The sequence below is a fragment of the Dipodomys spectabilis genome, unplaced genomic scaffold, assembly GCF_019054845.1.
Source record: "Dipodomys spectabilis isolate Male_0828 unplaced genomic scaffold, ASM1905484v1 ptg000003l, whole genome shotgun sequence".
NCBI lineage: Eukaryota > Metazoa > Chordata > Mammalia > Rodentia > Heteromyidae > Dipodomys > Dipodomys spectabilis.
The window spans coordinates 12,754,312-12,877,798 of record NW_024870680.1 but is presented as its reverse complement, the minus strand read 5'-3'; the positions used below and the strand labels follow the sequence as shown (position 1 = coordinate 12,877,798).

The 123,487-nt window shown below is 37.6% G+C and overlaps 1 protein-coding gene across 12 annotated transcripts; it reads left to right on the top strand.

Annotated features, from left to right (window-relative positions):
• Nucleotides 1–29,519: 29,519 nt before the first annotated feature.
• On the top strand, nt 29,520–111,016 carry Emsy (EMSY transcriptional repressor, BRCA2 interacting). Of its 12 annotated transcripts, none has more exons than XM_042688318.1 (22): nt 29,522–29,615; nt 31,297–31,402; nt 37,266–37,365; nt 39,016–39,090; nt 40,368–40,409; nt 43,633–43,808; nt 45,427–45,576; nt 47,361–47,620; nt 55,038–55,314; nt 62,158–62,412; nt 65,183–65,332; nt 67,377–67,547; nt 74,560–74,696; nt 77,777–77,950; nt 87,576–87,774; nt 93,963–94,127; nt 95,766–95,921; nt 97,170–97,211; nt 99,971–100,122; nt 102,114–102,677; nt 103,650–104,147; nt 108,066–111,016. In XM_042688318.1, exons 2-22 carry the CDS (start codon nt 31,333–31,335, stop codon nt 108,258–108,260), a joined length of 4,008 nt encoding a protein of 1,335 aa, XP_042544252.1. In that variant the 5' UTR covers nt 29,522–29,615; nt 31,297–31,332; the 3' UTR covers nt 108,261–111,016. The 12 variants fall into 12 exon arrangements, with proteins under 12 accessions (XP_042544298.1, XP_042544252.1, XP_042544244.1 ...); XM_042688310.1 differs by having other exon boundaries at nt 45,424–45,576; XM_042688339.1 differs by lacking the exon at nt 40,368–40,409.
• The last annotated feature ends 12,471 nt before the right edge of the window (nt 111,017–123,487 follow it).

Below are 123,487 nucleotides of genomic sequence, written 5' to 3'. Positions count from 1 at the left end.
ATAAATGACTATGCATTGCAGAAAAATACAATTGCCTAGGAAAAAATACAAATGAAGTGCTTTTGAGGTACAGAGGATGGAATGATTCATTTTCCAAATGGTGAGTGGGGAAAGTCTCATCACGGAAGTGGTACTAAGACACTGGTAGAGTTTAGCTCCCTCAGGAAGAAGCATGAGAAGGAGCACTTCCAGCTGAGGGAACAACACAGGTCAATGTATGGCTTCTGAAAAGGAATGGTAATTTAAACCAGAATTACCCATGCAGGGATGCTGCTGTTTCACTGTTCTCTTTGTTGGCTGAGGTCAGCTTGGCTGCTATCCCTCAATCAGAATCTCATACAGACTCTTTCTCCAGCAGGGCCACATGATGTCCCAGCCCGAAGCGCCAACAACATATGACCAGGGATCATAAAAAAAGTTTAGCCAAAAAAATGTTGGGTCATAGCCCTGCCTTCTCAGCCTAGGTAAGAGATCCATACGGGATGCAGCAAGGATACTAACACTAATGTGTACGACCACAGAGGACTGAAGCCTCTTGACCTGGGTCATGCTCTGTATTTTTCTCCTTCCCTCTTGTCCAGAAGGAACCAGCTTATTCTTTATGAGTACTGTCAGAATGGCTTTGGCAGACCCAAAGCTAGCAGCTGGACTCCAGGCATGTTCTGATCTACCCCAGGGACTCATATTTTCTCAGTCTTTCCATCCCTCACTGTGAATCTTTTTTTTTTTATTGTGCAAATAATACAGTGATAAGAACAGAAACTCTACAAGTTAGAGAAAGAGAGCACCCACTCACACATTATCTGTTTGCATTTCTTCTTGCCATTCCTGCTTTTGTCTCTGAGTATTATTGTCTTTGGGTGTTTTTATTATGGATATAACTACACACTCTATTTTTATTGCTTCAGCATTGTACCATACATCTTGTTTTCAACTTTGCAATCACTGGTGTCCACATAAGTTTAGCTGTATTCCCTCAGTATTGAACCAAGTTCCCAGGTAAAAAGGTCTTCCCTAAACTGGGTGTGCTGGCACATGCTTGCAATCCCAGCACTGGGGAGGTTGAGGCAGGAAGATTTGGCCTGAACCGGATGCCAGTCTCAAAAATAAATAAGTACTAAAATAATGTTATGATTTGGACATGAAGGATCCTTTCAAAAGACTCATATATTGAATACTTGGTATCCATCTGTTGGTACTGTTCTGGCAGGTTTTGGAAACTTTTGTAGTAGGGCCTAGCTAGAGAAAGTGCTCAATTGAGGGCAAGTGTTTGGTGGCAGGTATCTTGTTCCTGTACATTTCCTGTCCCTCTGCTTTTTACCTGTCATGAGGAGACTAGCCTTCTCTACATGTTTCCATCACCATGATGTTCAGCCTCAACAAAGGTCCAATGTAACAGAGTCAGCTGACCATGGACAGAAACCCCTGGAAACCATGAGTCAAAGTAAGTGCTTCTTCCCTTTAAAATTGTCCTCTCAGGTATTTTTGGTCTCAGCTATGGAAAGCTAACAAACACAATATAAAAAAGATCACTTTCATTTTCAGGCCTTTGTTTGCAAAATGAAAATGGCATTATTTTCCTCTTCATGGGACTGCAGTGAAAACTGTTGATACCAAAATAGAAATGCTAACTATTAGGAACTCCCTTTGGGTGACTGACCTAGAGTCAGTCCACTTTGGTTTTTCCTTTCTTGTCCAAATTTAACGTATTTCCCAATTCTGGGCCCATTAGGCCTCCTGGGTGAGTTTATCTAAACTGACAGGAATACCAGTCTGCATATTCATATTCATTGAGTGATTACATTAGTATTCTCCTGTGATGGAAATTTTGGTTGTTTTCCAACTTATCATTATTTCTAATATAATGACACAATAAATATATTGCTATATATTGCTCACTCTATCATTTAAAAATCCTACATCCTTAGAAACAATCCTAGGAGTAGAAATACTAGGATAAGTTAGAAACATTTGGATAGTTTCTGAAAGGTCCAAATGGTTTATAGAAGGCTTGTACCTGTTATTTTGTCACCAGTTCAAGGGAGAGGACAACTTGGCTACAAGAGAGGCCCTTGGCTCTGGTTGAAAACTTTTGCTTTTACTTGATTTTTACCTATTTTCTTCTCCCAGCATGCATCCTGAATTCTTATACCATATGGGACATCTGTCTCCCCTCAGAAAGATGCTCCTGTGCATTGTCTCTTTGTATTTTCTATTATTTTCTGCCAACTCTGTAAAAGAGTATCCTTTCATTAAGATATCCTCTTACCTCACAGCTTAACCTTTAGGGAAGTATATCCATTTGTTTCAAAAGCAGCTCAAGAGTACCCCATTCTCTGTGAATCAATTCCTAAGTAGGGTTAGTCATTCTTCCTCCATGTAGTACCCTTGGCATCCAAGTGATCACTAAGAGACAGTTCTCCTCTAGGTCAGGCAACAAAACCCAGTCTTTTCTCCTTTGTCTCTTATATCAGGCAAGCAGCAGGTTATGTCAATTAATCTCCTAAATATTCTTGGAACCACTTATCTCTCTCTTACTACCATCACTATTAGCTATCACCTCTCTAATAATAATAGTATAGTAATAATAACAATAATAATAACAACAATAGTAGCAGAAGCACTAGTGGCAATATATAAAGATGGTCCAAAAGTCAAATTTTTCTTTATAGCTTACAACAGAAAATAGTAGATTCTTTCACATTCCTCCTCCTCCCCAAGCTTTGCTTCTTAGAGAAAACTAATCACTTGCAACTTTCAGATATTTCCTTTATGTGCTTCCATTCTCCTTATAAAATAAATATACTGCTATTTTTTTAAGATCAAACATGATTTACTGACTTTAAATGGAAGATTTCTCTAATGCTACACCCTCCCCATCCTCTAATATAACTAGATTTATAATTATATCAAAATTTTGGTTAAATTATTGTGCCATATTTTTATATTATGGCCAGAATTACCACTAAAAATATTTGCTCACTTCTGTAATCCTAGCTACTCAGGAAGTTAAGATCGAAAATTGCAGTTTGAAGCCAGCCTGGCCAGGAAAGTCTGTGAGACTCTTACCTCCAATTAACCACCAAAAAGCTAGAAGTAGAGCTGTGGCTCAAGTGGTAGAGTTAACCCTGAGCAAAAAAGCTCAGGGACAGCTCCCTGAGGTTCCTGCCCCAGGACTGGAACTAAAACAAAACAAACGAAATAACATAAAACAAAAAATAAAGGACTTTAGCCTATTGCTCTTGTTGATGTCTGAGTCTTCTGGGGGCATCCAAAACATTCATGAATAGGAGATCATGTGAGTTCAGGCAGGAGGGCTATCAGCTGGTGGGTATTAGAACAGTCTCTAGATGGCTTGCATAAAGAGTTCCCCAGGCAGGTAGGCATAGCAAGTTGGCTTTAGTAAGTCTTCTTGGAGAGCCTAAAGCAAAGCCCATGAGGGACTAGAGACTGTTAACCAGTGTAGGCACTGACAAATCTAATCAGACACTGTTATCTTGGGTAGAGTTCTGGATTCCCCACCAATACAGGTAATGCTTGTTGTTTTTTTTTTTTGTTTGTTTGTTTTTTGGCTGGTTGTGGGGTGTGAAATCTGGGCCTGGACACTGTCCCTCAGCTCTTCAGCTCAAGCTGGTGCTCTACCACTTGAGCCACAGCGCCACTTCTGACTTTTTTTGCTTATGTGGTGCTGAGGAATCGAACCCAGGGCCTCATGCATGCAAAGCAAGCACTCTACCACTAAGGCACCTTCCCAGCCCAGGTAATGCTTGTTTAGTTACAAGATCCTGAAAGTTTGAGAGTTGTAAGATGGAGGAGTAGGGGCAGACAGTGATAGCAGCAGAGTTCTCCAAGAGCTTAGGTATCATACTATACTAACAAGTATAGAAATATTTCAACTGTTCATAATTAGTATGGTCTAATGTTATTCAGTGAAATTGTATAGGGCTCTATGATTACATTTCCATTCTTATTAACATTTTAGTTTTTTCCACAGTTAATAATTACCTTGTAGTTTTCTTTTGCTTAGCTCCAGATCTAGTGGCAGGGCTCAAGTAGTAGCTTCCCTGCCATAGCAAGACTGAAGCCTGGAGTTCAAACACCAGTACCTGCCAAAAATCCAAGATGAAATAGGAAACTACATTGCTTAGTTTCTATATACCCAACCCTAAATCTCCCAAACTATTTGACAGATCAGTTAAATAACCAAATCTGTTAGGTAATTTAGCATTTTCTGCTATATAATTTATCATTTCTGTAAGGACAAAAATGACCTGATTGTGCTGACCAGTACAGTATCTCTGATCCATATTGACCAGTGAAATCTTGAAATATGTGGCTTGTGTGACTAAGGAACTAAAATTTAAACTTCTTGTAACAATTTAAATGCTAATAGCCACATGTGGTTAATGGCTATCATTGAAAAAAACAGACCTAAAATGATTGGTTTTCCTGACAGGACATTTGCTGATACAGAGCTAATGATTGTGAAAAACTGACTCCTAACGATGGGAATCTTGAAATTGTAACATGACCTGAGTGGGCTTGAATTCAGTGATGATCTCATTGTGACTGGAAAATGGGATACTGTGTCAGGGAAGAAGCTCAGTATCATGGGAGATAAGGAATAAGAGGAATTCTAACTTGGCTTCACACAATCCTACTGGTGCTCAATATACTGGTACTGGAAGTACACACAAAGGCTCACTAGATCAAATAAGAAGACAGTTTACTACTCAGTATAGAAAATGGCTGGGCCACCTTTTGACACAAATTTCTTGGGGTTGGAGGCATAGCTCAGGTGTTAGAGCCATTGGCTGGTGCCAATGAGTGAAAGCATTAGATACTGAGATTGAGTTCTGGTCTCAAGCCAAAAAAGAACTAGTTTCTTGCCGCCCAAGTCTCAGAGGGCAATATAATTATCTGAATGATATCCTAGGCCAATAGTTTAGAAGCTTTTATAGTAAGTGGTCAATGATTCAGTCCCCTCCCCCTTGGGAATGAATTGTTAGAATACGAATCATATGGTTCTATGCTCTAATTCCATTGTGAATAACTCCAGCAGAGAATGGTTGGTTTTTGCAGTTTGGCACACTTGACAAAGATGTACAGGGATACTGGGAGCCTCTGGTAGATTGTATATCCCAGCAAATAATGCTATATGCCATGTGACACACACACAAAAGTTAAACTGTCACCTGTTAATACCTGTGATGCCTTTGAAGGCATCCTTTGGAAAACTAAATGACTGCTGGAAGGCACTATTAAGATGAGAACTAAGATGACTGAAAGGATTTTAAGATGGATTATCTTCTCACTGTGCTAAGGGTCTCATCAAAATAAAATTCCAATAATGTTGAACTAGACCATTTACAACTATGAAAATGGAACCAGGAAACCTGTTGGGAAGTTATTTCTTAGAGAGGAGGGGGAAAAGAGTATGATAGAAGGGGTGAGGTTGATTGGAATAAAACCTTAACATATTTGGAGATATCACAATGAAACTCCCACCCGATAACTTATATAAGCCAATAAAAATTTTAAAAGGGAGGTAAAATATTAAACTTCAAAGAATTCTAAAATCTGAGTTCTAGGTATGTAGAGAGAATCAGAGTTTCAGTTATAGCTCTAATTTTTTAAAAGACTAGCCAGGTGTCAGTGGCAGACTCAGAGTGTTGGTTATAGCTTTAAATACTTTTTAAAAATATTAAGTAGGTAAATACTTTTTAAAAATATTAAAAATGTTGACTCATATCTATAATCCTACTCGGGAGGCTAATATCTGAGGAATGCAGTTCAAAACCAGCCTGGGCTGGAAAGTCTATGAGACTCTTATCTCCAATTAATCACTAAAAAGCTGGAAGTGAAGTTGTGGCTCAAGTGGTAGAGCACTAGCATTGAGCAAAAATGCTCAGGGACAGTGTCCAGACAGTGAGCTCAAGACCCAGGAACAGTACACACACATACAAAGACACATACACACACATACATACAGATGCACACACATACATGCACATATACACACAAACCTAAAAAGCAAAACTATGATAGTTATAAGACTAATATAATTAAAAACCAGAATCAAACTGATTCTGTGGGCACAGAATTATAAGGTTAGTAGAAATCACAGATGCCTCAGGTTTCTTATATGAAGTTAGGGCACTGAATGGAAAGGAATAGGATACAAAAGTTTGGCTCAACTCAGACAAATATGAGTATCCAGAATGCCTAAATCTTCCTGCACTCCAGAAAAACAATTTAAAAATTATCTTAAGCATCTTTATAATTTTCTAACTAATTTCTTGAGGAAGCACAGGATTTGGGTTACTTAAAATATTAATAGTTGTGTATGGTTGGGGGGAAAGGGTGCCTTAAGCTAACCATACCCCTATATGTTTGAAGATGGAAAGTAAAAAACTCAGAACTCTTTCCAAGTAAATGAATCTAGGTGTCCTACTTCCTCCAAATCACTCTGGCATTATATTCGACCCTGCCTGTTAACTATATTGGAGGCAGACGAAGTCCAGGTGGAAACAAAATTCCCAATTGTAAATCTACTGGCTTTGAATATATTCACAGCTTTTTGCCAAGTCTGATTTTTGCCTCCTTTTGGGGGGCCTACATTTCCCTCTCCTATTCATTCCATGCTTCTACTATTTGTTTATTGAAATGATCCACTTGCTTGGATAGTCTCCCCAGGAAGTAAGACATCATGTAATTCTGTCATGGTTGGGATTCCAGGAGTGACTAGGGAATGAGGGTGAATGATATTGTGGTGCTCTTTGGGGCCCTGCCTAACACTTACGGAAACTTCACTGCAAGCTCTCCCCCTTCACTGGTTGACTTCAGTGTAGTGATGGTACTTCATCACTTTCTACTCATCATAGAATAAATGAATAAATCAGGATGAGGTGACCTCGCTTTAACTTGTGGTTTCATAATCCAATGGGGAAGACAGGGAAGTAAATAAAGTTACAGTCTTGGGAGATCATTTTAATAGAAGCAAGTGCAAGACACTTTAGGATCACTTGCACTGCAGAAGAAAGGTGGAAGTACTTTCCTGAATGGTAAGGGGGTAGGGCTTACAGAGTAGAGGATTGGCAATGATCCTGGTAGAAGAGTATAGGTAAAGGATGGGAAAGAAGGTATAGTTGTTCAGGAACAGTAATTGGAGGTCTGAGTTTAAGGGGATAAAAGATGAAATAGCACTCGAAGAGAGGTACTCTGCCTCAGGTCACACTGCTGGTAAGTAAGTGGTAGAGCTGGGATGGCAACCATGACTTGATATAGCCATAGTCCTGAAATCTGTGAAGGAATAAGGGGCATCTATGCTTTCTTGCCCATCAACTTCCTGGTCTGAGTCGAGAACTCATTAACAGATCTGCTCTCAGTTGTGGTTGTTGATGCTGGATAGGCTATGAAGTTCTTCAGTAGGGGAGGCAGGATTGCCTAAAATGATCTCTAGGAGCTAGGATCAGTGGAACACTTCACAGAGATCACTTCTAGCTCATGCAATCCTAGCTACTCAGGAAGCTGAAATCTGAGGATCATGGTTCAAAGCCAGCCTAGGCAGGAAAGTCTATGAGACTCTTATCTCCAATGAAGCACCAAAAAAGCCAGAAGCTCAAGTGACTTCTGTGGCTCAAGTGCTAGAGCCCTAGCCTTGAGCAAAAAGGGCTCAGGAACAGCACAGGGGCCTGGAGTTTAAGCCCCAGGGCTGGCACAAACAAACAATATATCAGGAGAATTGTTGGACATGCACAACTGTATTGCCAAGATTAGGGCCTGGAAGATTAATATGCAGCTTCACAATTATAGAACACTAAGTATGGAATGTTTCTAATCAGTATTCTTTTGAGTTCTTCAGGGTGAAGTCAACCAAAAGAACTTTTTTGTTGGAGATCTACAGCCAAAGTGATCTAGCAAGTATAAGTTGCCATTGTTTATTGCTAGTTTATACAACTATAAGTCACCATTGTTTATTAAACACCAAAAACTTTAAATGTGTCATCTCCTTTAATTTTATAATAAACCAGATCTTATCACTATTTTACAGTTGAGGAAATGGGGGCCTCTGGATTTGTTACATGAACAAGTTCATATAACTTATAGTAAGAGTTAATAACAATAGCTAATATAGGTTAATTATGTGCTAGACTCCATGTTAAACATTCTTAACAACCATGCTTCCCCTTCTCTGCTACAGAATCCCAATTCTGTTCAAATATCCATCTGTAAAGAAAAAGGATTCTACCTCCAGTATGACTGGCCAAGCTAGTCATGGTGACCCTACTCCCTTTTGTCAGTCATTGGATTAAAGGAAAGCTTGTTATTCAGATCTGGTCAAAGATATGAGAGATAACATTAAGTGAGGAATTTCTGAGAAAGAGAAAGGTTTTCTCATACTTAGAAAGACATGGAAGTGGGGAAAGAGGAGTGGGGAAAAGTGGGGGAGGGAAGGGATAGTAGGAGCAAAACAAAGGAGAGAGGTAACAATGCTCAACAAGAAATGTACTTATTACCTTACTCATGTAACTGTAATCCCTCTGTACAGCATCTTTACAATAAAATAAAAAAACAAAGACATGGAAGAGATGATCTTTTTCTACTAATGCATTTTGTAGGGTCTGTATGTGATGATTGGGAATGTGGCAGCCATCTTAAAGTCAAAGGAATCTAGCCTAAGAAAGCCTACAGAGGGAAGTTGGTAGAGCAAAAAGATAAAAAGAACCTGGTTCTTTATGAATTAACTAATCCTGAAGCTTCTCTATGTCTAGACTTCTTGTGATATAAGAAAATAACTTTTCTTTATTGTTTTAGCCATTTTGAGGCTTTGTTACTTGGAGCCAAAGACATCCTATCCGACACACATATATTTAATTTGTCATCAAAACCAATGAGATAGTGTTATTGGCTCAAATTTTCACGAGAAAATTAAGGCTCAGAGAAGGTCACAAAGAAAAGAAATGGCAAAATATCATTTGAATCTAATTCTGCTTAATTCTAGAGTTCTTATTCACATCAGATTAGCAAAACAATGAAAATTGAACCCCATCTAGCTGGCTTAAGAGACCACACTCTTCCTTCTGTATTTCATTGCCTATGAATTCCTGGGAGTGAACTTCTCAGAATCTTAAATCTATAATGTATAGTACCTAAAATATGAAGTTCCTCTGCTCTGAGAATGAGGAGGGGAGGCCTCAGGATGTAAGGCAGAAACATTGTGAGTGGTACACACAAGCTGGGTTGGTCATGGTACTCTATTAATAGCAGACTGGACTTGCTACAGAAGCTTGAGAACATCCAGTGGGAAGGACATACTAGGCACAGTGAAACTTACCATTCTGCATGAAATTCCTCTCTTGCCCCATGTGTTTAATTCTACCTGGATGGGCTCAATTATTTTTTAACTGTCTTAGTGAGAAGTGATTTGGAACCACCTCCTGGCAGAAATGTCAGGATTCCTATCATCAAATATAGTATTTGGACAAAATGACATTTAATAGTTGTTCCTTTGCTGAAGAGTCTAGTATTACATTTTCCAAATCTATCCAAAAATATGGCAGGGAGGAACTTAATCAATTCAAATAAATATATCTGAGCATTTTGAATTTATCAGGTCCTGGCCAGATCATGGTAATACAGAATATCTGGCTACTGTTTTCTGAGCCCAGTCTAGCAAAATTCACATAGCTATAATTAAAGCAAGTTGAATTTAGTCAGAATTCGAGAAGAAATATGCTTTGTGGCAAGTACCTCAAGGTAGAAGAGGTTATATTAGAGAAAAATGAAGGAAAGTAAATTCCATGCTTGCAGACAATGCCTCCCTCATGTTATTCTGCCTGGAGCATTTGTTATTGATAGTGATAGGAAGATAAGTCCAGATAAAGCATTTGGGGATGATATTGCAAAAAGTACAACATGCCAGGGAAGAGAACTTCATTTTTTAATTTGATAGAAAATAGGAAGCTGCTGAAGGATTCTGATCTGAAACATGACATGTGTTGTATGCTCTATGTTAATTCTGCAGAAATAAGCAGAGTTGATGTGGGAGAAGAAAGGGAGCAGAGAGATCAATCTGAAGGCTTAAGGAAATCTCTTTTTCCTGATCCCCCAGTGAAAGCACTATTTCTAAGACGAGTGAATCCCAAGCATTTAACTTTCTGCCGTTTCACTGGCCTGGGAGGAAACACACTTCACTGAGGGTTCCACCCAGCTGGGGGCTCACACATGTCCTAGTATACACAGAAGTGCTGACAGAACCAGCCGACTAGGATCAGTTACACAGGGAGCAGAGGTAAGTCTGCCAGAGCTGAGCTGCACAGAATCATCACTAAAGACAGGAGGTCCCCAAAGAGCCCACGGCAGTCTCTCTCACCAGCTGTTGGGAGCTTAGGAACAGGAATTCAAGGTTCTAAAAGGGTTGGAGGGTTTAGATACTTATAAGTAAAATACAGTCCTAGGATGTGAGGATGTGGTGGTAGAGATGGGGGAGGGCGTGGTGTTCTAAAGGATCCAGTATCCTTTATTGAGAGAGGGAGCTAATTCTGGGGACCCTGATTACAGGGATCACCTCAGTCTTCTGGCCCTAGATAGGAGTTAGGGTATGGGGGAAAGCTTATCTCCTCTAGTGTTACTGGCTGAAAAGAAACCTGGCCAATAACTGCCTTTGGGAACAGGACAAACCTTTTACTGAATCCTCTCAATTTCTTTTTACTTGATTCATCACCTATTTGAGGCTCTGAGAGTCAATGTTGGACTCTCTTCGACAGGATCAGGCCAGACGTGTCTCCCACACCTTCTTTAAGACTAGCACACCCAGCACATTCCTTCTTGATGGTCTGTGAGTACTGCAAGATTTTATGAAAGTGAGGTGGCCCTGTGAAGTCATCACTCTTAACAAAGCTAACCCTGCAGATAACATAAACAAAAGTAAAGGGAACTGGCTTAAGAGAAAGGTGTAGTTTTGCAAGGGATGGGCTGTTTTCTCCGACATAAAAACATGCTGTTCCCCATTTTCTTAAATGCTATGCTTACCATCTAACCTCCATTTTTTACTTTTCTCAGAGACACTGGTACTGAAGAAACATTTCTCCTCTTAAAAAGAAAGAAAAGTGCAAGTGTGATGACAAGAGGGTGTGGTGAGGCTAGAGATTACAAAACACACACAGCATCTAAAAGGACAAAAACACTTGATCCATGTGGGAATGAATAAGAGCTTAGTGTGGCTTGAACTGATTTTTTTCCTACACAAGATGGAGAACCTGAATATATGTGAAATCTCTCAATTTAAAAAAGTGTTAGCAAAACAAAAAAACTATTTGGGGGAAACAAGTCATATATCTCTGGACAAATCAACCTGATAATTTATAACCATTGTCCTACTGGGTCTGGGTCAATTGTCTTTCCACCACACCAAACACACATGCATTCCCCTGAATTTGGATCTTTCCTGTATTCCATTGCATTGTTGGCCTCTGTCTAGGAATCTCTTATACAGTTTCTCAAAACTAAGATCAGCTGGGTACCAGTGCTCACACCTGTAATCCTAGCTACTCAGGCATGATTTGAAGCCAGCCCATGCAGTAAAGTCTATGAGACTCCAATTAACCACCAGAAAACTGGAAGTAGTGCTTTGGCTCAAGTGGTAGAGTGCTATGCTTGAGTGAAAAAGCTTAGGGACAGTACCCAGGCCCTGAGTTCAAGCCTCACAACTTGCTAAAACAAACCACCAAAATCAAACTGTACTTCCTTCTAATGGTACCCCACTCTCTGCAGGGTTATAGACTGTTCATGCTTTCCACGCTCCCATATACCCTGGATGTACTTCAGCCAGACTCTCACTTCATCCACAGTTTATGTTTTAAACTATTCATGGACTCCTACTTGCCTACACATTTTAATCACTGTGATTCCTGGCTCATGGACTTGGCTTCTTTTTATTACTTGGTATCACCTCTTAGACCTACTACTTGAAATATTCAGGCCTCTGACTTTCCTTTGAGTTTTCATTTTCCTCTTTGACAAATCTTTACTTCGTTGGCATATTTTGTGTTCCCTAGCCCTAAGTTCTCAGGTTAAAGACTATGAAAGTTTCTGTTCTTGGGGAGTTCTCAGATTGGTGAAAAACAGACAAGGAAACTGGAAGTTCCAGCACAGCGTGGGAAATATAAGCACAGGGCCTATCAAGAAAAGATCTCCTTCAGATGCATTAAGGTCCAAAAATGGGAATTCACTTTTAGTCATACAACTAGAGAGGATCAGAATCAGGATTAGGGGCTTAAAAGTCCAGTCTTTTTCAGGTGTAGAAAATTGAGAGAAGGCAGAAATGAATTTATGGCTATGGAGGAAATATATGTGTGGTCAGCTCAGTTAAACTTCAGCTGTATGGCTGTTGTTTAAAGTTGGTTAAAACAATAGATGCTCAAGATTTGGGAAGAAGGGAATCTGCAGTCACTGCTCTCTGGCAGTCATGGGAATTCATAACACCAGCTGATGTGGAGGTGCTAGCAGGTTATAGCTTGTTCTCATGTCCTGCATTCACCCAGCGCTTGCTGACTATGGACTCTGCTGACCAACAGTAGCTTCTAGCCTACCATCAGACATTTGGGTATATATCACAGATTCTGTAGACCTCTCCAGCAGCTCTTCCTATATAGTTCTTTTGTGGTAGATAGTTATGCTTGGCATCTTCTAGAAGCTGATGACTCCATTTATTCCCTGCCTTCTTTTACCTTGTAGCTAGGACATTCCTAGCTATTATAATTGTGAAAGTTGGAATTACTATAATAAATTCCTCATCCATTAACTCATAGTAGTTCTGCTTCCTTAACTGAATGCTGACCGAAACACTGTGCTCTTCCTTATGAAGAAAATAAATGAGTGCACAAAACAATAGATTAAGATGAGAAGTCTATTCATTAGTAAAGGTTTTACCAGTATCTCCACAATTCCAGTGCCCTGCACTTAGAATTTCAAGAAAAAAGTATTTGTTGAATTGAAGACTATTTCTTCATTGGTACAGATATCACTGCAAAAATAATTTCCAGGGAGGATTTTTTTTTTTTTTTGCTGTTTATTTTGCTAAGATCAACGCAGTTATAGAGTCCTTTATGGCTTGAGCTCTGATGTTTTCACCCAGAATATCTGTTCTGTATACCATAAATGCTTCATATTTTGAGGTAGAGATTTTCCTGGTTTCAACTTTTCTTTTTTCCTCTCACTTTCTATCCTTTGGAAAAAAGAGAGGAAAAATTTATTCTTGTATACTTTCTTCAAGGAAAGTATTTCAGTCTCTAATCAGATCAGCAGGAAAAAAATATGTGGGTTATCCTTATGAGACTGTTCCTCTGGGCTAGCTAGGCTGGATGTGGGGAAAACAAAGACATCTGGAAAATGAAGATCTGCTTATTTGGGTTGAATGGACAGCAATCAACTCTGAACCACTTAATTGCAGGGGAATTTCCTTCTTGCTACTTAGACACTTGTTTGAGAGAAGGCACGTTACCCAGAAAGCAGGATTAAATGTTATTTCAATTAGACAACCATTTACAGAATGTCTTTCCTAAACTAGTCCCTATGGGAGTTGTTAAAGATAGTGCCCTTGAGACATTTTTCAGCCTACGGAAAAAGGAAATAAAATGGATTTTATAGAACAAGAAGTGGGTTAAAAAAAGGCATAAGTAAGGCACTGTGGAATGGAGGAGGGAAACTATCTGATAAATGACTGGTGGAATGGGGCAAAGAAATCTAATAGAGATGTTAAAGAATCTGTAGACAGAGGGAGATCACACTTTGGAGGAACTGAGCTAGTTCCATTGAACAATAAACTAACATTAACTAACAATAAACTAATATTCACTCACTGACAATTTATCTTTTACCAGTCTCAGAGCTAGATGCTTCTCATACTTTATCACATTAAATATTTCCCAAAGAAACATCTAGAGAAAATTGAAGCACAAAGAGGTGATATAACTTGTTCAAGAGTTTGAATGTAGAACTGGATTTCAAATCCAGAACTTTTAGACTCTCAGAACATTCTGCACTCCCATCTGCGTTTACAGAAGTTCAAAAGACAGTGAGATGACTATACAAAATGAGGATTTCTGACACATTTCAAAAGACAGACATGGAAGAAGATAAGGGGGTCAAGGTATTCTAGGTAAAGGAAGAATGGGAAGGGATACAGTCAAAGGGTAGAGCATTAAGATGCTCTAATTGGGGAAACTTAAAGGAGGGTGGTGTGATTGTAGGTGTGAAATTGCCACAAAAAAGCCTCAGTCTTTACTCTCAAGATTTCAATATAATTTTAATCTGGCATAATAACTGCTATTACTGCTGATTGCCTTGTATGCTTCATTGCAGGCCATGTGTATGAATGTGTGTGCATGTGAACACACTCACACGGGCATTTTTGGCTGATTTCCTTCCCACAATCATTTCTCAATGGATATACCCACTGGGATTGCCATAAGTGTGCTTTTTTATTTAAATGTCCTCTGTCTTTAGGAACTCTTGGATTCGAACTTCTAGCCTTGAAGTGATAACTTTAAAGCCCACAGCATCTCAACAAGGCCTTTTCAACTCAAGAGAGATGGAACCTGACCTACTCTTCCACTAGCTCACTTAGAAATTAATGATCAATTCTGGTATTGCCAGAAAAAGATCTTAATTGGAACTGACAAGAAAGTGGACACCTTCTACTATTTCTGCAGACTTCACAAGTGCTCAACACTTCTTGAGAGAGAATATGGCTCCAAGCTTTCCATTCAGCTGGCTGGAACAGAGTTTTAAAAATGCATTTCATCTCTGGCAAATCACAGCAGAACGTCATAAACAGCTGGAAACTCTCTGAGGTGAAGACAAGTTGGATATTATGTTTGGATTTATAGTCCCTTCCTTCATGATAGCTGATTTCCATTTCTGACAGGATTATTATTTCCATATTTGTGAAATATCTAGGATCTCACCTTGGATAATTACTAATAATCATCAGCTCCTCACCTGAGGCATCTTAGCACTTGGGTAAACCTTAAAAAATGCTATTTTCCCCAAAATGAACTAGGGGAAAAACTCAATGTGTGATACCATGTCTATTTCTATTTTCATTTGAAAAAATTTTTTTTAAATAATCAAGTCATTAATCAGTGTCAAGTCACGGTCTAGAGCACAATGTTTTTGCCACTTGGGTTCTAACATGGACTGAACAAATGGCAATAACTTGTGCTATTAAGTCTGGGGCTCTCCCATGAGATATAGTGAAAATCACAAACCCAGAAACTGTTAGGGCAGAGATAACATCTCAGCAGCTATATAAGGATATCATTCAACAATGTATATTAGTCTTTTGACACTGAACAGCTATTCTGATGAGCTATTCTGATGAGCACCCCCGGCAGAGGATTACATCCCAGAGTCTAACATCTCAGAGTTGGAGGTATGGTTCAAGTGGTAGAACACACTAACTGGAAGTATAAAGCCTAGTGAGAATGTGAGGTCCTGAGTTCAAGCCCCAGTACTGGCATGCATGTGCGCATGTGCACACACATATACACATTACTTTTTGAGGTTGTCACTGGAGGTCGCATTCTTTATGTACTTTTATAGTTCCATGCCTTTGCTTCTCCTATTACTTTGCATTGAGATCCTTGAAATTTTTTTCCATACTCTTCTATCTGGTAAGAAACTACTAATCTAATAAGGATCAACCTAATTGCTATTTGTGCTAAGCCTTCTGTGATGGAAAGAATCCATCTCCTTCCATAGCATTTTCTTAAGCACCTCTATGAATGTTCTGTTCCACTTTGCCTGTCTATTCTCAATGTATGAGAGTTCCAGTGGCTCTGCATTCCTACTAGAACATAATATTTTCAATATATTTTAGTTCAGTCATTTTATTAGGTTTATAGAGTTATTATATGATGAATTTAATTTTTCTTTTTCTAACAGCTAATCATATTCAGTACATCTTCATGTGCTTAATTGCCATCTTTATATCATTTTTGTGTAGTATCTTTTCATGTCTTTTGCCTGTTTTTAAAATTAAATTATTTTCTTACACGAACAGAAGTTCTTCAACAGGTGTTTACAAGTATTTTTCTCTCAATCTACAGTTTTCCTTCTCATTCTCTTATCATTGCCTTTCTCAGAGTATTGTTATTATATCTTTGTAGAAACTCAATTAGTCTGAGTCTGCCACTTACAAAAATATGTGAATTTATTTTTTTCTATTCTTCCTGCTTGGTACTGCTAAAAATCCTATTGCATGTAAAATAGTATTGAAAGGACCCATCACATCCATCCCAGGAGACCATGCAGAGGCAGGCAGGCAGGCACAGGAGAAAGATGATTACAAGGTTTATTAGAGGAGCCATATTTTCCCCTGAGAGGGAGCATATGGCAGCCTCCAGTATCTAGATAGCAGCAGGATCTGAGGAGTAGTGAGTTAGATGGGAGCTCTGATGGGTCTGGGCAGAGAGAGGGAGGGGCCAGATGTATGGCAGCAACTCTAGGGCTGGGAGGGCTCAGGTCTAGGTGGATATGAGGACCAGAGGTGGGCATAATGCTTACAAATATATGTAACACACACATAAAACAAGCATAAGAAGACTCTGAAAGACAGACAGACCAGCTAAGACCTACAACCTAAGGAACACATTGTGATAGGTTCTTTGGGATTTTCTTTTTGTCTCAGAAAATGAAGTCAGCCAATAGAAATGCAGATTGGCACAGATTTTTATTTTTATTTTTTTAATTAATTAATTTATTTTTTGGGTCCAGTCGTGGGGCCTTAACTCTGGGCCTGGGCACTGTCCCTCAGCTCTTCAGCTCAAGGCTAGCACTCTACCACTTGAGCCACAGCGCCACTTCCGGCTTTTTTCTTTTTGCTTATGTGGTGCTGAGGAATCGAACCCAGGGCCTTGAGCATGCAAGGCAAGCGCTCTACCACTGAGCCACCTTCTCAGCCCCTTATTTTTATTTTTAAGCCTTACAAAGAACCAGCTCTTGCCAGGGACTATGGATAGAGTGGTAGAATATTAGTCTCACAAGTTGAAGGCTTGAGATCCAATTCCAACACTGCCAATAAAAAATTAATGTAAATTATGTACTTTTCCTAATCATGCCATGTTGATGTCAGGTCTTACGTTTTACAACATACCATAATGAAGCAACATGTAAATGACAGAGTAAATGTCAATGTGAGAATGTGTGTGGGTGTGGGATTCCCAGTAACTTTAAAAAGCTTCTGTCAACTTTTCTATAAACCTAGCCATCTCAGAAAAGTTTTCTTGTTTTAAGAAAAACACTTAAAATATCTTTTATTGTCACATCATTGTTAAACATCTCAAATACAGCTATTCTAAAGGGAAAAGGACTATGAAAATAAAGAATAAATTTCAAACTTGTTAAAAAAAAAGCCAGCTTTCTCTAGTCACTAAACTGGGAAGGGAGTAGCCTCGTTAAACAAAACAATTAGACAATAAGCACTTTACTATAGCTGACTACCACAGAAAACAAAACTATAGCCTCCCTGCCATCACCATCAGAAAGGCTTCCACCCTAGCCAGGATAAAATGAGGCCTACCAACATCTCTCAGCTACTGGGTATGTCTGGAAGATAGTAAACTTTGAACTTTCATTCTCAAATATTCCTGATAGTCCTAATATTTCTCTTGCCTGTCTGCAGATGTCACATATGGAACATAAAATTCAACTTGTAGGGCTGGGAAGGTGGCTCAGTGGTAGAGTGCTTACCTCACATGCATGAGGTCCTAGGTTTGATTCCTCGGCCCCACATAAGCAGAAAAAGCCAGAAGTGGAGCTGTAGCTAGCCTTGAACTGAAGAGCTTAAGGACAGTACACAGGCCCAGAGTTCAAACCCTATGACCAGCAAAAAAAAAAAATTCAACTTGTACTTGGTGATAATGAGGTGCTCCTTTTCTGGTAAGAGGATATCAGACAAGAGGTCCAAGACTAGAGGTACTGCCAATTTGTAGTAATGAGTCCACCCTAAACCTCTCATTTCTTTTTTTCTTTTCTTTTCTTTTTTTGGTCATGGCGCTTGAACTCTGGGCCTGGGCGCTGTCCCTGAGCTCTTCAGCTCAAGGTGAGCACTCTACCACTTGAGCCACAGTGCCATTTCTGGTTTTCTGGTGGTTAACTGGAAATAAGTCTTGTGTATTTTCTTGCCCAGGCTGGCTTTGAACCATGATCCTCAGATCTCAGCCACCTAAATAGCTAGGATTACAGGTGCAAGCCACTGGTGCTTGGCTAACCTCTCATTTCTTTATACACTGAAATACACAGTTCTCCAATTCCAACCATTATACTCATGAGTTTGCCATTGCATTTCTTTCTCTGCTTTGAATACCCTTTCTCCTATCTGTTGAACTTCTCATGCTTGCTAGACAAGCACTCTACTATTTGAGCTACACATCTATCTAGTCTAGACCTCCTACTTTGTAAGAACCTGCTTACATATGTCTTTTTGGAGACCTTTTCTCACTAGCTCTTAATTAACTGAACTAATTAAAAAATTGTGAATGCAGTTGAGGGAAGATGAAGGAGGGCAAGATTCAGTGGAAAACAGGTGAAAATGGGCTGCAGCAGAGCCCATGGGCTGCACTGGACATTGATGAAAGTGAATCAAGCAAATTGTGGGCAGAAATGGGAGGGCGGGAATGGGAGAGAATGAAGGAACAGATGATACTAAGCAAAAAGAAGGAAATGTACGTATTACCTGACATACATAAAGGTAACCCTGCTGTATATTCCCTTTAAAACAATAATAATTTTTTTTAATGTAAATGGCTCCTTAACCCTTTTTTCACAACTTCATTAATAACACTGATACCATAGTGTAAGCCAATTATTTGTTTATGTGTCTGTCTCCCTCATATATCAAGAAAGGGCCTTTTTGTCTTTGGTTTTGTATGCTGGTACTAGACCTTGAACTCAGGGCCTTGTGCACTTGCTTGGCTCTTTTACCACTTGAGCCGCACCTCCACTTCTGGTTTTCTTGGCCAGTTAGAGATAAGAGGCTTCAGAATTTGTCTGCCCAGGCTGGCTTTGAACTTTAATCCTGAGATCTCAGTCTCCCTAGTAGCTAGGATTGTAGGGATAAGCCACCAGTGCTAGGCTATAAATTGAAAGGCAACTTATTTATGTAACCTCATACAACTTTACAACACTGTGTACTCCAAATGAACTCCACTATATGTAAATTCTTTACTGTTTAACTGAAATCATTTTAGGAGAGAAAAGATATCTAACCATTCAGAATTATTTTCATGCCTATACATGGTCAAGAAAGTCCCTGCCTTTACTATAATGTTATTATGGCTGTTCTAAGTAGTATGTTTTCTTCTTTCTTTCTTCCTTCCTTTCTTTTTTTGTGGTCATGGGGCTTGAACTCTGGGCCTGGGCCCTGTCCCTCAGCTGTTCAGCTCAAGGCTAGCACTCTACCACTTAAGCCACAGCACCACTTCCAGACTTTTCTGTTTATGTGGTGCTGAGGAAGAGAACCCAGGGCCTCATGCATGCAAGGCAAGCATTCTACCACTGAGTGAGCCACTTTCCCAGCCCCTAATTAGTATGTTTTCAATTACTTTTTTCCTCTTTTAGTCTTTCTTTTGCACAAAGATCATTCGACATTTTTTTTTTGGGGGGGGGGGGGGAGGTCCGGTCGTGGGGCCTGAACTCTGGGCCTGGGCGCTGTCCCTCAGCTCTTCAGCTCAAGGCTAGCACTCTACCACATGAGCCATAGCACCATTTCCGGCTTTTATTTTTTTCTGCTTATGTGGTGCTGAGGAATCGATCCCAGGGCCTCATGCATGCAAGGCAAGTGCTCTACCACTGAGCCACTTTCCCAGCCCTCATTCGACATTTAAATTTTATATTCATCCCTCTAAGAAAGCCAACTGTACCATGCTGATACAAAGGAAAATGCATGTGTTTTGGAGTCAGAATTAATTTTAAATTTTGGTGTAACTGTTAAAATTGGCATTTTTCTGTAATAGAAAATTTGAGAGTCCTTGATCATATTTAAGATGTATGAGTGACCCATGTTTTCACCGTATTTGATGTTGTATAATTTGGGGAGCGGAAGGGAAAAACAAATTGTTTAAATAGGGATACAGGTTGACCCATTGGAAAAATCAGATAGGCAGGGGCAGGGGGGTGGGGAGGGGGATGTAGTTGTAGAGATGGGAGAGAAGGGATGGTAGGGGGAAAAACAAACAAAGGAGGAGGCAACAATGCTTGATAAGAAATGTACTCATTACCTTGCTCATGTGATTGTAACCCCTCTGTACAGTGTTTTCACAATAAAAAACTTATTAAGGGCTGGGAAGGTAGCTCAGTGGTAGAGCGCTTGCCTTGCATGCTCAAGGCCCTGGGTTCGATTCCTCAGCACCACATAAGCAAAAAGAAAAAAAAAGCCGGAAGTGGCGCTGTGGCTCAAGTGGTAGAGCACTAGCCTTAAGCTGAGGGACAGTGCCCAGGCCCAGAGTTCAGGCCCACGACTGGACCCCCCCCCCCCAAACGCCAAAAGAAAAAAACTTATTAAAAAAGATGTCTGAGTGAAGACAAATCTTGCTTTTAGAAAAGTTTTCTAGTGATTTGTTATGTAGGAATTGTTCCCAGACCAGATTTTTGTATCAGAAGTGGGATGCTGTAATAAACAAAACCTAAGATGAGGTCTGGGACTAGTGTTAATGAAAACTTAAATGGTTTCAACAGAAGCTGATTTCTCTAGAGAAGGCTGTCTGTGATAGTTTAAAGAAACTGAGGAAATTTAGCAACACTGTCACCTGTGGTAACATGAAAATTGGAAATGTACCTAATGAACCAACTGATGTTGATGAGTTTTCCAAGCAGCGTTAAAAAGTACTACTTGTCTTCTAGCTATAACAGAAATGAAAGAAAGTAAATAATAGATTATAAAGAATAAAGCACCAGCCAGGTGCTGGTGGTTGATGCTTGTAATACTTGCTAATAAGAAGGCAGAGATCTAAGGATCACAGTTCAAAGCCATCTGGGGCAGGAAAAAGTTTCTAAGACTCTTACCTCCAAGTTAACCACAAAAAAGCACTAGCCTTGTGCATAGAAGCTCAGGGACAGTGCTCAGACCCAGAAGCTAAGCCCTAAAACCAGGGGGGGAAAAAGCACTAGACCTTGCTAATTTTTGAAATAAAAATTTCTCTTTCTAACTGATTATGGCTTCTGGACAAAGATTTGACCTATGGTGGTATCAGGATGATAGGGTCTAAAGACGAAGTTAAAGTCATGATTGTAAAATCTTCTCTAAAGCTTCAGATTTATGATAGGCATTCAAGGAGGCAAAAGTCCTTCTTTGTCTTTTTGCTGGTCCTGGGGTTTGAACCCAAGACCTGGGTGCTGTTCCTGAGCCTCTTTATGCTCAAGGCTAGCACTCTACCACTTCAGCCACAGTGCCACTTCTGGCTTTTTCTGAGTAGTTGAAATAAAGAATCTCAAGGACTTTTCCTGCTCGAGATGGCTTCCAACCACAATCCTTAGATCTCAGCCTCCTGATTAGCTAGGATTACAGCTGTGAGTCAATGGCACCTGGCCAGAAGTCCTTTAAAGGTCTTAATAGTGTACTTTCAAGATCTAATAGAAATGCTGTAATAAACTTATTGTCCTACAAAAGTTATATAGGAATCTATGATAGAGAAGAGTTTATTTGGTTTTGTTGGTGTGGCTTTTGACTAAAGGACAGCATAAACTCCAAACAATACGTTTAAAAAAAAAACCCTGTTGGGGATTTGGCTCAGCAGAAGAGCACCTGCCTGGTGAGCACAAGGCCCTGAGTTCGGTCCTCAGCTCTGGGAAGAAAAAAAAAAAAGCTAAAAAAAATACCCTATGAAATTTTAAAGGAGTTATATCAATATAACCATAAGCTCAAATGAATAGAATCAGAGTTTATAATGGAAAGACCTTTTAGACTCCTAAACTGTGTGTGTGTGTGTGTGTGTGTGTGTGTGTGTGTGTGTGTGTGTGTGTGTGTGTGTGTGTGTGTGTGTGTGTGTGTGTGTGTGTGTGTGTGTGTACTGGGGCTTGAATTCAGAGCCCGAATTCTGTGTGTGTGTGTGTGTGTGTGTGTGTGTGTGTACTGGGGCTTGAATTCAGAACCTGAACTCTGTGTGTGTGTACTGGGGCTTGAATTCAGAGCCCGAATTCTGTGTGTGTGTGTGTGTGTGTGTGTGTACTGGGGCTTGAATTCAGAACCTGAACTCTGTGTGTGTGTGTGTGTGTGTGTGTGTGTGTGTGTCACTCTATTATTTGAGCCCCAGTTCTACTTCCGACTTTTTGGAGGTTAATAAGAAACAAAAGTCACATTCTTTACTGGCTAGCTGGCTTCAAACCATAATCCTAAGACGTCAGTCTGAGTAGCTAGGATTACAGTATGAGACACCAGTTCCCAGCTCATGAATTTTTTTGATCAGGAAGCATACTGAGAAATTACTCAGCCTCAAATATCAACCTTAAAAAAAATGGAAAAGGAAGAATGACTTAAAAAGCAGAACTCAGGAAGCCCTAGAGGTGGGGTTAGGGTCACTCTTATGCCTATGTCATAAGACTAAGACCTACTTAGAGAAATAGCTTCATAATTGTTATATCTCTGTTTTTGGTTACAGACTCTGCTGTCTGTGCTTTATGATTTTCCTTTTGAACAGAAAGGTCAATAGTGGTTATTCTATGCCTATCCTACCACTGTATGCTGGAGGTATGGAGAAAAGATAATTTGTCTCTTATTTAAGTCCTCATATTGAGAGAAACTAAATCTGAGGAACCTCACTCAAAGTTGGACCTGATTTAGATTATAAAAGTCTTGTCATAATGGCAGGAGATTCTGGGGAATCTTGGGTAAAGGAATATGAAGTATGTGGGAGGAACTTGAATTGTGATCTGTGGCAGATGATGTTTTCTAAAAATGGTCACATTAATATTCTTCACGCAATATGACCTTCTAGAATCCTACCATGCTTCTATGAAGAGATGGAATCTATTATCCTTTTCCTGGAATGTGGATAGTCTTGTGAGTGTTCAAAAGTAGGAGAGAGGAAGTGAAGGTGTGGCTCAAATAATAGAGCCCCAGGCTTAAGTGAAAAAGAGAAGTGAGAGCACTAGGCCCTGCGTTCAAGTCCTAGTACCAGCACAATCCCCCTCCCCCAAAACAACAACCATAAAAATAAACAAAAGTAGGAGAGAAATAAGGCTATTCTACTTCTAAAACTTCATTATAAAAATGTAGCTTCCGGGCTGGGAATATGGCTTAGTGGTACACAGTGCTTGATTAGCATGCATGAAGCCCTGGATTCGATTCCTCAGTACCCCATAAACAGAAAAAGCCAGAAGTGGCCTTTAGGCTTTAAGTGGAGGAGTACTAACCTTGAGCTAAAGAAGCTCAGGGACATTGCCCAGGCCCTGAGCTCAAGCCCCAGGACTGGCAAAAAAAAAAAAAAAAAAAAAAAATGTAGCTTCCTTCTTCCTGTCTTTGGTTATTTGCCATGGAATTTGGTCATATGTTATAAGGAAGCCTAGGTCACATGCACATGCCACATACAAATGTTCTAGCTGATAGCATCACCAGATTTTAGGCAACAGCCCAAATTACTGCTAGCCAAATGAATAAATAGGCCCACAAATGATTCCATATCTCACTCAGCCTTTGGACTACCATGGCTACTATCAAGAGTAGTAGAAATGAATTGTCTTTTGTAAGCCCTACCCAAACTAAAGATCTGTAAGCAAAATAATTAAACCACAGCAATATTTTGTTATGCAGCCATGCATAATCAGTATTCCTTACAATTCATGTGTGTTCCTGGAAGACTTTTAGAAATACTTGACCTTGAGTAAATTATTTTTCTCTCTAGAGATCTTTCTCTTAGTTATTAGACAACAATAATTAATATAAAATGGAGCAATAAGTTAGTGTATCATGAAAATGAGATTTTTTAAAAGTCTTCAATAACTAATATTTCAACTCATCACATTCTAGTGTTTTGTAAACTCTCCTTCATAGGACATGTTATATTCATTTATAACCACATATGTGTAGCTTTATATCTATCCATCTATCTATACATTTTATGAGATTGTAGCTATTATAGTGTCATTTTGGATCACATGATCTGAGGTACCCACATTCCACAGATGCTCAGCCATGCAGGAAGGTCTACTTGGAGTCTGAGACCTTCTGTTTTGCTTACTTGCCAAGTATGTGAGCAGCTAGCCATCTTGGAGGCTGACCTTCTAGCCCAGTCAACTTTTGGGTAACTGAAAGTCTTGGGATTTAAGCAAGATTCAACCAGAAACTTCAAAACTATAAAATTCTGTTTTGCCAGGTGCCAGTGGCTCACACTTGTAATCATAGCTACTCAGGAGGCTGAGATCTGAGGATCTTGGTTCAAAGCTAGCCCGAGTAGGAACATCTGTGAGACTCATCTCCAAATAACCATCAGAAAACCAGAAGTGGCACTGTGGCTTAAGTGGTAGAGCACTAGCCTTGAAACCAAGAGCTCAGGGACAGTGCCCAGGCCCAGTGTTCAAGCCCCACAACCGACAAAAATAAGTAAATTTTGTTTTGAGCCATTACAGTTTAGGACAATTTATTATGTACCAATTAATATCTGGGTAATTAATATCTGTAACAACATAAAAAGAAATATAACCTGGGCACTGGTGGCTCATGATAATGATGGCTCATGTAATCCTAGCTACTCAGGAGGCTGAGATCTGAGGATCTCTGTTTGAAGCCAGGGTAGGCAGAAAAGTCCCCAAGGCTTTATCTCTAATTGAGAGAGAGAGAGAGAGACAGAGACAGAGAGAGACAGAGAAAGAGAGAGAGACAGAGACAGAGACAGAGAGACAGGTGTAAGAGGAATTGATTCAAAGTTGAAGACTGTTTTAGAGTGGTGTAGAGAAGGGGGTTGCATGGATATGCAAACATTAAGATGAGTTTGAAATAAATGACTGGGATTTTTAGAGTAAAATAAGGGCTCAGAGTAAAATAGGCTTAGAGAATTAGGAACCTGTGAAGTCTGCAGATTTCACTGCAATTGAAGAGGTTATTGATTTAAGTAGAAGAATAGTTCAGAAGAACAAACACAGAAGAGCAGCAGTTACTAAAGGTTTGTATACTGGTGAGAGGAAGCATAAAGCAGATGGACAATGGGGCATCCAAAGCCAATGATGAGTGACAGAATGGAAACTACATGGAATGCTCAATGGTGAAAGCCTTCATGCAAAGGGAGTTGGTCTGGAAGTGTAGTGACAAGAGAATACTAACTTTTACTCCAGTGGCTAGAGATACAGAAGGAAGAACTCTAGGATAGATTTCAAGGGAAACAGTGAATTTAAGGAAATGCCAGGTTTTAGTCAAGATAATGAGGTAGCATCCAAGCTCTAGGAAAAGGTTTCACAAATAATTAGCATAGGTTTGCAGAGGAGATGGAACTTTATGCTGTTGGAAAAAGGGAGCCTCTGGAAAGTTTAAGGAGATTTGCTTTGACAGCTTCCTTTGACAGAAAGGGCAAGATAGTGACTGTACTGGGCAATGGATCATTCTACTAAAACAATGAAGCCAGCTAGTTAGGAAATAAAAAATTACAGAAGCCAGGCGCCGGTGGCTCACACCTGTAATCAATCCTAGCTACTCAGGAGGCTGAGATCTCAGGATCATGGTTCAAAGCCAGCCCGGGCAGGAAAGTCGGTGAGACTCTTATTTCCAATAAACCAATTTCAGAAGTGGCACTGTGGCTCAAGCAGTAGAGTACTCGCTTTAAGCTAAAGAGCGCAGGGACAGCGCCCAAGCCCATAGTTCAAGCCCTACAACCGACCAAAATAAAAAACAAAAAGCAACAACAAAAAAACCCAGAATTTATTGGAAGTTCTAGAGGCAGTAGCAAAGACTTTCACATCTTTTCTAAAGCAATTCTAGACTATTCCAGTGTTTCTAATGTTGGACATGTAATTGTCACTATCTCCAGTTTAGTTTCTTAATTTTTTTTTTGTCCTTCCAAATCTACTTACCTTAGAATTACATATTTTACTTTTTTTTTTGGTCTTGCTATTACCATTTTTAGTACACATTGATTAATTTGTGTGAAATTTCGTAAAGGTAAGAATCTAAAGGCAGTGTAATACAGGGGAAAGAATAGCTATTAAAAGCCCAGCCCCAGTCCTGCCAGGAAATTCTCATGGAACTGGTTAATTCACTTGACTTCTTTGGCCTCAAGGTTTTTTTTGGTTATTTTTCTTCGTATTTATTTATTTTATTTTATTTTTTGGGGGTTCGGTCGTGGGGCCTGAACTCTGGGCCTGGGCGCTGTCCCTCAGCCTTCACCTCAAGGCTAGCACTCTACCACTTGAGCCACAGCGCCACTTCCGGCTTTTTTCTAATGTGGTGCTGAGGAATCAAACCCAGGGCCTTGAGCATGCAAGGCAAGTGCTCTACCACTGAGCCACCTTCCCAGCCCCATATTTGTTTACTTATCTGTATTTTAGACAAGATCTCACTCTGTAGCTGAGGCCAGTCTGGAGCTCACTATATAATCTCAGCTGGCTTTAAATTAATGACCTTATGCCTCAACCTCCTGAGTGCTGGGATTATAGCTGTGAATCACCATACCTGGCTTTTTTTTGAATGGAGAAATGAATTCCTAAGTCTTATTTATTTTGTCTATCTGTGTAATACCATAGTATCTTAACAAACACCTTCAGGAGATTTAGCTTATCTACTATAGAACTACAATATAAGAATGGTAGATGGTAGTCATCTTGAAGAAATCTGTTTTATGACTGAGCTACTTAGTTTATAGGGGAATAAAATTTAGACATAGATGGTACACTCATACATTTTCCCAGATTATGGCAGTTATAACCATTTATGTGTAGCTGGGTAAGCTTAGTTTTTCTTTTTTAGAAGTATATTACCATATGTTTCCTGGAGTCAAAGTGCCTCAATTTAAAATTATACCTCTGCTACTTTACTAGCCTATTACTATGGACAAGCTATTTAACCTCTCTGTGCTTTTGTTTTACCATACACAAAATGGGGTGGATATAAGATCTCTGCACATAGTAAGCAAACTAATACATATTACAACATTTGGAACAGAGTGATGGATGTTTTCACTATTATTGTTAAGAACAACAGAGAACAAACCTAATTAATATGTCTCCTTCAAGAGCTTGTTGTGTAGTCAGAAATTTTCAAACAAATGTACATGTCAATGTTCTGATCTCTGTAGGAAGGTGTGTAATAAATGACATGGGAGAAGAGATGGGAATGCTGGTTTCATCCTAAAGGAAATAGTAGGGGTAGTATAATCTCCCTGAGGGTAATTTTGAGTCTTATCCTTAAAGGAATGGCAGGAACTTGGGAGTATGAGAGAGCATGGTAAGGTAGTTTCTGGATGCAAAAGAAAGTTAGAAGTTGGGTATACTGACACATCTGTGATCCCAGAACTTGGGGGACTGAGGCTGGAGGATTATGAATCTGAGGCCAGCCAGCCTGGCTCTATAGTGAGACCCTGTCTCCAAAAAGAAAAAGAAAAGCAAAAAAGAAGAAGAAAAAAGAAAAGAAGACAGAGACATGGATAGGAGAAAGAAAGATGGAAGGTAGCCAGTAGCACTATTGCTAGGAATACAGGATCTAGGTCCTATCTCAAACATACTTAATCAAAATGAATTTTAACAGGACCATGTCTCTTCTTGGGTTTGAGAACCACTGGTGTAGAGAATAGACTGGAGTAAAAAATGGTTAAATTTCAACCCTGGTTCTGCCTTTTACTTACATATGGTCTTTGGCAAGCTATTTAATTTCCTACCTATGTCTCTAGTGTCTCATCTGCAATTAGGTAAATAGCTTCTACTTCATAAAAGTGTTGTAAGGATTATTAGTATGAACAAAAATGTTTATACAGTACTTGGTATATAGTAAACAGGGGATTCAGTTAATTATTTATCACACATATGCTACTTCTTATTGTAAGGTTGGGTTTTTATGAGCCTTTGTTTTTCCCATTTCTATTCCATAACTCTCATTTCCACACTCCTTGTACGGGAAAGGTCTTTGGAGGCCAGAAGACCCACGGTTAAACAGGTGAGTGAACTGAGATTCTGTGAACATTTGTGTTTTTCTCATTCATGCGATGGGGAAATTTTAATTACACCTGTTTCAGGGAAAGGCTGCAAGGATCAATTCAAAAAATGTTTAATTCAAAGTATTAAGAAACTGTCCTCAAAACAGGATGCACTGGAAGACCAGAGTGTGTGAAGGGTAGGAAACTTAAATATTACTTATTTCGCTTTGATCTACAGTTCATTCAACAGTAGTCTCACGTGTTTGCATAGTGGTTCACAATTTATACAGACCTTTTTACTTACGTGGTGTAATGTCTACTCGGTAGTATTAACACACACACACTTACCCTCCAACTTTACTTATTTATTGCAGTGCTGGGGACCGCATAGAGCCTGGTACACCTCACGCTGAGCTACATCCTCCCCCGTCCCCCACTTTCCTCCAACTACTTCTCAAGAAGTTAACTTGGAGACAATAGAATGCATAATAGAATTTCCTTTTGATTTGAGCATTTCTAACGCACTGGATATTAACCGAAGCGTAAAATGTAGAGGCGGGACAACGACAAAATTTGATGGAATTTTCAACAATACTTAAGCACCGGCTTCGGCCACCTCTGAAAAATTACTGTGGGATTAAATAAGAACAAAGGCTTAACCTACCATATTGAAGTGCCTCAAATAATTTCCTTCTCCTTCTTGCCTATGACAGACATAGGCACGAGACATCACTACCGTTCCCACTTCACCTGTGGAGGAACCCGAAGTGGAGAACGCTCCGGTCCCCTCTTTCTGCTTGCAACTCAGTAACCCCTAGATCAGGGCTACCGGCAAACTGTGATGTCCACCGTCAGGTCTCGTAGCGTGGACTGCCTCTTCTCGAGTTGTCTTCTGGGTGGCTGAAGACCGCTAGTAACTCCCCCCACGACTCTGAGGAACCGTGTTTTAATCCTCAAGCGCGCAACAATGACCGACCTACGATCCTACCATCCCTAACCTTGTGGAGTGAAGGTTGTAGGAGAGCCTTAACATCTGCCGCCAACGCCATCTTGACCTCTACGTGTGACGCCACGTGTGGCAGGGAGCGCAACCGATTGGCTGGGAGACGGCGGCGCGAAGCTAGAGACTTTAGTGTGGACTATGTAAAAGCCAAGGGAACTACACTCCCAGCGGTCCTTGCTCGCACGGCAACCAATCAGGAGCGAAGGAGGACCGAGTTTGAGTTCGGACCACAACTCCCAGCCGCCCACGCGGCACCTGCCTTTTCCTTTCAAAAGGCTGGAGGAAAAGAGAGACAGAATGAATGGAGGCCTTTTGGTGGCCGGTTTTTGAAAGGCGGGAAAGGCAAACTACACCTCCCGACTGGCAGCGCGCGGCTGCGCCTGCGCTCTGATACTTGTCGCCATCTTGCCCCTTCTGAGGCACCGCAAACAAACCCAATTCCTGGTGTCCCCTAGTCTTGGCGGAGGAGCCTTTTAGATGAGCGCCGAAAGGCCAGGCAGGTGGGTGACTCTCAGGCAGAGTGCTGGGAAGAGCTGGCAGGCCAGCCTATGCCGGGGAGCTCGGGGACGGGCGTTCGGAGCCCGGCTTGGGACGCCCAGCCCCATCCTCCGTTGTTTCCTAACGGGATCGCAGGGCTCCCTGAGGCGGACTCTGGGGACTGTGGCAGGGCCGGTGCCGGGGTGCCGGGGGTCCAGCTATGGGGAGCCTCTGAATGAGTCCCCGGCGTCCAGCGGACTGACCGCGCGCCTGTTCCGTCTCAGCTGTCCTCTCCTCAGAGGAGGGAGCGAGCGCGGGTGCCGACCGGGGTCCCCGCCGCCGGCTGCTCGCGGGAGAGGCTCGGGTCGCGGGCTTGACATTGGGATGAGCGCTGTGAGGAGCCCGGGCGGCCGGCTCCGGTGGAGGTGCAGCGAGGGAGTGCGTGTTTGGAGAGGGGGCGGGGCGGGCTGGCGTCCTGACACTTGACGGGGGGGAAGGATTCCGAGAGATCCCGGTTCCCCCGGACGGCTCCGGTCACCGCCGCCCAAGTCCCCCTTGACGCTGCGGCGCCGCGGTGGGCTCCGCGGGCGGCTCCGCGGGCGGGATGCGCCGGGATGCCGTGACGTGGTGCCGGATTCGGGCGGTCGCCCAGCCGCCTTCGAGTTCCTATCCGGAGGCGGGGACGGGCTGCTGGTGCGAGCGGATTCCTTTGGCTCTGCCCCTTCTTCCTTCTCTCCACCCCCTTTTCTTTATGTCATCCCGGCCGCGGGGGCGCGCAGTCCAGTTCAGCTTGCTCGGGGTTGGTTCTGAGCTGAGGGGACTGGGGGAGGGGAGTGTCAACTTGTGGCGAAGTTGGAGTTAGCAGCCCCTGCGCCTGGAACGCGATCTAGCGGGGGGTTCCCCCTCCCCCACTTTGGGTTCAGTGTTTGACTCCTAGGCTACACTTTAAGCCCATTCATTCATTTTGCCCTCTCCTGCCAACCACTGATGTAACAGACGTTTACGGATGTGTGCTCAGTAGCTGTTGTATAAGCCCCAAAATGCTGTATCTTTTTGTCCTCTAGACTAGGGAATTCCCAGCACGAAGTTCCTAGCACTTAAACTTTTGATAAATGATGAGTTCGTGACTGCAGGGTCTAAATTCATATTTCATTGCCAAAACTTGAGGGGAGGGTTCTTTGTTGCTACGAACCTTACTTTATCTTACAAGCCTTATGAGTTACGTGGACAGAAGTCAGGTAACTTACCTGAGGTTGCACAGTTGCTGGCATCTATTTATTAAAATTACCTGTGAGCCACAGCGAAAGAACTTGGCATACACTGTTCTTTAGTGCCCATTACAATGTCTTTTAATGATGTGTGAAACCTGGGTTCACAGGGGTCAGTTTACCCAGAATCACACAACCAGTAAGTTGACAAAGCTGGGAGTAGAATCAGAGGTGTCTGACTCTAAAACCTGTGTTTTTTTTCCAGAGTCACAGGCTGGAAGAGTAAGTTTTCAAATGGTGGGGTTTTTTTTGGGTTTGTTTTCGAATAGTGTTTTAAATTTTCATTTGTCTGAAGTTGAAACCTGTGGTGGTTAAAAAGAATTGTGAGCTATCTTGCAGGTTTTACTTCTTAGTTGGTGGCTAGATCTCCAGGTGAATGTACTTTTGAATGTTCTTTGCTAATTTTGTTTTGATGTTTTAATTTTTCTTCTGGTAGAGAGGACAAGCTCTTTGGGGCTACCAAACAGAAGCAATGCCTGTTGTGTGGCCAACCCTTTTGGATCTCAGCAGGGATGAATGCAAACGGATTCTTCGAAAACTGGGTATGATTTTCGTTGTTGATACTTGACTCTCCTGTATAATTCTTTTCCCTTTCTGTTTTGGTCATAGATATGTGTATGTCATTTCATGCTCCATTAGAAATTCTTTGGAGTTTTAGTTTATATTTTATTCATTGTTATTCCTCCAGTAGCTAGCATGATTTGTACATAGGTGATACATGAGTCATCATTATACAAGTATCTAACACTTACTGAGACCTTGTCTATTCGGAGTCCTTTATATTTAACATCTCAATCTTCACTGAAGCCTAAAAGGTAGGGCTTTTCTTCTTTCAGGGGGAGAGGGACAAGGGTCTCCATTTTACATACAAAGTTTAGAATCAAGGTAATGCCATCAGTATTTGACCCCATGCATATAATTTTGTGGTTTCATTTCACCATACTTTCATGGATGTATGTGTGTGCATTCGTTTGTAAATTCTAAGTAATGCAAGTGATAACTATTTTCCTAAATTACTATTTTTTTTTAATACTGGTTAACTTGAGGTAGGGCCTCTGAGATATTTTTTACTTCCGATATTGGCTTCGAACCTTGATTCTGAAAGCTCCAGCCTTCACATTAGCTGGGATTGCACAGGGAACCATGGGTGCCCTTTTTTTTTTTTTTTTTTTTTTTTTAATGGTACTAGGGTTTGAATTCAGGACCTCCCTCTTGTTAGGCAGATGCTCTACTACTTGAGCCACTCTACTATTTGTGTTGTTTACGTTTTGAGATACAGTCTTGCTTTATGCCTGGACTGACCTTGACTATGATCCTCCTTTTTTTTTTTTTTTTTGGGTCCGGTCGTGGGGCCTGAACTCTGAGCCTGGGTGCTGTCCCTCAGCTCTTCAGCTCAAGGCTAGGGCTCTACCACTTGAGCCACAGTGCCACTTCTGGCTTTTTTTTTTTTTTTTTTTTTGCTTATGTGGTGCTGAGGAATCGAACCCAGGGCCTCAGGCATGCATTGCAAGCGCTCTACCACTGAGCCACCTTCCCAGCCCCATGATCCTCCTATTTTTACTTCTCCATGTCTGTGGGATAACAGGTGTGCACTACTGTGCCTAGCTTAGAATGACAGACATAGGCAAACATAGGTTGAGATGGAGTCTCATGAACTTTTATTTGCCAGGCTGGTCTTGAACCACAGTCTCCTGATCTCTACCTCCTAAGCAGCTAAGGCTTCCTTCCCACCGTACCTGACTAAATTCTGCTTTTTAGTTGTTGTTGTTTATTTTATTTTTGTTTTGTTCATTTTTGCACCAGTTTGAGGGCTTGCATTCAGTGTCTCAAGCTCTTGCTTGGCTTTTTCCACTCATAGCTGGTACTCTCCCACTTGAAACATGTGTCTGGTCTGGCATTTTCTTGGTTAATTGGAGACGTCTTTTGGACTTTTCTGCCAAGGCTAGATCCTCTTAGTCTTAGCCTCCTGAGTAACAAGGATTATGGTATGAATCATTGGTACCCAGCTAAAATTACATTTTACATCAGTATCAAACATATTTTACACCTATCATTGACTGTTTAGTATTTCTTTTCCCTTATAGCAGTCTTCCCTTACAACCAACATTTAGGAAGAGAAATAGCCTGATGCTAAGGCATCTACAATATATAATGAATCAACTTTTTATGCATCTAGAATGATATTAATTGTGTGCTATCCTTGGGAAAACTGAGCAAAAGAGTTATTTGAATAATTTTCTGTATTCTCTGGTTCAAATGAAGAGCTATGAATGAGAAATGCTGTCTTAAACTATAGGACCTTGTCTTATTTATGATTGAAGACTGAGGCTAAAACAATAAATGAAAAAAGTGACAAAATAATTTGAGAAAGAGTGATAAATGTCTCAGTAGTGGGTATGAATTATTTAGATACAGAGCCTCTCATGATGCTTGACATCTGAAATTATAACATTTAAAACAGAGGCTTTCAGATCTGTAGACAGGTATTTATTTGTGGCCCTTTAATTGAAAGGAAATTTTGGTTGAGAATTCTTATAATGTGGTTTAGATGGCATCACAGCTACTCTGGATCTTCTGGCTAATAATTTTGTCCCTTTTCTTTCTCCTTAGTAACTATGAGCATTTCGGACTTTAGCATTGTATATATGTATACAATAGTACACACATAGTATGTATGTGTGTGTAGAATGGTTTCAGTTCATCTTTTTATCTTATATCAAAACTTTTAATACCATATTAAACATACATGCAATTAATATAACTTGTCTATCTGTTGGTTATTAAGCTTGACTCATTTTATAGCTGAAATAATTGGAGAGGAACTGATCACAAACACATTTGATTAGGTTGAGGTTTCTGGATTTCTGAGGACTTGAATCAGAGTACATTTAAATACACAGTGATAACTTTTTTTGTTTTTGTGGGGTTTTTTGTTTTTGACAGTCCTGGGGGTTGAACTCAGCTAATGCTCTACCACTTTTTGGTTGTTAATTGGAGAATCTCATGGACTTTCTTGCCCCTGCTAGCTTTGTACTCTGACCCTCAGATTTCAGCCTCCTAAGTAGTAGGAATTAGAAGTGTGAGTCACAGGCACTTGGCTACAAGTGGTAACTTTTAAGTCTTAAATTTGTTTTTGGCTTTTGATGGTGACTTCTTAAATCATTTTCTCCCACCCTAATGGGTTATTATCATAACAATCAATCACTGAATTGTTTTCTAGCTTTGGCCTCTAGTCCAAAACTTAGAGAAGACACTAGATTTAAGAATCTGCTTAAAATAGTTTAAGATTTAACTTTGTTCTTTTAGAAATAGTTATCAATTATTTTGTTAGGTTCTAAGCTTAATTATCAATAAGCTTAATTATCAATAAGTTGGAATAGAGAATTTATAATGTATTGAATGTACCAGGTAAATGCTTCTTTCTACCTTTCCCTTGTCCTATTTATATGATTTCTGAGCTACATTGTTCATATTCATTTGTTATTTTGTGTTATTGGAGTCAATACTACAGTAGAATAGTACAAAAAATAATAGCAGAAATTAAACAAAGTTTAAGATGTGTGTGGCAGGATTCTAAGCTACTACAAAAGTAGTTGTCAATAAATATAAAGGGAGCTGGGAAACAGTAATGATTATTTAGTGAATAAATTTTTGGAGGAAGTATTATCGATTGAATAGCCATGATGATCATGTTGAGAGTCCCAGATTTGTATGCATAAATTTACCATTTTCTAATTTTATCCATGACTAGTTAGAGTTGAAATGACAGAAATGTTTTTCATATTTCTCTATTTGATTTTATTTGAAAGAGTGTCTTGATCACTATAAATCCTTAAATCCTATAGGATTCTCCTCAGACTACCTCCCCTGATTTCTCCATTTCTTTTTTGGTCATGGGGCCTGAACTCTGGGCCTTGGCATTGTCCCTCAGATCTTCAGCTCAAGGCTAGCGCTCTACCAGCTTGAACAGCGACACTTCTGCCTTTTTCTGGTTATGTGGTGCTGAGGAATCGAACCCAGGGCCTCATGCATCCAAGGCAATCACTCTACCACTAAAGCACCTTCCTAGCCCCTCCGTTTCTTTTGATGGTATCACTATTCTTCTAAACATTTTGCAAAGTGTAATACTTTACTCCTTTTCTTCTGTCATTACTTTTACAATTACTAGTCCTGTCAAAAAAATCATTTTAGATTGGAATCAGTATTTCTCAATGTAGCCACAAACTATTTTCCATTTTTATTTTTATCCCTTCATAATACTTGTATATGTATTGTGTCTCTTATAGGATTTTAATCATCTTCAAAGTAGAAACTTCGTTTTGTACCTACAATATTTTTAGTGCTACTTTTAGCAATTAGTTTGTTTTGAAGTAGTGTCTACTCAGAGCAGCTAGACGTTCTTATTTTCACTAGTATAAACTTAAATATAGTCACCGACTTATGGGAAGTTACTGGAATAATATGAAACATTACTTGCTCTTTTATTCTCTATTCCTTTTGCATAATTTTATTCTCCCTGCCTGCCTGGAACACAGTTTCTTGTCTGCTTAAAGCTTATGTTTCTAGTCTAGATGATGTATTTCTCTTAATATCACTATATGTAAACTGTATCATAATTGTCTGATGACTTGTTTCACTGTAGTTGTACTTGAGAGTTAACTCCTAATGCTATCAGGAGTGTGTATAATTGGACTCAATATTAACTTACTAAATAAAATATTCCATAAATGGAAGCATAAACATTGAGAATAAGTACACACTTAGTTGGCTGTCCTCCCTGCCATTCTGTAGTGTTTGTTCTAGGTCTGATGAAAGTTGACATATATGTTTCCTGGAATTAAGTATTTTCTTCACTACTTTAGAGCAGAAACTTCATGAAATGCTCATATTATATTCAGTATAGATTGGATATGTAAGTTGTTCACACAGGATAATTTAGTTAGACCAGACATTTTTATTTAATGTAGTCCTATTACTCTATTGCATGAAACCTCCCTTTTACAGTCAGACTTGTGAATACTATGAGCTGAGTGAGACTACTGTTTTATTACTGGTCTACATGCATGCATCTATTCATTATCTGGTTCACATTTATTGAGTGCTATGTCCCTGAGCATATCACAATTATATATAGCACCTTGTGTATGAAGATAACTTTAGTTGGGACATTTGTTTCCTGTCATTCTATTTTGATCAGATATATCTGTTTCATAGTATAAATAAATTAAAACAACAGCTATTTTATTATTTTTCTCCATTCTATGTGTTGTTGGTATTGTCTGAGTTCTCTGGTGGTTCCATACAACTTGAAGCTAGCTGAAGAGTAGATACAGTTGAGTTGGCTGGACCTCTCCTCCTTTATGTGTCCTTTCTTTTGGGACTTATTCACTGCTTTGTGATTTTAAGGTTTTAAGAGAGTAACGCCTCAAGTACATGTGGTTAGCAAGTGTCTGGGTGCGTTCTATTTGATGATATTTCATTGCCTAAAAGTAAGTCACACGCTAAGTTTAGAATCATAGTGGGAGGGGACTACATCAAGGCTTTACTGAGAGGCATGTATGTTTCATTTACAGCCTTATACAAACACAACAACACACAGTTTTTATAGGATCTTGCCAGCATAGGCTGACCTCCAATTCTCCATCCTCCTGCTCTAGCCTCCTGAGTAGTGGTATTAGAGACATGTACAACCATGCCTGACTTAATTAGTCACTGTGATAATTGACTTTGTGAATGTGAGGATCTTAGATCTTGAAGGTACTGTTCCTTTTATTTTATTTTATTTTATTTTTGGTGGTAGTGGTTCTGAGGTTTGAACCAGGCCTTGCACCTCTGTACTTGAACCATACTCCTAACCTTCAAAGTTCATTTTAGATTAACTGGTTCTGAAGTGAGAAAGGGCTTACCCAAGGTCACATAGCTAGGAAGTAGCAGTGCTGAAGTCAGAATGTTTTGTTTCTGTATTTTTTAGTACTCACAGTACTTTCAAGTACCCAGGAGAGAGATGGAATAGAGTTTGAATTCTTAGGCAAGTCTAAGAAATTACTTTAAGGTTAATCAGAGAAGGTACCCTACTAAAAACTTCTTTTGGGGGGAGGCATTAGGAAATTGTTCGAAATTATTGGTAGCATCTGAACTAAATGTTCTTCAGTAGTAATGTGTGAATTAAATGCTTACTGTTAGTTTTTTTTACTTCAATATATTATATACATGACTTTTGTGAGGCACCAGAAAGAAAAATGATATAAAAGCCACATTTTAATCTCTTGTTAGATAAAATTTTTGAAAGGAACTGTAAGATATTTTCATTTGCTCAATTTTAGACTTCTTGCTCTGAAGTTTACATATATCAATAGTATTAAAATATTAAAGGCCTATCTTGACAAAATAATTTTCTTCTTCTAGAATTGGAGGCATATGCTGGAGTTATCAGTGCACTTCGGGCACAGGGGGATCTCACCAAGGAAAAGAAAGATCTTCTTGGAGAACTCTCAAAAGTTCTTAGGTAAATTATCATAAAAGTATGGGAGATGTGACTCTAGAAATTCCACTTTGATGGGGTTCATTACACTCTCAAATTGTTAAAGATCAGAGATGTTCAAATTGTTAGTATTTAGATATGCTATCCTGATTAAGTGCTCTGTTACAGAAAATTATGCAGTCTTACCCTTTTTTTTCCTGTAATCCAATCAGAAAAGATTTAAGGCTGGTATTTTTGGGCCACTTGGGAAAGGAAGGTACTTTTGTCATAGGTGAAGGAGAGAAGAGTTGGCAGTCACTGGAGATGAAGATCTAGAGTGGCATTTGTTGGAGGCAAGAAAGGGATACAAGGAAGATGCCTCAACATATAAAGTGGGTGATAATTGTATATTTGTAGTTTTAAGCATAGTTTGTCCCTTCGTTTGCATTAGAATCCAATAAAAGTTTTTAAAGAAATTTCATGGTAATTTGTTTTGATCCATTCTAACATGTTGACCTTATAACTGAAGTTCATTTCCTACATATAAAGCCATTTTTCTGTTCTTTTTAAACTGAAAATATATGAGGCTCTTCCTATTTAATATAGAGATTTATTAAGCCCAATCTCAGTCTTATTGTTTTATTATTGTTTCTTTGTAATTTTTGCTCTTTAGCTTCTTAAATGTTTAGTCTGTTAGCATGTATAATAAAGAATACAGTAGGAAGAGAGATACTCATTTCACAAGAGTGTTTATGAATAGAGTGAATGTAGCTTAAATTTTTGGCTTCTGGAGGCATGGCTCAAGTGACAGAGTACATTTTTTAGTAAGTGCAAGACCCAGAGTTCAAACTGCAGTACTGAAATATTGTTAGTATTAACTTTATTTATTTTATTTTAATTTTTTGCCAGTCCTGGGGCTTGAACTCAGGGTATGGGCACTGTCCTTGGCTTCTTTTGCTCAAGGCTAACACTCTGTTGCTTGAGCCACAGCGCTACTTTTGGCTTTTTCTGTTTATGTGTTACTGAGGAATCGAACCTAGGACTTCATGCATGCTAGGCAAGCACTCTACCACTAAGCCACATTCCCAGCCCCAGTATTAAGTGTGTGCTTAATATAGACATGGGATCAGCATAAGCTCATTTTTATGATTGGTGGCATAATATGTAGAAGATGCCTAGCTAAAGTATTGAGTAACAAAAATTGTTACCCTGGTGTCCAGTTTCATTGTATATAACAACAGGAAACAAAATATTTTATCTCTCTCATTTGCTTTATTGTGTTCACAGAACAAAAAGTTAATAGACTCTTAAACTTGGTCACTTACAGGAAAATCTCAAGTGACAAGTTCTCTTCTCAGCAATCATGATTTTAGAAGGTCACTGAGCATCTGTTTTCATATATTTAGGTAGCAGGAAGCTCTGCTAATATTGGCTTGTTTAACATTTACAAGATTTGGAAGCAATGTCTTGATATCAGATTGAATTTGTCTTCCTATGATTTCTAATTTACAAGTAATTCTTCCTGTAGTTACACAAAATGAGTATGAATCCTTTTCTAAGACTTTGGAACATTTGATGATGTATATTAAGCTTTTATCCCCCTGTCTCCAACAAAATGTTGACTTAAGCATTAATAAAATTATAGAAAGAGCTGCCTGCTTGGCAGAGTTCTATAATGGCTATTTTTTTTCATAGCATCTCAACAGAACGCCACCGTGCTGAAGTTCGGAGAGCAGTAAACGATGAACGATTAACAACAATTGCACATAAGTAAGCCATTAGTCATACCACCCTGATTTTTATGACATAGTATAATGTAGTTTTTAAATAGTCTCCTACTGTATAGCAGATTCCTGAGTCTTTTAATAACTATATCTCCATAATCAGGGATCTTGACTATAGTGGTAACTGTTTATTCAATTGATTATGAATTTTCCATTTTGCCAGCTTAAATAATTTAGGTCAAATACTGTTACAAGGTAATTTCAGCATAATTAAAGATCAGCTTAGTTTTAATAGATGGTTCATTTTCTTGAAGCAAAATTCATTAATAAAGTTGAGAGCTCTTTAGAGATTCTTTGTAACAGTATTTGATATGTGTATTGACTTATAAATAAGTAGGCATGACAACTTTCTATTTGGCTCTTAATTTTTTCATGTATTAAGATTTTTAAAAAGACCATAAAATATATGATCTACTTTTAAGAAATAAAAAAATATTTCTTAATTTACTTTAAAATGCTAATAAAATAAAATGATAAAGAATCTTAAAAAATGGTTTTCAGATCATCATAACTGTTTAACAGATAGGTGGAGGGCGGTGGAGGACTGAGAGTAGAGACCAAGCATTAATTGAGTGTTTGTGGAGCTAATATCTCTTAAATATAGAAAGGAACACCGATATTATTCTTTCAGTGGTAATACAAGATGGTAGAAATATTTCATAAAATATAGTATAGCATAATTTGTTTTTATTTTTATGTTTTATTATGAAATAAAAATAAAGCAAAAAATGCAATGAATTTCTTAAAGTGATAGCTTAAACTGTGTATTTAAACCAATTGGAAGAATTTTAATTGCCTCCCCAAAGATCCATTAGCTTGATTTTGTGCTTCACTGTCCCTCATTTTGCTTAACATATAAAATGGGGTGCTCCCTTGTAACAGTATATTTGAAAGTTCAGCTATATGTCCTAGAATTTTGAAATTCTTCAGTGGGAGATATATGCTGTAGAAATTTGGAAATTTTCCATTAGAGACATTAGTGTTTATCATTTGAAACATTCAAATTTTAATGTTTAATTTGCTCCAGTCATCTAAAAATGATGATAACTGAGTCTAAATTCTGTTTTGAGAACTGGTAATAGGAAATTTATGTGCTTTGTAATAACGTAGTAGTGTACCATTGTGAGGCACTTAGAGACAAAATTAATACCTTAGAAGCATTGGAACAGTATTGTGGGGCAAGTAGTTGTAAGTTGATGCATCAGTGTCATACGTGAAGGATAACATTTATTTAGTCTCCTTTTCCTTTTTTCCCCTTTAAAGAATGAATTTATCCTTATATTTGGGTGAAAGACCAAGTTACAGGTATGCAAATAGGTTATTATTATTTCAGGCTTTTTCTTGTATTTATTTCCAAATTGAAGCTCTCAATTATTCAGGGGCACATTATTCTATATATGAATTAACCATGCCCCTTGCTTTTCCTCTTCTTCCCCTCCTCCCCTTCCTAATACTACCCACCCTTTAGCCATTTTGCTGCTTGGGAGTACCTCTAGTCAGAGGGTGGGAAGGGAGAGGAGGTGAAAATTTTCAGTCACTTTACTTGTTAGTTGTCTTGGAAAAGATTTGGTGGAAGAATTTACTAGCATTTGCCAAAATATTTTTGCATCATATATGGGTTTCCTTAATCTGTTGACCTCTCCCTTTCCTTCCTCTCTCCATTAGCATGGATAATTGAGAGTTGGCTTATCTGCCTGTGTTTTCTCTCTCTCTTTTTTTACTCTCTTTTCTGATTTCTTTAATATATGAATTTCATTTTTAAAAGAGTTTACTTCAGTATATAATTTTAAGCTTTTCAGGTCTTTCTATACTCGTTTTGATATTTTATATTGTGGTTTTTAGTTTGATTAGATGTTGTATTATTTGTTGAGTCCAAGGGTCAGGGGATGGGAGTTGGTGACTGCCTTCTTCTCCTCAGAAGTAGTAAAAGAACCTAGTACCAAAGGTTGCCTTTAGAAAGGCTTCGTACTTTGAGCCTAAAAAACAGCTAGAGGAATGCACCTGAACCGACTGCATTCCCTTTCTTCTCTCCCTTTCCTTTTCCACTCAAAATAGCACTTTAGCCTAGAGGAGTGTAGTTGAAAGGTGATGGGAAATCTGAGAAGACTGAGCACAAAGGAATCGGAACAAAAGGAGTAGGGTATCTAGGATCAAAGAAAGCCTTGCTTATGGCTTGAAGCCTAGCACGTGTTTGTTTGGCATTAAGCCACTTACTAAGTTTTGTATGGTAACTCAATTTTGAATCCTATGAACATATTAGAGCTTTTATTTTTAATTAGGCCACTCTTGCACAACATTATCTATAGAGTTAAATAAAGTAACTGGAATTTCTGCTTTATTAATCCTCACTGTCAGTCAAACACTCTCAGGACACTTTCTATATGAGGATTAAGATTTTTTTGCTAATATGCCTTGCACATGAAAGAATGTGATGGCCATGATAATTTCATTAGTATAATCTTAGATTTCTCAGGATAGGGAAATGTTTTCACTCCTCTTTGTAACTAGAGAGGCATGCTTATATCTGGACTAAGATGATCTAATGAAAGCCTGCAGGAAGACATTTGAAGTTTATAAATTCAGTTTAGATGACATGTAACTACTGCATATTTATACTCATTGCTAAACAAATAAGAACTTTTGATCTAATTCTAACATTTAATTTTCACTCACAAAAAGTTTGAGCATGTTTGCATGAGTGGAAATTTGGAAGATTTACAGGATCTTTGTAGAAGTTGCAGTTCTGTCTTTTGCACTGCAAGTTTTGTCTTTTCAATAGCATATATTTATTTGCTCCATATTATTAGTCTTCCATATTTCTGCCATTATTTAAACAAATATACCAGGTAAGTGTAGATATTGTGTGATAAACTCACACCACGCAAGTTTATTCTAATAAATAGTGATGTTCTAGTAAGATGATAGCAAAATAGAAGCAAGCTTCTAGATTTTTTTTCCTGTAACAATTAACTATAATAATCTTCTGTTTTTCTCATTTATACTATTCTTTGTTACTGAACTAGTTTCAACATGGAACTTAATGTAATAAGTTTGTGAGGGTTATTGGGTCTCAGAAACTCCTATTCTCCTTCTCTTAGATAGGACTGTGTTAAACTGTGCAAAAGTTTTCCACAGTTACCCTGTTGAATTTGTAGACATTTCTTTGAGTTGAATTTAAATTCTTCCTAAGTGGTAATTTATTTTATTCACTGAAAGTTTGTGTTAAAGAACAGTACCCAGTTGGTATAAAGGCAAAAGTTAAACATAATACCCATTTGAAAATTTTTTCACTTTGTACTTGTGATCTGACAAATTTTTTTTTGTAGTTTGATGTGTACTTGGAGGCATTTAATAATTGTGTAACCTTAGGTACATTATTTAACTTCTCTTTGACTCAGTTCCCACATCTACAAAATGGAAATTAATAATAACTTTATAGGCTTGTTGAGACAACTAAATTAGTACACATAAAATGTTTAGAACAATGGCTGACATATAGTTAGTATGTCCTTAATTTATCATAGTTACCACTACTTTCAACATTGTCATTGTTCCACTGCCCACTAACAAGATCTTTTCTGTAGTCTACCTAAATCTGAAAAATGAGTACATATAGAGTCTTAAACTCTAGCTTGGGTTGTAGAATTTATGATGTAACAAATAGAGCAGAAATTTTTCTGAGTTAGTGAAGAGATTAATGTCTGGGTAAATTTTAATCTTCTACACTAAAAATTCTTAGGGTCTTTCATAAAACAAGGCAAGAGAAGTGACCAATATATCATTTGATATTTCAGCCTCTACTTGATTCCTTAGCAGAACTTGCTCAAGAAATTTAGAGTAAAGAAATTAAGTGGTGTATGCTTAGAAATAGCCTAATTGCTTTAAGCCCTCTTAGAGTGAAGGATAGGACAAATAAATAAAATCAGGTACTGGCAGATTTCTTTTAGCATCCTCAGATAAAAGCTAATATAAAAAGATAACAAGACATTGTCAGTAACACATGCTGTAATGTATCCATTTTATTTTCATTTGGTATTTACTCCCCCTCGTTTACTGCCTCAGTTTCCCTTGTTTAAAAGCCTTAAGAACCTCTGGCCATGCAGGTAGTCAGATAGTCTTGCAAAGGTTCAGTGAATTTGATCCTTATTATTAAGGGAAATCTGATTGTCACTATAATGAGTGCTTTTTATTTTCTTAAATTACAAAATTATATCCTGAAAGTTAGTAGAAATACTGCTTTCATTAGTGAAACTTGATTTAAACTAATGAAACAAAAGCCAATATGGAAATTTTTGTTGTTTTAATTATAATCACTATATGATTCAGATTATAGAATAAAATGTACAAGAACCTAAGTACGTGCCATTCCTTAAATTTTAATTATTCATAATTTTAATCTTGCTTGCTTAAAAAAATAAAGTCTCTACTATTTATTCAGGGTACTTTTTGTAACTTAAAAAGTCATACATGTTTGACTCATTTTTTAGCTATTAAGAACCCTTGTAGCAGTGTTTTTTCTTTCATTTAGTATGTCTGGACCTAATAGCTCTTCAGAATGGTCCATTGAGGGTCGTCGCTTGGTACCACTGATGCCCCGGCTAGTTCCCCAAACTGCCTTCACCGTAACAGCTAATGCTGTGGCCAATGCAGCTATCCAGCACAATGCATCCCTTCCAGTGCCTGCAGAAACAGGAAGCAAAGAAGGTGAGTAGAACATTTTTCTGTGTTGTAGATTACTTTTCTGATAATTTTTGAAAAAAGTAATTTTTCATCTGTTTTTATCCCAGTTTTTAAAGGTAATAAAACATGGTGAGCAACTGATTGTGCAATTAGAAACTGCTAGGTTTTTAATCTCAGTCAAAATTAAATCTTTCTTTTGTTTCAAGTGTCAATTATGTTAATCAAAAATTTGCAAAGAAAAATCTTTCTTAGAATGAGTTTTTGAGATCAGTTTATCTTGTTACAAGTGAGTAGAAGTGAATAAGCCTTATTGGATGACTTTAGAGATTATATAACAGAAGTCATTTAGCTGCTGGAAAAAAAAAGATGCGAACTGCTACCTTTTAGAAAATAAACCTCAAATAAAATAAAATTAAAAAAAAAAAGAATAGAAAATAAACCTCTGTTTTTGTCTTCTGGAATTGATGGTATATGCTATCCCTCTGTTTTGGTCAGTGTGTTGGAGATAGATAGAAAGAGTTGCTTTTATCATTGTTTAATAACATGTTTTAAAAACCCTTGAATTCTTCTGAGGCCAAGAGTGATTTTAAATTTCAAAGCATATTTCAACTCTAGTAGTTAAGGTTGGTTTTGCATGAAAACAAAGCATTGTCAGATTATTCTGTGGAATTAAGTTTTCTTGCCTAACAATTGACAGTGAAAAGAGTGAGGCATTCATTTGGCTCATGGCAGGGTCTGATTTATGCCAAAGGAAGCTATACGTGTAGAGAGGCAGTTATTAGTGTGCAAACTTCGTCTCCATTAAGTTTCTATTTTTTTTGTTGTTAGGCCTTTTTTCTCTATCCACAGTTGTCTTTTCCACCTAGCAACTTTGGTATAATGAAAAAATGTTTGGCTTCCAAGTCAAGCAAGTTGGTGTTTGAATCTTATGTTTGCCATTTCTGAGCTTTGTGACTTTCAGCAAGTCTTAGCATTTGTGTCTTCTTGGGTTTACAGATGGAGTTAAGATGAGGATATAGTTGTAAAAATTAGTGATAATGTATGGAAAGAATTTAGCATAGCATGTACCTGGTAAGTGGTAACTATGAATTATTTTTGGCTGTTGTTGAGCTGTGTCTTCATTGAATGACAAAGAAGTTGAAATTTGGTGATGCCATTTTGTTGAGTTTTTATTTCAGCACTTGGATAGCAAATGACTAGTGAGTTGGTTTATATGAATCTTAACTTTGTTCTCCCATAGTAGCCAAATTAGACAATGCCAGGATTAGGTAAGATTTATGTACCATTCTATCCTTGGTGCTGCTAATGATATTCAAAAGGAAGCACGTATGTGTTATTGTCTAACTATTGTCATGGATGAAAAGTGATTTTAATTTTTCTCAGTATTAGTTTAGACTTGATTTCTTTGACAAAGTCACCTCTGGACAAGTTGTTAAAACTTAGGGAAAACTGATTTAAGTAATGATTTTTCAGGAAAGGTTATTAATGCTTTTTAATCCATGGACCTAATAGCTTGTACTGGCCTCTAACTTCTGAGCTTATGAAAGTATTAAAAATGGCCTGCAATAAAAATAATTTTTCTGTATGCCTGGACAGTTTTGGTAAAAGTTAACAGCAAACTTTTTTATCGTTCCTTCAGTAGTGGTTTGCTATTCCTACACAAGTACCACGTCAACCCCAACCTCTACCCCTGTTCCAAGTGGCAGCATAGCAACGGTTAAGTCTCCAAGACCTGCCAGTCCTGCCTCCAATGTAGTTGTCTTGCCAAGTGGAAGTACTGTTTATGTCAAAAGTAAGTGATGCTCTCAGTGTTATCAGGGCCATCTTGGCTAAATTCTTCAGTAAATTGGCTCTGATTAGATCTGTTTTCCTAGAAGAAACCATCAGGCCACTACCTACCAGCAGTGATTAGTTTATGAAGGTTCTAAAAAATTCCTTTCTGCACACGTGACTAGATAGAGCTTGCATTTTAATCAATTCTGGGGTTGGATAAATAATTTTTTTACCTTGTGTGGGGAATCTATCTATGAACAATGACATCCATCAATTAATCACTTGTTACAATTTTCATGAAATAGAAATGTGAATAGAAACTGAAGGACTATGCTTATGAGATTTTTTTACTCTTATAATTTTGTAGTATTTTCTTAAATTTTTTCAAATGTCATCCAACTGTTAGATTAGATAAAACATTCTGTTCTATTCTATAGTGATTGACTATAATTTTTAAGTTTTTATTTGCAGTTTTAAACTTCTTGATTTTACCCTGTGAAATAATTTGATGTCTAGTTCTTTTTTGTTGTTGATTAGATTTTGGTTTTTAATTCTTTCAATATAGTTATAAGCTTGATTGCTTTATAACTTTTACAGGCTGTTTAGATAGGAACAGTTTGAGGTCTTTGTCAGCTCTGCTTGGAGTTCACTAATTGAAGGCATAGAAAGTTATATTTTCTTACTAATTCCAGTCATACTGCATACTTTTGTCTACTCTGTAGTGATTTCCTGTGTAGGTTTCTACATAGGTTTCTCATTTGATTTTTACAAAGTCTACAGAAGTAGCTGAAGTTTTAGTGCCTAAAAAAAGCTAGGAATCTGGAACTCTTAAGTTCATATTTGATTCCTGTGGATTTAACTGAGTTAATCTTTTAAAATAACTCTAGAGACCTTTCTTTTGGCCAGATTTTAACACTTAAACTTCAAACATGAAACTTTTTTATAAAATACATAGTTTTATCTAGCAGGAAATATATTGTTTTATACTCAGAATCACAGATAATGTTAGTCAAATGACTTACCTTTGCATGCTCAAGGCACTATGCTAGGGAAACAATGACTTATTCTCTTTGGGAGCTCCTTGATAGTGGAAGATGTATCAACAAATATTCATGTTCCATGTGCAAGTTGTATAGAAGATATACAAAATACTTTATGAGATGTTGATTACTTTAGGAGATGTTGATTAGTTTTGCTTAGAGAAGTGATAAAGTTCCAGTAAGGTGATGGCTTGCAGGATGACGAAGACATCTGTGATGGTAGGTGATATTTCCTAAAGAACATTATTATATAGAGACCCAAAGGTAGATAGAATGTGTTAAGGTGGATTTGGGGAATGGGTAATCAGCTCAGCATGCTAACATGATAAGGATAGCCAACATTAGATGCAACAAGATGATGTGTGCTTGAAAAGCTGGGGGCCCTTGAATGTTAGAGTAGTAGTATCGGTGATAACTAGAGGGTTTTTAGACAGTGTGTTGGCATGAGTGAATGTGAAATTTTATAATTAATAGTAGGATAGAGGAAAGTATGATAGAAGTAGAAAGACTGGATGTCTTTTAGGAGGATGTTGCTAAAATACAAATGAAGTGTAAGAACTGAAATGGAGTAGTAATAGTTATAGGTTTAAAGAAAAGAACACATTCAGACAACTTTTCTGAAGGGGGGTTGATAGAATTTATTGGCTGACTGAGCATAAGGCAATTAGAGAGGTCAAAGATGATTTGATCACACAAAGTTTTTAAATATATAAAATACGTTGTTAGTTTGTAATTAATAAAGCAATATTGTCATTGTCTTCAGGTGTTAGCTGTTCAGATGAAGATGAAAAACCCAGAAAACGAAGGCGAACAAACTCTTCCAGCTCTTCTCCTGTTGTCCTAAAGGAAGTTCCAAAGGCTGTTGTCCCAGTTTCAAAGACCATCACCGTGCCTGTGAGTGGCAGTCCTAAGATGAGCAACATTATGCAAAGCATTGCCAATTCCTTACCACCTCACATGTCTCCTGTGAAAATAACCTTCACCAAACCATCAACCCAGACTACAAACACGACAACGCAGAAGGTAGGTGGTAGAGGGAGTCTCTGCCTGCCACTTGTTCCTATCAGACGGGATGATTCAGATTTCAGAAACATGCACTGAATGCTTACTGCACAGTTGGCATTATTCTGGAATGTTCCCATCTCTTGTTTAATTTTTTTTTTTTTTTTGCCGGTTGTGGGGCCTGAACTCGGCCTGGGCGCTGTCCCTCAGCTCTTCAGCTCAAGGCTAACACTCTACCACTTGAGCCACAGCGCCACTTCTGTTTTTTTCTGCTTATGTGGTGCTGAGGAATCGAACACATGGCCTCATGCATGCAAGGCAAGCACTCTACCACTGAGCCACCTTTCCATCCCTCTTGTTTAATTCTGCACATAAAACTTTAAAACTTTATTACACTCATAGATGAGACTTGGTGATGCTAAATGACTCACCAAGTGACACAGCTAGCAGATTTAGTTCTAAGGCTTGTGCTGTATTTGGTAAATGTAATGCTATTTGGAAAAACTAAAATTAGAAAAAAAATTTAAATCTTTAGGAACTCAGTTTATACTTCATTAAAGTAACAATCTTCAGTGTTTTTTTTTAAGTAGAAAGGATATAATTAAGTATAATTAATAATAATTTTTATTTATTTTTAATTCTTTGCTGTCATGAATTTATTCCTAAACTCTTCCCTGAGTATATTCATCATTATTTTTGTGACTTTCATATTATTCACATAGTCTTCCACATGAGTTTGGACTATGATCAATCTCTAATCTAAATACATCTAAATATCTCTAATCTCCTTTTATCATCAACCCATTCTTCCTTTGTGTTTGTTTATTTAGTCATTTTAGTAGAGCATGTTCTCTGGTAGCTTCCTGGTGGTGTATGGGATGGAAAGAAAAAATTTTAAGATAGATTGCATACTTTCCTAATTGTTAGCTAGGTTAAGTACTCTAGGTAGGAAGTCATTTTTTTCTCGTGAACTTTGAAGGTAATTGTTCCATTGGATGCTGGCTTCCAGAATCCAGCTGACCTTAGACTCATAATTCTCTGGTGTCAGCCTCCCAAGTACTAATATGCTGGGCAACTATCATATTTTAAATTTCTAGTAATTCTTCTTTGTTCTCTAACAGCATCTCTCTCTTTCATTCCTATCTCCCCCCTCTTCCCTACTCTCTGTCTTTCTCTCGCTTTTCCATTCTTAGAAATAATACTTTCACATTTATTTATCTGATAATATTCATGACTTTTTCATGTTCTCTATCTCACGTGTAAGTTCATTTTATCTATTTGTCCTCTTTCATTTCAGAATTTCCTTAAGGGTCTGGCTGTCTACTTATATATCACATGGGTACAATTGATGACTTAAAGTTCTGTGTGTATAAGTGGGATATGAGAAATGGTAACTTCCTTAGGGATTTTCTAGCTATACCACTATCTTTACCATCTGACAGTATCCTTAAGGCTTTTTCTTGGACTGATCAGATTTCTCAGAGAATTTTCTATCCAGTCCTCTGCTTTCAGTAGTATAAGTCTGGCTGCCACTACTTGGAAGTAAATAGAAAAACAAGTCTGTGTGGCCTCACCATCAATCTGTTTTTAGTATAGCACTTGCCTATGTCAGCTGTGCTAGGTATCATCAGACATCTTAGATGCAGTACTTTCTGTAAGACAGTAAATTCCTAGGAAGACAGCTAGAGATCTAAACCAATCTTCCTCACTTTTCTCCTTCCCTTCCCTCCCTCCCTCCATCCTTCCTTCCTTCCTTCCTTCTCTTTCTTTCTTTCCTTCCTTTTTTCCTTCTTTCTTTTTCTTTCTTTCTTCCTTCTCTCTCTCTCTCTCTCTCTCTCTCTTTTTGTAGTACTAGGGTTTGATCTTTCTTTCTTTCTTTCTTTCTTTCTTTTTGTAGTACTAGGATTTGAATTCAGGGTAGTGCATTTGCTTCCTTGCTTAACTAGTACTCCACTACTTAAGCCATGCCTCTAACCTGGGTTTTACTGGTAATTTTGGAGCTGGAGCCTAGTGGATTTGTCTGTCCAGACTGGCCTTGAACTGCCAGTTCAAAGGACTGCCAGAAGACTGCCATCTTCAGCCTCCTTAGTAGCTGAGATTATAGGTTAAAGTCATAGTCAGTAGGCTTTTTTCTTTTTTCTTCAGTTGTGGGGCTTGAACTCTTGGCTTGGGCAATGTCCCAGCTAAAGGCTAGCACGCTACCACTTGAGCCATAGCTCCACTTCCAGTTTTCTGGTGATTAGAGATAAGAGCCTCATGGACTTTTCTGCCCAGGCTGGCTTTAAACCACGATCTTGAGATCTCAGTCTCCTGAGTAGCTAGGATTACAGGCATGAGTTACCGGTGCCTGGCTCAGACAGTTGGCTTTAAATGCTACTTAAACAGATTTTGAAATGATTTTTTTCACTTTAGTCCTAGGTTTATCCAACTTTAGCACAAGATATGTTAGAAGTATCTGGTACTTTTTATTCCTGAGTCTAGGATAATACAAATTGTTTTGTTTTTCCTCTTCTATTTGCTGTGTTAGGTTCCTGCTTTAACCATTTCTACTTGTCTGTTTTCCAGTTTCCAAAGTTTATAGCTGTTTTCTCCCTACCAACCTTCCCCACAGTTCTCCCCTCCCCTCCCTGCAATGTTTCTCAGGCTTTTCTCTGATTCTTGGGTTCAGGTGATTATCCTGTCCTGCTTAACTAGGATTATAGACAATGTACCTCTACACTTGGCTCTTTTTATTTTCCTTTTTTTTTTTTTTTTTTTGACTTTACAAGTTTAGGTATCTTCCTTAGGAAAAAAAAGATCTATTCAGTCTTAAAAAGATTTAGGGGAAGAAACTCAAGGAGATTCTTTAAAAGAAAGTTAACACGATACTAAATATTTACCTCTATTCTTGAGTCTTTCTGGGATAATATAAGTTATTTTGCGTTTCCTCTTCTATTTGCTATATTATGTTTCTGAGTTCTTCTTTATGCTTTAGCCATTTTCACTTGTCTGTTTTCCAGTCTTATTTTCCTAATCACTAGAAGTGATAAAGAGCAGATTCTATTTTTCATTTGAGGATAAAGGATTATGGTATATTAAAATCAAGGAAGATTGTGTGTGTGTGTGTGTGTGTGTGTGTGTGTGTGTGTGTGTGTGTGTGTGTGTGTGTGTGTAAGCTAATCTCTAACCACTGAACTACATCATTAGCCCTTCAAGAAAGATTTTTTTTTTTTTAACTATCATATATTACCTGTATAAGAAAGTTTCATTTTAATAATTCTGAACATGCATATGATTTAGTTTGATCACATTTCTACCCCTATAACTTTCTTACCCCCTTTTTGCTGTGTGTGTGTATGTGTGTGTCAGGGCCAGGCACTCTCTGGATTTTTCACTCAGGGCTGGTACTCTACCACTGAACCACATCTCTTCTTCATACTAAGTGCTAGTTAATCGGAAATAAGAGTTTCATGGAATTTGCTGCTTGCCTGGCTTCAAACCCCAATCCTCAGATCTTAGTCTTTCTGAGTAGTTAGTATTATAGGCATCAGCCACCAGTGCATATATATTTAGATCTACATCCAAGCAAATATTTTTACAATTCAAAAGTTCTGGGTTGGAAATAAGCTTATCTAATATTACCCGAGATCCATTAGCCTTTTCTAAATATTTTTCCTCATCTGTGAGATGATGATAATGTCAATCTTAGGAAGTTATTGTGAGAGTTAAATGAGATTGCATATTTAAAGTATAACATTAGGTATATACAGAAAAAAAATCTTCATTTATAAGAATTTTATGAAAATCAATATTTAAAGTTCATAATGAGCTATGTCAAATAAGTGAATTAAATTATGTTGAAATTAGCTATTTTTGATAAGCTCTTGAATTTCATATTGGATTTTTTTTCTTTTCTATTTTTTACAGTGGTGCGCAGGTTTGAAATCAGTACTTCATGCTTGATAGGCAGATGCTCAACCACTTGAATCACATTTCTAGCCCTGCTTGTTGCTATATTTTTTAGACAGAATCTCATGTTTATTCCTGGACTGGATCATGATCCTCATATTCATATCTCCTAAATTGGTGAGGTAACAGTCACATATCACCATGCTCAGCTTATTTATAAGAAGGTTTTGCAGACTTTTTGCCTTGCCTAGGGTCAAACTCCCATGGGATTACATGTGTGCACTATCACACATGAATATCCCTTCATGTAATCTAATAGTTGCTTTCTGAGCTGGCCGATTAGGTGATACTAGATTTCTAAGTCCACTATAATGTTTTTATTGCCTTAAATGCTTGATTTTTTTTCCTTCTCCTTTGCTTTTTAAAATTTGGCATCTGAGAAATTAATAAAGTTATAGCTAAAAGAACAACTATATTCCATCCATATTCTTCTATTTCTTTACTATGAGCGAGCTATCTATCTATTTATCTATCTATCTATCTATCTATTTATCTATCTATTTTTTGTTGCTAGTTCTGGGGCTTGATCTCAGGGCCTGGGCACTGTCCCTGAATTTCTTTTGCTCAAGGCCAGCACTCTTGAGCTAACTTGAGGCACAGCTTCACTTCTAGATTTTTTTTTTTTTTTTTTGGTAGTTTAGTGGAAATAAAAGAGTTTCCCAGACTTTCCTGCTTAGGCTGGCTTTGAACTACTATCCTCAGATCTCATCCTCCTGAGTAGCTAGGAAAACTGGCACCTAGCTTAGGTTTTATTTTTATTCACCATACTTCTCAGTAGGTTGCATTATATTACAAATTTATTTTTCTATTTCTCCTATATAGTATAAACTGCTGAAGGTACCTTTGAACTTGGTATTATTCATCTTTGTTGTTTTGAGTATTTAGAGTAGTGCTTGGCATATGTTACATTAGCATGTAACATATAATAATAATGTTTGAATGAATTAATAAATGAATGAAATTTGATAGATAGGTTTTGCAGTAGTAGCTCTGCTATTGGTTTGTTTTGGTTTGGTTTGTCAAAGTGGTACGGTTTGACTGCAGAGGCTGTGACACAGCTAGGCTAGTACTCTTATCACTGAGCTATATCTTCAGCTTTTCGCTATACCTCTCTTGTACTTCAGTTTCCTCATTGAACAAAGGTAAGAATAGTACTTTTAGTCTGGAAGAATTAAATAAATCCTAAAAAATACTTAACGTGTTACATATAATGAATAATAAATGCTCAGTAAATGTATCTAATATTATATATTTGTAATCTTCTTTGGTAGACATATAAAAATACTTGTAACAGATGGGTGTTCCTCTATAAATTATGGTTTTTAAAAAATTCAGAGATTTTGCTGTGTATTTTTTCCTTCTATTCTGAAATTTCCAGTGAGAAATAGATAGTTAAGGTTGTTAGAATTGAGGTATTTTTAAGGGCACATTCATTTACAAAATTATTTATAATCTGTACCATGAATTTGTAGACTCAAATCCTTACAGTTACCTTCCTGTATTTAAAAAAGAATCTAATCAACTGGCTAAACTTCTTTTTTTTTTTTGTCGGTCATGGGCCCTGAACTCTGGGCCTGGGTGCTGTCCCGCAGCTCTTCAACTCAAGGCTAGCACTCTACCACTTGAGCCACAGTGTCAACTGGCTAAACCTCTGTATCTCATTCCTCCCTCTTACTTTCTGTATATTAACCTAGGAGCAAATCCTATTGATTTTATTTTTAAGGTATAATCCAAATATGTCCACTTTAAGCCACTTCTAACACAAACACTTTGTGCACCATCAACTCGGCTAGGTTTATTTGAAGAGGTTCTTAATTTGTCTGTTAACTACCTTTACTGCCCCATTGTACCTTCCACCAAGCAGATAGATTAATACTTAAAAAAGATTAGTCTTTTTTAGATTTTTAGGTTTTTAGGTTTATAAAAAATTGACAGAATACTACAGAGAATGCTTATGTAATTTATACTCAATTCCCTCCATTAATTTTTTTGGGGGGTATGAGACATTGGCTGTTTAATTATCTTTTTTTTTACTTTTTCAGAATACTGGATAGCTCCTTAATAATTATGCATCAGTAGTAGCTAAGGGCCACGGTTTACGGTTTATTTAGATTTCCTTGGTTTTTCTGTACAGTATTTTTTAATTTTACGATTCTATCCAGTATACCACATTATACTTATTTGTTACATTTCCTTAAAGTTCTCTTGTGAAAGTTTCCCAAACCTTCCATGTTTTCAATGACTTCAACAGTTTGAGAAGTATTTTGTAAGAAATCTCATTATTAATATTAGTCTAAAGTTTTTTTCATGATTAGTGTTACAGGTTTTTGAGAGGAAGATCCCAGAGAGAAAGTGCTATTTTTATTATATTAGAGGTATTAGCTACATGATCTTACACTGTCTAATTCTCCATTATTTCTCTGCAGTTGTCTTCTACTTTCTATCATAAATTCTAGTTTTATTCATTAGATCCTTAATACCTGAAGGGGCTGGAAGGTAGCTCAGTGGTAGAGCGCTTGCCTTGCATGCATGAGGCCCTGGGTTTGATTCCTCAGCACCACATAAGAAAAAAGAAAAAAGCCGGAAGTGGTGCTGTGGCTCAAGTGGTAGAGTGCTAGCCTTGAGCTGAAGAGCTGAGGGACAGCGCCCAGGCCCAGAGTTCAGGCCCCACGACTGCACCAAAAAAAAAAAAAAAAAAACCTGAATGTACCAAGTTTGCTTCTGCCTTAAAAAAAATTAATTTACTTCATTGTTGTTATAAAAATGATGTACAGAGGAATCACAATTACATGAGTCTTGTAATGAGTACATTTCCTTTCGTACAGTGTGTTCTGTTCCCTCACTTTTCTGCCTTAATCCTTTGTATTTTTTATGCCATTGAGTGCTCTTCTATCTAACAACATGGTTCTTACCCTACCTTCTTCTGTTGTACTCAAATGTCACCTTGCAGAGAGATAGTCACTGAACATTTTATATAAAAAATGCAGAATCTTCATTATCCTTTATTATCTTACCCTGCTTATTGTCATTTCTGTTTATTTCTACATGATATATATTTGCTTTATTTATTGTTTCTCTCCCTCTACTAGAATATAAGCTCCACTAAAGTATGAACTTCCTTTGTTTATTATTCTGTTCCCACCAAGTAGAACCATGTTTAGCACATAGTAGATATTCAGTAAATATTTGTAAATGAATATACAAATTGTTTTACAGAAAAATTGTGCCAATTTATGCTCCTTAAACATTATATTGGAATGTTTGTAATGCTCCATGTTGTACAGTGCTGAATATTGTCTTTTAAAATATTTGGTAAAAATGATTGTTTTTAGTAATTTTGATGATTACTAGTAAAAGACACTTTTAGTATGGTTTTAGTTATATATTTCTGCTTTTTCTTCATGTTTCAGCAACTATTTCTTAATGTAGATGAGTACATACATTAGTAATATAGTAAGTACATGAAAATAACTTACTTTTCCTTCCTTAGGTTATTATAGTGACCACATCACCAAGTTCAACCTTTGTGCCCAACATTCTCTCCAAATCCCATAACTATGCAGCTGTCACCAAGCTTGTACCAACATCAGTAATTGCATCCACAACTCAGAAGCCACCCGTTGTTATAACTGCTTCACAGTCCTCCCTGGTCAGTAATAGCAGCAGTGGCAGCAGCAGTTCTACCCCTTCACCTATTCCTAGTACAGTTGCAGTAACAGCTGTGGTATCCTCCACACCATCTGTAGTCATGTCAACAGTAGCACAAGGTGAGTGGTGAGTTACCATTTAATTCTGTCTCTATTGATCTATGAATTTTAAAAAAAAATTTGTGCTGGTACTATGTTTGAACTCAGAACCTTGTGTTCTTGCTTCATCTATTATTGGTGGTGCTTTACCACTTGAGCCATGCCTCCAGCCTGGCTTTTTGCTGCTTATTTGGAGATGGAGTCTCATAGATTTTTTTTGTCCTTGCTGGCTTCAAACCATGATCCTCCAGATCTCAGCTTCCTAAGTAGTCAGGATTTCAGGCATGAGCCACCAGTGCCTCTGTGCATGTGTTTTTCTACCATAGAGACGATTTAATAGGCTCTTAAATCAGTGATTACTACTCTTCTTTCAGTTTGAGGATGTCAAACTAGTATGTTACTCAATTTTCTTGTATCTGTTACTCTTTGTACCCTGGTCTGTCCTTCCCTGATCATTTTCTTTCCTTCAACTAGTTTTTTTTTAATATATAATTTTATTGTTATTATTAAGGTATTGTGCAGAGGATTACCAGTTCATGATTCAGGAAATGCATACATTTCTCTTTTGGACCATGTCACCCCTCTCTTCTCTTTTCTCCTGCCATCCCTGCCCACAAATTGCACAGTTTATTGTCCACTGAATATCATGATTGCATTTTTCTCCCTTCTGTACCCTTCCTTCTCCTGCCCCTTAAAAACAGAAAAAGAAAAAAATAAATAAAAGCATGTGCACACACATACCACCACCACCATCCATATAAAATTTTTATTATTTATTTATTTTTATTTATTTTTTGTTGGTCGTAGGGCTTGAACTTCTCAAGGCTAGCGATCTACCACTTGAGCCACAGCGCCACTTCCAGTTTTCTGGTGGTTAATTGGAGATAAGAGTCTCATGGACTTTCTTGCCTGGGCTGGCTTTGAAGTAGGATCCTCAGATCTCAGCCTCCTGAGTAACTAGGATTACAGGTGTGAGCCCAGCACCATGTATAATTTTTAATGTGGTTATAAATCTGGTGCTGGTAGTACAAATAAAAGTGATCGTTGAAATGCCCTTTGTGTATATATGGAAAGTTTATATTTAGATGACTTCTTATTTCATTCTTTTTCTCTTCAGATTGCATTTTTGTCATATCTGTAATGTGATTTTTTTTTTTGTTTTTGGCTTATCTCTCAAGTATTCTCTTGTTTTCCACTATTAGGTTGATTTCGATTTCACTTTATGTATTAGATTACTTCTGGAGCCCCTCTCTGTTCTCTTACTTGGTGTAATTTTTTTTTTATCTTATTCTTTTCTGCATTTTCCTTTGTGTGCTTTATGAGGTACCTGGAAGTGTGACAATCTTTTGTTGACCTTTCATTTTCCCTTCTTGAGCACACTTCAGCTTAAGAAAAATGTTTCCAGTTAGATTGTATCCTCTAACACTGTTTGCCTCATTTCATTCAGAATGGCTCCTAAGGAGTTTCTGTTTTCCTCTCCTGATTTGTGAAATCCTGTCTTAAAAATTTCCCAGTTCTATTTTTAATACCGTTTTCATTTAACATCCAAAAGTATTTTGAAGGTTTGTGTTTTTATTGTTTTGGGTTGTGGGGCTTGAACTCAGCACCTGGGTGCCGTTCCTGAGCATCTTTGTGCTCAAGGCTAGCAGCTCTTTACTACTTGAGCCAGAGCTCCACTTCTGGCTTTTGAATGGTTAATTGGAGATACGAGTTTCACTGAGATTTTTTCTGGCCTTGAACCCAAGTCCTCAGATCTCAGCCTCCTGAGTAGCTAGGATTATAGGTATGAACTCCCAGTGCCCAGCTATTTTGAAGGTTTTTTTTTTTTTTTTTGGGTCCAGTCGTGGGGCCTGAACTCTGGGCCTGGGCATTGTCCCTCAGCTCTTCAGCTCAAGGCTAGCGCTCTACCACTTGAGCCACAGCGCCACTTCCGGCTTTTTTTCTTTTTGCTTATGTGGTGCTGAGAAATTGAACCCAAGGCCTCAAGCATGCAAGGCAAGCGCTCTACCACTGAGGCACCTTCCCAGCCCAATTTTGAAGTTTTTTAAAACCTTGAAATATCAGTGACTTAAACAGTTGCAGATGCACTTTCATTTCATATAATTTAATCTTTACCCAATATCAGTAATATTTCTCTATTTATTAGAATATTCTAATTGGTCGCATACATCTTATAACATGACTTCATTAACATGCTTCTATTTTTCCTTAATTATCTTTTTGGACAATTAAAATTACTCTCTTGTATTGGCTAATTAGATTATTGATAGGCTTTAATATTCCAGATTAATCCTCAGTAAACATTTTGTGGATTTAATAGGGCCCTTTATTTTATTAAAATCAGCACTCATGAACATAATTACCAAAGGAGGATGGAATTTTTTGGTAAGTTTGGTACATGCCATACTTTATCACCCTAGACCATAACATCTTGAAATATTTCTCTAGTATTTGACCAATATTAAGCCTTTTTTTACCTTGTTCACAAAACAAAGCAACATAAGATAAAACTAATGTGGTGGGGAAGGATGCTTTCTAGGATTAAAATATACTCATATTTAACCTATATATTGTTTTATATATAATTTTTTTTCTTTAGTATCCGAAAGACAAAACATGGGTAATACTCTTACATTTATGTATTATGCTTTTTTTAGATTTGGGAGGCTTTTTTATTTCATTCTTTCTGTAGGGCTCATGTTACATCTTTTAAGTATTTCATATTTTAATTAGTCAATTTTTTACATATTATAATGAAATACCTGAGGTTGGATGACTTTACTAAAAAGAAAAGAGAGAGCTGGGAAGGTGGCTCAGTAGTAGAGCACTTGCCTTGCATGCCTGAGGCCCTGGGTTCGATTCCTCAGTACCACATAAGCAAAAAGAAAAAAGCCGGAAGTGGCTCTGTGGCTCAAGTGGTAGAGCGCAAGCCTTGAGCTGAAGAGCTGAGGGACAGCGCCCAGGCACAGAATTTAGGCCCCACGACTCGACCCCCCAAAAAAAAGAAAAGAAGAGAGAGAAAAAAGGTTTATTTTGGTGTATGGTTCTGAGGGCCTGCATCTGGTAAAGGCCATCTTGTTGGCAGAGGTCTAAGGGTAATGTAGGGAATCACATGGCAAGAGACAGGAATGCATTTGTGTCTCTTCTAACTATATCTTTTCTAGTCATGGAGGCTTCACATTGATGAGCATGTTTTATTCTAATTACCTCTTAAAAATTCCATCTCTAAACCATAGTTGTTAAATCAGATTGGATTAAGCTTAATATCTCACATGGGTGATTAAATTTCAAACGAGGAAGATTTAGTCAGACTCAAACCAAGTTTAAATCACAGCACAATATTTACTTAAAATTAATAAGTTAATTCCTACAAACATGAACTATACATGCTTTAATGATATTTATTGTATCTTAAGGCATCCTAATGTTCAGAAAATTAATTGTTAGAGAGTCTCTAGATTGTTAATATCTGAATTTACTTGCAAAATCAATAAATGGTTGAAGTACAACATAAGTTGAATATCTAGTTCTTAACAATAAGAAAATCTGTTACTCCATAAAACTAGAAGTCCTTTAAGTCATGTAGTAAATAGCTCATGGAGCCATCAAAGAGTTTCTTTTCATTTTTCATTTCCTTGGCATATTGGCTTTTTTCTTAGAAAACTCCCATCATAGATTAGATGAAGACACTCCAGGCAGCACATTCAGCTATTCGAACATCCAAAGGAACTTCTGTAGCTCTTTTATCGGAAACCTTTTCCAAAACTCCCCCCAGAAGATTCACTTCATTTCTGTTGGCTGCAGCTAGCTTAATCTGGTTCTTGGCAAAAGTAATGAGGCCACTATGACTGACTTAGATCAGTTAGGAATTGCCCTCTAGGGCTAGCTTAAGCCAGCGTTTTGAAAACTGTTAAGTCTAGAAAGGTAGAGCCTAGGAAGGTGACTCCTTGGGCAATAGGGTTTATTAGGAAGGAGGGAAGGGCAGAGGAGAAAGGAAATTAAACTGGAAACCAAGAGTATGTGTTGCATTAGACTATTTATTAAATTTCTATAGAACAGTTGACTTCATTTGGTCATAGAAGTGTTCAAGAGATTAAATTGGTTGATAGACTTGTTTAAATCTCCCTCTTTTTTTCACTCTTTCCCTCCCTCTTTTTCTTTTTCCTTCCTTCCATTCCTCCTTCCCTTTTTGTTTGTTAGCTACTGTCTCAATTACTGAGAGAGGATTATTAAAATCTCTGGCGATTATTGTGACTTTGTACATTTCTTCCTTAAATTCTGCCTGCTTTTGTTTTGTGTATTTTGAACATTGTTACTAGAAACATACATATATATATATACATATGTTAATGAATTGATGCCCTTTCTATTATGAACTTTCGATTTTATTTCTGGTAACCTTTAACGTCAGTATTTCAGTAGCTACTTTTTCAGATATTAAGTGTAGCTTCTCAACTTTCATATGGTCGATGTTTACTTGATAAATCATTTTCTCATAATTTTACATTTAATACATCTGTGTCTGTTTTAAATGCATCTCTTAATTATTGTATAGTTGAGTTTTGCTTTTTTTAATTTGAAGAAAGACAAAGGTTTATTAGGATGCCAGTAAACAAAAATAGCAGACAGCTAAGCAGAAATATAGTGTTATTGTTGCTGCTGTGCTAATATTGGATTGAGGATAGACTTTTATTGAATTACTAGAGGTTTTGCTAATTGTTTTATTTTCATTGTTCTTTGTGATTAACTATTCCTTTTCTCAGAGAATGATTTGAAGTAGGTCCATGTGGGAACATCTCACCAACTTGGCTTGACTATTGTCTTCCATCTGGCCCATTTTGTGTCATGGCTTGCTTCCATATTCCACCCAGCCCTAGGTATTTTCCTGTGCACTGTATCTTGGGGGAGCTAAGTTGGGGGAAAGCGTCCCCCACATCTCTGATAGAACAACAAACAATGTTGGTTTTAGTGGGGCAAATGTCTCATCTTCTTGCAAGTACTTTGAGTTGAACAGGGTTTTAGAGTCCCTGCCTATTTACTTGGTGTTTTGGCAGAAATTATGGAGTAGTACATGGAGTCACAGTGGAGTCTAATTGAATACCAGAATAAGATGATTAGGAATCCTAGTCCAGGAGAATAAGAGGTACTTGGAGAGTCATTAGGGATGAAAGTCATGTAGCATCATCTGTAACTTTATGGCCACATGCATTGAAACTCCTTCTATAAGGCAAAAACAGTCCTTTTTCAGGGTAGAGATGATGTTGTCCAGAGTTGGACCAACTAGTTCAACATGCCTAAGCAATGTAGAACACATGTATATTGTGTTTAGGGAGGGGTAAAGACTGGAGAAATGTATAAATAATGTGAGTAACCTCCATTTGATTTTGACTACATCTTTGGTTTCCTCTTGAAGTATTCTCCAAATGGTATTAATTGATGCATGTAGCAATTGTTAGAAACATGTAGGACAAGGGAAAATTCTACAAGTCCAAGTCTAAGCAGTCAGATGATTTATCTTCGATTTTTATCATTCTCTAGAGGCATTTGTATTGAAACAGATTATTATTTTTGTGTATGTGTAATGCATTGTATTAGTCATGGTGAGGATGTAGGGGAAGATAGGAAATTGCATTCTCAGTACTTCAGATTTAGTTAGGCTTTTAATTTCTTTTCACTCAGGAATGCTTAAAAATTAATATGGTCAGTTATATTCTAGGTCTAGTTATTTGTGTTAGGAATATTAACTTATGGACAGGTGCCCTGTTCAGTGATTGATTAATTAAAATAAAAGTGAAATGAATTCCAGGAATTGGAGACAAGAGGGTTTTGTTTTGTTTTTAAAATTTTTGTCTTGTTTGTTTATCCGTCTTTGGAGGAGTAAGGAGGGGGCACAGAAATGGAGAAACAAAGGGTGAACAAATGCATCAGTGGTATTCTCTAGACACTATGTTGAAATGAACTGTACAACTTCTGGGTAGAGAAGGTAGGGAAAAACTGGGAGACAATGAAGGAAGGGGTGACACTGTCCAAAAAGAAAGTTACTCATTACCTGACTTATGAAATGGTAATCCCTTTCTATACCACCTTTATAATAACAATTTAAAAAAAGAAAAGTGAATAATTAAAAGAAAATTGTAGATTAAAAATCTAAGAGAGGGAACATTTTCTCAAACATACACATCTTCCCAGTACTGTAACAAAAACAAAACTTATACATCTTTAGTAAAAGTTATTGAAATCCTTACCTATGTGTGCTTGTTAATATTGATAATAAAAAATCATCAGAATTTTTAGCTATGCATATATTACATATTGCACTTAAAACTTTTTTCCTGATTATATAATAACCTAGTTAAGAAATCTCAAGAAATGATTTTAATTTATAGATTATTGGAAATGAGATATATAAAAGCTCCTTTGCCATGATGAATAGTTCAAAAGATGTATGTATGAATTTTTACATGGTACCACATTTAAATCTACAGGCTATAATCTAAAAAGTAATACTTTAAAACTTTATTATTTAAAAGATTTTTAAAAATTAGTTTACTCTCTATAGAGACCATTCTTGTACCTGTCCTATCTGATACTGCTTTCATTCTCTTTAAAGAAAAATCAGTTTGTTTTATTGAGTCAGAGAACAGTAATTCCTCCTTTGTAATTTGAGGACTATATATGAAATATGTAAAGCATCACACCTTACATTAGGTATTTGCTAGGTGCTCAATAAATTATAGTTCATAGTTTTATTTATTTACCCAGTCTTTATTATCTACTAGAATAATGAAATAAGAATAACTTATTTTAGACTAACTAAAATAATCAGTTTTAACTGTTCTTTCCTATCATATGTCTTTTCTACAGGTGTATCTACATCCGCAATCAAAATGGCATCAACAAGACTTCCTTCCCCGAAAAGCCTCGTTAGTGCCCCAACCCAGATTCTTGCACAGTTTCCTAAACAACATCAGCCATCTCCTAAGCAGCAGGTACATCAAGTGCAGCAACAAGCACAGCAGCAAGTGACCCCACCTCCCCCAGTGTCTCAGCAGCAGCAGCCTCAGCAGTCATCTTTGCCCCCTGGTATCAAGCCCACCATCCAAATCAAACAAGAGTCAGGTAACTGGAAAATGTTTGTAAGATTTGCTCATTCTTCTTAATCACCAGGTCTCTGGGGTTTCATGATATGTATGTTTTAAGTGTTTCATTTTCACTTAAGTATTTCATTTTCTCAGAGACTACAGATGATACTGTGATTTTCATTTCAGCTTTCCTCAGTTTGTTACTGACATATAAAAATTATCGTGAGCTTGTATACTTCAATTTTGGTGAATTCACTTACTATTTGTTTTTTTGTTTTTGCCAGTACTAGGGCTTGAACTCAGGGCCTGGGCATTGTCTCTGAGCTTTTTTTGCTCAAGGCTAGCACTCTACTTGAGCCACAGTGCCACTTCCAGTATTCTAGACAAGCACTCTACCACTGAGCCACATTCCTAGCCCTCACTTACTATTTCTAAGAGTAATTTTCACAGATTCCTTGAAGTTTTCTATGTACATAGGATAACTTTTTGACTATGTCATTGGTAAACAAAGACATTTTTCTTTTGCAGTCTCTCCTTCCCTCCCTTTCTTTTTCTTTTTCTGTTTTTTTTAACCTCTTTTTAAAAAAGTCTTATTCCACTAGCTAGACCATATCCAATGCTATGTTAGAACAGAATAGAACAGCTATCCTTGCCTTGTTCCAAATATTGAGAAAACATTCAATCTTTTACTATTAAATATGGTGCCAATTGTAGTTGTTGTTTTTAAATAAACACTTTTGATCAAGTTGAGAAAGTTCCATTCTTATTCTCCTCAGACTTATTATGAAGGAAAGGGTATTGGATTTTGTCAGGTGCTTTTTTCTTTGTTCAGTGTGGTCATACAGTTTTTCTTGCTTAGACTACTGATGTACTGGATCATATTACTGATATACTGAATTACACTATTATTATTATTATTATTTTGTTAAGCCAGCCTTGGATATCTGAAGTGAATCCATTTTGATGATGGTGTATAATTCTTTTTTATACATTGCTGGGTTTAGTTTTATTCATAAGAAATATTGATCTACAGTTTTTGTTTGTACTGTCTTTGGTTTTGGAATCATGATCATAATAGCTTCGTAAAATAAGCTTTATTTTCTGGAAGAGATTGTACCAGTGATTTCCATTATACATCTTCCACATAGTGAACTCAGTTTCTTTTTCTTTTCCCCCTTTTTTTGGGGGGGGAAGGGGGAGGTCCAGTCGTGGGGCCTGAACTCTAGGCCTGGGCGCTGTCCCTCAGCTCTTCAGCTCGAGACTAGCACTCTACCACTTAAGCCACAGCACCACTTCTGGCTTTTTTTTCTTTTTGCTTATGTGGTGCTGAGGAATGGAACCCAGGGCCTCATGCATGCAAGGCAAGCGCTCTACCACTGAGCCACCTTCCCAGCCCCTCTTTTTCCCTTTTTTTTTTTTTAATGTTTCATTACTATGGCAAGAACTAAGGGCCTTGACTCTTTCTTGGCTTTTTCACTTACAGCTAGTTCTCTACCACTTGAGCCACACCTTTATCTCCAGTACTTTATCTCCAGTATTTTTTCTGGCTAATTGGAAATAGAATTTCTTTGAGTTTTCTGCCTGTGCTGGCATCAAACCTTGATCCTTAGATCTCAGCTTCTTGAGTAGCTAGGTTTTTTAGGTATGAGCTACTGATGCCAGCTTATAACAGAATATTTTACCTCATGAATTATTTTAGTTAAGATAGTAGTGAGGAAAAAGTGTTATACTTTTTTTATTCCTTGGTTGCCAGTATTTAAATGTGTAGTTAGCATTAGAAATACTCTTCTAAATGGAAAGTCAGTGTAAAAATTATAGCATTGTAAATAATATTTTTGAAAATATAAAAGGCATTACATTACTCCCCTAACATTTTAATTTTTTCATATTGCCTTCAAGTTCTTTTCTACATCTCTATGTCATCTAAGTGATATAATAATGTGCCCTTTCGAATTCTGTATTCAACAAAGTAAGCTATATACTTTTGGAAAAAGAGCAACTTAAGAATCCAAAAAATTGGGGCTGGGAAGGTGGCTCAGTGGTAAGAGCGCTTGCCTTGCATGCCTGAGGCCCTGGGTTCGATTCCCAGCACCACATAAGCAAAAAGAAAAAAGGCGGAAGTGGCACTGTGGCTCAAGTGGTAGAGCGCTAGCCTTGAGCTGAAGAGCTGAGGGACAGCCAAAGTTCAGGCCCCATAACCGGAACCGAAAAAAAAAAAAAATCCAAAGGATTGGGCTGGGAAGGTGGCTCAGTGGTAGTGCGCTTGCCTTGCATGCCTGAGGCCCTGGGTTCGATTCCTCAGTACCACATAAGCAAAAATAGAAAAGAAAAGAAGAATCCAAAAAATTGTCCTTAGTCTGTATATTTTTTAGTGGCTTTTTAGTATAACCTTTTAAAAAAACGTCTTTGATAATACTGAGAAATATATAAAAGCTACATTAGCTTTTGTTTTTGTCTTCCTATGTTAGAACACCCAAAGTATTTATGTAGATCTTATTCCTTATTTGTTTGTAAAAGTTACGGTCCAGTTGCTAACTTTGTTTTGAAACTTCACATATGATACTCCTGTAGGTCAAGATTTATTTTTCTTGAAGAACTTTTTTACTGTAATGTTTTAGTTAAATTATTGAAATGAGAGAAATTAGGCAAAATTGAAATTTGAGGGAAAAATTAGGGTTTCATTGATATGAAAAAACTTCTCTAGGTAGGATTGAATAATGTGTATGATAACTGCCCTCTTGGGTTAGTTTATGGGACACCTTTTAAAAAAATACTTGGTACTGAGATTTCTTTTTCTTATTTCAAAGGTGTTAAAATCATCACACAGCAGGTTCAACCAAGTAAAATTTTACCTAAACCAGTGACTGCAACTTTACCCACCAGTAGCAATTCACCTATTATGGTGGTTAGCAGTAATGGTGCAATTATGACAACTAAACTAGTAACCACTCCTACTGGTAAGTTCTCACAAACATCAATCTATTTAGTAATGTCTTAGTAATGTTCATTAAGCAGTTTTCCTATAGTAGCAATATGCTTGACATTGGGAATATAGAGATTAATCAGACAGCCCTTCAAAGAGACCACTCTTGACTCTCTCCTGAAAATAGCTCTCTTGTTATTCTTTCTCTAAGTCTTTTGTTCTTTTCCTTGGTAGAATGTACCACAACTTCTAGTTACTTAGTGGTTATGTATTTGTCTTATTAGACCATAAAGTGTAGTAAGTATTACCTAGACTGAGGCATGCATAGGATGCTATTGTACCCAGATGGGAGAGCAGTGCTTGAGGAAATGACAGTGTAGAACATTTTAAATAGTAACACTTTGGCCTGATTTAGAGCAGGCTACTTACTCTTGTTAAATCTTTCCATCTGTCTGTTTAAATGAGATGGCATCTAAGGTCAGTTATTGTAAGTATCAAATAAAATCAGGTATGTAAAGAGTCTCCTATATAGTGCTCAGTGCTCAGTAACCATAACTATTACTGTTAAAATTAGCCATTGTTATTTTTCCGTGTGTGTGTGTCTGTGTCTCTGTGTCTCTGTCTGTGTGTGTCTGTGCATGTCCATCTGTGTCCTAAAGTTTGAACAGAGAGCCTGGGTGCTATCCCTAAGCTTTTGTGCTCAAAGCTAGTACTCTACCACTGGAGCCACAGCTCCACTTCCAGCTTTTCTTTGGCTGTTAATTATAGATCACACAGTGTGACTTTCCTGCTTGGATTGGTTTCAAAATGTGATCATCATATCTCAGCCTTCTGAGTAGCTAGGATTATAGGTGTGAGCCACTAGTGCCCAATTTATTGTTATTCTAAATGTCTGGAACTTTTAGCCAGCTTTTGTGTGTGTGTGTGTGTGAAGTGTCAGTATTATTTACATGAGAGAATGTGAACAGTATAAAATGATACCTACCTTAAGTTCCTAAGTTCTCGTTTATTGACTAGTGTAAAGGTTTGTACAAACATTGCATTTCATTTCCTTTAGTTTGCCTAAAGTCACATAGGTTTTTTTCTCATTCAGATATATTTTTTATAATCAATTTAAACCATTTCTACTTAATGTCCCTTCTCTCATTTTTGAGTAGTGGTTATATTAGTAAAAGGTGAATAGCTTGCTAAAAGCGTTTTGTTTTCTCGGTGGAGGGATGTTGAAAATGGCTATTATAGTGAATCAAGTAATCATGAAAAAAAATTAGTTGAAGAAAAATAACATGTTATCCTGTTCTTCCTCTTTTTTTTTTCATTTTCACCAAGGAATAATTCTTAAATTTAGGCATAGTCTTTCTAAGTTGCATGATTTGAGAGAAATTACAATATTCTGACTTATTTGTTAGTTCTTGTTTGGGAAAGAGAAAGTCTTAATTTTGGTGGGAAAGAGTGTAAAGTCTTTTGAGAGACATTAATCTTTAACAGGTAAGTTGAGAAGTTACGTAAATAGGAGATATTTTAGGCTACTCTTAGCAGTTTCAACTTTAACCTCTAGTAAAATGATTGAATAAGCTGGTAAAAGATGGAAATGTATTTAGAAAGTCACAAGGTATAAAATAGTAAAAGTTACAGGACTTTAGGCAAATAATACTGCCTTATTTGCTGACTGCTGACATTAGGTTTGGCACCAAGACAATGTAAAACTCAGATACAGAGATGTTGAAATATATACAGACATATTTGAAATATTCTGGCAGGAAAGATTAAATTTAAGTTTCTTTTGGCATAAAACTAGGGTAATGGAAGAAGAGAACGGGGTTAGCTCTATCATTTCTTGAGCTTAATAGTTTGATACAACACCACAAAATTTTATGTATAAAATTAATTCAACTTGATTTGGCCTCAGTGCTTGCTGTGTGCAAAACCAGCTGTAAAATTGTAAATGTCTTGACACGTTGAAATTCCATTTTTTTGTGTTAAAAAGATACAGAGTACATGGAAGTATAGTTAAATTGTATAAATTATCATTCTTTTACAAGTAATGACCAGTTTTTCTTTCTGCTTTCTTCTTCCTGTAGGCACACAGGCAACCTACACTCGACCAACAGTGAGCCCTTCCATAGGTCGGATGGCTGCAACCCCTGGAGCTGCAACCTATGTAAAAACTACCAGTGGTAGCATCATTACAGTAGTACCCAAATCATTAGCCACTTTGGGAGGCAAGATAATTAGCAGTAATATTGTTTCTGGTAGGTATATCTGAAGTATGTTAGAAGTATAGGAGACATTCAATGAGAGGAAAAAACTTAATTTCACTACTGAAGGATTCTGTTTGATCCCAGTTATCCTGTTTTGAAATCTAAAACTTTGGCTAAAATTTATGGTTCAAGCTGGCAATCCTAACTACTCAGATCTGATGATCATAGTTTTAAGCCAGTCCAGGAAGAAAAATCTATCTTATCTCCAGTTAACTAACCGAAAGCTAGAAGTAAAAGTGTGACAAGTGGAGAATATCATCCTTGAGCAAAAGTCAAGAAAGAGCACCTGAGGTCAAACCCCAGTTACTGGCACAAGAAAAAGAAAGAAAAGAAATCTAAAGTATTTTTTTCAGTCCTTAAATGTAGTGATTAAGTTAGGTTTTAGTTTATTAAACGTTAACATACAAAGCTTTTGATAGTTCTTTTGATAATTTTGATCTTTTATTTTATTTTTTTAGGGGGGGCGGGGGGGTCCGGTCGTGGGGCCTGAACTCTGGGCCTGGGCGCTGTCCCTCAGCTCTTCAGCTCAAGGCTAGCGCTCTACCACTTGAGCCACAGCGCCACTTCCGGCTTTTTTTTTTTCTTCTGCTTATGTGGTGCTGAGGAAGCGAACCCAGGGCCTTAAGCATGCAAGGCAAGCACTGTACCACTGAGCCACCTTCCCAGCCCAATTTTGATCTTTTAAAAAAACATTTAGTTGCTTTAAATTATAGAGTAAAGATACTGGTTAATATTCATTTAGAGAGTTTTCATTTATAAAAACGAATCTCTCATTTGTAAAACCAGTCAGACCCCATAATAATTCAAGGTAGAAAGGATTGTGGCCCATTTTACAAATGAGGACAGATTTGGGTTTAGAGAAATGAAATGGCCTATCCAAAGCTATGTAGCTAGTCTTTAGATATACAAATATAATATATAAATATTTATTTAACCTAGTACAGAGGTGAGGTATTATACTTCATTATTTCAATTACTAGTGTAACTTTAGCTTATTAAAAATAAAGATACTTGAATATCTTTGTTTGCTTTCCACTATTCCTTTCAAGTTAAAAATTATTTTTTTATTTAGTTGCACAAAGGGATTTCAATTTCAAAAGTCAGAAAGTCATTGTGAGTAAAATATATCTTGGTCCATGTCATCCCCTTTCATCATTCTACCCTTTTGCTTTTTTAAATTATTTTAGAGAAGTTAATCCTTTGCTTATTTATTGGCATATTGGAATCTGGTTATTATTGGCTCATAACCTTACAGTATTTGGTTTGTGGATCCTGAAGTGGTATGTTAACATGACATCTGTTAACATTATGATTGGTTATTACTTCTTAATTAAAATTATATAAATAATCTCTGATGAAGCAAGCCTTATAGATTTTAATTGTCTACCATTTTTGTAGACTTAGTCATATTTTGTATTCCCCAGATGAGTTCTAACATTTGAAAGTCAAGGGACTAAGGTTACTAGCAGTAATTTGATGTTGCCGATAATTCAAGAAATGAAAAAAAGCAAAACATGGCATGGTATTTGCAAAAAGCACTATCATTAAAGCTGTGAATGTTGGCTATACTTATAAGTGAGAAAATCTAGTGATTGCCAAACTGAAGAGAGTGAAACCAGTAGGGAAAGAATCATTGTACTTGAGCTTCAATGAGGGTATTTTAAATGACATACTTAAATTATAATTTGTTACTTGACAATATCTTCAAATAATACAGCGCACTTTAGAAAACATTTTTTTTATTGTGAAAATACCGTACAGAGGGGTTACAATTACATGGACAAGATAATGAGTACATTTTTTATCAAACATTGTTGCCTCCTCCTTTGTTTCCCCTTCCCATCCCTTCCCTACCACCCGCCCTGCTAAAGTCGTAAAGTTCATTTTTCCACATAACAACTTGTACATCTCATTGTTGCAATGGGTCCACCTGTATCCCTCTTTAAACGATTTGTTTTTTCCCTTCTCCTCCACAAATTATACCAACATCAAATACAGTGAGAGCAGGGGTTATACCGTGGGGGGGGGGGGGGGGGGAGGGGACATACAAAGCAACAAAGAAGTCATTTTATAAATATGTTAGAAACAATCGCATGAAAGAAAAAACACTTGAATAGTATTTTTCTTGGGGTTCATTTCACCTAACATTAGCTTATCTGACCTTTTCTGCTTGTCTCAGACATATACTAGTTATTGCAAATAAGGGAAACCATGAGATCTATGTTTCTTTGGGCCTGGCTTACTTCACTTAATATAATTTTTTCCAAGTCTTTCCATTTCCTAACAAATGGGGCAATGTCATTCTTTCTGATGGAGGCATAGAATTCCATTGTGTATATATACCACATTTTCTTACTGCATTGTTGGTGGGAGTGTAAACTTGTTCAACCACTTTGGAAAGTAGTATGAAGGTTCCTCAAAAGAAAACATTTTTCAAAATGCTAATCTTGGTTTTAATCATTGAAAAGTATATTTTCTTGACTTAACTAAAACTGTTTTGTTACATACAAATTTATTAGTAATAGAGCTTGAAAGAATGTCAGTATGTTATGAGGCCTTTATTTTGGACCTTATTTATGATGTAGCTATTGTAGGGTGAGCCAAGAACATTTTTCTAGAAGCAGAGATTTGATCTGAAATATATCTTTTTTTTTTTTTTGTTATTGTTGTTGTTAGTGGGGCCCAAACTCTGGGCCTGAGTGCTGTCCCTCAGCTCTTCAGCTCAAGGCTAGCGTTCTTCCACTGGAGCCACAGTGCCACTTCCAGCTTTTTCTGCTTATGTGGTATTGAGGAATTGAACCCAGGGCCTCATGAATGCAAGGCAAGCACTCTACCACCGAGCCACCTTCCCAGCCCTGATCTGAGATATATCTTATATTTGCTTATATATTAGCTACCTTTCTATTAAAGATGAAACAACTTATAGTTGTTATGTCATGTATGAGTATACATGGGAAAAGTTCATAAACTTTTCCAGCACTATCAGATATACTTGGCATATAATTAAATCATCTTTGTTGCATTCATTTCTACCTCTTCTGAACTGTTTGTCTCTTGTATTCCAAAGAACACTCATTCTAGGTTGCTCTATACTGATGCTTAAGTTGCATATTATTATCCTCTATAAGATTTTCTTATTTTATAATTGATACTCTTTTTAGTCCATGATACTGTGTGGGATGAATTATAGGTTAATTAATCAAGAAAACCTCTGATTCCTATCATATATTTATAGTAAACTAGAAGCTTGCATTTGTCCATTATCAGATGGTAATGAAGTAACGAGAGTTACTTCTCATCCATACAAAAAAGTGTTTTCCCTAAAATATGCATACATCAAACTGTAAGAATAGAAAAGTTTAAAAAAAAAAATTTTCTGTTATTGTGTAGGAATTTTAGAAAGGTACAAAGAAAACATTGTTTACAAACCTATACATTTTAATATCCATAGAAATGTGTTAAAATTTAAATACATTTTTATTCCTTTATGTAATGTATTATACATAATTTAATATATAATTTAATTATGGTTAATATAAATATAATTATTTTAATATAATTATAAACATAATTAGGTTAGCCATCTTTATCCTTGTTTTATTTATTTTTGGGGGGGGGAGTCCAGTCGTGGGGCTTGAACTCTGGGCCTGGGCACTGTCCCTCAGCTCTTCAGCTCAAGGCTAATGCTCTACCATTTGAGCCACAGCACCACTTCCGGCTTTTTTTCTTTTTGCTTATGTGGTGCTGAGGAATCGAACCCAGAGTCTCATGCATGCAAGGCAAGCGCTCTAGCACTGAGCCACCTTCCCAGCCCATTTATCCTTGTTTTATATAGTAATATTGATTATTTTTCCATGCTAGTAAACGTATTTTCACATCTCCTAATGGTGATGTAATATTTTCTCAAATAATGTACCATTGTTTAGCCATTTTCTTATTGAGGTTGTTTATAAGTATCAATTTTATTTACTTATTTGTATAATTGTGAACAGTTCTTCAATGAACATGAATTACTTGTGTGGTTCTTACTTTGTTTTCAAGAACTTCACTATATAAGGCAAGTTAATATTTCCCCAGTACTTGCTAGGAAAGTCATCTTTCTTTTTATTGCAATGAACAAAGTCATAGCTCTCCTTATAATTTACATATATATTTATAGTATATAAATATATTTTACATATTGTATAATGTATAATAAAATATATCTATTTTTAATTTAATTTTTAATTCATATAACTACTTATATGTATATGTGTGAAATAATTGTTAGATTTTATAGGTTTGGGGTGGGTTTTTCTGTGACCTTTCAAGAGTTGGTTGAAGAAGCAGACCCAATTTATGCAGAGGTTTAGATTCTTCAGAGATTATCTCATTGTCTTGACTCTAGCAAGACATAGTTTTTTGTTTTTGTTTGTTTGTTTTTTGTCGGTCATGGAGCTTGAACTCTGGGTCTGGGTGCTGTCCTCAGCTCTTCAACTCAAGGCTAGTGCTCTACCACTTGAGCCACAGTTCCACTTCCAGTTTTCTGGTGGTTTATTGGAGATAAGAGTCTGATGGACTTTCCTGCCCAGGCTGGCATTGAACCATGATCCTCAGATCTCAGCCTCCTGAGTAGCTAGGATTACAGGTGTGAGCCACTGGCACCCAGCTCAAGACATAGTTTTGATTCTCTTAATCTTTAGTACAATATCCAAGCAAAGAGCTATTGTTTATACACTTTTTCATTCATTGAGTGCCTTTATACACTTTTTCATTCATTGAGTGCCCCTTCTTTTGAGCAAACCAACATAAAACTCAGAGTCCAAGATTGGCAGGATGATTTAAGAATATATCAATAGTAAAATCTGAAGTGTTAAATACTGTGTTCTTCTTTAAGCCAATCTACCATACTGTTCAAACTTTTATAAGCCTCTCTTTAAAAAGTATGTTTTCCTGGAATGAATCAGAACCAGAGTCTGTATCATGATTCAGATGTTACTCACAGTTATTTGTACGCATTGTGTCTTAACTATACTGTGTAGGTGGGTTCTCTGATATGTTACAAGCCAGATATTCTGTGAAATGTACCTGAGTTTCATTCTGTATCCTAAAGAATGCTAAACAGGCCATGCATAATCTTAGCTACTGTGTAATTCCAGCTACTCAGAAGGTAGGGATCAGGTGGATCTTAATTGGGACCAGAACAAAAAGTTATGAAGACCTCATCTCACCAATAGCTCGGTGTTATAGTAGCTGTCATCCCAGCTCTGTGGGAAACATAAATAGGAGGATAATCCAGCCCACCCTGCACAAAAATACAAAACCCAAGCCAAAAATAACTAAAAGTTAAAAGTGCTGGAGGACTGTCTCCACTTAAAGAGTGTTGTGTATTAGATAATCCTGAAGATTAAATTCTGACACAGCTACTATGTAATGGAGTTTGGGCTTTGGATGGTAAGTAATAGGAAAGCATAATGAAGAAATAACTTGTTAGCCTAGAGTATATGATGTTTACTATGGAGGAGGAGGAACTCATAAGCTCCCAGATTGAGGGCCACGTCATGCAGGACTTTGACACTTGAGGGGAAATTGGAATGAGATATAGTGATTAGGGAGGCTTTAAACCATATAAACATATTCTGGGTTCTTACATGATAAAATTAGTGGGTTTTTTTTTTTTAGAATTAAAAAGTCAAAGGCCACATTCTTACAAAACCTTGCTTTAAAAGTCAAGGAGTAGGAAGTGGCGCTGTAGCTCAAGTGGTAGAGCGTTCGCTTTGAGCTGAAGAGCTGAGGGACAGCGCCCAGGCCCAGAGTTCAAGCCCCACAACCGACAAAAAAAAAGTCAAGGAGTAACTTGACTTACCTGTGCTGTTTATATAATAGAAAATTTGAGTAGGGTGACAGTTATTTTTAAAAGAGAAAAATAAGCAGAAGAAAAACAATATGATGAGATAAGGGCCTGCTTTTTGAGCTGACACTAAAATACTTTGAAAATAGACATTGCTGATAAATTAAGTCAATGGCATATTGATCCCAGGGCTTCATGCATGCTAGGCAAATTCTATACCTCTTGAGCCATGCCCTCAGCCCCTTGGCTTGGGTTTTATTTTGAGATAGGGTCTCTCCAACTTTGCCTTGATTAAACTCAAAATCCTCCTGTCTCTGCTTTCCAAGAATTTGGGATTATAGACTTGTGGCCTACACAGGAAGAGTTTATACATAAAATGAACAACTATCACAAAGTAATTGGTACCTACTCTGCTAATCACTGAAGAGTCAATAATATGAAAAGATACACTTGATTTGCTAGTACAGAGTCAAGCCATGGTATGAGTGTTGAGCATGAATTTGATAAGCAGATAGATTTGAAAGATACAATAGACTTGAAGCAGATTATGGAAATATTTAGGAGAGGGCAATATAATATGTTTCTGCAGATTACCGAAATTCACTTTGTTTTTCTTAGACATACAAAAACATATAACTTATTTTCATAATTTTCTCTGGAAATAAGTGTGTGAATTATGACATTTTCTTCCTATGTTTATTTTCTTCTGGCACTACTAGGATTTGAACTCTCAATTCTTATGATTGCTAGGCAGATGTTCTACTACTTGAACCACTCTACCAGCTCCTCCTCGGTTCTTTTTTGACGAGTTTTCCCCTCTTGGTGTCACATAGATTTAATACTGGGCTTGAAGGACATGCATGCCATGGGATAGAGATTTTTATTTCTTTCATTTAATTAGTCAAAGAACTATTCATTAAGTAGGAAAGATGTTTTAGATTCTGAATTTGGTGTCTAGTAGGTTCTCAATTTCTAAGATGATAACTGCTGTAGAATCACTTCTGACTTATGGTTGACTAGCTTACTATTTTATGCCTTCATTTTCATTATGACAGCATTCGTGTTACCTGTAGATGACATTGACTACATGTGTTAATTGTGTAAACATAAACAGAAATATCCAAGTATCACTAGTCCTTAACTCAGGCCTCCTTTTCTTTCCCCTTCTCTAAGGAACGACTACCAAAATCACTACAATCCCAATGACTTCCAAGCCCAATGTAATTGTTGTGCAAAAGACTACAGGAAAAGGAACAACCATTCAAGGCCTCCCTGGCAAAAATGTTGTCACAACATTGCTAAATGCTGGAGTAAGTAAAAGCTTGAACTGCACATTCAGCAAGCAGTCCCTGTAGATTTTAAAGACCAGCAATACAAATATTTGCCCAAGGATCTGAGAACCTAAAAATGGCAGCATAGCTTGATTTTCACTGCTATGATGTAGTAACTGTTAAAGAACCACCAATGAATGTCATTTTCACAGGAATTTCTAAATCATTTTGCTCAGAGTTGTTTGTAGCTAGATTGCTTATGATTGTGATTTAGATGCTTAGCTTAGTCCAGGTTAAGAATTTCACTCCTTAACTGCAAGAGGACTTCTATTGGAACACAGTTTTATTCTTGTTTATAATCAGTAGATATTGCTTAGTATTTGGCTTAGGATGGGCAAAGAGAAATTTGAGTTTAAGACAGAATCAATTGATGAGAATTTACTTGCTGCTTTTATCTCTTTAAATCAATTTTTTAAAAAAGCTAATTGATTTAGAGTGCTGTAGGCAGTTGTTAAAAAGTTTGGACTTTGACCTCAGCTTTGTGTCTTAATATTCATATTGTATTTTTTTTAACCTATGGTAGTTTATTCAACGTTTCTAATCCTTAATTCCTCATATGCATTGGGGATGATGATAGCTGTTTTAAAAGTGCTCAAAACAGTGTCTGGCATATGGAAGTCTTTAGTCATTGGTTTTCTTCTTACTGTTACTATTCTTGAGACTTATGTGCCTAGGCTTGTTAATGACGTTAACTTTCAGCAAGAGATCTTCACTAGAAAATGAAATGTTCCATTTCATTGAAGTTCTGTAGGCATTATAATCTTTCGTAGTGTTGGAAGGTATCCAGTATTAATTAGGCTTTTTCAATATGTACAAAAATCTGTTTTTTCTAGGTTGACTTTTACACAGTAGGCCAAAAGTAAAGTCAGGATTAAAATTCAGATTTTCAGAATCCTTTTTAAGTGTAGGCCATGCATTATAGCTTTTTTTTTTTTTTTTGTCAGCCATGGGGCTTGAACTCTGGGCCTGGGCACTGTCCCTCAGCTCTTCAGCTCAAGGCTAGCACTCTACCACTTGAGCTACAGCACCACTTCTGGTTTTCTGGTGGTTTATTGGAGATAAGAGTCTCACGGACTTTCCTGCCCGGTCTGGCTTTGAACTGTGATCCTCAGATCTCAGCCTCCTGAGCAGCAAGGCTTAGAGGAGTGAGCCACCGGCACCCAGTATGCATTATAGCTTTTATGTGATCAGAGAGATCTAAGATTCTACATTTGTCAACATTTTTACATGGGCAATGCTAGTGAAACAAGCAGACCAACATACAAAACAATCTTCAGTATATAGGAGTCTGCTCTACTACTTCACTACTTGCACACCTGTGTAATCCCACAATATTTAAGAAGAGATTTTTCATAAATACTTGCTAGTTAGCTTTGTTTGGGTCATCATACTTGGGAGCAGGACCCATCATTCTGTTTAATTAGCTAGACATGCCCACTTGCAAAGTAGTAGCTCTTGGCAAATGAATCAGAGCTCTTTCCAGAGATGCTACTGAGGGTAGTATGTGTATGTTGAATACGTTTTTCCATGTTTGGAAGATACTACTTTTCCCTTAGATAAATGCAGCAGGTAGTAAAATGATTTTTGTAATCATATTTAGCTCTAAATTCATAGAATTGCATTTTGGACAGTTAATGTGTGTCCTTTCATTTTACTGACTGCTAAGTTTAGAAAACCATACATTTAATATGATGCCTAAGAATTACAAAAGGAAAAAAAGATAGAAATTGTCAGATCCTTTTTAATTTTGTGAATTTTAACTATAAAAATTTAAATAATAGTAAAATCATTATATTTGCATTTAGTTACTTGAAAGTAAAAGGATGTTGAGATCATGAATTACCATAAATGATCATGAATAGTACTTAAGATTAAAACAGGCTGAGGTTGTAGCTTCAGTGTCAGAGTATACCCACACACACCAAGAATATAGCAAATGAAATGCAAAAATGGTGAAAGGTCAATGGGCTTAAGCTATCCAGTTAATAGATTAAAGTGATATTAGTAACATAATAATAAAAAGACATAGGAAATGCCTTAAGGTAATCTTAGAGTGTTAACATCTTTGTTGTTTTCATCTCTTGCCCATACTTTTTCCACATAGACATACTGCTATGCACTTTTTAAAATTTTACAAATATAGAATTTAGGCAATTTGTTTTGCATGTGTACATTTAGCTAATGAATGTTGCATAATTGCTTTATTATGCAAATATCCACTTTAGAGATATTGAAAAATAAAGAGGGACCTACCATCTACAGTTTTAGATATAACTATAGTTAAGATTTTAGTATATATTCCCCCAGGCTGTTTTAATAGATTCATTTTATGAATTGGTAATATAACAAATATTCTTAAATGTAATTAAATTTTTTTTTTTTTTTTTTTTTTGTCGGTCGTGGGGCTTGAACTCTGGGCTTGTGCTGTCCCTAAGCTCTTCAGCTCAAGGCTAGTGCTGTACCACTTGAGCCATAACACCACTTCCGGCTTTTTCTGTTTATGTGGTGTTGAGGAATCAAACCTAGGGCCTCATGCATGCAAGGCAAGCACTCTACCACTGAGCCACCTTCCCAGCCCCTAATTTAAAAAATTTTACTCATTGCAAAATAATTTCTTTGGTTAGGAAGTTGGTTGGGTGGTTTCTAATAGCCCTTTTTTTTTTGTCCAAGACCAAGACTCAGACTCAGTATCTGATGCTTTTGCTCTACCACCTGAGCCACATCTACACCTCCTGGCTTCTAATATTTCAATGAAGTCTAGGATTTTTGATAACTTAGATATATTGTACTTTGTTCCATAAGCTGCAATCCTTTTTTCATTAACTTGTTAATGTTTTTCTATGTTTTTTTACTAAAAGGACATTTTTTAATCATTTAAATGTATATAAATCTAACCATATTATGTAATACACAGACCATAATCTCAGCACTGGTGGGGGCTGAGGTGGGAGGATATCAGTTTGAGGCCAGCATAAGCACTCTTAGCAGCATTCTCTGAAAAACCAGCCGAACAGTTAAGTGCATATGAATTTCTTTAATGCTCATTGTCTCTAATTTAGGGAGAAAAGACTATTCAGACAGTGCCAACAGGAGCAAAGCCTGCTATCATCACTGCTACAAGACCTATCACCAAAATGATTGTAACTCAGCCAAAAGGAATAGGTTCTACAGTTCAACCAGCAGCCAAAATCATCCCAACAAAAATTGTTTATGGGCAGCAAGGGAAAACACAGGTATGCTATAATTTATTGTGAATTTTCTTGATATTTATATTTTAAATTCTTTTTTTGGGGGGGGGGGGGTCCAGTCGTGGGGCTTGAACTCTGGGCCTGGGCGATGTCCCTCAGCTCTTCAGCTCAAGGCTAATGCACTACCACCTGAGCCATAGCACCACTTCCGGCTTTTTTTTTTCCTGCTTATGTGGTGCTGAGGAATCGAACCCAGGGACTCATGCATGCAAGGCAAGCGCTCTACCACTGGGCCACCTTCCCAGCCCCATATTTTAAATTCTTAAATAAAAAGTCAATAGTCTTAAAAGACAAGACTATGTAATTATTAATGTGTCCTCAAAATCTGTGGAGTTTTTTATTGTAGTTATGCTTCAGTACATTTAAAGATATCAACGTATTTCTATAATATTATATGCCAAATTGGGGAAAAGTATACCCTTAGGATAAAATTTACTATGTATATTGAACTTTGAATGGTAACTAGTTGATGGAAGATGGCAACTGCAGAATCTCAAAGAATTTGCTTTTTATAAGCCAACATGGCTTCAGAAGTACTTATGAAATTTGTTTTCTTGAATCCTGCATAACAGCTGTTAGTGATTGGTTTATTTTTCAACCAATAGAAGGTAAAGAAACTTTTTTGACAGTTTGCCTAGGAATTTGAGGCTCAGGATATTATCTTATGTTGCTTGGGTCCTATTTCTTTTTTCCCATTTCCTGAAGCTCATTTTGGTAAATAGTATTTTAAATGTTCAGTGAATTTACACCTTTGGATTCCTCCCCTAGGGATATCCTGATCCTTTAGTCTGTGTGTGAATGCATAGAGTCCTGTATATGTTATCATGATCAGGTCCAGTTATATTTTAGATCTAGCTTCCACATATGAGAGAAAATACATGCCATTTGACTCTCTGCTTGGCTTACCTCACTCAGCATGATTTGTTCTAGGTCTATCCATTTCCCTGCAAATGACATAATCTTACTCTTTCTAATAGATGAGTAAAATTCCATTGTGTGTGTGTGTGTATACCACATTTATTGATCCACTCATTTGTTGTAAAGGTATCTGAGCTGTTTTCATAACTTCACTATTGTAAATTGTGCAGTAATGAATGTGAATGCAGACATGTTTACTATATTCTGACTTAGTAATGATCTGGGTCAGTGCCCAAGAGTGGTATGGCTGGGTCATAGGGAAGTTCTGTTTCGTTTTTTGAGAAACCTCCAAACTGTATTCCAGAATGGTTGTACTAGTTTACATTCACACCAACAATACAAGAGAGGTCCTTTTTCCCCACATTCCCACCAGCATTTGGTGTTCAAATTTTTGATGTTGGCCAATCTACCTGGGATAAGATGGGATCTCAAAGTTTTGTATTTCCTTTATGGCCAAGGATGTTGAGCCATTTCCTCATGTGCCTGTTTGCTATTCTTTTTTTTTTGGTCCGGTCATGGGGCCTGAACTCTGGGCCTGGGCGCTGTCCCTCAGCTCTTCAGCTCAAGGCTAGCGCTCTACCACTTGAGCCACAGCGCCACTTCCAGCTTTTTTCTTAAGTACTTTATTTTTTTTTTTAATTGCAAAAGTGATACATAGAGGGGTTATAGTTACATAAGTAAGGAAATGAGTACAATTCTTGTCGAATATTGTTACCCTTGCCCCCGTTTTCTGCTATCCTCCCCCTACCCACTCCCTTCTACCCAAGTTGTAAAGTACGTTTCCAACATAGTCTCTTATATCACTGTTGCATTGGTTCATTCTTTGTTCTTTGTCTCACCACTTCTGTGATTCCCCTTTCTATCTCCAAATCAGATACTTATATACATTATAAAGGGTACTGAAATCAAACTGCTTTTCTGAGCCTATCCAAGGAAGCAGTATCAGCTTTGATTGAGAAATTTTATTGTATAATTTTTGTAAAAGGTGTTAATTTACCTACAAAATAATAAATTGTCTTTGAAAAAAATAAATTCTTTGAGACAGCCAAATCTTTTTTATATCTAAAAATTAGTTTTTTGAGAAGTCTAGATTTTTTATCAAATTCAACAGTAACAACTTTGTTCCATCATCTAACACATAATTATGAACTGTGTTTTCAATCTTAAAATTTTGGAAATGTGTGACTTAATAGAGTCTGAAAAGGTTTGGAATCTTACATATGGTAAAAATAAAACGACTATGGTAAGGTAGTGTTTTTTTTTTGTTTGTTTTTAACTTGTTTCATTATCTGTGTTTTTTACTTTTGCCAGGAGTTGATGTATTCCATGTTGGTTTTTATTGTAATTTAAAGTCAGTGTCCCTTTGGGGGTTCTTCAAAGTTTATTTAGCTCTTAATAAGTTTATTTTATGCTACTGTTTCAGCTAGGAATCTTATTTGGTTCCTAGTAGAAGAAATTTGAAGAAGAGTGACTTAATCATACCTAAAAATTAGGGCTTTTTTTTTTTTTTTTTTTTTTTATTGTAAAGCTACTATACAGAGGGTTACAGTTACATGAGTGAGGTTATGAGTACACTTCCTCTTGAACATTGTTACCCCCTCCATTGTTTTCCCCCTACCATCCCCTCCCTCCCTCCCTTCCCTGAGGTTCTTTTTTTTTTTGATTGTGATTAAATGATTATATAATTTCAAAATCACAAGTTCATTCTAACTTCCCTGGAGCAAATTGTCTACCACAGTCTGTAATATATAACAGTGTTCACATGTTATATACCATATTTGTGATCAGCAGCATGAGGATATTTAGTAGTGGTTCAACCAGATGAGCGGGAGTTCTTTGTTTCTTAAGTCCTGTTAGTTTTGTCGTATCACCTAACCTTTTGGATTTAGCATCCACTTATCAGGGAGACCATGTACCGTTTGTCTCTTCGTTCTTGGCTTACCTCGCTCAACATGATTCCTTCTAGCTCCATCCATTTCCCTGCAAATGCCATTATTTTGTCATTTCTAACTGCTGCATAATATTCCATTGTGTATAGATACCACAATTTTTGGATCCATTCATCTGTGGTGGAGCACCTAGGTTGTTTCCATATCCTAGCTATTGCGAACAGTGCTGCAATAAACATGGAGGTGCACGTGTCCTTGTATATTGGTTCCTGTTGTTCAGGGTAGATGCCTAGAAGTGGTATGACTGGGTCGTAAGGGAGGTCAATCTTTAGCTTTCTAAGGACCCTCCAGACTGCTTTCCAAAGTGGTTGTATAAGTGTACATTCCCACCAGCAGTGTAATAGGGTTCCTCTTTCTCCACATCCCCTCCAGCATTTGTCGTTGGCTGATTTGTGGATGTGGGACATTCTGACTGGGGTAAGGTGGTATCTCAGGGTTGTCTTTATTTGCATTTCCTTCACCACCAGGGATGATGAACATTTCCTCATGTGTTTCTTTGCCATTTTTATTTCTTCATTTGAGAAGTCCCTCTTTAGTTCCCTTGCCCATTTAGTAATTGGTTTGTTAGGTTTGGGAGGGATTAGTTTCTTGAGTTCCCTGTATATACAGGATGTTAACCCCTTGTCTGATATATTGCTGGTAAATATTTTTTCCCAATTAGTTGGTTGTCTTTCTAGCTTAGTTGCGATAGATTTAGCTGTGCAGAAGCTTTTTATTTTAAGGTAGTCCCATTTGTCGAGTCTCTCTCCAACTTGTTGTGACCCTGGGACTCTGTTCAGGAAGTTCCTTCCTGTGCCTATTAGTTCAAGTGTCTCTCCTACTCTGTCCTGCAGTAGTTTCAGAGATTCAGGCTTAATGTTAAGGTCTTTAATCCATTTTGAGTTGATGTTGGTGCATGGTGATAGGCTGGGGTCCACTTTTAGTTTTCTGCATGTGGCTGCCCAGTTTTCCCAGCACCAGCGGTTGAAGAGGCTGTGTTTCTTCCATTGTATGTCTTTGGCTCCTTTGTCGAATATCAGCTGGCTGTAGGCCTGTGGATTTATATCTGGATCTTCTATTCTGTTCCATTGGTCTTCGGGTCTGTTTTTGTGCCAGTACCATGCTGTCTTTGTGATTATAGCTCTGTAGTAGAGTTTGAAGTTCGGCACGGATAGCCCTCCCATATTGTCTTTATCCCCTAGAATTGTTTTGGCTATTCTAGGTCTTTTGTTGTTCCATATAAATTTTTGGACTGTTTTCTGTATTTCAGTGATGTACGTCATTGGGATTTTAATAGGAATTGCATTGAATTTGTATATTAGTTTTGGAAGTATCACCATCTTTACTATATTAAGTCGGCCTATCCAGGAGCATGGGAGGTCTTTCCATTTCCTAGTGTCTTCTGCAATTTCTTTCTTTAACTTTTTATAGTTCTCATTAAATAGTTCTTTTACATCTTTGGTTAGGTTAATTCCTAAATATTTTATTTTTTGGGAGGTTATTGTGAATGGGGTTGCTCCCTTTATTTCCCTCTCTTCCTGTGCGTTATCAGTGTATAGGAAGGCAACTGATTTTTGTGGGTTTATTTTGTATCCTGCTATTTTGCCGAAGTGACTTATGATTTCTAAAAGTTTGGGGATGGAGTTTTTGGGATCGTGGAGGTATAGTATCATGTCGTCTGCAAAAAGGGATAGTTTCACTTCTTCTTTCCCTATGCGGATCCCTTTAATGTCTTTTTCTTGCCTTATTGCCCTGGCTAAGGGTTCTAGGACTATGTTGAAGAGGAGTGGAGACAGTGGACATCCTTGCCTTGTTCCTGTTTTTAGGAGGATTGGTTGTAGCTTTTCCCCATTAAGTATAATATTGGCTATTGGTCTGTCATAAATGGCTTTTATTGTTTTTAGAAATGTTCCTTCTATTCCTATTTTCTCCAGAGCTTTTAGCATGAATGAATGTTGAATTTTATCAAAGGCCTTTTCTGCATCTGTGGCGATAATCATGTGATTCTTGACCTTGGCTCTGTTGATATGCTGGATTACATTTATTGACTTACGTATGTTAAACCATCCCTGTGTCTCTGGGATGAAGCCTACCTGATCATAGTGTATTATTTTTTTTATGTGTTTCTGGATTCTGTTAGCTAGAATCTTGTTAAGGATCTTTGCATCTGTGTTCATCAAGGAGATTGGCCTGTAATTCTCCTTTTTGGTTGGGTCTTTGCCTGGTTTGGGGATGAGTGTGATATTGGCTTCGTAGAATGAGTTTGGGATAGCTCCCTCCTTCTCTGTTTCTCTGAAGAGCTTGAGGAGTATGGGTATTAGTTCTTCTTTAAAGGTCTTATAGAATTCTGCTGTGAATCCATCTGGTCCTGGGCTTTTTTTTGTTGGAAGACTTTTGATAGCTTCCTGTATCTCATTATAGGATATTGGCTTATTTAATTGGTTAACTTCTTCTTTGCTCAGTTTGGGTAACTTGTATTTCTCTAAAAATGCATCCATTTCCGCCAGATTTTCTTCCTTTAGAGAGTATAGCTTTTGAAAGTAGTCTGTTAGAATTGTTTGGATATCTTGGGTACGTGTTGTGATGTTTCCCGTGGCATCCCTAATCCTATTAATATGGGTTTCCTCTCTTCTTTTTTTAATTAATCTTGCCAACGGGCCATCAATTTTGTTTATTTTTTCAAAGAACCAGCTTTTTGTTTGGTTTATTTTGGTTATGGTTTTCTGATTTTCTAATTGGTTAATCTCTGCTCTCAATTTGGTTATCTGGCTTCGTCTAGTAGCTTTAGGTCCCATTTTTTCTTGTTTTTCTAGCTGTTTTAGTTGCAACATGAGATTATTTACTTGGTCTGTCTCCATTCTCTTGATGTGGGCACTGAGGGCAATAAATTTGCCCCTCAGGACTGCTTTTGCTGTGTCCCACAAGTTTCTTTGTGAGGTGTTTTCATTTTCATTGAGTTCTAGGAAATGCTTTATTTCTTCTCTGATCTCTTCTGTTACCCAGGCCTTGTTAAGGAGTGTGCTGTTCAATTTCCATGTATTAGAGAAATTTCTGCGGTTTGCTTTGTTATTGAGAGCTAGCTTGATTCCACTGTGGTCAGATAGGATACAGGGGATTATGTCGATCCCTTTGTATTTGCTTAAGTTCCTTGAATGAACTATGATATGGTCTATTTTGGAGAAAGTTCCATGAGCTGCTGAGAAGAATGTGTACTGTGTTGTTTTAGGGTGAAATACTCTGTAGATGTCAGTTAATTCCTCTTGAAGTATGGCCTCACTTAATTCGGTAGCTTCTTTGCCAATCCTCTGGTTGGTAGACCTGTCCTTTGGTGAGAGTGGCGTGTTAAAGTCTCCTAGTATTATCGTATTGGGATCTATTTTATTCTGTAAGTTTGAGAGCATTTGTTTAACATATCTGGGTGCACCAATATTTGGGGCATATAAGTTGATGATGGTTATATCCTCCTCTTGGATTGTTCCCTTTATTAATATGTAGTGTCCGTCCTTGTCTTTCTGTACTGATTTTAATGAAAAGTTTATTTTGTCAGATATCAGGATAGCTACACCTGCTTTCTTATTGGGGGAATTTGATTGGTAGATCCTTTTCCACCCCTTCACTCTGAGTTTGTTTGTATGTTTGGCTGAGAGGTGGGTCTCCTGAAGGCAACAGATGGATGGGTCTTGTTTTCTGATCCAGTCCTCAGTTCGTTTTCTTTTAATTGGCGAATTCAGCCCATTTATATTAAGAGAAAGTATAGAGAGATGCATTGTTGTCCCTGCCATTCCGTTTTCCTAAGTTTTTCTTCTTTCCTTTCCTCCTGTGCTTGCTCAGTTAGACTTTGAGTAATGCCTGTTTGGGGCAGGTCCCAGTTCCTGGTTGCTTTCTTCAGGTTGTGTCCCCCTCTTAGAATTCTTTGTAATGCTGGCTTAATGTTTATGTATTCATTTAGTTTTTCTTTGCTATTAAAAGTTTTCAGTTCTCCATCGAATGTGAATGCTAGCTTTGCCGGGTATATCAGTCTGGGTTGGCAGTTATTGGCTCTCAGGGCTCGTATGGTGCTTTCCCAGGCTTTTCTTGCATTCATTGTTTGTGTGGAGAGATCTGCAGTGATTCTAATTTTTTTCCCGTTGTAGTATAGCTCCTTCTTCATTTTTGCTGCATGCAGGATTGTTTCCTTATTATTCAGATCCATCATTGTTACTATTATGTGCCTAGAAGTGTTTCTCCTGGGATCTTGCTTGTTGGGTGTTCGATAAGCTTTTGTGATGTAGTTGAGATGGTCGTTTTTGAGGTGGGGAAAATTTTCATTGACTATCTTGTTAAATAGGTGTTGCATTCCCTTGCTCTGGAATTCCTCACCTTCGTCCACTCCGATTATGCGAAGGTTAAATTTTTTAGCATTATCTGCTTGCTCTTGAATTTCCCTTTGGTTTAATTTGAGTGATTTTTCCATATCTGTCACTTTTTGGTCCAGTTGGTGTATTCTGTCTTCTGTATCTGACACTCTACCTTCCATTTCATTCACTCTGTTGACCGTGGCTTCTATTGTGGTTTGCATGGTGGAAATGGATCCCTTTATGGATTCAATGTTGGTTCTCAGAGTACTGATCTCACCTCTCAATGAGGTGAGATCAGTATGCATTACCTCTAATTTGGCGTTTATCTCACTTCTTACTGAGGTTTGTGCAGCTTCTATTTTTGCATCCAATTTTTGTTTGATATCCTGTATATCTTTTGATAGTTCATCCTTGTGCTCTTTCAATTTCTGATCCATTTCTCGCTTTATTTCTTGAGTCATTGCCTCCAGCGACCCTTGGATGTAGTTTTTGTCTTCCATTCCTGCTTTGCTCCCACTGGGGCTCTCCCCTGCGTGGCTGCTGGCTTTTGAGGTGAGCTTGCTGTCCTGGGTAGTGGTAAACCTTGTGATTTTTCTCTGTGATTTTCGCATGGGGGTTCAGGAGACTGCTCTTCAATCTTGTTTTGGTGTGTCTGTCTTTGCTTGGTTGCTGATTCTGTATTGGTAGAGAGAGTCTGTGCCTGATCTGGATTCTGTTGGGAGCCTATTTCCAGCTGCTATTCACTTAGGATTCTCAGCTCTCTGCTGTAGCAATTCCCGCCTTTGGAAGGGTTGAGCAGCCTAGACTGCTTGTGTTTGCTCCTGCGGGTGCTCTTGGGAAGATCAGATGCTCTGGATGCACTCTCCCAAATACTGGAGTCTGCTATGGGCTCCTGATGTGTTTTTGTTTTTTTGTTTTGGGCTGGTTGTGGGCTTGAACTCTAGGTTTGGGTGCTGTCCCTCAGCTCTTCAGCTCAGGGCTGGCACCCTACCATTTGAGCCACAGCCCCACTTCTGACCCTTTTTGCTTTGTTCAGGCGCCGGTCCCCTGGCCTGGTTCCGGCCCCAGCCTGGAGCGCGCTCGTTAGGCCTGTGCTAATGTGTATACCACCTTGGTTATGCAGCCTGGAGGACACAGTTCAAATTTCTTCTACTGTTGGTAGTCTTGACCCAGGGGCACTGTTCCTGGCTTGAGCATTTAAGCTCCCTTCCAGGGGCGCTCTTGCTCTGGCCTGGCCAGCAGAGTGTGCTCCACCGGCTGGTGGAGCTCTCGAACAGTTCCCAGTTTTAGTGGGTCCTGTGGTCCGGGTGTTGGGGTAGGGAGTCTAGGTCAGGGTCTGGGGATTCCCTCCAGCTCTGGTCTCCCTTGATGGATTCCCTGTCCCCTGATGGGTACTCACCCTGTAGGTTGTCAGTTGTTGTTGCAGTCCGTCAGTTGTGGTTGCAGTCCGAGTTCAGTTGGGGGTGGTTGCGGGCTGGGTTGGGCGGCCCCCCCGCCGGGTCGTTGCGATCGCGATTGGGCGGCGGGTGGTCTGCGGACAGGTCCCTTTGTGGCGCTGCTGGTGCCGGGTGGCTTTGGCGGGATGGAGCCTCTCCGCTCCGGTGGAGAGTGATGGGTGGGGTGGGATCCTCCTGGAGACTCCCGGCTGGTAGGTTTCTCTGTTCCTGGCGATCCGCTGTTCTGCAATCCGGTACCTGGTGATCTGCAAGCAGCCCCCTGTGTCTCTGTGGCTCCGGCAGCCCCCGCCGGGCCGGCTGGCCGGCGGCTTGGCGCACTGCCGCGAGGCTAGTAAAGGTTGGGGGAGGGGTCTTCGCTCTTCTCTGTTCTGAAATTCTTCTTTTCCTCTCTTTCTTTTTTTTGTTATTTTCCACCTCTGGTTTTTCTCTGAGTGTTCGTCTTTTTGTTGTTGTCGGTCTCTTGGGGAGATTAAAGGTTGGAACTCGAACTCTCTTTTTGGTTGGAGAGAGCTGTGGCGTTTCCCTACTGCCCCGTCGCCATCTTGGTCCCCCCTCTAGGGCTTATTTTTATTACATTAATAAATATTGAGAGAGAGAGAGGAGGTCATGCATTGATGTTCAAAAATTACAAATCTAGGCTCCTTGTGTCTTTTTGTTCTATGACCTTAAGTTTGTGACTGTTATTCTACTGTAAACTTGCCATTGTATAGGTGAGAAAAAATAAACACCAAGACTCTTGTCAGAATCATAGCTGTTGAATCTGGCACATACCACCTCAGATTTTATATATGGCCTAACTATAATTTGTAGATTGAATTAATTATCAATGAGCAGTACTGTGCCTAAAGCATATAAATATACAAGAATATTCTTTTCCGTATCAGGAAAATACTAGTTCATGACCTAGAAGTTTAACATTTTAAATAGTGCTCTAAATTTCATCTGGATTATGTTTCTGCTTTCCTTCTAGGTTCTTATTAAGCCTAAACCAGTGACCTTTCAAGCCACAGTTGTTAGTGAACAAACAAGACAACTGGTAACAGAAACACTGCAGCAAGCATCCAGAGTAGCTGAGGCTGGTAATTCTTCTATTCAGGAAGGAAAAGAAGAACCACCAACCTACACAGATAGTAGTTCCTCTTCTACAGAGTCTTCCCAAAGTTCCCAAGGTAAGATCCATTTTATTTCTGATTTATGTGAGTTTTGCTGGTATAGTGTCCTAATTCCAAAGTTTCTTTTAGGTATATCAAACCAAATTTGTATGTTTTATTTGTCATGTCTTTTGATTTTATTTTCTTTTGTTTAGTACTGTAATCAGTAAGTTGAAATTTTATTTTTGATAATGCTTACCATTCTTTCTTGCATGGCATATATTTATCAAATAATTGGTACTTTAGAGGATGATTTTTATTATGTGGGTAAGTGTTAAACTGAGTATGGCTGTGATTTCCAGGTGCTAATTTTTATATTTTCCTGTTTGGTTTGGGTAAGTAGTGAGAAAAGTATGCAAGAAAGTGAATACACCCTTTGAAAAGGTTGTTGCTAATTTATGACCATGCTTATACACTGTGCATCTAAGCAAAGCTTTTAATCTTCTCTCTTGTTTCTTCCTTATTCATCCATTCCTTCTTCCTGCCTTCCTGTTAATCTTGCTGGAGACCTGCTACTTTTCTATAGTATATATTCTTATTGTGCAAACTCTTCATTATTTTAACTCCTTAATGGCACCTTCAGATCAATTTTATTGGTTCAAATTGCTGAATATTAATTCAGTTTGATATTTATTAGTTCATGCATTGTGCTAAACCCTATAGAGATTGAGTAAAATATAGTTTCTGTCCATTAGGAGCTTAAAATCTAGAATAAGAGAAAGAAAAAAAATCTAAAACTTCAGTGTAAGAATTTTATTAGTAACCAACAAAATAACAAAGTTCACACTCTAGTGAGGAGACAATGAGAGAACCTTACGAGAGAGTTAGAATATGAAATGAATGGTATTTGAAGACTCCTCAAGTAAAATGGCAGCTCAGATTTTGTTTCAATAAACTATACAACATTTAGGAAGTGGATAGTTTTTCCAGGATATTACCAGACTAATAATACTTTTCAGTTTCTACGATTTATTTTTCTGTATTGATTTATATTGGTATATATGCTGGTTACAGTGGAGTGATGTTCATTTTTCAGTTATTACTTTTGGACTTAATGGATTTGGTTTTTATAAATTCCATTCTTAGTTCTACTAGGTGGCTGTTTTTCTTTTAAATTTTCAGTTCCTTGAATAATACTGACTCTCATGTTCCTTCTCTCCCTCTTTTTTTCTCTCCCTCCCTCTTTTTCTTTTTTCCTCTCTCCACAAGTGTTTTTGTAGAGGGCAGGTAAAATATTTAACTTTTGAGGTGATGCTGAAAAGGCAAATGACCAGTTGATATCTATATACATATACTCTTAGGTTATCCTTTTAAATTATTAGTCTTTTCCTAAGGAAGTCATAATTAATTACTAATTAATTACTTTCCAAACATGCTATTTCCTTGAATCTTCAGTTTTTATGCTAAAGATAGGAAAAAATATTGACTTTATCTTTTCTGTTTTAAAAATTGTTCCTATAAAAAATTCTGTAACTCAAATTTTTTATAAATTAAAGTAGGCATATCTACTTTGTATATCTACTGTGTAATCTTCTTGTATAGCCTTTTAGAAATTTTCACAAAGGCAAAGGCTAAGAATGTATATGTTGTGATTTAAAGAGAAAGAAATTAAGGTTTTGATTCATCAAAGATAATTCTGACTTTTTAAAATCATAGGAAGGATATAACTTCACACAATGTGAGCATTATTTTGTTATTACATTGCTGCTTTCTTTCTAAAAGTAATTTTTCCTTTTGAGGTAATTTTAAATTTACAGAAAAGTTGCAAGAAAAGTAAAATTCACCCCTTTGTATCTTCTAGATGTCTTCTTCAGTGTTTTTTTTTAAGCTACCAGGCCTTGTGCATGCTAAACTCACCACTGAACTATATATACTCTGAAACCTGCTTTATTGTGTTGATTTTCTCTCTGCTCTCCTTTTCCATCATATATATGTATACTTGTTAGCCATTTGTCGATATCATCTGATTTTTTTCCCCTAAATACTTATATTTTAAGACCTATATTTCTTTCTTTTTGGGGGGGGGGGGGGTCCAGTCATGGGGCCTAAACTCTGGGCCTGGGTGCTGTCCCTCAGCTCTTCAGCTCAAGGCTAGCACTCTACCACTTGAGCCACAGCGCCACTTCCGGCTTTTTTTTTCTGCTTATGTGGTGCTGAGGAATCGAACCCAGGGACTCATGCATGCAAGGCAAGCGCTCTACAACTGAGCCCCCTTCCCAGCCCCAAGACCTATATTTCTTAAGTGTTATTCTCTTAATAGCTAAGAGAAAATTATCAAAATCAGGACTGTTATCTAGTTATAATCAATCCATATTCACATACCACAACTAATATGCAATAGTCTTTATACTGTTCCCTCCATCCTCATTCTAACTGAGGATCTTACATTGTATTTAGCTACATGTAACTGCCATCATTCTTTTTCTGTTGCAGACTAAAATTATCTACCATTAAAGAATTTCTTGACTTTACATTTTTGAAAAATTCATAGGTCATTTACTTGTGGAATACACTTAGATTTTGTTATATGTTTCCTCATGGTTAGATTCAGCAGAAATTCCACAGATGAATGTTGTATTTTCAATTTTATTCTAGCAGGAGTCACATGTTGCCAGTCTGTCATAACACTGATGATATTTATAATTAGTCTCTTGGTTATTGTTAATTATGAAATTAACAAATTTTCCTTTGAGAAGTTCAAAGTTAGACAGTTACTCTGTGATGTGTAAATATGTTCTTTATCAAACACTTATCCACAATTTAGTCTAAAGTCTATTATTCTTTGTACATTTAATAATTACCATTGGATTCTAAAAAAGAATCGGCCTTTTCTTCAGATTCTTTCTTTTTACCTAAGTTGTAGAGTAAGGATGTCTTATGCCAAGGAATAAATTGATTCTACTTGTGGTTTCTAGACTTCTTCTAGTGTCCCCATCTCAAAGCAGAAGTTTAAGTCCTATGTTTAAATCCTGAACTGTCTTTGCAGGCTAGAGGCCTTCATCATCATCCTGATGTGAGATTTTGTTAGATCACCCTGGAAGAGGTCGCTATTCTTTCTTTTTCTTTTTCATTTACTGTTATTATTTTTAATGCTGATCATAGGGCTTGAACTCTAGGCCTGGGCACTGTTCTTGAGCTCCTTTTTGCTCATAGTGAGCACTCTTATCACTTGATCCACAGCACTACTTCCAGCTTTTTTATGATTAATTGGAATTTAAGAGTCTCATGAACTTTGCAGTCCAGGCTGGCTTTGAACTGTGATCCTCAGATCTCAGCCTTCTGAGCAGCTAGGATTATAGACATGAGTCACCAGCACCCGGCTTTATCGTTCTTTCTAATATGCTTCCAATATTACTTTTTACTACCAGCTGTTTTAATGTTGACCATTTTTTGGTACTTTTTTGTTGCCTGAGTCTAAAGTACTTCTTCCTACAGTTTCCCCTAGCCTCATAAGTGTACCTTTAAGTGGTATACATATGGGTAATTGCCTAGATACTAATAAATAGCTAGTTGACCAAGCCTATTGACTCAAGGCCATATTGCCTATGTCATCTGCTGATGCTCAGGTCATATGTTTTCTATAACTCCTCTATGCTTTCTTTCTTCCCTAAATAGCTTTCTTCTCTTTTTTCCTTTCTTACTTGGGAATGGGTTAGCCTTATTGAGTTGAAGATATTTTTTAAATATTAAAGATTTCTTTATAGACGGATACTGGTGGTTCGCACCTATAATCCTAGCTACTCAGGAGGCTGAGATCTGAGTATTTCAGTTCAAAGCCAGCCCAGGCAAGAAACTCTATGAGACTCTTATCTCTAATTAATCACAGAAAAACCAGAAGTGGGGCTGGGAAGGTGGCTTAGTGGTAGAGCGCTTGCTTTGCATGCATGAGGCCCTGGGTTCGATTCCTCAGCACCACATAAGCAGAAAAAAAAAGCCAGAAGTGGCGCTGTGGCTCAAGTGGTAGAGTGCTAGCCTTGAGCTGAAGAGCTGAGGGATAGCGCCCAGGCCCAGAGTTCAGGCCCACGACCGGACCCAAAAAAAAAGAAAGAAAGAAAGCAAAACCAGAAGTGGTGCTGTAACTCAAGAGGTAGAATGCTAGCCTTGAACAAAAGGAGTTTAGGGATAGTACCCAGCCTGGAAGTTCAAGGCCCAGGATGGTCAAAAAAAAATTTCTTCACTTAATATTCAACCTTCCAAAAGTGCTTGTAAAGGTGAATCGAATTCAAGATTTTATGGGTAAAATGGAGCAGAATATGAAGACTAACTCAAGTAGGGAACATGAGGAATATACAATCACAATGACATTATACGTCACAATGACATTACCTTAAGTCACAGCTTAGTTTCTAGGATTATTTTTCCTGAAGACTCATGATCTTGAATGGTCAAAATGAAGAGGAAAAATAAATCCAAGTTAATCAAAGCATACAATTATATAACTTTTCTGAGTTGTTATGTGCTAATTTGTATTATGAAAAATGAAAGAATGTAGCCCAGCACTGTGGTAGTTCATACCTGTAATCCTAGCTAAGACTTGGAGGATTAAGGTTAAAAACCAACATTAATTCTCTTAAACTGAAATCCTACATGACTCTTTAGAGTAAGTGAAGAAAAAACTGATTGTATGAATCATATATTTGGTGTGATAGGATCATGTTCTGCTGTGTACAGATCAATATGTGAAAATATTCTACCCAATATTTTAGAGGAAAATACTATTTGTTAATTGTAATGAAAAATTCTGTTGATTTTATTTGGAAATGCTGTTTTATTAAAAGTTACTCCCTTTGCTCCAGTATTTTTTGGACAGTTTTGTAGCTTTTAAAAATAAAAGGCTCATAGAGGGCTGAACTTTAATTATGTTTATTTTTAATTTGGGTTGAACTCTTTTCATGTCCATGATGCTTTGACTATCCCAATTTAAAGGCATCTCTTACTTTCTTATATATTTGTCTCATGTGCTCTAATTATTTGTTATTTACCCCAGGATATAAAGCCATATATATCTTTGTATCTTCTATAGTTTCCTGTGTGTTTTCTTAGATAAAAGGGTTTAGGAAATAAGTAACCATCTAGTTCAACATGTTTGTTTTATAGGTAGGAAACTTAATTAATAATTTGTTACTCAGTTTGATGCACATTTAGCCTTTACATATGTATCTGTATATAGCGTAATTATAGAAACCTATGAATTAGGGATGTGATTGAGCTAGAAACTAACAAAGACTCTTAGAACTGAGTACTTTCAGGCTCCAATAACCATCATATTGCCCTCCACAATTTATACAGCTTATGTAGGATGTCATATTGCACATACGGACTGGAATATGTCTGAATATTGGTTGAGGAGAGTGGGGCTGAATAGGATAGTGGTGCAATAGACTATACCATCCAAAGTTGTAGATGTATTCTAAGTGATACTCTTATAAAGACAGATGCCTAATAAGGCATTCATTTCTCAGAACATATTCCTATTGTTATACATGTTGATTTACATACCTGCATATCATTTTATTTTACTAAGAAATGCTGAAGTAGAGATAATTTTGTTGTTTCCGTTTTAGAGATAGTAAAGCTAAGACCCAAAGACTAAACTTGCTAATAAGTAGTAGAGACTTATCAGTTGGCTTGAACTTAAGACTGTAACGTCTGAATGTTACATTCGTCTTGATATCTTGATGCTTGTAGACCATCTATCCTGTTTTGCTGTCAGTAGACAGGATTTTTTTTTCAGTAATTCATTCATCCAATAATAAGTATTGATGTAATGCTGTAACACAGAAACATTTTCAGGTGCATTGGGAAAAATAAAGACTCCTATAACACTGTTTTTTACTAACTACAAGCAGGCACTCACCTATATGCATACACACTTATTTACATAGCAGCTATCACATTGAATTGTACTTTGACTTTTTACACTCATCTCCCCAATCAGACTGTGCTTCTTGAGCATTTGATTGTTCTGTGAACTTCTTTATCTCCTCAGTGTCAAATAAAGATTCTAACACATAGGTTTACAGTGTGAAATAGATGAATAAAGCAAATGAATTCAGACTAAAAAACAATATGCTTTCTAGAAGTTTACAGTCCTATTGGGAAGATAAAGCATGAAGTTTACAATAGTACAAAGATAAAACAAAAAAATGTTTTAAAGAGACATTTTGTTTATAGGGTTTTTGTTTTTTTTAACTGATATAAAACAGATTCCCAGCCTGTAGTTCATGTAATTGCTTCCCGGCGTCAGGATTGGTCAGAACATGAGATTGCAATGGAGACTAGCCCCACCATAATATATCAGGATGTATCCAGTGAATCACAATCAGCTACTTCAACAATCAAAGCTCTGTTAGAACTCCAACAGACAACAGGTATGAATTCACATGCTCAATTGAATGAAGCATGTTTTCTCTAGAGATGGGTTGTGCTAAAATACTACCACTGTTATATAATTTTTGCTATTTGAGCACACTTCCCTCCCTCTGGACTTGTCTTCAATCATTGCTGCAGTCTGTTTACTGGTTCTTTAAGATGTGCATAGGAGTATGAAGAATAAATGGACCATAGTAAATAGTAAGGGGAAAATGCAGAGCTGTCTTTTTTTCCCCCTGCTCCTTAAAATGGACAATCCTTTTGTATTGGAGGATAATAGATCTGTCACTTCTAAACACAAAGATAGTTAGCAGGAGGCAGATCAAAAGGCCCCTGCCATCCTCTTTGATATTAGAGTAATTTTGCCCTCATATAACACCATTAGTGGCTCTTGCAAACATTCTAATGTTTTATTTTCAGATTTATTTCCTTCTATAGGTCATCTACTTAAGCTTCAATGCAAAGGTATATTCATGTAATAAGATCCTCTCAGTATTTCTAGTTACTAAATACCTTTGATAAAAGTATTTAGGACAAATTTGTATTGCATTGTCATGAATTGTCTTTTATGATAGGTCAGAGATTATCCAGAGTATTGAAGGGAATATATTGATGATCTCATCTAACCTTTCCATTTTATAGATAAGTAAGCTGAGCTCTAGAGAGATTACCCAATTGGCTAGTACAGAATGAGGTTTCATATCTTTTAATTACTAGTTTGGTATTCTACTTGTGGAGTGATATTTGTACTTGTTTGGTTCAGTTTCTTTGTTTAAAATAATTGTTTTGATTTAGTCGCATTTTGCCTGTGGTGGGAATGATCTTTTAGTGGACTTAGTTACTGATTACCATTTATTATAACTTACACTTTATGCTATCCAAAAAAAAAAAAAAAACTAGCATTTAATGTGTTAGGTTAATCCTTCTATTGATGTTATTTTTTGCCGTAGGCATTTTCTCAACTGCTTGTCTTTGACAAATCCAGCCATTTCCATCAATGTTTCTGTCTTTGTTACCAGAGATAGAAACCTTGAATTAGTAGATATTATAGAAAAAAAAAGATAAGATAGAAAGTGAGTCAATACACAGAACTTATTCTTGATTCCAGAGTGTTCTATCAGACATTTTGTAGAGTCCACTTTTTCCTAATAACAAAAACTTTTATTCCTTAACAATCATTGAAGACTTTATAACATTCTCTGAAGATTTCTTGAATTTTAAATATCAAGAAATTAAAATTAAATTAAACTGGTCACTAAGACATACTGTTCTAGATAGAAGTGTCCTAAATCATGATGTATATAATTATTCAATGTTTTTAGTGAACTAGAGATATCAAGGGACTATGTTGCTGGGAAAAGGAAATAGTATCTTAAGAAAAGTACACATAGGAAAACAACCAACTGTTTGATCAGAAGGTTTTAACAGGAGGATTTTAGTGTGATTGCAAATGAGTTCTTGCTTGGCTGCTGGGTTCTGTTACTCAGATTGTGCACTTGGATAGCCATGTTTTCATTTCGTTGTTGTCTTAGTTACTGCCAGTGTAGCCCCCTAGAGATTCATTGTTCTTATGGACAACTCTGATTTTAGTACTTATTTATAATAAGTTAACTTTTCTCTGATTTTTTTTAATGCAGTAAAGGAAAAATTGGAATCTAAACCAAGACAACCCACTATTGACCTGAGTCAAATGGCAGTGCCTATTCAGATGACCCAGGAAAAGAGACACTCTCCTGAGAGCCCATCAATCGCTGTGGTAGAGTCAGAACTAGTTGCTGAATACATCACTACTGGTAGGTGTCCTCTTAAAACCCAGTATTAAGGTAGGAAGCCTACCTTTCTGTATTTTATGGGATAGTTGTTTTGGGAAAAAATACATTATTTATGTTTCTAAGTTCTTTTCCTGTTTATTTCGGGGCAAATTCATTCTACTCTTGGGATTTGCCCTGTTTTTAAAGACTAGGAAAAAAATCAATAGGATGTTACAAAGAGTTCACGTAATATAAAACTGCAAGTTAGCCATATGTATTATCTGCAAATAGAGCAATAGTGATAGAAAATAAAGTATCTTTTATCTTAGAATAAATACTTTATGCATCTGGATTTTTTTACTTCATGGAGAGATGAATCAAGAAAGAGTCCTGCCTCATTTTTGTTGTTGCTTTTTCGGTATTTGTGTGTGTGTGTGAGAGAGAGAGAGAGAGAGACAGAGAGAGAGAGAGTGTCCTGGGCTTGAACTCAGAGCTTAGTGCTATCCCTGAGCTTTTTTACTCAAGGCTAGCTCTCTACCAACTTGATCCACAGCTCCACTTCTGGCTTTTAGAGTAGTTAATTGGAGATAAGAGTCTTGTGAACTTTCCTGCCTAGGCTGGCTTCAAACCAGGATCCAAAGATCTCAGCTTCCTTAGTAGCTAGGCTACTAACACTGGCTCCTGGACCAGTCTTGATTTTTAAAGTAAAGAAAGACTTTAGAAAACCTTTAATCTCTGGGAAAACTTAGACATTCTAGTGGGAAGCAGATTAGTATTGGTTTAAAATGTGGTCTCACAGAAAAACACATGGAGAAGTTAAATAGGAAGGCAAATAGTTTCTTTTTTTCATATTCTGTTAAGAATACACCTGGAATATTGCTTTCTATATTGGATCCTTCCTTACCTTGAGATTTGAAATAGCAATAATATGAACAATTAAAAGGTTAGAAGAGATGACTTATGAGGCAGTATGTAGAGAAAGCCTTTCTCTTAAGCAGTGATTAAAGGAGAACATAAAGTTTCTAACATTTAAAGGATATAAATACTATAGAGGAAAATGAATTCTTTTAGTATATGCTATCAGGACTAATAGGTTAAAATTTCCCCAAAAGTAAATCAGTTAAGGTTTGTGGAAAGCCATCTAGAATCTTTCTTTAGATTTAGCAGAAAGCTAACTAAAGCAGAGGCCAGCATGTTGGGAAACTGAGTTTTAACTTTGGGGTAACCTAAATTTTTACATGGTAAATAGATGAGAAGACCTATGATCTCTTCCCTTACTTATCCTTTCAGAACGCACTGATGAGGGAACAGAGGTTGCTTTTCCCCTTCTAGGTAAGTGGTGTGCATCCATTTGTAGTATAATTGAAGATAAAAAATGATTGTTTGGTAGGGGGAACCACTTAAATGGATGCGCTCTACTCTGATCTGGTAGAGGAAAGGTAAGCTCCACTCAGTGAAAGGAAGATAATTTTTCTATTGTAGAAATGAGCCCTTTGATGCTCTTCTCAATCAATAAATAAATATTTCTTTTTTTTTTTTTTTTGCTGGTCATGGGGCCTGGGCTCTGTCCCTCAGCTCTTCAGCTCAAGGCTAGCACTCTACCACATGAGCCACAGTGCCACTTCCAGCTTTTTCTGCTTATGTGGTGCTGAGGAATCGAACCCAGGGCCTCATGCATGCAAGGCAAGTCTCTACCACTGAGCCACCTTCCCAGCCCAATAAATGTTTCTAACTGAATTTATTTTTGTCTTTTTTGGTACTGGGGATCGAACCCAGGACGTTGCACTTGCTAGGCAAGTGCTTTGCCACATCCCAGGCCCCAGCCCAATAAATGTTTCTTACAGCAGTGAATGACTGCTTTATGATGCTTATATGGCCCAGTTAAGGTTATTTCATTTGTTTTTCTGAATGTTTTACTCTGTGCCAGCTTCTAAAATCTCTGCCCATTACAAATGCAGACATACTGATCATTTATTTCAACTTCAAAGTCAGCTGCTCTAGCCCTTTGGATTATTCTGTAGTGGATATTAGTTTTCTCTAACCTTTTTGAATTGTTTTCTAAACTGGGGATTTGCGCTAAAGAAAATTTATAATATCTTAGAGTTATTTTTAGATAATTTTCATTGATCTTTTATTAAATTTTTTATTAAAAAACAATATAATAATAATAAAGATTAGTGTGGGCAGGCTAAATGTTTCATTTAATCCAATAATTTCATCAAAAATTTATTACTTTTATATCTCACTACCAATGTGTTTCTATTGAAGTGACTTCATTAGTTGTCTTGCTTAATTTTAATATTATCATAATTTGTTTTTCATCTATTCAAACATACTGTAAATTATTTCAGTAGTTGTTTTAATGTAAATCCTAATCTTCAGTTTAGTTGATCACAGGTGGAAATTTTTATTAACTCCTATAAAGTATGAACAAAATACAGTAAAATACTGTAGCACATTTATGAAAGAATCCTGCTTAGGTTGTTTATAATCTCATGTCACATATAGGCATATATGAGGAACATTACAAATGTAGATGAAAGGAAATATCTTAATTTAATAAAGTTTATATTTCACCAATAGTTTTAAAGTTCAGTTATTATATATAGTACATCATTTTTACATTATTTCTGTAGTGACCAATCTACTCATGGATATTCCCCTATTTTCTAAGTGTGGAATCGGTGCCATTTGAAATTGTATTTAAAGTACTTGACAAGCCATGTGTGGTGGTACGTAACAGTAATCTCAGCTACTCAGAGGAAGAGGCTCAGGAGGATCATAAGTTTAAAGCTAGCCCAAGCAACAATAATCTCAAAATCCTTAGCTAATTGACAGATCTCTTTTAGTTTATCTATTTCTGATTCAAAAGATTGTTTTGGCAGTCACTAAGCATTTTTATAGATTTTTTGTAGATTTGAAAATAGCAAATGTTTATTCTGCTTAAAAAGGAAAGTTGCTACTGGTAATGATGATAAATAGGACATATGTGAAAATACAGTTGTTACTCCAAGAGATAAGTAAAATTGGTCAGGTACTAATGGCTCACACCTGTAATACTAGCTACTCAGGAGGATAAAATCTGAGGATCGTGGTTTGAAGCCAGCCCAGGCAGGAAAGTTTGTGAGATTCTTATCTCCAATAAACTACCAAAAAAGCCAGAAGTGGAGTTGTGGTTCAAGTGTACAGGGTTAGCACCCAGGCCCTTAGTTCAAGCCCCAGGACTGGCCAAAAGAAAAAAAAAAAAAAGTGAAGTTGTCTCCTACAACCATACCTAAATGACCTAAATCGGAAATGATAGAACAGATTTTTTCTATTCTTTTGTTATGTTCGTATTTGCTTAATGTTTTATAATTTAAGAACTATTCTTCAACCTATTCATTTAGTCTTCTTCTAGGTAAAAATACCAAGTTTTATTATCCCACTTGAAAAGTCAGAAAAAAAAACTTACTAAGTTTTAGAGAGCAATAAATTCACCATGTCTGTTTGGTGGCAGAGTGCGATAGAATCCAAGTTGGGCTTTGTTCTATTTTTCGCATTACTACATTGACTTCTTCCATTTTTAGAAACTTTTAAGACTATAAGACTGTTACTTGATATAGAGGATTGAATGCTTCTAATGTTTGGACTGCATTTGGAACTGGAACCAAGAAATTTTAAAACTTACATTGACTTACTTTCCTTTAGGATATTCCTGGGACCACAGAAAATTTATTATTGCTTTGTTATTTTTTGGGGATAAAAGTTACTAGAGACAGTGGGAAATTCACAAAAGAATATGACTAAGTAGTTTGTTCCTCCTTGATAATAAGAGTTTTCACAGTGCTTCTGTATATGTTTCTTCTCTCATCCTTATAATAGCTCTGTTATTCCCATTTTACAGATGAGGAAACAGAGTCTTGGAGAAGATAAGAGACTTTCTTAGAGTCACACAGCTTATAGATGGGCAGATTCTGGTCTTCTGCCTCTTAGTTCACAATACTACTCTCTCTATATATGATAGAAACTCAAAGACATTTGTTTAAAATGACCACTGGTTACAGATCCTGTGGTGATTTCTGGAGAAATATCATCACCTCCTCTATTTTCAGTCAGTCATCGCTCCCAGCCCCAACAGCCCTCTCAGCCCCAGCGGACTCTGCTTCAGCATGTGGCTCAGTCACAGACTGCAACACAGACTTCGGTGGTAGTGAAGTCCATCCCTGCATCTTCCCCTGGAGCCATCACCCATATTATGCAGCAGGTTGTAGCTCTTTTTTCCCCTCTCTATCTCTGTAACTACCTCATTTCTGAAATAAGTTTCACCTTCTATTTTAAAAGGAATAATAACTGAATTGTAGAAAGTTTGTGTAATTCTTTCATCTGCAAGGAGTAGAGGAGGAAATGAATCAGCTTAGTACCAGAAAATAATGAAACAATACTTTTGAACCTTCTGTGAATGCTTAACATTTTTAAAGGGTGGAGGGCTGACTGAATGAATCTAATAATACAAGATTTTGTCACTTTCTGTGTATCTTGTTATGGAAGAATTTATTGCTGAGATAAATTAAGATTTTAAATGAAATAGCATTTGGCTGGTTTAGCTGCTTGCTGTTAATATTATTGGGTTTTTTTTCCCCCTGTTTTATACTTTGATAAATTCTGGGAACATTATGAACAAATAAGAAAAAATATTTGGCTTCTTTTAACTATTTAGTTAGCTAAAAAGAGAGACTCAGTGGGGAAGGTAATGAACTAATAAAAAACAGAAACATCTGGAATTAAGAGAAATAGAGAAAAGGGAAAATATATAGGTAGGCTCATTTACTATCAAGCATTGTGCATTGAGTTTTCACTTTTATTTTAAGGTAAGCCTCAATATGATCCTGAAAGGTTGGCCTATTTTCTCTCTCTTTCTCTCTCTCCCCTATTCTCTCCCCCCCCTCCTTCCTTTCTCCCCCTACCCTCTCCTTCCTTCCCTCCTGTCCTCTCCCTCTCCCCCCCTCACCACCTCCCCGCTCTGTCTCTCCTTTCCCCTTCTTCCCCCTTCCCACCCTCCCCCGCCCCAGGTTTGAACTCAGGGAACTATCTGGGAACTCAGGCCTGGAAACTATCTGCCCCAGGTAGCAGAGGTAGAACTTACACCCAAAGTGTAAGCTGTATTACATTGATATATTATGAGTATCAGATTTAAGGATGAACTTTCTTTAGTATTCATAGATTCACTATCACTGAACTGGTAACAGTTGAACTTAATTATAAGCAAACTACCTAAAAGGCAGTGTAGAGATGCTGAATTGAAAACTTGTAATGTCATATAGTACAGGGGAAAGTGTCAATTAAATGTCACAGTTTTAGAGTTAAAGTGGTAGTGTAGTTAGTATATGACAAGGCAGTGGGAAGGATGGGTATCTGATAGACCTTGTAGCTCCAAGGGAAGTTTGCTGTCAGGTGTCTTACTAGCTTTGCAGGTTTTTTGCATTTGACCCTAACCAGGCAGGTAGGTTCCAACATTGAGCCTTCTCAGAGCAGCTAAAAGTCATCAGGCTGACCCTAACCATTTCAAGATGACGCTTCCTTCCAGTGCTGTTCTAACTGACACTAGCTGTCCCTTTCCCAGTCTGCCTTCCTCCTGGAAGCCAGATGTCTAGGAAGCTGTGGCCTGGTGAGACTGGAATGTGCACACAGGCAGAGCCTGATGAACTCTGGCCAGCCAACCACACCCTCCTCAGGGAGGCTTGCTGTGGTGACTGGATGGGTGTCACATAGACTCTATCACTGACCTCAATAACACTGGACATGGCCAGATGGGGCTTCTTAAGAACCTTGGCTTTGCACTGGGCACCTCACTCCTTGGCTGCTGTACCCTGTCTTTAGACAGGCGAGCAACCCTTGTGGATGGGCTGCAGAGCTGTTTGCTGAGCTGGGAAATATATCTCCTCTTTGAGGCTGTGCTTGTAAGGTTACCTTATTATTCCTCTGATATATATGTTGTAAGCCTTCTAGGACTTTTCCTGTGGTAGTGAGTAGGCCAGATTTTGAAGTTCTTATGTCTAACAAGTTCAAATTACAAGCCTGTGATATCAAAACATCTTGAGCCTTCTTGGTCTATTTAGACTGTTCTGAAAATTTCTGTATAAATCTCTTTTTAGTTTTCCCGTTTAAGGCAAATGTAACAATGGAGCTATTTTTCTTATTTTATTCTTACTTTCTGCCTGTTTTCTTTTTTTGTTTTGTTTTGTTTTTTTTACTTAGGCATTAAGCAGTCATACTGCTTTTACCAAACACAGCGAAGAACTTGCAACTGAGGAGGGTGAGGTTGAAGAGATGGACACTTTAGACCCTCAGACAGGTCTGTTTTACCGATCTGCCCTGACTCAGTCACAGTCACCTAAACAGCAGAAACTTAGCCAGCCTCAGCTGGAACAGACTCAGCTGCAAGTGAAAACTCTACAGTGCTTCCAGACTAAACAGAAGCAGACCATCCACCTGCAGGCAGACCAGCTCCAGCACAAACTCCCACAAATGCCCCAACTTTCCATCAGGCATCAGAAACTCACCCCTCTCCAGCAAGAACAAGCACAGCCCAAGCCAGATGTACAGCACACACAGCATCCTATGGTGGCCAAAGACAGGCAGCTTCCTACATTAATGGCACAGCCCCCGCAAACTGTAGTACAGGTGCTTGCAGTGAAAACCACACAGCAGCTCCCTAAACTTCAGCAGGCTCCGAACCAACCAAAAATCTACGTGCAGCCCCAAACTCCCCAGAGCCAAATGTCGCTCCCTGCCTCGTCAGAGAAACAGCCGGCAAGCCAGGTAACAGAATATTGATAGCATGCAAAATTAAACTTCTCTGTTCACGGAAAACAAAAGGGAGAACATCACAACCCTATCATGCCAGCAGTGCTTTCTCCTGGCAAGAGGAAATCCCAAAGCCTCATTTCGCTCGTGTTACTTTATCCCATCACAAGGTTGATGTTAGGGAGGAAATGCACACACTAATATAGGAAAAGAAAAATAAAAGCTAGCACTCAGAACTTGATTTGCCAAGCAGGTTTTAAATGAAATCACTTCAGCATTGATCAACAGTGCATAGAAGCGATATCCCCAAATTATTTTTCATTTTAGGTATTATTTATCTCCATGCCTGCAAACTGTTTTATTTCTGAGGGAATAGTGTTAATAAGTAAATTGTCTTTTAAGGATCTTCTTTGTAAAAGTTTACATCATCGCCGTCTAGTTTATAAGTTTATCATCTAGGTTGTCTGGGAGAATATCTGGATAGTCAAAAATTTTATTAGCAAAAATCACTGGCTCTGGAATTATATATATAAATATATCTTTATTGTATATTATAAGTACATATATAGAGAGAATTTGTTTGTATAAATACAATGTTTTTGAAGCAAAATATTAGGGAAAATATTCTACTTGTTTTTATTTTTAAAAGCTGATTATATGAAATTATTTGAGCCAGATAGAAGGCATACTCTTTAGGGATATCAATCCAAAAGAAAAACTAGGCTGCTGTGGTTTTTTTTTTTCCCCCCTTTTCCTGTGATAAACCTTGGCTGGCTGAACAAAGGTTCTTTCAACCCCTCCTCTTTTCCTAGGTTCCTTAAAAGTAACGAGATCCTTCCCATCCAGCCCTCTTATTAAAACATCAAGCTTCACAATGTCTTCCTAGTGTTCTGCACAAATGTTTCTTTTGCCATATTGTCTGGGGTGTTTGATTAGTTTTTCTCAAGAGATGTAGCTGTAACACACCCAACCCCAATTTATTTTCAGGTGGAGCAACCAATTATAACTCAAGGATCCTCTGTTACAAAGATAACTTTTGAGGGGCGCCAGCCTCCCACAGTTACAAAGATAACTGGTGGCAGTTCTGTGCCTAAGCTGACATCACCAGTTACAAGCATATCTCCCATTCAGCCCTCTGAGAAGACAGCAGTGTCAGACATTTTGAAAATGTCTTTGATGGAAGCTCAGATTGATACAAATGTAGAGCATATGGTAGTGGATCCCCCAAAGAAGGCTCTTGCCACTAGCATGCTCACTGGTGAAGCAGGATCATTACCCTCCACCCACATGGTGGCAGGGATGGCGAATTCCACTCCCCAGCAACAGAAATGTAGAGAGTCCTGTTCAAGTCCATCTGCTGTTGGCCCTCCCCTAACGACCAGGAAAATCGATGCACCGGGAGTGCCTACGACAGGCCAATTCATGCGTATTCAGAATGTAGGCCAAAAGAAAGCTGAAGAGAGCCCAGCAGAAATTATCATCCAGGTAAGAATTGGAAGAAAAATTAGAAATGTTGGGCAGATGGGCATTTATGGGTTTTGTGCATTTGGGATTGTCACAGGAATAGTCAAACCAAGGTAGCAAAAAAATCCAAAACAAAACCAGAGATTATCTTTGGGATGGTTTAATACCTATTACAAATATACTGATTTATTTATTTTCTGGGCGAGAATTAGAAAATTTGTGGATATTACCATCCAACATACTGTAGAGGCAATGAGGGTCCCAAGTACTTGTATAAGTTTCACTTTGTAAGTTACAAGCCAGCTTTGCCACTGTATTGACTTAGCAAGTTACATTTTGGGATTCTAAATCTGCTCCCAAAATCCTGAAATCTAACTGGATTATACTTCTCTTTAAGTTAATTTCAGGTACTGTATCCTTGAAAAAGTTCTGGTGCTTGGTCTAAATGTGTGGTTCTATGACAAACTTAACTAAGATGTCTGGAGAAATACGTTGTGCGGGAATTTTCTTAAATACTCTATGACTAGGGATTAACCATAAAGTTTGTTTTTTATTTGGGTATTGTAATAATCTTGTTATGGTTACTGTCATATGTTGGTAAGTACAGGTCATTTAACTCAATGGAACTGTCCTTCACAATGTCTCTTCCTTCTAGAAAAGCCATTTGTTATCTTGCATTAAGATTAAGATTGGAGATTTATGAAGTCTAGACTACCTCTCTCCTTCCAAGATATTGGTTTTACATAGTTGGGAGAATCTAAGGCAGCACTTTTCAGTTAATCAAGAATTTAAGGATTTATATAAGATTTAAGGATTTACTATAGATTCATTGTTAATAATTTGCAAATTCTTGTAGTAAACTTTCCCTTGCCATGGTGCCAAGCTATGTTAAGCCAATTGAGGCACACTTAAATATTTAACTAAGTATGGGGGCTTAGTAAAAATAAGGCAAGAAATAGTAGCCATTGAATTATTCAAATATTTTCCTCTACAAAAGTGATTTTAGTGGATTATAAAATTCTCAACAAAAGTTTTTGTTGTGATAGGTAAATTTTGCTTGAAGAAGTAGAGTGGGAAAAAAATTATTTCCTGGCTTTACCATTTACTACTTTGAGCAAGAATACTTAACCTTACTCTTCCTTAGTTTCTTTATCAAATAAGTAGTGCCTAGTTCATATAGTATTGAGCATCCAGCACAGAACCTAGCTCCTAGTGATTTTGTTCAACAGATGGTAACCGTTATTTTATGAAAATTTACTCTGACTCTAAGGAGTTTAGACTGGCCCCTACTCATTAAATTGACAGTCATTTGGGGTAACTTATTTGGATTTTTTTTGTACTTTATTAACAGGAGTAAAAATGTAATTTGTATCTTATCAAGGGTGACAGCTAATGTGCTAAGTGGCTTCTTTACAGAATTCTTACCTGACATTTAGCACGTCTCTGGCAGGTGTGCTGTCAGAGGGACAGCAGCACTTGAACAAAGCTCCTACATTTGATTCTTACCTGTACTCATTGTCAAAGCCCAGTCACACTGAGTTAACTTCTGTATCTCAGTTTCTTTACTTGTGAACTGGAGACAATAAAACCTATCTCTAAGAGAATTAACTGAAAAAAATATATGGCACTTGACTATGTAATTGATACATGTCAATACTTCATAAAGATACCTCATGTTATCTTCATCATGAACATACTGCTATTTTATTAGTTATGCTTAGCTTTGACCTCAAGTATTGATTTGATTGATTCAGTAATACCAATGGAAATGAGTGGAGAAAGTCTGTGATTTGATTCCTTGAAAAATGTAAAATTTGGCTTCCCTGATAATACTTTGAATGCAAAGCATTGTTCTTTATTGACAATCATTCCTCAGCTTATTCTTTCCTACCTTAATTCCACATGTATTATTTAGTAACTATGCTCCAAGCCCTGGGCTAAGTACTGAGGATAGGGGAGAGAGAGAGAGTGTGTGTGTGTGTGTGTGAGAGAGAGAGAGAGACAGAGAGAAAGAGAGAGAGAGATCTTTTTAACTGCAGGGATCTTTAGAGCATAGAATTTTTCAAGTGTTATATTCTATGCAAGGTTAAGATTTATAGAACTAGAAATGTACTTAGAATCACACAGCACATCAGAGCCACAACTGAACTAAAATCTATGTCTTCGTGCCACATTTAATACTATTTTCACAATGATCAGCTATATAGAAGGGAAGAAATAAAAACTCTATCATCCTAGAACTAATACTAGGCATCTTGCATAATTTTCTCTATAATGTTAAAATGAAATTTAGGTTTTCCTCTCCCCAAAAATGAAATTTAGGTTTTCCTCTCCCCAGTAAAAGGTTATTTTGGTCAGTTTTATTTGCAAAGTGCTAATATTCAATTTTGCCTAGGATTTTTAATGTTTAAAATTAGTCTGGGCATGGTAGCTCCTTCCCGTAATTCCAGCTATACAGGTGGCATAGGTGAGTAGGAAAATGTGAGACCCTATCTGAAAGGTAACTAAAGCCAACAGGGCAGGGAAGTGGCTCAGCTGTTAAAGCACCAGAAAGGCCTTGAGTTCAACTCCAGTACTGGCAAAAAATAAAAATTAAAAAAGTTAGCAATTATTCCTTTGTCACATTTATTAAACATTTTATATGTGCCAATCTACATTCAAAATTCTGGGCATCGGTGAATAAGATAATCAAGATCTGTGCCTTGTCTACGGTCTCACAGAGGAGCTCATATTCCAAGGATAAGGAGCAGTTTAACAAACAAATGACAAATGCAATGAAGAAAATATAGCAGAATATGATAGGAGTGTAGGTGGCCAACCCATTTTGGGTTTGGAGTTCCAGGGAAGGCTTTTCTAAGCCTATGATTCTTAAGTATTTGAGCAAAGATGCAATGACAGATCAGGCTGACCTTGGAAGGTTTTAGAGGAAAAGGATTACAGAAAGAAAGGACAACTAGTGCAGAAGCCCTAAGGTAAAGTGTGTTTGTCATGGAGCTGGAGCCATGGAAAAGAACTTGATTATACAGTAAGTGTAGAAGAACACAACTGTAGGATTTTAAACAGTGTGATGTGAACTGATAACTCTTTAAAAGTGTTCATTTACTGACTTTAAAAGGTAAACTTTAGTATCTCTTATACTTGAATAATTACTCTCATTTTCAATAAAGATGATTATCCTGTGACCCACATTACCTCCCCTTTGTACTACTAAAGAAGCTAAGCCAGGCACCAGTGGCTCACACCTGTAGTCCTAGCTACTCAGGAGGCTGAGATCTGAGGATCATGGTTTGAAGGAAGCCTGAGCAGGAAAGTCCATTAGACTCTTCATCTCCAATTAATCACAGAAAAACCCAGAAGTGGCACCGTGGATCAAGTGGTAGAGTGCTAGTCTTGAGCAAAAAGAAGGGACAAAGCCCAGGACTAGAATTCATGCCCCAGGAAGAGGGGGGGGGGGGAGATAAACAACTTAAACTATATTGTAGTATTAAAAAATTAATCATCTTGTATCTAATAAAGAGCAAAATCTGATATACTTTACATTGTGAATAATGGAAGTATTTTTTAAAGTCTGTATCCTGAGTTTGGCAATAGACTTTAGGCTTCTTTACTCGGAAAAAAAAAAAAAAAAAGTGCCATAAAGCAGTGCAAAGGTCACTTTGAGGTGTAAAAGACATTGAATCCTAGCATTAACCCTGTTGGTTGTATGACACTGAGTAAACATCACCATTTCAGTTCCCTCATTTGTAAAATCATAATAATTTCCTATAGGGCTGTCACAAAGTCTTAGTAGAGTATCATATGTGAAAGCCTGTAGCCAAGTGCCTGGCGTGTAGTGTATGACCAATAGATGTTAGTTTTCTTTTTTTCTGCCCTGGCTGGGTAAATCTGTATGTTACCTTTTCTTACCATAAAGATTCTCTCCCATATCTTCTCTTCCAGGCCATTCCCCAGTATGCTATTCCTTGTCACTCCAGCTCCAACGTGGTTGTGGAGCCCAGTGGGCTTCTTGAGCTAAACAACTTCACCAGTCAGCAGCTGGATGAGGATGAGACAGCAATGGAGCAAGACGTAGACAGTGGCACAGAGGATGGAACCGAGCCCAGCCCCTCTCAGAGCTCTGTGGAACGGCCCTAGCATTTGGACACAGGAATGCACTTTAAAACCTGCTGAGTTACAAGTGTCCAGGGAAACTCTTGTATTTTATGTCTATAAAAAAGCACTTTGCCCATACTTAGGCTGTGGACCTTGAAACTGCAGTGTTTCAACAAGATTTTGTTGTGGGAGCAACATTTTAGCAAGCTAAAATTCACTGGGGAATGTACCTTTAAAAAAAAAATTAGAAAAAAGTAAAGAAAAAAGATGCACATCTACAGAGACTTAAGACCTGATAGTCTTTCTCTGTTGGACCGTGGCCAATAGAAATGTTTGGTTTTGCTGTGGAAAGACTTTTCCTGTGAATGTCCACTGATTTCCACTGAGCAAAATGCCATCAAAATCCTATGTAAGAAGAAGGAAAATGTGAATAGTTTGTATTTTGAAATGATGTATCAAGGAACAATTTTTTGAAAATCTTGTATGTTTTTTGGAAATCCTTGGAATGTTGAATTTAACATTTTACATTTGCTCAGTTCATAGTTTATAAATATCTAGGAAGATATTAGCATTAAAGAATCCTTGCTGGATGGTAGAAATCAGATCAAGACCAGTGAAAAGTGCATTTTGGGTGGCTTGTACATTCTGGATTGTATGCTAATTTATTGTGCTGTTCCTTTGTGTGCTAGGCAGCACATTTGCTTTGTATTTATTTAATGTAAACATTTCAAAGCAGGCTGTATTCCTTTTGATACATTTCTTGCCAACCAGGATTGCCTACTCTTTCCACTTTCCCCACTCACACTTTGAGAAAACTTACTAGAAAATGTTTCATTGAGAACCAGAGGAAAAGAAACATTTTCTGGCCCAAAGGAAATACTCAGTTATATAGGGAAAATGAATTACTCATTCATTTTGTTAATGTTGAAATTGCACATTCATGTTGGGCTGAGACTTTGAAAATAACATACATTTTTGTTTGAGCCCCTTTGAAATGTATAAAAAGTTTACTAGCAATTCTAAATGCTTTTAAGCATTTTACTTTTTTAGGATGCTGTTTAAGCAATATGTTTTGGTCTCGTGATTGCTGTCTGACACAGTGAGGAATAAGGGGTGGGAGAGTCAGAGTCAGTTTTGACAAGTTGTGGCAAAGGAAATAATACTTTCCATTTTTAAAAAATGTAAATAGAAAGTTTTTTAACGGTTTTATATAGATTTCACTATAAATAAGCATTTTAAGACTGACAAATGTTGAATTGTATATACATATATCAGCATAACTGCCCAGTTTTTTGGTGCTGAAGTACTGTAAGTAGAATTCATCAACAGACTCCTGGTTTTTGCATCTACATCTGGGGAAAGAAGCTGTGATACTGTAGTTAATAAATTCACACTAGAGTGATACTGATGATCTCAACACAGGCATTCATAAAATATTCTGGTCTCTGGTGGTTGTCAGTATTTCTACTTAGTGATAATGACTTACCCATAGATGGAGCTGTTGGATATCATTTATTGTACAAACTTATGTTTTAAAAAAGCTTTGTGACTCTGTTTCTAGTTAAGTAATTTTTTTAACTTCTCTCGGGTCATAGACTTTGAAAATCTGATTTGAGTATGAACTCTCTCACCAAAAATATACAAATGCCAATATACATGTTAGATTTTGCATACAATTTTAGGAGTTTGTGGGCCCCTAAGCCTATACATGTATTCCAGGTTAAGCCCTCTGTTACAGTTGATCCATTATTTACAGATGTAAGTTTTTATACAATAAAGTATCTTTTAGATATTCATGGATCAGGTAAAGAGCAAACTTGAATAAAGTTATGTTCCACATATTCTAACAGCATAGCATATAATTGTGTCCCTTTGAGAATTTAGCCTATGTTTTAACAACTGGAATGGCAAGTGAAGCTGCTATAATCTATATTTAAGATATAGATAGATAGATAGATAGATAGATAGATAGATAGATAGATAGATAGATAGATAGATAGATAGATAGATAGATCAGATCTATTATCTGTATCTTAAGTATGGATTTTTACACACAGATTACCAAGTAAGATTTAAGTTTTGTTTTTTTTTAAAGGTTCTTATTCCTAGTAGAGCGGGAACTTACTTATAGACAAATATTAATTAGGCCTTTTCTATGTGCCAGGTACTGTCTAAGCACCTACCCTTCTGGAGCTTATAAATAGGGCTTCCTGCTGCTAATGAACTTGATATGAGTGATGAATGAAGAAGAAAATAAGAATAGGCTTCTTTAGTTAGTCGATTAACATGTGTGAGTCAATTTCCAAACATTTTCTTTCTGAAACAGTATTGTGTCTATTAATATTTAACATTTAGGACCACAAATTAAAAGTAAATTTATCTCTGTGATTGATATTCAGAGATTGTGTTGTAATTCTACAAAATTGTTGAATTCTAACAACTGCTAGTAATAAGAAAAAGCCATTTGGCTTAAAGTAAACTTTAGTAAGTACCTAGTATTGCAAATATTGTTCATGTTGTGTTTTATTTTTATTTTTTAAATAAGTTGTTTTGAGATACTCCTATTCCATGTACATACTCATTTAAAAGTTCAGTGGTTTTTTAGTATTTTCACAGATTGAACAACCCATTACCATATGCAGTTTTAGAACTTTTTTATCAGCTCTCAAAGGAACTACCCCTGAATCACCACAACCAGCACCACTCTAGCCCCAGGTGGCTACTAGTGTACTTTCTCATTTGCCTGTTTTGGACATTTCCTATAAATAGAATCATACAATAAATGGTCATGGTCTCTACCTTTCATCATGTAGCATTTTGTTTTCCAGACATCTATGTTGTAGCATGCATCAGTGTTTCTTTTTATGATTATTCCATCACAAAGGAATCACATTTGTTATTCCATCAGTTGATAGTCAGTGGCATTGTTTCACTTTTTGGCTATTCTGAATCATGTTGCTGAGTAAAGATTTTACTTATGTTTTCAATTCTCATGAATGTACATGTAGTAGTAGAATTGCTGAGTAGTACAGGTACGATTCAGCCTTTTGAGGAACTGCCAAGACTTCCACTCACAGCATGTTTTACATTCCTACCAGCAGTATATATGGGGGGAAATGGGGGAATGTCTAATTTCTCAACAGCTTTACTAACATTTGCTATTATTTATTTAGTTTTAATCATCCCACTTTGTAGAGTGGTTACTATAATGTGTTTCTGATGATGAGCATCTTTGTATATCTTTGGAGAATGTATATCTTTGGGCTCTTTGCCCACATTTTCTTTTCTTTTTTTCTTATTTAAACTGAGTAGTAGTAGTTGTTGTTGTTGTTGGTCATGGGCTTGAACTCTAGGCCTGGGAGCTGTCCTTGAGCTCTTCAGCTCAAGGCTAGCGCTCTACCACTTGAGCCACAGCACCACTTCCGGCCTTTTCTGTTTATGTGGTACTAAGGAATGGAACCCAGGGCTTCATGCATGCAAGGCAAGCACTCTACCACTGAGCCACCTTCCCAGCCCTGAGAATTCTTGAAATATAAGAAATATGAAAACTTAGAAAAGTAATCTGGTTTCTGCTAGTTAATTCTTCACCCTTAAAATCTTTCATTAGTTTCTGATTTTTCCTCTGTAAGAACATTACTTGACTTTTTTCAGTACTGAGGTTTGAATGCAAGGCCTTGTGTATGCTAGTCAGGCACTCAATTTGAGCCACAGCTTCAATTCAGCATTCTTAAACTATAATTTTAGTTAAAAACTTGCTCTTCATATTTAAAAAAAAAAAAGTTCTCACAGTAACCATCTAGGGATAAGAGTACTATGGAAGCAGTGGTCAGGTAGTCTAGATTTGAACCCTGGGGTCCTGTTGATCACTCATGTGAACTTGAACAAGTCATGTTTCTTCCACAAGTTAGTTTTCCCATAACACAAAGCATCTCTAACCCTACAGGATTGTTGTGATGAACATGTAAAAATAATAGACACAAGTGCTCAGCTTTGGTGGTAGTGGTTTTTTTTTTTTCCTAATAGTTATAATTCTCCTTTTTAAATAGAAAACTAGGGCTCAGAGGAGTTAAAGGATGTACAGGCCTATAGATAAAATGAAAAGGGCATACTGACCCATATATCTGTCTGTTGAAAACAAAATTTTGGCATGGGAATATTTAGCATATCTATTCATCAGCCGTAGATGCCTTCATGCAGAGGTGCTTGATTCTGGGTTTTAGGGTTTTGTTAGTTTGAGTTCAATCATCTTTCACAAATCCCATACAAGAGGAAGTGGACTGAGAAAGCATCATTATAAGTGAGACTTTTCTCAGAAAAGATTGTACAATCTTCGGACTCTGCTTGCCGGTTCATAAGCTATTGAGTGAGACTTGTTGACCTATATATTGAAAAGTAATAGAATCAAATATGAACGGCTCACTCTGCCTTCTTTCATGCTTAAGAGAATGCTAACTGAACACTTGACATGCTTTCTGGGTTTTTTTGTTCTTTGTTTTTTGTAACTAGACAAGCCTATGTTGGAATCTTGACATGCTGTGTGAACTTGGAGAATATCTAAAAAGCTCAGACAGCAGGGTTTTAGTTCTAGCACTACATTATCTGATTCCCTAAAAAGGCTAAGCTGTTTCCTACCGAACAGTTCTTTCCAGTCTCACTTTTCTTATGATGTAGTTATTGGCCAGTCACTGTATAGAGGCTGGAGGTGTGGTTGTAGGCAAATAGAGGTAGCTGTTACTCAGAGTTCCAAGCCTAGTAAAGCACATGTGAATCAGAATTGCATGTTTATATATTAAATGGTGAGAGCTGTAATGGAGAAAAAGTGATACGAGTGTATGGGAAGATTAGGGAGAGTATCCCTAAGGAAGGTATGGTCTGAAGGAAGGAGAAAAACTTAATTTTAAGCCACTAGAGTTGACAAAATAATTTAGAGTTGTGTAGATTTATCAGAATTGGCATTTCTTTATGATGCTAGTCTCATTTCCTTCTGTCATTTCCAAATACCTTTCAATGATTCCCTAAAGCAATAGTAGTATGAATCTGACATCCAAGGCTCATAGCTGATGTCTCAACCCACGTTCTAGATTAATATCCCATTTCACCTCTACCTATCACCTACCTCTTTAGCACATAGGCTTTATGCTCTGCTCATGATTCCTCAGAGCCCAGCTAACTTCCCCCTCCTCCTCTAAGACTGACCAAATCTCTTCACTGAGAACCTATCCCTTCTCAGTTGTGGATGGGTTATGTAGCACGTAACTACAGGTTACTTTTGTGAATGGTTTGTGGTACATAAAGATCTTATGCATGGGGATGGATTCACTTTTTACATTTGTCATCAAATATCTAATAGGAATTCTAGGTGTGCCTCATCACACAACATGAGGGCTCTTTTGTAATCCTTATAATGTGCCTCTCAGAATACATTGCAATAGTTCAAGGAGTTCTAATTAAAAAAAAAAAAAATTAGCCAGTGCTGGTGACTAATACCTGTAATCCTAGCTGCTCAGTAAGCTGAGATGTAAGGATTGTGGTTCAAAAACAGTCTAGGCAGGAAAGTCCATGAGACTTACTTTCAATTAACCCCCAGAAAAGCCGGAAATAGAGTTGTGGTTCATGTGGTAGAGCAATAGCCTACAGTAAAAATAGCTCAAGGACAGTGCCCAGACCCTAAGTTCAAACCACAGTACCAGTGCATGCCCACACAAAATTTGCCTTAAGTAGAAGGTCCAAAAATTTCTTGGGTCTTTGATCTTATGTCTGTGTCACTTATTGCTGTTAATAAGATCAGTAATCTTGCCAAGATTCACTAACTCAGTAGTATTCTAATTTCACTGCAAGGTCACTGACTTCTTTGTTTTTGATTATGCTGGTCCTGGGGCTTGAACTCTGGGTCTGGGTACTGGTCCTGAGCCTTTGTAGCTCAGGCTAGTACTGTACCAGTTAAGCCACAGCTCTCCTTCCAGCTGTGTGTGTATATGTTTAGGTGTGAGTGGGTGTGGTGGTAATTAGAAATGCCTATCATGGAATCCCACATGTGCTGGCTTCAAACTGTGATCCTCAGATCTCAGCCTCCTTCTGAGTAGCTAGGATTACAGGCATGAGCCGTGGGTGTCCAGCATCATGGACTTATTTGAATGGTATTGTTCAGAATTTCTACTTAACCCACATCCCTTCTTACTGTGCAGCTTTTCTATGACTTTCATTTATGCTATAGCTTCAAACTCCCAACTACATGTGGTTTAATTAAGTCAATATAGCTGGGTACCAGTGGCTTATGCCTGTAATCTTAGCAACTCAGAAAGATTTGAGGAGATTTGAGGATCCCAGTTCAAAGCCATCCTGGGCAGGAAAGTATGTGAGACTCTTATCACCAAATAACTACTAAAAAGCCAGAAGCAGAGCTGTGTCTCTGGTGCTAGAATGCCAGCCTTGAGCAAAAAAAGCTAAAGTACAGTTCCCAGGATCTGAGTTCAAGCTCCATCACAAACACGTGTGCACACATACACACAGTATAGATAGATAGATAGACAGACAGACAGACAGACAGATAGATAGATAGATATTATCACAGAGTATTTTTCTGTTTCTTTTTAATTTCTTCTTTAAGGGTGTTTAAATTCTACATTTGTGATTTTTCCAGTTTTCCTGTTAGTGATTTCTATCTTCATCCCATGTGACCAGAGAAGCTACCTTGATTTCAGTCTTTCAAACTTATTTTAATTTTTTTTCAATACTTACTTTGTGGCCTAACTGTATGATGTACCTGGAGGCCGTTCTACATGCACTTGAGGAGAGTTTGTATTCTGTTGTAGTGTGGAATATTCTATATGTTTGTCAGATCTAATTGGTGTATAATGCTGTTCAAGTCCTTTATTTCCTAGTTTCTATCTAGGCATTCTATTCCTTACTAAAAGTAGCTATTGAAATCCCCACATGTCCAGTATTATGGAACATTTTCACCTTTTGATTCTGGCAACATTTGACTCTGATATTTTGGTGTCCATACACCATATAGTCATTTGCTACATATACATTTAGAATTGTGTCTTCTTAAGGAATTAGTCCATTTAGCAGAATATAGTGTTCTTGTTTGTCTCTTGAAACATTTTCTGACTTATTAAAGTCTTATTTTATTTATTAGCCATCCCACCTTTCTTTTGGTTAAAATTTGTATGGTATGTTTTTCATCTGTTCACTTATAGTCTGTTATATCTTTGGATCAAAAGTAAGCCTTTTGTATACTCTACTATATGTACTTTGGGATTGGAGATTTGGGTCTTTTATTGGGGGTGGGGGGGTCAGGGTGGTGCTGATCCTGGGGCTTGAACTCTGGGCCTGGGTACTGTTCCTGACCTTTTTTGTTCAAGACTAGCACTCTACCACTTCAGCCACAGCTCCACTTCCAGCCTTTTGGTAGTTGATAGGGGATAAAGAGTGTTACAGTCTTTTCTCCTGACACTGGCTTCAAACTATGATCCTTATATCTCAGCCTCCTGAATAGTTAGGATTACCAGAGCTATCCAGGCCCAGCTTAAATTGGAGATTTAATCATTTACATTTAATGTATTAATAGTAAGAAAAGATTTCTGCAATTTGATATTTGTTTCCATGCCTTACACCTTTTTTAATCCCTCATTTCCTCATTACTATATTCATTTGTATTTTGTTTTCTTGTGAATTGTTTTGATTTGCTTCTGATTTCCTTTGTGTGATTACCATGAGGATTTGGGCATCCTAATTGGACATCCTAAATTTATAGCCATCTATAAATTTATATTGAATTGTTGTAAATGGCATATAAAAACTCTGCTCTTATATAGCCTTATTTCCCACTACCACACTTTATGTTGTCACAAGCTATAGTTTAATGTGTCCAATAACATAGATTCATAATAATTTTTATGCAGCTATCTTTAAATCATGTGAATCATTGTCTTCTAAACCTTTCTTCAGGTATTTGAGTTTTCATTTGGTTGGTTAGTTGATCAGGTGTTGAAAAATCATAGTAATCCATTTGTCTACTGAATTTTTCTATTTTTCATAGACTATTGTTTTACATGTGTAGTTACAGAAGTCTCTGTATCTTAGCTTGTATTCAATTAGTGTTTGATAAATTTTCCTGAATTCAAGAAACTAAACAAAGTGGTGCTGTGGCTCAAGCGGTAGAGTGCTCACCTTGAGCTGAAGAGTGCAGGGACAGCACCTAGGCCCAGAGTTCAAGCCCCACACGGACCAAAAAAAAAAGTACTGGGCTGGGAAGGTGGCTCAGTGGTAGAGTGCTTGCCTTGCATGCATGAGACCCTGGGTTCAATTCCTCATCATCATATAAGCAGAAAAAGCCAGAAATGGCACTGTGGCTCAAGTGGCAGAGCACTAGCCTTGAGCTAAAGATCTGAGGGACAGTGTCCAAGCCTAGAGTTCAGGCCCCACAACTGACAAGAAAAAAAAAGAAACTAAACAAGGAAATAGCAAGCCAAAATTCCTCTCCCACTCTGCACATTACCTATGATTGGTTTCCTTCAGGTTTAGACTTCCCCTGAGCTTAGAGACAAATTTGAAATAAAAGTTTGAGGTAGCCAAGCACTGGTAGCTCATGCCTGTAATCCTAGCTACTCAGGAGGCAGAGATCTGAGGATCACGGTTCAAAGCCAGCCCAGGCAGGAAAGTCCATGAAACCCTTAACTCCAATAAACCATCAGAAAACTGGAAGTGGCACTATAGCTCAAGTGGTAGAGCGCTAGCCTTGAGCTGAAACGCTGAGGGATAGTGCTCAGCCCAGAGTTCAAGGCCCATGACTGACCAAAAAAAAAAAAAAAAAGTTTGAGGTATTTCTAGATAAGGCTTTCTAAATTCTCTCATTATGTATATGTGTGTGTGTATGTATGTATAAAGATGTTTTTCAGTGCCTTAAGTTTCTAAGAAAATTCTCTCCCCAGCTGTTGTTCCTTGCCCTTAAGGAAAAAAAGGTGTTTTGTGTATTAACCAAACTATTTTTGTCTCAGTCACCTACAGATTGTTCTACAATGTTTCAGAATACTGTCTGCTGTTTTTCTGGCCTAGATGAGTAGATGTTAAGGCAAAACATAGAAGAATGTCTTGCATGGGTCTTCCAGAGAGCCCTGAGACAGGTTAGAGCCAATGTGCACAATAATTTATGAATAAAGTCCACTCTGCTCCTTTCATAACTAGGTCTAGGGCCCCATAGTGGGAATATAGCTAACCTCTTCAAGACTGCCACTGAGTCAGGGAGTAGAGCAAGGGCTAATAAAAACATCATAAAGAATCCTTTTTCATTGTAGAATATACATAACATAAAGTTGCCATTTTAACTACTTTACATAAGGGTGTCATAGGGTGATAACCATTACCAGTATATATCTCTAGAAATGTCACATCAAGCCAAACTGAAACCCTGTACCCTTTAAACAGTAACTCTGAGCCCCAGTTCTTGGTAACCACGGTATGATTTTGAAGTTACCTTTCTTTCTCTCTCTCTCTTTTTTTTTTTTTCTTAGCTTGATTCGGTATTTGCTTGTTGCTGTAAACCTTTGACTTTTTTTTCACAATTCTGATGAAGTCAGTTGTGACATTTTCTGCTTTTTTTTTTTTTGTCGGGGGGGGGGGGGCGTGGGAAGAGAATGGAATATCTTGCTGACATCACACTCAACACCACGGATTTTGTCCTGAGCACTTAGGAAAGGTAGAATAGCCAATAATTGAAATGGTAATGACTGTGGGATGATTTCATTTGGGGGAGGAATATCAAGGATTCAGTTTGGTGCATATTGAATTCCTGGTGCCTACTAGACATGGAAAATCTAATAGGTGGATCAATAAAATGAGACAGGACCAGAAATAAAACAGGCATGACCCAGAAGGGTGGGAGGGGAAGCTGGAAATAGTAATGTCTTGGGCAGAGATAAAGAGTTTCTGCAACAATGGATAGAATGGGATGGGGGAATCTATAGGAGAAGAGAGAATTGGCATCCAAGAGTATATATGACTCACTGTAATGAGGCTGGGAAAGCAAGTATGGCCAAGGGGTCAAGAGGTTAAGATTTTTCTTTCCTTCCTTTCTCTTTCTTCTCTCCCTTCCTTATCTCTTTCTCTCCTTACTTTCTCTCCATCTTTCTTCCTATCTTCATACCTTTCTCTATTGTTCTTTCTCTTCCCTCCCTCCCTTCCTTCCTCCCTCCCTCCCTCCCTCTATTCCTTCCTTCCTTCCTTCCTTCCTTCCTTTATTTGGGGTCTCACTATGTTGTCCAGACTGTTGTCCCACTCTGGAGCTGGAGTAATCATTTGCCTCAGCCTCTGAAGCAGCTAGGATTACAAGTGTATGCCACTGCACCTGATTCTTGCTTTAATGTGAGGCGTTGCGTTGAATAATGAGAGGGGTAAGATCTAGCAGAGATGCTGGGTTCATCTGACAGTTGATGAAGATGTTCAGGGTCAGCAGCAGGCAGATACATTTGTTTCAGATTTCTGGTGACTCATATTCTTATCTATAATATTGCTTCCCTGAGTTAAGCCCACTCCCTTAGAGAATCCATAACTGGATTTCCTGAAAATGCCTCATCTTTAAATTGTCCCAGTCAAGATCAACTCCTTCTTGTTTCTCACCCCCACCCCTGCCCTCTCTTACTCTTTTTGTTTCAGTCCTGGGGCTTGAACTTGGGGCCTTGGTGCTGTCCCTGAAGCATTTTTGCTCAAGGCTAACACTCTACCACTTGAATCACAGCTCCATTTCCGGCTTTTTGGTAGTTAATTGGGGATAAGAGGCTCATAGATTTTCCTGCCTGGGCTGGCTTTGAACCACAATCATCAGATCTCATCCTCCTAAGTAGCTAAGATTGTAGGCATGAGCCACTGGCACCCAGAAACTCCTTTCCTGCTGGCTTCCTCTGCTTGCTACCATCAGTCCATGGCATTCCATCCATACTAGAAGCGTCATGTTTAAAGAAAAGTCAAGACTGGAAGGTGAGTAGATACTATACTGGTAAAGATATGATAGAGTTCTATGGGGTGGGCCATGGGGCCAGCCCTGTCTCTGGAGTCAATTTATGTTTTCAAGAAAACTAGGAAATACAAGTTTTCTTAATGAAGAGAGAGAAAAAAAGGCATGGCAGAGCACGCAAAGGTAGGGTGTGAGGTGATTGGTGAGCAGTGTACTCGGAGCAGTTACTCCTAGTCTGCCAACAAAATGCTATCAGAATCTGTGTTACACGTAGCTTCTAACATCCAAAGAATGATTTGTCTTGAATTTTCTTCCAAAGCAATGTATTGCCATCTTGCTGGGGGCAGGAGGACCCTGACTAGCTCTGCCTCATCCACTTCCTTTACCTCTAATTGTTAACAGTTCTTTTCAACCTTCATCTCCAAAGTCACTTCTTGAGATTCTCTCCCTGTTATTCCTTCTCATCTGTGCCTTCCTATTGGCTCTTCTGATCTTTACTGCATGAAGGTTTGGCTTTGAGGGGTGAATTTATCCTCTTCTTTAGAACAAGAGTTGCATGTAGGAAGCTTCATAGGTTTGTTTGTTTGTTTATTGGTACTGTCCCTGGGGCTTGAACTCTTTGCTCAAGATTAGTGCTCTGCCATTTGAACTACAACTTCATTTCACCTTTTTTGATGGTTAATTGGAGATAAGAGTCTCATTGACTTTCCTGCCCAGACTGGCTTTGAACTGTGATCCACAGATCACAGCTGCCTCAGTAGCTAGGATTACAGCAGCATCACAGATTTATTGGTGGACTGTACAAAAATTCACAAGCCATCCTGGTTTTAGATCTCTGTACACAGGTGCAAAAAAAAAAACCCTCTTACTAACTGAAATGCACCAGCAAATTGCAGAAATAACATCCTTATTTCAAGTTGTTTTTAGAGAAGGATGTTATTGTTGAGTTGTTTGTGTACCATCCATTCTGGCCACAGGGGACAGTGCCCATCTCTGGCTGTCATTTGTTCTGTCACTTCAAAGTACAGGAAAACCATGGGTGGTGATTTTCAAATCTTATTCAGAAGCTTCAGTGAATGAGTCATTTTCAATTGACGACTTTTCCGGATTACTACAGTTCAAATAAATGAAGCAACAGGACATTGTTGTTGTTAATTTTAACCATTTTGGATGGTAAAGTTAAGAAATGTCTTTCCATACTTTCCCAACCATGATTCCTTCATCTCATTTCTTAATAATCATTATAGAGAATATAATTCACATCATTTTTCAGCTCAGCAATGAGAACACAGCCCTCCCAGAAATGGGAGAAGGGTGATTCAGGGTTGTCCCCCTGGAGGAAGGTTCAACCTATCCCTGGAGCACATATGGACTAGAGCCCCAAACCTAAGGTAGAGACAGCTGAGCTGCTGCAGAAATCAGAGCAAGGCAAAGAGGCTGGCTCTGACTCCAAGCACAGGGCCCGTGATTCCCTGGCTGCGTGTGCCCTCAAGATACCTGGGCATCCTGTTAAAAAATACAGATTCTGATCCAGTAGCTTTATGTTCAGTCCTATGTGAGGACCAATTTTTACATTTTCTTTTTATACCAGAACCAGGGCTTGATCTCAGGGTCTTGTACTCTCATTCTGCTTTTTTGCTCACAGCTGATGATGCTCTAGTCTGGTGGTATTTTGCTGGTTAATTGAAGGGGAAGTCTCACAGAATTTTCTGCCCAGACTGGCTTTGAACCAAGATCTTCCATCTCAGTCTCCTGAGTAGGATTATATGTGTGAACTACCTGTGCCTGGGCTGAAGTTCTGCATTTTATTTATTTATTTTTGTCAGTCATGGAGCTTGAACTCTGGGACCTGGGCACTGATCCTGAGCTGTTCAGCTCAAGTTGAGCACTCTACTTTTTGAGCCACAGCGCCACTTTCTGGTGGTTAATTGGAGATAAAAGTCTTTCCAGCCAGGCTGGCTTTGAACCGAGATCCTCAGATCTCAGCCTCCTGAGTAACTAGGATTACAGGTGTGAGCCTACAAGGCCCCGCTCTGAAATTCTGCATTTTTAACAAGCTCTTGGATGCTGCTGCTGTGGCTGCTGGAAGACAGATCACATTTTTGGCACCAAGTCTTCCATTGCTAGATATTTTCTTGTGATCTTGGGCGGAAGACTCTATTGGGAATCTAGTTTTTAGACACTGATTCTGGGGCATCAAATAAAGGATGTTTTCCTGTGTCATTTGTACTCAACACTTTACTAGAGGTTCTAGCTGATTCAGTCAGGTAAGAAAAAATCACATTTAGATTTTTTTCAAAAATAAGTATGTCTTTTTTCTACAATTCCAGTGGAAACTACAAAAAATTATAAGAACTAATACACAAGTTTATCAAGTTTGTAGGATACAAGATCAGATATATAAAATTAATTGTTCCCAACCAATGATGTCAACTGTATATGCATATGCAAAAGAATGAATTTGGACTATTATACTACTTACAAAAAAAAAGAGAATGCATCAACAGCCTATTTATAATTGTTAAAACTAGGAAACGCTTAAACCATAGGTTTGTCTTTTGTGACATTGAATTACACAAAAATCAAAACCATAACTCAAAAGAAAATATTTAATAAATTGGACTTCATTAAAGCTTAGAAACTTTTGTACATCAAAGGACACTGTGGCTGGGCACCAGTGTAGGACTTCTGTCACTCTAGCTACTCAGGAGGCTGAGGTGTGAGCAGCATGGTTCAAAGTCAGCCTGGTGAATAAAGTCTGTGAGACTCTCATCTCCAATTAACCACCCAAAAAATCAGAAGTAGATCTGTGGCTCAAGTGGTAGAGTGCCAACCTCAAGCAAAAAAAACAAAAACAAAAAACCCAACAACTCAAGAACACTGCTTAGGCCTTGAGTTCAAACCACAGGGCTGGCACCAAAAAAGAGGATGGGGAAGGATATAATGAAGAAATGAAAAGATGACTTTAAAGCTTGATATACAGTTGGCCAATAAGCATATAAAAGTGATCACAATATAAACTTGTTTAGAAAAGACTGTCTTCTTCCCTACTATATCCACTGCTCCTAGAACACTGCCTGGCATGTGGTTGTAGTTTGAGGGAATTGCCGGGAGTATGCAATGGCAGTAGAAATATGGAGCATCACTAGGAAACTAGAGAGAAAGGCTAGGAGTGTTTGGGCATGATCAAGTGACAGCAGCATTGCATCCATCAGCAGTTAGCTAAGCGAGAGGAGAGAGGAGCAGGCTGCTTCTGCAGACCAGCAGCTAAAGTGCCTAGAAAAAAGTTTAAGGAGTGGACACTTCACTCTTGTAATTTCTTAAATTTGTAAATGTATTATATAGAGAGAAGAGTATATGTACATTTTGAAGAATAATTACAAATAACTACCTGTTACCAACACTCAAGTGAAGAAATAGGACATTACTAGCTACTGTACAATTACTAGCAATGTGTGCTTCTCATCTTGGCCAACAGTTGATCACTTTATATTACTTAATTCTTTTGAAAAGATAATAGCAAATCATATTTTCAAAAAAATTTTACTGTAGTTTTACAGTTAGAGAAAAGTTGCCAAGATGGTAGAAAATTCCTGTACATGCTCATCCGATTTTCTCTTTTTGCTAACATCTGCCATTACCAAGTGTTTGTGTATTACTAGCAATTAAACTGCATACTTTCTTTGGGTTTGGTACCAGTTTTTCTACTGATGTTTTCTTCCCTTCCTAGATCTCATCCAGGCTCCCACATTCCACTTAATCCTTCATCACCTTAGTTTTCTCTTGTCTGTGGCAATTTCTTCCTGTTTTTCACAGCTTGAACAAGTTGAGAGAATATTGCTCAGATACTCTGAAATTTCTCTCCATTTTGGATGTCTTGTGTTTTCCTTGTGGTTACACTTGAGTTATGGATTTTAGGGAAGACTAGTACAGAAAAGGAGTTCTCGTCACACAAATTTCTAAGCACATCCCACACAAGACAGGAGGTTAGACTCTTCTGGAGTGGGGAGAATACCTACATTTTGTATGAGAAATTTGTCTCATTTTGTTTGCTATATTCCATCATTCTTATATGTGTTTATGTGTCTACATCTATGTATAGAGATATATATTTTGTACAATACTAGAGATTGAATCTAGACCTTTGCATAGGCTAGACAAGTGCTCTACACTGAGCTACATTTGTAGCTCTTTACTATTCATTTTATATATTGAGTTATAATGTTATATTATAATTTTGTTGCTGGAATCGTTCAGCCTTGAACATTAGCAGTGTTCAGATTGGCTCCTTCCCTTTGTCTTTTGTACTGCCCCC

Excerpts from the sequence above, each read along its gene's own strand:
- Emsy (XM_042688310.1), top strand. The coding sequence starts at position 31,333 with ATGCCTGTTGTGTGGCCAACCCTTTTGGATCTCAGCAGGGATGAATGC. Across the intron at positions 94,128-95,765 it reads AGAACTCCAACAGACAACAG|TAAAGGAAAAATTGGAATCT; the intron begins GTATGAATTCAC and ends TTTTTAATGCAG. Across the intron at positions 104,148-108,065 it reads CAGCAGAAATTATCATCCAG|GCCATTCCCCAGTATGCTAT; the intron begins GTAAGAATTGGA and ends CTTCTCTTCCAG.